The sequence below is a fragment of the Nomascus leucogenys genome, chromosome 14, assembly GCF_006542625.1.
Source record: "Nomascus leucogenys isolate Asia chromosome 14, Asia_NLE_v1, whole genome shotgun sequence".
NCBI lineage: Eukaryota > Metazoa > Chordata > Mammalia > Primates > Hylobatidae > Nomascus > Nomascus leucogenys.
Window position 1 is genome coordinate 72575790 of NC_044394.1, and position 144179 is coordinate 72719968.

The 144179-nt window shown below is 44.5% G+C and overlaps 1 long non-coding RNA gene and 1 pseudogene across 1 annotated transcript; one reads left to right on the forward strand and one right to left on the reverse strand.

The window, feature by feature from the left end:
- Positions 1-2738: 2738 nt before the first annotated feature.
- Positions 2739-3979, forward strand: LOC115838278 (annotated as a pseudogene).
- A 44443-nt stretch (positions 3980-48422) lies between these two features.
- Positions 48423-114210, reverse strand: LOC105737556. The gene is made up of 2 exons (XR_001113242.1): positions 113875-114210; positions 48423-48734 (listed from the first exon to the last, which is right to left on the reverse strand). It is a non-coding gene; the product is annotated as an uncharacterized LOC105737556 (long non-coding RNA).
- Positions 114211-144179: the final 29969 nt, after the last annotated feature.

Sequence of the window (144179 nt, forward strand, 5' to 3'; positions counted from 1 at the left end):
ACTTAAGATGTTTCATCCCACTCAGCAGAAGTGCCTCTGCCCACACTCTCGGGTGCCACAGTGCATGCGTGGGAACTCAGCTGTGGTCCAGAGCCAGTAAAGGGAACGGCACAGTCACCTCACTGTATTTTTCCTAGAGGATGTAATTTCTCCTTTGGGATTTGATAAGCTTCCTAAGGCACATTCACATGCACAGGGCAGGTGAGACCTGCTTGTTAGTGAGGCCACATCAAGCCTCACATGGTGATGGGTATGAATGAACTCATACTTGAAGGAATGGGCAACTCCTACCTGGGACCTTGAGCAGGTGGGTGTGGGTCAGAGCCCAGAGTCAGGGTGGATAGGCAATGGGAAAGAAAGAAAAGGTTTGCTTTTAGTGGTAACCACTTTCTAGCCTCAGTATTCTCGACTGCAGACTGGAGATAATAATAATGTCCTTCCGTGATATTTGGGGGGTTGACCAAATGAGATTTCTTGTAAAAGTGCTGTGCATAGGGCAGATGAGCATCAATTCTGTGCCCAGGAAGGAATTCCAGTGCCATTGCCAGCTTCTGGTTGCCTTCTTTTGAGATGATGTATTTTTTTCAAGGGAAAGGAGCAACAAGAGGGTACCTGCAGTCTGTAGGACAATACAAGTCAAATTCTGGAGTAAAAGTGTAGCACTTGCACTGTGTGCTGAGTCATTTGTGATCAGAGGGAAACTGAAAAGTGGCATAACAGGGTGATGGGGGGGCACAGAAGAATTCACTATGAGTCTTGGGAGCACTGCTAGCACCTCTGCTACCTCTTAGGTGGGTCATTTCACCTCCCTGGCCCAACTGTGAATTCAAGAATACCACACCCAGCACTGCATTGTGGCCAGGGCTCCTGCAGAATAATGCAAGGGAAGAGAGCTGGAAACGACAACGTACTGGTCACATGTGTGATGCTATTTGATGTGGTTTGGCTCTGTGTCCCCCCTCAAATCTCATGTTGAATTACAATTCCCAATGTTGGAGGAGGGGCCTGGTGGGAGGTGAGTGAATCCCAGGGGTGGACTTCCCCCTTGCTGTTCTCGTGATAGAGTTCACGAGATCTGGCTGTTTGAAAGTGTGTAGCACTTCCCCCTTATCTCGCTCTCTCTCCGGCGTGAAGATGTGTTAGCTTCCCCTTCGCCTTCTGCCATGATTGCAAGTTTCCTGAGACTTCCCAGCCATGCGTCCTGTACAGCCTGTGGAACTGCAAGTCAATTAAACCTCTTTTCTTCATAAATTACCCAGTTGCAGGTAGTTCTTTATCACAGTGTGAGAATGGACTAATACATTATTGTTGTTGTTAAAGGAAAAAAGGAGGGGACAGGAGGAAGAGGAGGAAGGAAAAGGGGAGAAATGAGGAAAGAGAGGGAAAGGAGAAAGGGGGAGGAGAGAGAAAAGGGATTGCCTTTTTAAAAAAGTAAACTTTTTATTTTAGAATAGTTTTAAATTTCCAGAAAAGTTGAGAATAGTCCAGAGAGTTTCCCTAGATATCACACCCAGTTTCTCTCATTGTTACTATCTTACATTAATGAGGTACCTTTGTCACAATTAATGGCCAATGTTGATACATATTAACTAAAGTCACCCTTCATTCAGATTTCCTTAGTTGACCCAGCTGTCCTTCTTCCACCATAGAACACCATGTTACGCTGAGTTGTTGCATCTCCTTAGGCTTCTCTTGGCTGTGACAATTTCTTAGACTTTCCTTGTTTTTGATGACCTTGACAGTTTTGAGGAACAGGTATTTTGTAGAATGTCCCAACATTGGGATTTGCCTGGTGTTTTCTTCTATGATGATTGGGAGAAGACCACAAAAATAAAGTGCCACTTTCATCACATTCTATCAGGAGCACATCCTATCAACATGACATCACTTTTGATGTTGACCATGATCGTCTGGCTGAGGCAGTGTTTGCTGGATGTCTCCACTGTGAAGTTTCTCCCCCGCCCTCTTTCCACACTGTAGGCTTTTGAAAGGAAGTCGCCGTGTGCAGCCCATACTTAGGGCGGGGGGAGTTATGCTCCACCTCCTTGGGAGTGCAGTATTACATAAATTACCTGAAATTCCACCACTCTGGAGATGTGCCTATTCTCTGCCATTTACTTATTCATATGTATGTGATTGAATAAATATGTAAATGTAAATCAGTGTAGAGTCATGCATATTTATTTTATACTTGGGTTATTTATAATCCAATACTACTTTATTGCTCAAATTGCTCCAGCTTTGGCCATTGAAAGCTTTTTCAAGTGGTCACTGTGTCCCCCTTGACCTGTGTGTTATTCTTTGTTCTTCTGAGCACGTTCTTACTTTCTGGCCCTGTTTATAAAATACTCCTCCAGGCTCATTTTGTACATTCCCCGCCTGTCCTAGAATCAGCCATTTCTCCAGGAAGGCTTACTTCCTTTTATTAAATGGTATTAAGAACGGCGGGGGCAGCGGTGGGGGCGCAGTGACGTCAGGGCGCTGGGGCAGCTCCTGTGACAGATAGAGCTGGAGCGGCGGGGCGGTGGCGGAATCCAGCGGCTGGGAGAGTGGAATGAATCTTACTTGTTGAATATCTTCTGGTTACTAGTCGGATTCATTTGTAAAAGAATCATTTTCCCCTGTGTGGAGACACTTGGTGTTATATTTAAATTATACGTCCAGGGATCAAAAAGCTTTTTGATTTCCCAAAGGAGGGACATACCACTATATCAGCTAAGCTTGACATTACAGCCAAGATGGTGCTGTCCCAGAGACAACAAGATTAACTAAATCGAGCTATAGCAGATTATCTTTGTTCAAATGGTTATGAAGAGGCATATTCAGTTTTTAAAAAGGAAGCTGAATTAGATATGAATGAGGAATTAAAGTAAGCTGGTGTTTTGGGAAAAAAATGGACATCTGTTATTAGATTACAAAAGAAGGTTATGGAATTAGAATCAAAGCTAAATGAAGCAAAAGAAGAATTTACATCAGGTGGACCTCTTGGTCAGAAACAAGACCCAAAAGAATGGATATTTTCCGCCAGAAAAATATACATTGAGTGGTCACAGGAGTCCAGTCACTCGAGTCATTTTCCATCCTGTGTTCGGTGTTATGGTCTCTGCTTCAGAGGATGCTACAATTAAAGTGTGGGATTATAAGACTGGAGATTTTGAATGGACTCTTAAAGGAAGGACATGCAGGCTCTGTACAGGACATTTCATTTGACCACAGCGTCAAGCTTCTGGCTTCCTGTTCTGCAGCTATGACCATTAAACTACGGGATTTTCAGGACTTTGAATGCATCAGAACCATGCACGTCATGGTTCCCCATGACCACAATGTTTCCTCTGTAGCCATAGTGCCCAGTGGAGATCATATAGTGTCTGCCTCAAGGGATAAAACTATAAAAATGTGGGAAGTGCAAACTGGCTACTGTGTGAAGACATTTACAGGACACAAGGAATGGGTAAGTGTGGTACAACCAAATCAAGATGGCACTCTTGATAGCCTGTTGTTCCAATGAGCAGACTGTGCGTGTATGGGTCGTAGCAACAAAGGAATGCAAGGCTGAGCTCCGAGAACATAAGCATGTGGTAGAATGCATTTCCTGGGCTCCAGAAAGCTCATATTCTTCCATTTCTGAAGCAACAGGCTCTGAGACTAAAAAAAAAGTGGTAAACCTGGGCCATTCTTGCTTTCTGGATCCAGAGACAAGACTATTAAGATGTGGGATGTCAGTACTGGCATGTGCCTTATGACCCTTGTGGGTCATGATAACTGGGTACGTGGAGTTCTGTTCAATTCTGGGTGGAAGTTTATTTTGAGTTGTGCTGATGGCAAGACCCTACACGTATGGGATTGCAAGAACAAGCAATGCATGAAGACCCTCAATGCGCATGAACACTTTGTTACCTCCTTGGATTTCCACAAGACGGCACCCTATGCGGTCACTGGCAGCGTAGATAAAACAGTAAAAGTGTGGGAGTGTCGTTGATTGTGTTTCCTTCAGCCCCTCCTCCCTCTTTTCCTCTGGATGCACTCTGATGATACCATGGTTACCCCACTGAGCTCTGTTTAAATAAATATTGTCCTTTCATGTAAATTATTCTGGATGTAGACTGAGCTTATTAAGTGTTACACACAAAGAAAAAAAAGAACAGCATTTAAAACTAAGATGTAAACACTAGGTGTGCTCATTGCTGCTGGGGTGACACTTATTCAGGCCCTGTCAGGAGACAGAACAAGGAAATATATACCAACCCATATCTGTAAGTATATTGTACATATCCATCTGCATCTATTTTGAGCTGAGCTCGATTCCATGTTGATGTCCCCATCACTAACCACTGCCATATGAATCACTGCAACCTTTCCTGCTTGCCTGTAGGTAGCCTCCCCTCCAACAAGGAGAAACCTGGCTCCCACCATCCTCCATCCAGTGACTTCACATTTCAGAGTGTGTGACTAGTGGCTTCAGAATTTATATCCTTTTGGGAAAGAGCTTTATCTACTAGAATACAGGGTTGTGAACAGTTCCTTATGTTTTTAGTCTTACAGTCTCCACTCACTTCCAATGCCACTTGGTCAGGACGTTTTCCTCCCACCCCTTCAGTGGAATTATTGTATACATTTGTAATACAGTTAGTCTTCTGTCATATTCAGCATCCCATCTTGGAATCCCCCAACATCTTTAATTATTTTTTAAATTATTTTAACATTTGCATATGTTAAGGTTCACTCTTTCTGATGTAAAATTCCATGGGTTTTGAAAAATGCAGTGTCGTGTATTCACAACCACAGTATCATACACAATAATTTTACCACTCTAAAAAAAAATCTTGTGCTTTCCCAACTCTACTCTTCCATCTATCTCTCCAGGCCCCTGGAAACCACTGATCCATTTACCATCTCGACAGTTTTGCCTTTTCTAGAACATAATATAAATGGATAAGCTTTTTTCAGTAAACAATATGCATTTAAGTTTTATCTATGTTTTTACATATCCTGATAGTTCATTTATTTATGTCTCTGAATAGTATTCCTTTATATGCATGTACTACAGTTTATTAATCTATTCACCGACTGAAAGACATCCTGGTTTTCCAGATTTTGGCAATTATGAATAACGTTGCTACACACATTTGCATGCAGGTATTTTGTGGACGTAGTTTTCAATCAGTTGGGTAAACATCTAGGAGTATGCTTGCTGGTTCGTACAGTAAAATAATGTTTAACTTTTTAAGAAACTTCCAAACATCTTTTAAAGTAGCTGTACTATTTTGCCTTCCCACCAGAAATGCATGTGGGTTCTTATTCTTCTAAATTCTCATAGCAATTGGTATTGTTGGTTTTTTGTATACCAGCCATTCTAATAGGTGTGTGGTGAAAGCTCATTGTTGTATTCATTTGCATTTCTTTAATGACAGATGATGTTTCACATGCTTATTTACCATTTGTAAGATATATACACACATATATGTACATATGTATATGTCATATGTATACACACACAAATATCATCTTTGGTGGTGATTTGGAGGTGTCTGTTCAGATTTATTCATTTTTTTCAACTGGATTACTTACTCCCTTTTTGCTGACTTTTAAGATTTCTTAAAATGTTTTGTATACAAGTTTCTTATCAGGTTCATGTTTTGCAAATATTTCTTCTCAGTCTGCAGCTTGCGTTTTCATTATCTTAACAGAATCTTTCGTAGAGCAGAAGTTTTTAATTTTAATAAAGTCCAACGTCTCTATTTTTTTTTCTTTCATGGTTCATGCTTTTGGTCGTATATCTAAAAATTCCTCACCAAACCCAAGGTCACATAAATTTTTTTCTTATGTTTTCTTCTAAAAGTTTTATAAATTTGCATTTTAAATTTAGGTTTATGATCCATTTTGAGTTAATTTTTGTGTAAGTTGCAAGTTCTGTGTCCAGATTCACTTAGCCTATGAACATCCAATTGTCCCAGCACCACGTGGTGAAAAGACTTCACTTGCTCCATTGAGTTGCCTTTGCGCCTCTGTCAAAAGTCAGGTTATTATATTGTGTGGGTGGATCTATTTCTGGCCTCTCCATTTGTTGATTTATGTGTCCTTTTTTTTGCCAATACCACACCGTCTTGATTATTATAGCTTTATATTAATTCTTGAAATGAAGGACTCTGAGTACTCCAACTTTGATCTTCTTCTTCAGTATTGTGTTAGCTATTCTAGGCCTTCTGTTTATATTAATTTTAGAATCAGTTTATCAATATCTAAAAAAAAACCTGCTGGGATTTTGAATCGGATTGCTCTGATCAAGTTAGAAATACTTCACATCTTAACAATACCAAGTCTTCCAATAGATAAGCAGGGACTATCTTGCCGTTTATATAGATTATTTTATTTTGCCAGTATTTTCTAGCTTTTTGCATACAGTTTCCATGCAGATTGTGTCAAATTTATAACTAAATACTGATTTGGGGGGATGCTATTGTAAATGGTAATGTAAATTTCATTTCAAATTCTAATTGTTCATTGTATATAGGAAAGCAATTGACTTTGGTATATTTTCTTTGTATGCTGTGTCCTTGTTATACTCACCTTTTCCAGTGAGGTTTTCACCTTTTTTTGTGTGTGTAGATTATTTGGCATTTCCTACATAGACAATGTATCTACTAATAAAGACCATTTTTATTTCTTTTTGTCCAGTCTGTGTATCTTTCTTTTAATTCTTTTTCTTATTGCTGTACCTGGGACTTCCAGTATGATATTCAATAGGAGTGGTGAGAGAGGACATATTTGCCTTATTCTTGATTTTAGGGGGAAAGCGCCCAGCCTCTCACCAATAAGTATGATGTTTAGTGCAGGATTTTTGTACATGTTATTTACCAGGTTGAAGAAATCCCCTCTGTTTCTAGTTTGCTGAGAGATTTTATTGTAGATAGGTATTGATTTTTTTCAAATACTTTCTCTAGCAGTTGATATAGTCATGTGATTTATCTTCTTTAGGCTATTGATACGGTAAATTACATTGATTTTTGAATATCAAACCAGTTTTGTATACATGGAATAAATCCCACTTGGTTATGGTATATAATATTACTGAATATGATTCAATAGATTTTTTAAAGATTGTATCTATGATTATGAGAGATACTGGTCTGTAGTTTTTCCTTTCTTAAAATGTCATTAGCAGGTTTTAGTGTTAGGGCAATATACTGTGCTATGGTCTGAATGTTTGTGTTCCCCCAAATTCATATGTTGGAATTCTAACTTCCAAGGTGATTGTATTAAGAAGTGGGGCCATTGGGAAGTAATTAGATCATGAGGGCGGAGCCCTCATGAATGGGTGATCCCTTATAGAAGACACCTAAATGCCCTTATAGTAGAGGCCTAAGAGAGACTCCTCATCCCCTCCACCATATAAGGACACAGCTAGAAGGAACCATTTATGAAGCAGAGAGCAGGCCCTCACTGGACACCAAATCTGCCAGTGCCTTGCTCATGGACTTCCCAGCCTTCAGAATTGTGAAAAATAAATTTCTATTGTTTATGAGCCACCCAGTTTGTATGGTGTTTTGTTACAGCAGCCTAAATAGACTAAGATAACTGGCCTCATAGAATGAATTTGGAAGCAATGCCTCTGCCTCTATTTTTTGAAAGATATTGTGGAGAATTGTTATTATTTCCTCTTTAAGTACTCTGTTGAATGTACCAGTGAAACTATCTGGGCCTAGTGCTTTCTTTTCTGGAAGGTTCTAAATTATTCAATCTCTTTGAATATAAGACTACTCTCCTTTGGGGGGCTTTAATAGTTTGTGTCTTTCAAGGAATTGTTGCACTTCACCTTAGTTATATTTATGAGCATGAAGTTGTTTGTTGTATTACTTAATTAACCTTTTAATATCTACGGGATCAGTTGTGATGACCTCTCTTTTGTTTCTAATGTTAATAATTTGTGTCTTTTCTCTCTTCATTGGCCTGACTAAATGTTTATCAATTTTATTGCACTTTTCCAAGAACCAGCTTTTGTTTTATGATTTTTCTCTATTGCTTTCCTGTTTATAATTTTATTAATTTCTGTTCTAATTTTTATTACTTATCTTATTTTCCTTGCTTTAGGCTTAAATTAAATTAGGCTTCTTTCTTTAGTTTCCTAAGATGGAAACCTGAATGATTGACTGTAGATCTTTTTTTTCTAATAAATATATGTGTTTAACATTATAAATTCCCATTGTTCTGCTTTTTGTCACTATAGGTTAGTTTGCATTTTTAAAAATTTTATGTAAATGAAATCATGCTGCTTATATGTTTTTTTCTCTGCTTTCTTTTGCTCAGCAAAATTGTTCTCAGATTCATCCATGTCCTTGTTTGTATCATTAGTCTTTCTTTTCTTTCTTTTTTAGACAGAGTCTCACTCTGTCACCCAAGCTGGAGTGCACTGATGTAATCACAACTCACTGCAGCCTTAACCTCCTGTGCTCAAGCAATCCTCCCACCTTGGCCTCCTAAGTAGCTGGGACTACAGGTGTGCACCTCCACACCCTGCTAATTTTTTTTCTTTTCTTTCTTTTTTTTTTTTTTTTTGAGACATAGTCTCTCTCTGTCACCCAGGCTGGAGTGCAGTGGCATGATCTCGGCTCACTGAAACCTCCACCTCCTGGGTTCAAGCAATTTTCCTGCCTCGGCCTTCCCAGTAGCTGGGATTACAAGTGTGTGCCACCACACCTTGCTAATTTTTTTGTATTTTTAGTAGAGATGGGGTTTCACCATGTTGCCCGGACTGGTCTCAAACTCCTGAGCTCAAGTGATCTGCCTCAACCTCCGAAAGTGCTGGTATTACAGGTGTGAGCCACTGCCCAGCTGTCTGTTTCTTCTTATTGCTTGATAGTACTCCATTATATGGATATGCCACAGTCCATTTATCTGTTGCTATACCTTTTGGATCATTTTCAGTTTTAAGTGATTGAAAATAAAGCTGCTATTAACAATCATGTAAGAATGTTTGTGTGGACAAATGCTTTCATTTCTCTTGAGTAAATACCTAGGAGTGGAATGGCTGAGTAATATAGTAAATGTACGTTTAACTTTTAAGAAACTGCCTATCTGTTCTCCAAAGTGGAGGTACCATGTTGCATTCTTACCAGCAACATATAAGAGTTCCAGTTCCTCCACATCCACACCAACACTTGGTGTGGTCAGTATTTTTAACTTTAGACATTGTAATTCAGACTGAATATATGAATGTGGTATGTTATTTAAGTTTTATTTAATTCCTCTCAGGAATACTTTGTAGTTTTCAGTATACAGGTCTTCCCCATCCTTTGTCAGGTTTATCCTAAGTATTTTATATTTCTGATACTATTATAAAAGGCACTCTCTATTTCACTTTCTGATTGTTCATTGTTAATCATATAAATGTAATTGACTTTTTAAATATTGATATTACAGCTTGTACCCTTTCTAAATTCACTTATGAGTTCTAGTATCTTTTTGTAAGTTCACATATTTTTGCCGTTTTTTGTTTGTTTCATGAAAGAGGATATATTTGGTCTCTACTACTCCTTTTGGCCTTAATTGAAATTTGGGAGGATATGCTTTTTAAAAGTATATCTTTCTAAGGTCAGTTAGCTCATGGATGGAGTGGTTATTTGAAATCAGGGCATGGTGGCAGCAAGAGCCAGCAGGCATGGAAAGAGTGAGTCTGGTCTGCTCTGGAGGTGAGGCATAAGAGGAAAATTCTTAGAACACTCTGCCCTAGTAATGAGAGCAAGATATGTGAGGACTGGCTTGGGAGTCCCTTCTGTGGATGAGAGTATTAAACCCCATGATGATTTAGTGTCCATCCTTAAGGGATGCTTGCCAAAGTGTGAGACAACCATGTAATGGGATACTCTGCAGTCACTAAACCAGATGGCAAAAAGGTCATTGGCATGGAACACGCTTGTGGGTTATGACTGTATTAGTTTTCTAATGGTGCATTAAATACGTAGTCATGAGTATGACTGCCCTTTGTAAGCATAGGTTCTGAGGCTTAGGCACAGAATGTTGGGAGTGATATTTAAAGTTCTGCCTTTATACAATTGCCAAATAAAAATTGGCATGATTCAAAACACTATGTGCAATAGAGTAACATTTTTATAAGAAAACAAGTGTATACAGTAAAAAATTATGGGCAGTGTTTGTTCTTTACCCTCAAAGATTTTTTACCATAAACATGTATCACTAGGATACTGTGAACAGCTTACATGAAACCTAAACTGATACAAATCCATTTGTAAGATGGAACTCAAGGTGCATTTTCCCATAGACACAATGTTTTGGAGCCCTGTGACTTTCCACAAAAGATTTTAATAATAAGGCTCTATGCCCCAGGCCTTATTTCTAGTGGGCAGTAATTTCAAGTTTAACTCAAGGTGCCGGGAATAAATGGCTGTGTCTCCCTCATTCGCTGACCCATGAAGAGGCATCAGTGGTCAAGGGGGCTGGTGACCAGGAGCTGTTCACATTACATCGACATAAGAAAATGCCACTCCCTGTGTTCACAAGAACGTATGTTCCACTCCAGGAGAGGAGGGGCAGAGCCCCCTCACAGCTGCTGCACACTGGGGTTGGCCTCTTCACAGGCATGTCTGTGTGTGTGTGTGTGTGTGTATGCATGTGCAAAAATGTGTACGCATGAGCACACGAGGGGACATATCAGTAAGCACATGTGTATGTGGCAGGTGATCTGAGTCCATTTATGTTGCCTCTTTTCCCAGAAGAAGAAAAGAGTCCACCAAGAAAGTTTTTGTTTGAGAGTTTAGGTTTTACTGCAGATATCATGAGACGTCTTTGAGAGGGTTTTCTCTCCCTGTCCCGACCTCTCCCCTCTCTCATCTGCCATTCTCTCCAGCCTCACTTTGTGTGGTCGGTGATTGATTAAATAAACTGTGGAGCATCCACTCCATAGAGTCCTACTCAGCAAGAAAAAGGGGCATTGGATAATGATGTGCCCAACAGTGTGGATAAATCCCCAGAGAATTGTGCTGAGCAAAAAACACATGCACACCAGGAGTCTATTATTCCTGAAATGACAACATTATAAAAATGAAGAACAGATTATTGGTTGCCAAGGATTCAGGAGAAGAGGATGGAAGGAGGTATGGCTATAAAAAGGCAGCAAGAGGAACCCTGTGGTGATGGATACACAGACCCTACATGTGGGATAAGATTGCATGGGACTAAACACACATGCATGTGTACACATACACACAATGAGGACAAGTAAAAGTGTATCAATGCCAATATTCTGGCAGTGCTGTTATACTATCATATAAGATGTTATCTTTAGGGGAAACTGGATAAAGGGCACACAATATATTTTCTGATTTATTTCCTAAAACTGCAGAATAATTTACAATGATCTTCAGATAAAAAAGCTTAATTTTGGCCTGGGCATGGTGGTTCACACCTGCAATCCCAGCACTTTGGGAGGCCAAGGCAGGAGGATTGCTTGAGCCCAGGAGTTTGAGACAAGCCTGGGCAACATAACAAGACATTACCTCTACAAAAGTAAAAAAAAAAAATAGCATGATGTATTGGCGTGTGCCTCTGGTTCCAGCAGCTTGAGAGGCTGAGGTGGGAGGATTGCTTAAGCACGGATGGTTGAGGCTGCAGTGAGCCGTGTTTGAGCCACTGAACTTCAGCCTGGGTGGGAGAGTGAAACTGTGTCTCAAAACAAAGCAAACAAAAAAAAGATAATTATAGTAAAACAAAACAAAACAAAACAAAACAAAGCTTAATTTTTAAAAAGTGAGACAGAAATAAATATTTTTCTCAAACAAAAACTGAGGGAATTCCTAGCGAGTAGATCTGTCCTAAGGACAACTTTGCAGAAGATCTTCAGGCAGAAGGAAAACCTTATCAGTCAGAAACTGGGGTCAGCATCAGGCAGAGATGCAGAGCAGAGAAAGCATAAATGAAGGTAAAATAAGATCATTTGTTTTCCTTATTTTTTATTTAATTCACTTTTTATTGAGGTAAAATATACATATATGATTTATCATCTTTACCATTTTAAGTGTATTGTTCGATGGTAATAAATACATTGTGTTCCTTTTTTTCCCTACTTCCCCTACTCTCTTCTTTATAGTCCTTATTATTTATTGATCTAAATTACTAATTATGGTTTTGCAGCTTTCTTCCTATGTTTTGGAGCCAATTTTTGTTCAAGTGTCAAGCATGTTTTTTTGAAACCTTGCAGAGCTGGGGTAGGCCTTATGCCTGTGGGTGGGTGGCTGGAAGGGCCTGGAAAGAACCCTGATGACACATGGTTTTCCCAGGGTACCCCTGCATCTCCCAGCCATGGACTCCAGTCTCTCTGAGAAGCCATAACAGCTTTTGTTAGAGGGGACCACTGATGCCTTCAGCATGTGGGTGTTGTCTAGGGCTATCAGCACGAGTGACAGATGCAAGGGCATTGGAGTCAGGCCGACATGAGTTCAAACCCCAGCTCTGCTTCTTAGTAGCTATGTGATCTTGGGCAATTTACTTAACCTCTCTGGTCTCCAGTCTCATATGCAATAATACTTTTCAGGGCAGCTGTTGTCAGTTACAGGACCTAACACATGGGATAGACGCCATCACATAATGGATGCTGTTCATTTCCTTCCCTATCATGATATGTATCACTTTTCCTTCCAGTGAGTAGACAGTTGCCACACTCACATAGGAGACTCCATTCCTTATCAACTTTCATAGGTAAGAGCTGCAGTGCTCCATCCTCTCCTGAGAGTTTATTCTCTGCAGGGAGGCAAACATAACTATCACTTCTCAGTCGTCCTCCAAACTTAGGTGAGGATCAAGTTTTGTAGGAGGTCTTGCAGCTTAAGAAGACAGGTCTAAATCCAAGCAGCCTGATGAAACAGTAACCCCACCTTCTCCCATTCCCCAAATCCCTTTGAGAGTAGGGGCATTGTGTTGCCTTCCTGGTGGTTCCAAAAACTGGACCTCTGGACTTTAATGCAATTCCACAGTCCATTCTTTGTCCAGCAGTCAAAATGGTGTCTTTAGACATTTAAAATAAGTTAGCAAGGATTGAAAAGCTCCCATGCCTGACCCAGCCTCCTGTCTCTCCACTCTCCCCATGGCTTACACTGTCCCAGCCACGCTCATCTTTCTGTTTCTCAACTTGACAAACTCATTCCACCTCAGGGCCTTTGCACTTGTTGGTCCTGCTGCCTGGAAGGCTCTGCCCCTGATCTGAGTATGCAAGCCCCTCATCATCCTGTCCCAGCTCCAGGATCGTCCCAGCAAGCAGCCTTCCCTGAACATTGTTGAAAGCAGAAACCCTCCCTCCTCCTCCCTTGGCAGCCCTCTTAATTTCTCTGTTTGCCCTCTGGCATTCACCACAATCTAAAACCACCTCACTCATTTACATGCTTACTTGAGTTTTCTCCATTTCCTCCTTCAGGAACATCAGCTCCATGGGACTAAGACTGAGAAATCCCTGGTGCCCTCATCTAGGCCCAGCACTCAATTTGGGTGAGTCCCAACATCTATTTATAAATGAATGACTGTCCCTTCCCTCCCTGGCATGGGGACTTACACCCTGCAACAGCAACTCTGGTCCCTGACCCCCCTGGAGAGCTATCTGTGGATCCCAAGCCATTCCCAGACCACATAGCTGGTAGCTGGCACAGGGGGAAGCATGCCAGGGTCCAGTGACCCCAGACAGTCACTTAGGATGTGATATGGTTTGGCTGTGTCCCCATCCAAATCTCAACTTGAATTGTATCTCCCAGAATTCCCACGTGTTGTGGGAGGGACCCAGGGGTGAGGCAATTGAATCACGGGGGCCGGTCTTTCCTGTGTTATTCTCGTGATAGTTTATAAGTCTCACGAGATCTGATGGGTTTATCAGGGGTTTCCACTTTTGCTTTTTCCTCATTATTCTCTTGCCGCTGCCATGTAAGAAGTGCCTTTCATCTCCTACCGTGATTCTGAGGCCTCGCCAGCCATGTGGAACTGTAAGTCCAATTAAACCTCTTTTTGTTCCCAGTTTCAGGTATGTCTTTATCAGCAGCAAGAAAATGAACTAATACAGAATGTTAGCCCCAAGGATAACATTTTTGCAAGCTCACCTGGCAGACCTGGGCAGGAGATTCTTTTCTTTTCTTCTTCTTCTTTTTTTTTAATTTTTATGTTATATAAAGATGAGTCTCACTATGTTGCCCAGGCTGGTCAACAAGCGATCCTGGGCTCAAGCGATCTGCCACTTGGCCTCCCAAAGTGATGGGATTACAGGCATAAGCCATTGTGCCTGGCCATGAAGGTTCTGAATAAGGAGTAACAGAGCATGTCTCTGCTCATATGCAGCCATGTAGCTTGATGGCTTGGGATTAGGGAGCAGTGCTAATTCAGCAGACACCAAGGCAAAGAAATTGCACCTAGGGAAGATTTACTTCTTATCCTCTGCATCCCACGTCACCCCCACCCCCCCAGCTGAGCTGCACCCCACGCTCCCAGCAGCCCTCACGCTGAGGAATAAGCAGCTCAGCTGCCTGTCCCGCATCCTGCTGAGCTGCAGCCAAGACCAGAGGGACTTTCCCCGCCCCCACCACACATGTGTGTCTATCCACAGAGGAACATCTATCAGGGGCTCCTGGAGAGAAATGACTATTCCATAAAGATTTCATTTTTGTTGGAGTCTATCCACAGCTCTATATAGTCATAAAAATTCAATAGGAAACTTCCATAAAAAAAGAGGCATAATTAAAAAGAAATAGGGACAGCTCCAGCAGAGGTTGAAGATTAAAGACCAAGAGGCCCAGCACAGATAGGGGAATTTTATGAGCTACCAAAGAAAGAAAAACACACCACACAGAAAATGCATGCAGAAGAGATGGTCCTGCCACTTTGAGTGAGGTGAGCCAACCAGATCGGGGTGCTGTTCTCTGAAGATGGGGGCAGGCACTCAGGCCCTGTCTGACACAGCAGTGCTCAAGAAACACTGCAGCTCCAAGTATTGGGAGCCAGTGGGACGTCAAGTCTCCACTGCCAGACAGCCCTGCCCTTGTTGGATCCACAGAAGTCTGAGGCTCAGGACAAAGATAACCCTCTGAAATTTCATGGCCTGAGGAGTTGAGTTGTTACCCCAGTGGTCATAGGGCAGGAGGAAAAGCTTTTAACTAACCTCTGGGGGACTGGATCCTTAGCCAACATTCAACCAAAACACTCAACTTCAAGGCACCAATTTGCTTTTCGTTAGACTATTGTCTCTTTTTTTTTTTTTGAGACGGAGTCTCGCTCTGTTGCCCAGGCTGGAGTGCAGTGGTGCAATCTCAGCTCACTGCAAGCTCCACCTCCCGGGTTCACGCCATTCTCCTGCCTCAGCCTCCCAAGTAGCTGGGACTACAGGCGCCCGCTACCATGCCTGGCTAATTTTTTTGTATTTTTAGTAGAGGCAGGGTTTCACCGTGTTAGCCAGGATGGTCTTGATCTCCTGACCTCATGATCCTCCTGCCTCGGCCTCCCACAGTGCTGGGATTACAGGCGTGAGCCACCACGCCTGACTTCATTAGACTATTTTTCTTATTACAAATACAATAGATGTTCCTTGTAGAAATTTTGGAAATGCAGAAAAGCAAAATGAGGATTAAAACTGACTGTCATCTTTTTACCTATCTATATGCATCTATCACCTTGACATTTTTGCTTCCCAATCTTTGGAAAAATACATATCATAAAGAAGAAAATAAGAAAATAACAGGCTTGGATACTGGAAATCTGGGCAGGATAAGGGGAAAACTGCCATCCAAAGCAAACCAGAGACACAAAATGGCTGAGTTGTGGACAGAGCTTAGCAGTTACAGAGCAATCCTGCCCATCAGAATCCCAGGTAGCTCAAAGGAGAAACTGAGGCTTAAACAATGGGGGTGGGAAGGGAAGAAATGCAGAGAGATCCTCGGGGTTTTACAACCAAAAAGAAACAGTAGGTTTGATCGCCTCTCTGCAAAGTCCATGAGTATGTGTACATTTCTGTCCCCATTTCCAGATTCGACACAGTCGGTGATGATGGCGACTTTTGGAGTCAGCACCCTTTGCCCCATCTAAGCTATGACTGTGGTGGTGGTACCCACATTTCTGGAGATAGGGTCACTGCTTTACCTGCAGTACTGGGGGCTGGGAGCCATGAGCCCTCAGGGGTCATTCCTAAAGAGAACAGTGAGCCCCAGATATCCATAAACATAATTTCACAATTGGGAGGAGGCAGCTCTTGTTATTGCTACTATCTTGTTATATCATCATCATCATCATCATCATCACGATGATGCTGAAGATGGCAATCAGAGTAAGTGAGCAGTGCCTTAGACCAGGGCTGAACCACTTCTTTGGGCATAAGAGAGATTTAGAAAACAATAAAAAGTGCTTTCCAGTGACTTATTTTCCAGTAAAACTAAACATAGCTATGTTGAGTCCTAAGGGGGAAGATTTGACTCATCTTATGACTTAAGAATTCCTAATTTTTGGATAGAGGATCATCTATGGAGAATCTGGCATAGCTTTTATAATGTGACCTTTGGCTCATGCCTGAGAAGTAGCACCAGGTAGCTTTCTGGTCCCTCCTGCAAGCAGGCACAGCCCACCACTGAGTAGGTCGCCCATGGGGTTCCTGGGGCACTTGCTACTGGGAGTAAGGGAAGCATAACCAGGTGCAAAGCAGGTGAGGGACAGGCCAGAGGTGCCTTGCCCAGGGCTGCTGTGTGTTCTGCTCCTGCGGGACATGAGCTCCGTGGGACAGGGTGGACTCTTGCTCACCCATGTCCCCACTTCTACCATGGCCATGGGCTCACCAGTGCAAATAAATATTTTTTAAAACATGTTTAGCTAGATGGACTTTGAGTAATAGAAAGAACTCTGGAGAAGGTTCAGGTGAGCCTGCTCTTTCCCTGCTTTTGAAATAAAAAGACCAAAGCCTGGGGCAGTTGGGGAAGCCCAAGGACACATGGCGGCCACCTGCAGAGGCCACAGACGACCCAGCCCAAGGTGCCTCATGGCTCACATCAAAGGAGCCTGTCCAGGATGAAGGCCACTCTGTGCATATTTTTACTCCATAAAAAGCTAAGAACTTGCTAGGAAGAAGGGAGAAAAAACCCTTTCTAGGTTTGTAGAAAGGAAATTTCAGGGAAAGTGGTTCTAAGATGCTCGTGAATTAGACCTGATGGAGTTTTCCAGATTCCAAGAGTGTGGACTCTGGAACTAGATATCCTTGGAGCAGATGTAAGTCCCCTATCTGTTTGTTAGGCCGTAGAAGGACACTTCCATTCTCTGAGCCTCCACCTGGGCATCTCCATCCCAGGTCACAGCAGTAGCCGCCTCAGTAGCTCATCACAAAGATCACTAGATCCCTCAGGCAAAGCTCCTGGAAGGATGTCTGGCAGACAATTCCTGCTCAATAAAGGTTGACCACCATTGCTATTATTTCATTGCCACCCACTCTCCAAGAAACAATCTTCTCCTGGAACTGTTTGGGATTGCCAAGACAAGTAGGAGGAATCAAACTCACCCAGTCACTTGGCACTCATTGGTTTCAAGCCTTATGTCAAAATTGGCAAGCAGTAGCATCAGCCCTCAGGGGAGGGAGACTAGCCATCAGACAAGGGATGGGAGGGGGTTTCACTAGAAATTGTTTACGATGTGCATATATTCATTTTCAAAAAAGCAGTTATAACAAAGGAATGTGGTGGCTAGTAATGAAAAATAATTATACAGATATTTTAAAAGTTAAAAGACAACACAGGGGCCCAAACCACAGTCTGGTAAATACATCTGCCCTGAATCCCAACACCCCTTCCCAGGCACAGGGACAAGAATTGTGTGTCTTTGGGTCCAGCAAGCAAAGCAAAGGTCTGGGGCTGTGAGGGGCAGAGCTGGGAAGAGGGGGAAGGTAAATTCAGGCTTTCCTCTCACCTTAATAATAAAGACATTGGAATCTCTTTTAGAAATTTAAATGTGCAATGAACAAAAAGAAAGGAAGCAAAATAATCATTACAAAAGCAACGATGGCTGTCACTTACATAGTATTTTCTACATGCCAGGAACTATTTAAGAATTATATAATGGCTAACATAATTCCAAGAACAATACTATGAGAGAGGTACTATCACTGTTTTTTTTTTAACTTTTATTTTAGTTCAGGGGTACATGTGTAGGTTTGTTACATAGGTAAACTTACGTCGTGGGGGTTTGTTGTACAGATTATTTTATCACCCAGGTATTAAGCCTAGTACCCATTAGTTATTTTTCCTGATTTTCTTCCTCCTTCCATCCCCTACTCACGCAACAGACCCCAATGTGTGTTGTTCCCCCTAAGTATCCATATGTTTTCATCATTTTGCTCCCACTTATAAATGAGAACATGTGATACTTGGTTTTCTGTTCCTGCATTAGTTTGCTAAGGACAATGGCCTCCAGCTCCATCCATGTGCATGCAAAGGAAATGATCTCATTCTTTTTATGGCTGCATAGTATTCCATGGTGTATATGTACCACATTTTCTTTATCCAGTCTATCACTGATGGGCATTTAAGTTGATTCCATGTCTTTGCTATTATATAACTGTCTTTTTTTCTTTTCTTTTCTTTTTTTTTTTTTTTTTTGAGATGGAGTCTTGCTGTGTCGCCCAGGCTTGGGTGCAGTGGCGGCAATCTCAGCTCACTGCAACCTCCACCTCCCACCTCAGCCTCCCAAGTATCTGGGATTACAGGCACCTGCCACCACGCCTGGCTAATTTTTGTATTTTTATTAGAGATGAGGTTTTGCCATGTTGGCCAGGCTGGTCTCAAACTCCTGACCTCAAGTGATCTGCCCTCCTCAGCCTCCCAAAGTGTTGAGATTACAGGCGTGAGCCACCACACCTGGCTGTATCACTGTCTTTTTTAACAGATGAGAAAACTGAGACTCAGATAATTTATGTAACTTGCCCAAGTCATACTTCTAATATGTGTTGAAGTTTGGCTTCAGAGTCCACACATGTTTCTGTATACCTCTAGAATACATGGTCAATGTATTCAGATTATCAAATCTTTTTATTTGGAGAGCCCAAAGAAAAGTAGAGAAAATACATCCCATATCCACAGAGCCAAATGGACGGGTCTAAAGTCTAAGGGGCTCCATGGTGCTGTCCTCGCCATACATAGAATTTCTTCATTTGTCACAAATGGCAATAAGGACAAAGTAGAGGCCAAAATCAAGCATCTTTCAATTCAAGCTTCAGGAGAAGGGAGAAGGGGTAAGAAAGAGGATAAGATGAAGTGGTGGGATCTAAAGCCCTGCAAGGCCTGAATGTGTCCCCTTGAAATTTATATGTTGAGACAACTACCAGTGTAATAGTATTAAGAGGCGGGCCTTTAGGAGATGATTAAATCATGAGGGTGGAGGCCTCCTAGATGGGATTAGCACCCTTATAAAATAGCTGCAACAGAGCTTGCTTGCCCCTTCCACCATGTGAGGATACAGCCAGGGGCACCATCTATGAAGCACAGAGTGGGCCCTCACCAGACACCAAATCTGCCTGCACCTTGATCTTGGACTTCCAGCCTCCAAAACTGAGAAATAAATGTCTATTATCTATAAATTACCCAGTCTAAGGTGTTTTGTTATAGTGTCTCTAGTAAACTAAGGCAAGCCCCCAGCTGGAAACATCCATCTCTGCTAAAAGTGCCACAGGACCTGGAATGAGTAACAGACCCTTTCCACATCTTATCTGCAAGAAGCTGGGTTCTGTGTTTGTCTCAGCCTGGCCCTGCTCTCGGGGTTAGCATTGCACAACTGGAGGAGGTTTTGGTGAATTCTGTTGCCCACCTTGTTCTCCCAATAGAAGAGCCAGACCCTAGAGAAGGGAAGAACACCAGGTTCACAGTGGAGAGAGAACAGCCCCCCAGTCTCCTGCTGAGGCTGCACTAGGGGTGAACCCCACCCCACCCTGTCCTCTGGGAAGCCTCTCCTGACTCCTCCCTCTGCAGTCAGGCTGTTTCCACTCACAGCGTGCAGTCACAGCACCATTCCCAGTATATTTTTGGACACTAGTCCTGGCTGCATTGCCAGGATGTGGGGCCCTTGGGTTTTCCCTCTGCTACAGTACTGGCCTGGCTGGATGGAAAAACAGGTAGGCAAGGGTTTGCCCCTGAGGATAAAAGGGATATAAGCCTGTGGCCATCCTGGGGGTTATAAGCCTCTCCACTCCTGTCTTTTTCTGTGGCATATAACAGAGCACTTGAAACCAGGCATTTATTATTTTCTTCTGGAGGCCAAGAAATCCAAGGTGGAGGGGCCACATCTAGTGGGGCTGTCTTGCTGGTGGGGACTCTCTATAGAGTCCTGAGGCAGCACAGAGCATCAAATGGCAAAGGGGCTGAGCATGCTCACCTGCTAGCTCAGGTCTCTCTTCCTCTTTTATGAAGCCATCAGTCCCACTCCTATGATAACCCTATGATTCATAAGGGAAGAGCCTTCATGACTCAGTTACCTGTTAAAGGCACTGCCTCTCAATACTGACACATGGATAATTAAATTTCAACACATGTTTTGGAGGGGATAAATATTCAAACTCTAGCAACTTCCCAGAAATTGACTCATTTCTGTTTCCTATGCAGCAGCTTCTTTACCTTTCAAAGGATCTGGTCATCCTAACTCCAGGCCGCTGAGACTGGTCTGAGCAAATCTAAACTGTGTCCTGGGTTCCTGGAGACAAACTTCATGCACATCCCAACATGAATGTCTCAGACTCGCCAGACCCTGCTTAGCTGGCTGGTTGTCTGAGAGCACAATTAGAAAAGAAATGGCTCTGAGGAGACAGAGGACATGCATAGCTAATTCTCACACACAATCTCACATACACCCAACCTCACACCCACACACACACACACACACCTCTCAGACACTCACACACACTCAATCTCAGACACACACACATGTTCAGTCTCACACACACAGCACAATGCACCAAGAATCTCCAGGTAGAGGTATTTAAAAGTTGATTTATGTCCTTCTGAGGCACTAAGACTGTAATGAATTTCTCCATGTTTCTGTGATTGCTTCTTTAAATGGGGATGCTGACTTTTCTGAGGAAAAATATGGTGAAATAAATCTAAATTTGGCTGCAGTAAATATATATTAAGAAATATGTAACATTGGCCTGAATATTACAGGAGTTATAAAGAAAAAGCCACCTATGTGCTTGCCCTATACCATACATTTCCTGCATGATTACAGAAGGGGGGGAAGCATTTGCCTTTGTAAGTGTAGTGGATGGAATTGATGTGAATCCACAGGCATCAGCATTGGAGACAAATAAAGGACAAATCTGGCAAGATATGATGAATCTGTGCTCAATCAAAATTCGTTCACCTGAATTCGAATTGGTTTATTCTTGCCTGGGTAAGAAATGGAACAGAAATCTCAGGCATTTCAAAAGGCCACATCCATCCAATCATCAACATTCTCTCTGGATACCTCTCTAAAGTGCTCTTCTCTAAGTTTACCCTTTTATATTTTGTCTCTGAAACATGGTAGGTATCAGAATTAGTCCTTCACAGTTATAAATGCTGCTGTGTTCAGAACAAAGTCAGATCTTAGTTTCTGATCTCTGAACCCACAAGGGGTGTTAGTCTGTGTCACTCCAGGCAAGTGCTTTCATCTCCTGGGGCCTCAGCAAATAACGAAGCTAAAGCTATAGCAGCTCTTATAAACAAAGATAGATCCGATGATTAAATCTAAATTCATCAACCAGCAACACTCATTACTACTCAAAGTGCCCAGGGCCACCAAGAATTCTTCTAATAAACTTTCTTTCTGAGGTTCCTATGTCCTAAAAGCCACATGTCACTTATCAATAATAATAATACACCTTGCCATTTGAGGTTGACCAAAAATGTACTTAACTATAAAGCAGTGCTTCAGATGAGTAAGAGAAAACCTATGTCTGCAGGAAAACTGTGATGTAATTCCAACCAAAAGTAATGACATTTAAGATTTGTGTTGCGAATAACTGTATATTTCACACTTGGAAATACGTAGTGCTTATAACTTATAGAAGCTGCCATTTGACCCTGTACTACCCTCATGAACCCTTTTGGGATTCAGGAGCCTTGAGCTGGGAAGTACTGGGTCTGGTGTTCTCTAAGGTTCTGGCATTCTATGCAATTTTGTCTAAGAAATTCTGGCTGCCAAGGGGAAAGGATATCAGGGACTCTCATTTCTTGCCAGTGAGAATGCCTAGTCTTTGTGGAGGTCAATTTTGGAATACATTTTAAGAACCATAAAGTGGGTATAGAAGAAGTTCTAGTTTTAATGATGATGGAGTATCCTCCACTGGCCCAATCCTCCTGCAGATAAGATTTATAAACTCTGAACAAAATATTTTTAAAAAATTGAAAGCACTGGCAGAGAGAAACTGGAGTTTGACCTTTGAAAGAAGGAACTGCACCCGTGATTCCTATGCTTACCTTGTTTTTCTCTAAGGGCTCTCTCTAGTCCGCCAGGCAGAAAGCTGTGATCTTATTGCTTGAGGTGTCAGAGGACAGAGTTTGGGGCTGCCAGAGTGACTGGAAATTGAGAGGGATAAGTCCTGGAAAGAGCTAAAGTTTTTAAAGCTGAATAATGATTTCAACCAATTGCCCATTGCTCAATGATTGGGAGACAGATTTTGGAATTTAAATCCTATCAATTTTTCCAAAAGAGCTGTTTGGAAACATCTTGGGCATTTCACTAAAATCCTAGGAAGGGGTCATACCTAAGAGTAATAACTATGCCCCCAGGATTAAAGATCCTCCCTAAGACTAAGGAAAAAATCTAAATAGGCCTACCCTAAAGAGTATAAAACCAAGGTTCTGCAACTTTAAGGTGACATTCCATAATTAACTGATTGATGTTGCCAAAGGAAAACAATAGAATCCAGAATCTCTAAATCTATTATTCACAAAACACAGTATATAATAAAAACTTATAAACATGCAAAAAAACAGAAAAAAGTGACTCATACTCAAAAGAAAAAAAAAGGTTAATAGCAACAAACTCCAAGGTACTCTAGGTGTTGGAATTAGTAGACAAGGATTTTCGAGTAGCTGTTATAAATATGTTCAAGGACATAAAGGAAAATATTTTCATAATGAAGGAACAGATAGAAAATCAGAGAAGAAAATAGCAACAACTTGGGGGAAAACAAAAAACAAAAACAAATAGAAATTCTGGAACTCAGAAATGAAAATTTCAGTGGATAAGCCTAACATCAGATTGGAGGCAACAGAAAAAAAGGTCAGTGAACTGGCAGAGAGGTCAATATGCACTCTCCAATCCTAAGAACATATAGAAAATATTTTTTAATAAAAGAGTATCAGTGACCTCTGATACAATATCACATAGTTTAACATATGTGTAATTATAATTTCAGAAGAGGAATAGAGAGAAAATGTAATTGAAAATGTCTTATATTTGATGAAAAGCACTAACTTATAAACCCAAGGATCTCAAAACACTCCAAGGAAGATGAACACACACACACACACACACACACTCACACACACATGCACAATGCAGTCAAACTGTTGAAAAATTAAGAGAAAGAGAAAAATCTTGAGCAGCAAGAGGCACGTTACATGCGTGGGGCCAATGATATAAATCATATCGGTTTTTTTTTTATCAGAAGCAATGAGGTCAGAGATGACAAAATTTTATGATAATGAAATAATAAATGCTGAAATTCTATGTCCAGTAAAATATATCATTCAAAAAATGAAGATAATGTGGACATTTTCAGTTAAGTGAAGCTGAGAGAATTCATCACCAGGGTATATGAAAGAAAGTTCTTCAGGTTGAAGAGAAATGACATCAGATGGAAACTTGGGTATTGAGAATGGAAAGCAGATACCAAGATGTTAACAACCATGGATAGGTAAAATATGTGTGTAACCATAAAAGTCTACTCTCTTTGCCTTTCTCTAATTTCTTTAAAAGATAATTGCCCATTGCTTATCCCTGTTGTCTATGTCATGTTATGCAAAGTATATTCTCTAACTAAGTGGGTATTAGTAATCAACAACCATATAATATCTTAAAAATTTTCATGCAAAAATTAAGTAACACACTTTTAGGCTTATCAATATAGACTTAAAAATAAAAGCCTAAAACTATAAAACTTGTGGAAGAAAGCATAAAAGATCTCTGCTATCTTGGGCTAGGTAATGATTTCTTAGGATACAAAAAACACTAATCATACTATTTATTTTAGTAATAAATTTATTTTCATGAAATTCTTCTCTTTGAAAGAAAAAAAATGAAAAAGAGATAAGCCAAAGACTAGGAGAAAATATTCACAATATATTTATTTGGCAATGGACTTGTATCAAGTATACATGAAGAATTTCTATAAATCCATAATAAAAAATACATGGCCAAATATAAAAATAGGCCTAGAACAGCCTAGAGATAGGTCTAATAAAAGGCCTAAAACAGACACTTTGCAAGTGGTCAATAAGCACTTGCAAAAGTAGTCAACATAATGAGTAATTGGGGAAATGCAAATTAAAACCAGAATTAATGCCGTTTCCCATGTACTAGAACAGCTCAAATTATAGAGACTAAAGACAGAAAATGTTGGTGAGGACATGAAGCAATTCTCATACTTTGTTAGTGGGAACATACGCCACTTTGGAAAACTATTTAGTAGCTACTTATACATTAAACATCCACTTTTGTATGGTTTAGCAATACTTCTACTTTCCAAAGAGAAGTAAAAACACTTGTCCACGAAATGACCTGTACTTGTTCTTACCAGCTTTATTCATGATACAGTAGTCCCTGCTTTTCCACAGTTTTGTTTTCCATGGTTTTTGCTACCTGTGGTTAATCATGGTCCAAAATTATTAAATGGAAAATTCCAGAAATAAACAATTCATAAGTTTTAAATTGTGCCTTCTTCTTAGTATCATGATGAAATTTCATGCTGTCCTGTTTTATTCTACCAGGGACAGGAATCCTCCCTCTGTCCAGTGTCTCCACGCCATATACACTTCCCACCCATTTGTCACTTAGTAGCCCTCTCAGTTATCAAATCCACCGATAGCGTCAATACTATGCACAGTCAGTGTATATAGGGGTCAGTACTATCCACAGTTTTAGGCATCTACTGGGGAGTCTTGGAACCTATCCTGTGGATAAGAGGGGGACTACTCTACTACAAAATTGGAAATAGCCCAAATGGCTATCAGCAGGTGAATGACTAAACAAACTGTGCTATAGTCATACAATGAATTACTTATCGGCCAATCTGGGGACACATACAAGTCACCTCGGACCTTAATGCCATGCCTGTGGTGAGAACAGGTCATAAGCAACCCTAGCCATAGACACCTAGGCAGGGACCCCATGAGGGTGGCACCTGAAGACCAGGAGGGAGAAGCTCTGCTTCCTTGGGAGGCCAGCCCCTTCTCCCCAGATGCCACAGGGCACACACACCCACTTCTCCTGGCACCTGGGATGCATTTTGGGAAATGAGGGGGGTGGGGAATCCTTGAGTGGCATCAGAAGCTTAGAATCTTAATGAATGTGAGTTTTAATACAGTAGAGATTACAAATCTTTAGTTAGTAAAATAAAATATTTTGTTGCCATCAATAGAAAGGGGCTGATATGGTTTGGTTCTGTGTCCCCACCCACATCTCACCTTGAACTGTGATAATCCCCATGTGTCACAGGAGGGACTCAGTGGGAGGTAACTGAATCTTGGGGGCAGGTTTTCACCATGCCATTCTTGTAGTGGTGAATAAGTCTCACGAGATCTGATGGTTTTATGAAGGGGAGTTCCCCTGTACCTGCCTCTTGCCTGCCACCACGTAAGAAGTCCCTTTGCTCTTCCTTCATCTTCTGCCATAATTGTAAGGCCTCCCCAGCCGTGTGGAACTGTGAGTCCAATAAACCCCTATCCTTTATAAATTACCCATTCTCAGGTATGTCTTTATTAGCAGTGTGAAAACAGACTAATACAGGGACCTTAAGTGTAAGATGAGTTTAGACATATACATAAAAAAAGAAAGTTAAATATTTTTGCACTTCTGACATGCAGCTGAGCTACACATGTGTTTCTAGAGGATCTAAATATCAGCGATGGGCTCTGAGAGGAGGTGAGAGGAGGTAAGAGAAGAGACCTGAGTGGCCGGAGACTGCAAGCACTCCACGTCTAGATTTTCAGGTTCCTTTTATTATTATTATTATTATTATTATTATTATTATTATACTTTAAGTTCCGGGGTACATGTGCACAATTGCACCAGGTGTATCCTGGTAATAAAAAATGCTACAGCAGGTCTCACTGAGCTGTCTTAGCTTAAGGTAAGCAATGCTCCCTTTATAATTCAAGTTAATCAGTGCAATTTTGCCTCCAGAGAAAGGCTGTTTTCCACACTGACTCAGTATGGGCTCTGAGAAACAATATGTCTGCATTTTCTCAAATATTAAAATTTATGGTTAAAATAAAATCTTGTTATTCTCATGAAATCCTGAAGGTCTTTAAGTGTTTTCCTTCGACATCAGAGTCCAAAATCCTGGAAAGGCCCTGGTCTCTTCTCCAAGAAGGAATGGCAGGGGGAACCTCCACTTCACCCTCCCCCTCACCCTACCCACCCCGCCCCCTTACCACCAAGAATAACCAGTGGATGACAGGGGCATGCCAGTGACCTTAGATTCAAGATAAAAGCATGTGACATTCTTTCAAAGCCAGATAATTCTACAGACAAGTTGGAACTTGGGTGAGCAACCATCCCAGTTTCCCCAGGGCTATTTGGGTTTTAACACTGAAAGTCCCACATCTCCGGAAATGTCTCAGACCCACGCAAGCAAACCAGGAATGGTCCTCCTGCCAGTAGGTCAGGACTTGTGGGTCAGAGGTCCTCCCTGCCCCCAGGGCAGCTGCCTCCTCTCCTGACCGTTGGAAAGGGCTCTGATGCACTGATCTACACCCTGGTTCTCCGGGGCTGTGTGTTATCTCTGGCGGCAGCCCCTGTGCCGCCAGCCTACTCACCCCCACATCGTGTTAAATTTCAACCACAATCTGCTGCCTTGGCTCTTCTTGGTATCTCTAGCCCAACGACAGCAGTCTACTTCCCAAGAACACCGAGAGTTTAGAAAGTTTTTTGTTTTTTTGTTTTAACATCTTTGAGTTATCTGTAAATTTACTAACCCATCAATTCTGATGATGGAGTCTCTTTTCTTTGTTGTTGCTGTTGTCTAAATTAGAGCTATATAATTCCAAAATGCTTGAACATGATATGGCACCAACATTCACTTCACTACCCCAAGCTTTTACCCTCAAGTAAAAGGTGAACTCGGGAACATGAGTTTTTTTTGTTTAGTTTCTGGTCAGTGGGCATCCTGGTGGGGTAAAACATAGTAACGAGAAAAGGAAGAACATGTAGATGGTCATTGCTTTTCAGGTGCATTGCGGAGGCTTCTCTCTGAAGGGTGACTACAGTTCTATATGGCCATGTCAGTCCACCGGCATTCATTCATTCATTTATTCATTCATTCATTTAACACATATACATTGCTTGGCAAAGTGGTTCTGAGATGCAACCAAAATAAAAACCCTGCCAGGATTCATTATGGCTGTGGTCTCCCTCTACTAAACCTCACATCCATTTTTGTATTTGATGTGTCCTGCAAACTGCTGTGTAAATGGGAGTTTTATGAGCAAATAGAAAGACCTGGCAATAATGCTGTCATCTTAAGGAATAGAAGAGCCTGTTGTTGCACAATGGAGAGCCAGGGGCAGAAATCGGTGAAATCAGCTCCAACACTGCCCCTCCCCCAATACACCCCAGGCACACTTCTGCTTGACAGATGCCAAGGCCTTGATGCCAGGACTGGGTTTCCAAGACACCACCCCATTTGTCAGGTGGCACTACAAGGATTCCTCAAGTCCTGAATTAACTCCACATAGCAGAAAATTCTGCATCACAGATTTGGAGTGCAAGCGACAGAATCTGCAACTGTGAACTCCAGCAGAGGGCCTAGGTGCTAACAGTTTCAGCAGTTCTCTGAGCCATGCAGAAGACTGGGTCACCGAGTTTGGGAATGAGATTGCCTAGGGGGCTGAGAATAGGAATGGCAAAATGTGGTCGGGGTTCATTGCTGAGGTGAACAAGTAAGCTCCCAAGTCTCAGAGAGCAGCATCCCAGCCACAGACCGTGCTGGCATGTACCAGGAAAGGAGAGGAAGCACTGGTCCTCTTGTTCCTGTGTAGGCTGGCATGTGGATCCACCCCTTTTCAAGGTATCATGCAAGTGCAGGGGCCAGAGGAAACCAGGGGCTGCAGCAGTAAGGGTCAATGTGGGGCGGCCCCAAAAACAGCTCTCCTGACAAAGTTTTGTGGCTTTTTTTGTTGCTAGGCTGCTTCAAGTACCACTCAGGGATGTAGGAGGCTGTCTCATAGGTCTTAACTGTAACTATCCGAGTCTGAATAATGGCTCCCAAAGACATCCACAAATCCCTGGAACCTGAGAATGTTACCTTACGTGGCAAAAGGGACTTTGCAGATGTGATTAAGTTGAAGATCCTGAGATAGGGAGGTGGTCCTGAATTATCTGAGTGGGCCCTTAACGTAACCACTGGGGTCCTTATATGAAGGAGGCAAGAAGGTTAAAGAAGGGATAGCCATGTGATGATGGGGCAGACCCTGGAGTGATGGACTTTAAGTGGAGGAAGGGTCCACAAGCCAAGGAACATTGGCCACGTCCAAAAGCCAGAACAGACAAGGAAGCTGATCTCCCCAAAGCCCTGCCGAAACCTTGACTTTAGCCCATTGAAAGAGATTTCAGGCTTCTGGCCACCGGAACTGTGAGGGAATACATTTGTGTTTTGTTTTAAGCTACCAAGGATGTTAGAGCAGCCATGGGAAAGGGGTGCTGTTTGCATGAGAAAAGCAGGAAGACTGAGAGAGGAACTGTGTCAGCCTCCTGGTCTGTGGGGAGCCACATCCCAGGAACCCCCACCTCTGCCTTCTGCTGGGAAACATTCTCCCGGTCTCCCAGTCTGGAACACCTCCCTCAAATCCCAAAAAGACAATGGTGGGAATCCTGTGAGGTCCAGCAGAGCCTTGGGACAAGATGCAATCTTTCGCTAGCCCCAAGTGGGTGGGTTCACCCGCACTCAGCTACAGCAGGTAGGCCCTTCTGAATCTCAGGCTGGCTGAATAGGTTCCAGACGCAGGAGGGAGCCCCCCCACCCGCAACCCCCTCCGGCAGCTGGAGTGTGTGCTGGAGATCTGGGCATGGGCTTGCCCAGGCAAAGAGTGGAGAAGCTTTTATAGGAAAGCTGTAAAAACAAGCAGGGTTGACCTGGGCACTCCCCTGGTTCCCATGAATCTGAGGCCCATGACTGGCTCATCGATTGCTTGAACAAGCACACATCAGAGACATCCAGATCAGAGTGGAAGCTGCTCAAGGCTCAGATGATCCCTGAGCCACCAACGTTATCCTGGAGGTTCTTATCACAGAGTATGGGAAATGCCATACTGGGCTGGGGATTTGCAGAAATCCTCCAAAAGATGCAGAAACAAGTCCAGGTGAAAATGGAATGCTTCCTGATGGCTCATTTTGTTCCAGCCTCAACCCAAAGGTATCTATCACAATATTTCTTGTACAATGGGTTGTGCAGTGGGGGGAAGGGAGATGCTTTACAGGCGTACTGTGGGGTGAGGTACATTTCGTAACAGCTCTTGTTTACTGAGATGGCTTTCTACTGACAAAGAAAAAAGTCCCGAAAAGAAGGGGGCCTGTTAATTGTTTGCTTCCTTTTGCTTTTTTGATTACAACAGTAAAAACTGCCCTTCAAATTTAGTCCCAAAAGACATCAGAGTTTGACAATGACAAGTGGGGAATAAATGTTCCTGGGCTATCAGCTTCGCAGCTCCCTCCTCTACATGTGGGCTAGGGGACACAGAGCTGGTCCCTGCCCAGTCTCGGAGGCCAGAGAATCAAGTTCTGGGTGTGTGAGACTGATTGGACAGGCTTCCCCTGACGGAGTTGGGCAACTTGGGGCTTTTAACTGCCTTGGGAATGAGGGTGGGTGCCTTAAATGAGGAACTAAGACAGGCCCTCATTTCCCAGCAGGGATGCCGCTCAGCCTGCAGAGTTCCCTGTTCCCAAGGCCTGTGAAGCAAGGGACAAAAGAGGGGCCTTCCTCAGGACACTGTTGTGGGGTGGGGTGCTCACTCGCTCTCCTGTGTCCACGTACTCCTCTCCCACTCTACCTCCCTCTCTTTGGGAACCCCTGTGGGGCAAGTACAGGGAGATGGGAAGAAGTGGGTGGGATGGATCTGAGCTAATGACGAGGGCAGCCTCTTCCTCCCTCTGGTCTCCCTCCACCTTCTTCAGTCCCTAGTCCCTGCTGGGACCTGCCTCCTTAATAGGTAACCCCTACGGCTCTCCTCAGCCAGTCTCTGCACACTGCGCCCATGGGTTCCCGATGCCACTGCCCTCAGAACATGCAGTCAGAGGCTCTGTGGAGCTAGAGGTTCAGGTGGGTGTAGAGAACACCACACATATCCTCCCAGGGCAGCCAGGACATCCCACGGGGAGGAAAAGAGGGTCCTGGACTGGGCTTCCTCCACATTCAGGCCACTTCCTCACCTGCCCACCAAGCAGTAGCATGCATGGTTAATGGAAGCTGGCATCTCTTCCATCCATGTGAGGAATCACCAAGATCTACTAGCTAGGTCTACAATCCAGGTTCTAGATACCAGGGGTTAGGAGGGAAGGACCCTCCAAGACCTACTAGCTAGGTCTACAATCCAGGTTCTAGATAGCAGGGGTTAGGAGAGAAGGACCCTCCAAGACCTACTAGCTAGGTCTACAATCCAGGTTCTAGATAGCAGGGGTTAGGAGAGAAGGACCCTCCAAGACCTACTAGCTAGGTCTACAATCCAGGTTTAGTAGGGGGGGGGGATAGCAGGTCCAGGTTTTAGATAGCAGGGGTTAGGAGAGAAGGCCCAGGAGTGCATTCCCCAGGTTCAAATTCCAGCTCCAAAACTCACCCTCCATGTGCCCTGGCATAACTCAAGGTGCCCTCAGCTCCCCCATCCTTAAATGGCAAGGCTTCATACTTGCCTTTAGAGCTGTTTGTGAGGATTAAATGATACCTGGTTGCCAAGGGCTTTGCACCAGCCCTAGTATGCAGTAGTGCCAGTTACAGAGGAGGAAACAGAGGCTTAGGGAGGTTGAGCACCTGGACTAAAAAAAGGAGTGGAATTTGAGTCCAGGAGGTCAGGCTGTCTTTCCGAGAGCCAACACCCACCAGCCTTTGGTGGGCTCGAGGACACATTGGGCCTGCCATCCACACTGCTGGCACGCATCAGGTGGTGTCAGGTGGGTCCTCGCACAGTGAATCCTGAGCAGAGGGCAGGGGGACGAGGGGGTGGCTGGAGCCCAGTTCACTTTTGCGAAGCACTTCCTGAACTGCACATTCGGTTACCACAAAATGAGTCAAGGTCCCTTTTAAGTGGCTTGCTGAGCTTCCCTCTGATCTGGCACTGTCTCCCCGGGATGGCCGGCAGCAGGCTTCCCTGACAAGCTGTCAGGCCTGGCACTGGAGCCCCTTCCCTGGGCACCAGCTCTGCACAAGCACCACTTCACTCCTCCTCATGACAATTCCATGAGGCAAGGGCTGGTCTTGTTTCCACTTTAAATGGGGAAACTGAGGCTCAGAGAGGTTGGATGAGTTGCCTTTCGTCACACAGCTTAGTCAGGGTCAGAGCTGCAACCTGAACTCCGGCCTGTCTGGTTCTTAGCTGTTTCGCTTGCTCTTCTGCCTGGCTCACGGCAGTGAGGGAACCCACGCTCACCTTCACTGCCTGGGTCAAGTAGCGGCCTGGGACCTCTCTATGGGCCCATTTGCAAATCAAGGATGGGGAAGTGAGGTTGTAGGGACGAAGCATTAGAAGCAACTTCTTATGTCCCAGAAGGAAACAGGGGACTGTGCTTTCTAGGATAAAAATACAACGGCCCCCTGATGGACTAGTGTCCTCCCTACGGATTAAGTCCCTCTGAGAAATGGCTTGCTCTCCCCACAAACAGGCTCAGCTTAAAGACCTTGTGTTTCCTGGGCAAAGGAGGCACCCACAAAAGGCCTTCACTAAAACCCGGCTTCAGGCCCAGGGCCCTGGTCTGGATACAGAGGAGGCCTCAGCTGGGAAGCGTCCTTCCTCCTGGGGCTTGAGGGGTGGGGGTCACGCTCTCCTGGAAATGGGCTGCCCCAGGACCCATATGAGTCTTACCCCAGTGTCTCCTTTAGGGTCCTGGAGCAAGAAGGAGGGATTTCCAGTGATATCTGGTGAGTAAGAGAGAAAAGGAAGTGGGTACATCCAGAAACACAAGCACAGTCTATGAACACCATCAGAAAAGAGGGCCTGAATGGCGCCTGTGGTGATTGGGTCTTTTTGTTTGCTTTTGTTTTTATCATTGTTGTTTTGAGTCAGTTTAGGAGTTTTCCTAGTAATAACTACTAGGAAACTCAGAAGGAAACACACACACACACACACACACACACACACACAAGCAAGTGAAGAACAACAATGCAGGGTGATGACCACGGCTCAACCAAATGACATTTTCATCATCCTCACACATCTTGTTGAAATGGAAACAGATCTGGGCCTAAAGTCCTCACATCATTTTTCCTGATTCTCTTTGTCTGTTTTTAAAAATAACTCTCAATTAGAGAAATAATGCATAGCCCTCCTTGTAAAATATTACAACATGATAAATAAGGCTCAAGAACTCCTTGGCTGCTGGACCGACGGGCCCTCCCCGAGCCAGCCACTGTGCTCTATTTGCTGTGGGTCTTTGCAGTCTGGGTGGAACTTTTTAAGCGTTTCATTGCTACTACTTAGCTTTTGAGAGTGGGTTCAGTGCTGGTGACTGAAGCATATGCTTAGAGAACAGTGTCCCTGAAGTCAAATCCCAAACTTTGCCTCAATGCCTCTCTCCTCAGAAGGGCCCAGAAAGGTCCGAATTGCCCTGAGAGTTTTCCTCCAGACAATAGCTCAGCCTTCTGTGCCCAGCCATGTTTGCAAAACTTTCTCACATACCCCTCAGCTAGTCCTCCACAGTCTAAGCCTAGGCTGCCGGGATAGACATTGCTATTTTGCAGATAATGAACAGAAGTCTCCACAGAGTTAAGAGTCTTATACAAAACTACCTACCCTGGCTGGTTTTTTCACTATAGCAGGGACTCTTTTCCTCCAAGTCCCGCCTCCACACCGAGGTCTCAGGTGGCGAGGGCCTTCCAGGCATGAATGTCCCACACCTGTGCTCCTGTCAGAGTCCTCACACTCCCTGACCAAGCTGCTCCTGCCTGAGTTCCAGGAAGCTCCGGGCCTGTGTTCTCCCAGTGATGGGGGCTTCCCATCTAGTCCCTCGAACCAGGAGCCTGGGGGTATTTGTGAGGTTCTGGGAGATTCTAGGAGACCATAAATACCAGACCTTTAAGCAAGCATGGTCAGCAGCTGGTGATAAAATTGAAGGAAAGAGACACAGCAGCCTGCTGTGTGACACTCCAACCCTGCCCTCTCCACACCCTCCAAACTGAGTACCCGGGGTTGCAGGGAGGCAGGGCCACCAAAGTCCCCACTGGGACCGCAGTGTGGCTCTGAGGATGGAGTTGGATATTGTAAGGTTGGCAGCAACTCAGGCCAGTACTCTCAAGTGGGAACAGTTGGGAAAAGAGGCAGAAAGAAAAGATAGCATGAGACTCTTTAGGATGGGAGCCAGAGCAGTCTTCTCAAAGAATATTGTGCAGACATGCTCTGCACACAAACCTTCCCTTCCTAGAGATCCAGAATATCTAGGAAGATTCATGTTCATCAGCATTTTGAAAGCCCCGAGAAGTCCTGCAATCATAGAATAATATAATAATGATGATAATAATAGCCCAAGGTTTTCTAAACTTAGTGGTCCAGAGAACTCTTTTCTAGCGAAATGCCTATTGCTCTCTCCCCATAGAGCACACGTGACTGCTGGCCTGGCCCATCTGGGGTAAGGAGTAATGTTGGTCACAGTGCTTCTTAAGCAGCTGTGAACTTCCCCAGCCTCACTGCAATGGCCCTGGCCCCCAATCTTACTTCTGATAGGTTAGACAGATCCAATGTCTAAAACCCTAGATTACTTATAACACTTTTAGTGATGACTTAGATCTCAAACTATGGGGCTTCAACCTATGGCCCATAGGCCAAATCTGGCCCTCTGCCTGTTTTTAAAAATAAAGTTGTATTAAAACACAGCTTCTGCCATTCCTCTATGTATTACCTGTGGCTGCTTCATGCTACAATGGCAGAGTTGAGCCGTTGTGATAGAGACCATGCAGCCCAGCAAAGCCTAAAATGTTTACTCTCTGGCCTTTAGAAAAAATGTGTGCTGAACCCTGGCTTAAACAGAAAATCAAAACTCACCTGAAGGATTGGTTCTGTAAAGTCTCAATAGCATGGGAAATTTAGATTTAAAATCTCTGCAATTTGGACCAATCCAGGTTCTGCTGTGGTTGTGTTGTGATGTAATGGGCCCACACTGTGGTTCAAGTGTAGACAAGGGTGTGTGTGTGTGTGTGTGTGTGTGTGTGTGTTCATGGAGAGACTGGGAATAGGAACAGGATGGGGAGGAAAGAGAAATGCTTTATGGCTTAGGAATATTGAATTTGGAGCCAGAGCAGGGGAAGTTGTGCCACCCTATAAGCCTCAGCTTTGGTTGTGTGAGAAACCTGGAGATAATGTAGCTGATGGCGCAGGGTTGTTGTGGGCAGAAAATGAGCTCCTGTGAGCAGAGCACCTCTGCTCTCTCTAGGAGACTCTGCAAGTCCTGGGGACTCCTCCGCATTTCTTGTTCAGGGCCCAGTGTGCATTAAGTGCTCAACAAATGGGCTCCTATTCGGGAATTATTCAAGCGACACACAATCTTATTTGGGGAACAGACAATATCTGGGTAAGATAAAACTTCCTTCTTTCCTTTCAAGGTTGGACATTACATGCTAATTTGGGTCATCTCCTGAGTGTGACCTTCAGCCAGCCATTGGTCACCTTACATGCAAGTAGGGCATGAGTGGCGTTCTATGTATAAACCGTGTGACAGCTCAGAAAGCAGACCGTCCTGTAAGTGTAACCCACAGACTGCAAATGACCCATGGCAAAGGGCAATGAGTGCATGACTTTTATGCTGGAACTCACGATGGAACATTCTGGATTCCTCCCAGCAAACCTGAGCTGGCCTGCTCTGTTGGCCAGCGAGGTCTGCCCAGAGAGACGCTGGTGTTTATCTGCCACATCCTTTAGTTTTTATTGCACTCAGTCGCCTTGTATATTTAATGGGGAAATTTGCTGAAATGGTTACTAAGCCACAGGGGGAAAAAAAGGAAGGAGGTGGGGAGCCACTCTCCGACCCTGAAGTTGGCAAAGTTGCCTCATTAATCAGACCTGTGCTGGGATACGACGTTATTCATGTTTAGGGCATTAAAACTTGAAGCTAAAATTGTAGCAGGCGGTAATTTGAGTACAGGCAGCCTGTCTCTCTGCGATAGATTTATGATGTTTACTCAACAATGGATGGGAACTTTCAGGGAAAGACTGACCGCCCCCAACCCCCGCCTTTTCAAAACACATTGTCAGGCCACAGTGATCAAGTTCCTGATTTTTGTGTGAGTATGCAGAGCCTTTTTAAAAGTCTTCAGGGTGATAAGAGCAGACTGTATTCGATCTTCCCCATTCTGAGCTCAGCAGAAGTAGGAAAATATGCAAGGCAGATGGAATGAGCTGTCTACCAGGCGAATGGTGGTTGCCACGCTCTCTGACTACACTGCTCTTCCTGACGTGACCGGTGCAGTGCCACCCCCACCGGCCTTGATGTTGAATCTGGAACATCTGGCCACTGTGTCACCTGATCAGGATCTCAAAGAATTCCCGACAAAAGTTTCCATGTTCCTGGCTGAGGGTCTTGCTTTCCTGTGCTTCAAGGTTACAGTTCTTGGAACCGATTGCTGGGAATTTCAGGAAAGTGAGGGTTCCCATTTTCCAAGTTTTCCTACCTACTTTCAGTCATGACACACAGACAGACAGAGGCCACATCCATCTCTGTCAGTCCAGGCAGAATTTGCCTTCAGGTCTCACATAGCAAAGGAAGAGGCATCAGCCCGGCCTTGGGTCTTGCCACTCAGATGGGAAGCCCTTTCTGTAAGAGGGTTCCTTTAAGATGTGGCACCAAGAACAGTTATACTGCACTTGGACAGGAAGGCCCCCAAGTGCATGAAAGCACTTCAGAGTGTTCATCTTCTCTCCCTGGCACAGGTGTAGCAGGGGTGAGACCCAGTTCTGGACACTCTGGCTGTTAGCTTTGCCTTTAGCTTTGCCCTGGGCCTGGTGTGTTGGTGATGAATTGCAGATAACACCACCAACCACATAGGGCTGTTTTGCAAACTAAGTTGACATTTTAAGCAGTTTGGTTAAACAAACCGACTTTGAGTATGGGCTCTGCCACCTCCTAAGGGAGTCATTTTGGGTAAGTTACTGGCTCCCTCTGATCTTTATTTCACCATTGTGAGATGGGATGAAGCTATTATCTGCCTCACTGGGCCATTGCTGAGTATGTGGAAGTGCTTTTTTTTTTTTTTTTAAGACAAAACATGCTCGTAGATTTTCAATAAATGTTAGGTTCTATTCTCAATATTATGGAAAGATGCACTTCTTGAATTTGGGGAAGAAACAAAAGAGATTGTATTTTATGCCAAAGTCATAAGCACTGACTCATATCAAACCACAAATATTTCTATCATCCAGGCTCTGGGGGGATCGACATGCCACCCCATCATGTGACACTTAGATAAAGGATATGAAAGTCCTGCCTAGAGTGGACACTATAATTTTGTAAGCTTTTCTTTAAGAGGGTCTCTGACTTTCCAGTCTTCTGTGTTTGTTTTGTCATTTAAGTTCGTGTGCTGCAACAGATTTGAAGTAGACACTACTTCCCTCTGCCCCTCCCGGCGGTTAAACATGAGAATTGTTCAGTTTGAACTAAATACAAGAAATATTAAGTTAAAGAAATAGCCCCCGACTTGCAACAAGTGGGGCAGTAAATAAAGGGAGCCCTTTTCTACAGGGGCTGAATGGGAGAAGAGAGCTAAAGGAGTTTGGGTGGTGAAAGCAACTGTAATGATTTATCATCAGGGAAGACTTATTTACCTATGGAAGGAATACTTTAAAATCGACTTTTCTCATAAGGTATGTTCATATGCATAGCATAACTTACATACAAGTATTTATGTAGTTTTGCAAGGAGCTTGCAAGGCTAGAAACACACACACACGTATGAACTATGTTCAGTAACACTACCCATGCAGTCTTTGAAAAACTTCTATAGATCATCTGGCTAGGGAACTGTGAGTCTCATCTGTACCCACATGATCCCAAAGAGGAGGGGCCCTGTAGAAACAAGAACCAACCAACAAAAAAGCGGTGACAACAGGCACCATGACAACGAAAGGAGTTTTAAAGTGCATCTTGAAATAGCACACAATTTTCCAATTTAAATAGTTTGGAATGAATCAAAGGGGAAAAAAGCATTAATTAGATACAACTGAATTTCTCAAAAGTATATCAACACAGCTTACAAATAAATCCTCAAATGTACTACCACTCTCAACAAATCTTGCAATGACTGATATTCTCTGTCAACTAGAGAGGATGCAGGTAGGAAAATGAATGAAATTTCCATTCTTCAGTGTTTACCTGATGTCTCAGGTTGTTTGCTTTGGGAGAGTGGCTGTTTGCAGGGCTATGGGAATTTGTGAAACACTTTGCTAGTAAAGCCAGCTGAGGCCTTCGGGACCAAATCGCCAAATGAATGACAGAGGACCCTTGCAGTAGCTTTGTCTGTCTGCAGAGCGGACTCCTGTGAGTGTTCATGACATTTAAAGAAGTAACATGCCGGGAGAACTGAAAAGGGTGCTAATGATTTACAAGCGAAGATAAGATATTATTAGGAGTACGAGGTCAATCAGATAAAGATACCATACACACAAATTGGACTTGGGCCCATTCTTTAATTTATTCTGAAAGGAAGAGGAGGAGGAAAGGATGGGGCCTGAGACTGTTAGCAATTGGCTTCCCACAAGCTGCCTGTTTTAACACTCTTTGTGATTTAGTTCAATCTCATCTTTTAAAAAAGTATGGCAGTTTGTTCCATCTTTCCTGCTTCCTTCTCCTCTTCCTCCTTCTTCTAAGATGGCAAGGAGAAACTTTCTTACAGGTTCCATCAACACTGCCATATAGCTTAGAAGACTGGAGATATTTATTCTCAATGTCCTCAGTTTACTTTCCAACAGGAGCATTATTTGAAAGATGGTCTGCCAGCATTCAACTGAACAGACACAAATGCTGATATGAACAGTGAGGGGAGAGAGTGGTTCGAAGGCTGGGGTTGCTGTCAGGTCTGATGAACCCTCTAACACTCGCCATCATCGGCTACAATGTTGAGGAGACTCCATCACAACTTCGGATCAAGAGTGTTTCTTTGTTCCTCCAAACCTTCCAAAGCACTTTATGGACCTTGGGTTTGGACAACACCTCCATGAAGCTTGGAAGCCAAGAAGTCACATCTTCATTGAACAATGCAGGAAATTACAGGGCAGAGGTGAAATATGACCTTCGAGGGAAAAGCTGGTGGTGGAGCCCAGGCCTTCATTTTGCTGGGATGGTTCCCTGCCATTATTCTCCTTTCTCACGAAAGGATCCTGCACAGTCAATTTACAGCATTAGTAAATAAAGGCGGCTGTGTCAGCCTCCTGCTTGGAGAAAGGAAGGCAGCACCTTGAATGCTGAGAGTGTATCTCAAGCTTACTCTTTACTTCCATTACAATATTTCAGAAGTTATAACAGATGAAAACGGGGCAAGGTGGTCAAGGTAAGACTGGGATCAGCAGGGAAATGGTGTGTGAGGAGTTTCTCATTAGAAAACACAAATGGGGATGTGGATTGGTTGTTTTTCTTGTCTCAGAAATCTTCTTCAGAATGACTTCCCCACCCCCGCTTTGTCTTTGAAAGTTTTGCCGTGTTTGAATTGGCATACTTACACATTGTAATGATTTTTCTTTCATCAATTAAAAACAAAGCTATTTTTTGGCTAAGTGTCTCCTGAAGCAAAGTTAAGAAACAGAATAAGAAGGTTTTGAGTCATGCACAAGACTGAAAATTAGCTAATGAAAACCCTTTTCCCTCCTATTTCCTCAAAAGTCAGTTCTCAGAAAAACAATTCTGGATGCACCCTGTTTACCAGCCAGGTTAAAAGTTCAAGAAAAGAAAGACATCACAGTATTTACACTGAGGCAAATCACTGTTCATCTACCGCGTCTGACACTGCAGATTTGGGAGCGGGCCCCTGTCCTGCCTGTCAAAGGGAGAGGAAGCAGTGTCTGGCTGGCTGGACCTGTATTTGCTCCTGTTGTCTCACTCTCTGCCACCAATTTTGCTTTTTGTTGTTTGTCTGTTTTGTTTGTTTGCTTGTTTTTGTTTGTTTGTTTTTTCTAAGACTGCCGGCATCCCTTCTTTCTAGATCGTCTTGTCTTTCTTTTGATATTTTATTTTCATGGATAAGATCGCTAGGACCCCATCAGAGTATTTTCCTGATGGCACGATGCTACTACTTTCTGATATATTTATTTCATTCTCAATATTTGAATCTATGAATTAAAATAATAGTGATAATTGCCACCATTTATTGGATTTGTGCTTTGTGCCAGGCATCATGCTGAGTGCGTTCGCACATTATTGCAAAGATCCCTCTGTGCTGCTGGGGTAGGTGTCATTCTCCCAGTTTATGGGTTTGGAAACCAAGGTTCAAAGAGCTCCAACAACTAGCAGGAGGCTAAGCAGACCAGACCTGGGCACTTCTCCACTTCCTCAGCCTTCCAAGAGGGGCCCCAGCACTGATCTTCAGACCTAGGTTGTTCTTGCCTCAGGGAGAGACAGGTCAAGGAAAGTCAGGTGGTTGTTAGCTAACGAGAGCAACATTCTTCCAGAGGGGCAACAGGTGAGGGCCAGGGCTGAGGGCCATGCTGGCAGTGGGCAGGGAGCTCCTGCTTCTGGAGGCCAGGTGGGCCACCCCTCCACCCATCAGCATCTTGCAGCCAGGCAGATCCCTGCGGAGGCCTGACAGTGACAGAAGGAAAGGCCCTCAGCAGCCCGGAATTGGCCTCATTGAGAGTGTCCCCAGGGAGAAACATACTGGGGATGCCAGCAGCCCAGAAGGCTGGAGAGGGAGCTCATCGCTTCTCCATCACAGTCACTGCACACAAAAGTTGGAGCCAGAAGCATCCACAAGTGCCCCTATCCAAGCAGGGCAGGAGGAAGGAAATCCATTCAGTGATTCCTCCCTCCCAAGGCCTGACTATGCAGCAGGAGCTAGCTGGGCTAGAGAGACACAGCCAGGGCCCATCCTCAACAGTCAGGGGGCTGGGTGGATCTGGTCTAAGCTCGCTGCCGGTGGGCCTGAGGCCCCATCCCACACAGCAACACCATTGCACCCAGTGGCTTCCCAGTGCAGCCATAGTGGATGCCCAGGGACAGACAAGGGTGAGACCCTCCTCCCCATCAGCTCCCAGGGCACAGACATACCACAAACATACATACTGCATACACACAGAGGCTTATCCTGTGGTGGTGCCATGTGGAACCATGCTTGAGTCTGCAGTGGGTCTGGGAACAACCACAAACAAGCTCAGAAAGCACACATGGCATCACATGTCACCTATAGCCACTCCACACACCAACACACATGCACACAGGTACCAGCATATATCCACCGCACACACCCACACACATCACAAACACCTCACTCCATATGCAACATAGACACCCACTCCCAGCCACACACAATGCACATGTACCACAAACATACATACTGCATACACACAGACGCTACAGAACCCTACTCTCATACTGCACACGTCATACCCACATCCAGCCACATCGCATACTATATCCACGCACACAACCACTAAGACATCCACACTTATATCCACCCAGGCATTCCCACACACCATACCACACCACACATGCAAAATACACAGGCATTGTATGCACAAGCATACACACATAGCATAGATGTGCACTTACAGATGCATGCAACCACCCCATGTGCATACAGGCACCCATGCACCAGACACCCTGTGTCCTCTTCTGCACCCACACCTGTGTCACACATGCGGGTACACAGAACCCATATGATCATGTCACACACCCATACCCACCCACCCCGAACACACACATGCTTGAGTGCACTCTTTCATTCTCACCCCCCCCATGGCTGACTCTGCTTCTAGTAAGGCAGCCTTTCCAGAACTGTCGAGGAACTGCCAAACACCCTTCCTTTTAGAGATGACCGTGTGTTGAGGAGTCAGTGTTTGTAAAGCAACTTCTTGGGGAAATATAATAGCAGATACAAGGTAATATAAGTGAGGGTATCCAAGCCAGATAGGAATCGTCAAGCGAGGGCACACTCGAGAGTGAAAGGCGGAACTGAAAGGAATTATGAACTCACTTCTAATTGGCATGGAGAGGACCACCTTGAGTGAACTCAGGTACATGGTCACCTCGCCTACAGGGACCAGGGACAAAGCTTACAGAATCAGTGTGTCTGCTGCCTATCAACCCTCTCAGGTAGAAAAATAATGGGATAGGAATTGGTGGCGAGGGCTGGAGGTACAAGAGTTGTAGTTTTTGATGGTATATTTTCCTGATTTGTGCATTCCCTTCTCAGATTCCCTTCTGGCAGGTGGAACTCATTTCTCACTAATTTACTCGCTGCATGTTGGTGATTCTCAAATGTTCCATCCCCTGCTCCATCCCCATGGAGGCCTGCCTGGGGGCCCAGGAGTTCCTGTCTGATGTTTCCACCCTCTGACCAGCGCCTCTGAAGAATAAAGATCGAATGCACTCCTCTAACAGGTACTCAGCACCTAGCTGAGGCGAGCATAAAGAGCAGAGCTAGCAACTGTGACAGCCCCCTGGGATCTTGCTGAAATGCAGATTCTGGTACTAGGGGGTCAGGATGGGGCCTCTCCCTTTTTGACCCAGCAACATCAATTTATTTATTTATTTATTTATTTTTTGAGATGGAATTTCACCCTGTCACCCAGGCTGGAGTGCAATGGCATAATCTCAGCTCACTGCAACCTCCACCTCCTGGGTTCAAGTGATTCTCCTGCCTTAGCCTCCCAAGTAGCTGGGATTATAGGCACCCGCCATCATGCCCGGCTAATTTTTTGTATCTTTAGTAGAGACGGGGTTTCACCATGTTGGCCAGGCTGGTCTTGAACTCCTGACCTCGTGATCCACCCGTCTCAGCCTCCCAAAGTGCTGGGATTACAGTTGTGAGCCACCATGCCCGGCCGCAGCATCACTTTTGAGTAGTGGGCAGTTTTCAGAGAACAACGTCCACCCTCATCCCAGCCCATGTGGATCCTCACACAGCCCTGGCGGGAGGCAGGGCCAATGGAGGCCACCAGTGTCCCCTTCTGAGGAGACTCCAGTGGGACCTGCAGCAGGAAGGGGTGCCAAGCGCTCAGCACCCATCAGTTAACTTCCAGTCACCCTGTTTTCAGCCATTGTCTGGTGTCACCCTTCCCAACTGTTGCTTACCGTTCACAGTCCTTTTTAAGGAAGAATGACATTTGATTTTACACATCTACAAACTACAAAATGGCAGCATATTAGAGGCATAGGGAGAAGCTCACCGCTCTGGACTTAAATACGGGATGCAGCATCACATGACCAGTTTTGTGATATGGGAAAAATTGATTGTCCTCACTAAAACTCAGTCTTCATAACTGAAACAAAGGGGTGATCACCTTGCCTCTGGGGCCTGCTATGCACACTGGAAAACAACATTGTAAACCACCAAAAATGTCTCCAGAGCAAGCTAGAACCTTAGATGGTAGCTGGGTTGATTATAAAGGTGCACATTTATTAATCCATCTACGTAGACAATCATCACTGAACACACTAAGTACCCTAGACCTGAGTAGAGTGAGGCTGAGGTTCACGCGGGACTGAGGCAGAGGGAACTGGAATCTACCCTCTTCCAGCATGGGCACTCAGGACAGCTTTCAAGGTCCTGCTAAGTCACGTAAAGCTTGAAACAGACCATGATTCCAGCAACAAGAGCATCATGAGGGGTAGGTGGATCTCTAAAAGGTAATCCAGGTCTTGCATCGGAGACAGCAGTACTCCCTAAACACCTGTGAGGCAAAGCCAGTTATTCCTTCCCATGGACTCTCTTCTACTTGCTTCTACTACATAAAAGCAAATATGACTCAAAAGTACTTTAGTTTTAATAAAACAGTCATTTAAATCTGGAAATTTCAAGTAGAGCCATTTGTCAGAAAACCTCAGCAAAAATAAGCATGATGCAGCTTGTCTAGATCTGAAACCCTTGCTGCTTTGATAACTAAGTTAAAGAACTCAACACGGGGGTTGGCTTAGGTGAAGCCAGATAGGGCTGTCTCAGCCACAGAGCATTTCTGAGCCAAGTGCTCACACATGGAGCAGGGGAGGAAAGTGGAGTGTTCCCACTAAGTTTCATCTCCACCAGGTTAGTTTTCTCTTCCTGCCATTTCTGATAAAGTGAGAACATGTGGATCCAACAGCTTCTCAGGGGAAGGAGTTGCCTAAAGCCCATGCCAGGGAGCCCACATGTGGCCCTGTCAGCCTGGTCGTGGGCACAGAGCATGTGGCTCAATCCCATTCTTGCTGTAGTTCAAGTATGTGCAGATCTCACTTCAGACAAACTTGCAAACATCTTAGAGATACTGGAGAAAAAGGGAGAGTCTGGAAGGCTGGGAATAAGCAAATACCACCACCATTTTCCAGAGGAATGGATTCTAAAAACTACAGAAGAACAGACTTCCTCCAAGTTCCAAGAAAACCCAAAAGAGACATGAAATAAGGCTCGTAAGCTTTTGGGAAGAAAGTGGTGGTCTCAAGGAAGCAACATAAGTTCTCTAAGAGAAAGTCATTCCATGCTAACCTCATTTCCTGTTTTGACGAGCTTCACCAGAACAGTCGATTAGGGGAATGCCCCAGAAAGTGTGTCTTGATTTCAGTAAAGCCTTTGAAAACCTCTTACCCCATCCGATCTAAGATACAAAAGATGGGCCAGATGATGGTGTGACCAGGAGGACTTGCAATTGGCAGGACACTCATCTCCAAAAAGGCCACCTCCTAGCTCATGGAAGTCCTGCTTGCCTTTGCTCCCTTTGCAGCTGCTGCAGACAGCCAGGCTGCTCCTGAGTCCCCAGTTGGACAGACAATTCCATGCTTTCTGCCCACAGGCAAGTGTGGTTTGAAATGACTCTCTGCAGCTCTACCCATGAGAAGGTTGGGGGCCCAAAAGTGAGGATGTCAGCCTAGCCTGGTTGGTTCTGCACAGGGGACATCCTTTGGAGTGACATAGGACCTTCTTCATGGAGAGCCATGGGACTCTGTCCTGTGTTCTGGCTGGGTGCGGTGGCTCACGCCTATAATCCTAGCACTTTGGGAGGCTGAGGCGGGTGGATCACGAGGTCAAGAGATCAAGACCATCCTGGCCAACATGGTGAAACCCATCTTGGAAGGAGACATGGTAAATGAAGACATATTTACCAAATTTGCAGATCACACAAAGCTCTGAGGAAGAAATGGCCCCCAAAAATTTAGGCACAAGGGTTAGAAACCTGGGATGGAACCAAAGAGAACAAATGCGAAGCTCTAGTGTCTATTAAAAACACAGTCCACTATAGGATTAAAAATCTATGTCAATTTGCTTCAAGTTATGCCACTAAGTACTTGAGTGTGTCCAGGGATGAGAAAACAAAACCTATACTTTTCAATGCTTTCAGCAATATTAAGCTCTGTCTTAGGGTGTTAGACAGGCTATAAAAAGCCCTCCCTTCCTTATCTTATGGCCTTGTTAGGAGAACAAAATAAGTCAGAGATGGTAAAGTGCTTTGAAAAAGGGAAAGCTCTGAAATTCAAAATAGTATTATTATTTGTTGTAAGGTGCTTTCCCTCCAACAAAAAAAGAAAATCTGGCAGTCTATGAGTGATAAGCAGAAAGTGATTCAGCTTTGGTTCTAATTCTCCATCTCTAACCCCAACGAGTCGAGTTTGCTGGGCCACCTGACTAAATCCGTGACCTCCGAAAGGTGGCACTTCTAGCACTCTGCTTTTCCAAAAGTCTCATAAATTCTTGGATTACATTAATTAAACAATAATTTAGAAAGCTCCTTTCTAGGACTGGGTCTTCAAAGATGCAAACTGAGTAAACCAGCAGATGAACACCAAAAGACTGAGATCTGGGCCTTAGATTTTTACAGATACAATCATGCATTGCTAATGAGAGGGATACAGTCTGAGAAATGCATCGTTAGGCAATTTCTTTGTGATGAGAATATCACAGAGTATACTTACACAATCCTAGATGGCATAGCCTATTACATGCCTAGGCTATATGGTATGGCGTATTGCTCCTAGGCTACACACTTGTACAACATTTCAGTGCACTAAATACTGTAGGCAATTGTAACACAATGGTAAGAATATGTGCATCTGAACATGTCTTCACACAGAAAAGATAATGCATCGTGCTACAACATAATGACAGTTGCAACATCACTAGGTGATAGGAATTTTTCAGCTCCATTATAATCTTATGGGACCACTATTGTATGTGCAGTCCATTGTTGACTGAGACATTAGTGAGTGCATAACTGTATTTTCAATGCTTTTCAATCCTACAGTGCAGTGCTTTGAAAGTTTGTCACCCCTGCTGTTGCACAAGCCCTTGCTTGAAACATAGATGAAAAATATACAGCAAACCCAAGACAGGAGGGCTTGTTAGTGAAGTTAACAGACGGAATTACCTTAAAGTCCCTTCAGGCTCAGCAGGATTTCACTTGGCAGTTACAGGACTCCAGGTTCCCCTGGACCACACCTAGCCAGTAGAACTTCCTGTGATCATAGGCATGTTCTGTATCTGCACAGTCCAATATGGCAGCCACAAGTCACATGTGGATATTTAAATTTAAAATAAAAAGGAATTTAAAAATTCAGTCCCTTGGTTGTACAAGCCACATTTTAAATGTTCCACAGATATCTGTGGCTAACGGCTACCATATTGGATGGTACATTGAGAGACCAATGTTTCTCAGTCTTGGCTATGCATTGAAATTACCTGCAGAGTTGTAACCCCCACAATCCCCAGATTCTGATGTGATTGGTCCAAGTGGATCCTGGGTGTCTGGATTTTTTATAACCCCTGGGTAATTCTAATGTCTGGCCAGGGTCAGAACTATTGCCTTAACCATCTAGAATTGTGTGGTCACTTCTCTTTTGCTCTTTCTCCTAATATCCTTGTGAACTAACTAGCCTGCAGGCACCATATGGGTTATGTCTGGTCCTCCCTACACCTGTGACTTCCATCTTTTTGAGGTCATAAATAATCTTGGGGGTAAGACTGGGAAATGGGTAGAGAATGTGGTTTCATCCTGCTCAAAAACACAGAGGAAGAGTGGTCACTTGGGTGGAGATGTTCTTCCCAGTGGAGCCCCTTGCACCTGGGCAAGGGTGTGTCCAGAGGGGCCAGAGTTGGGTGTGTCCAGAGGGGCCAGACTTAGGTGTGTGTGAGCGACCCCTGGGGCAGGTCTGCCAACCCACAGTTGGGCCTGGCTCCTGACATCCTCAGGAGGACTGTCCCTGATGCCCATGTTACCGTTGTACACTGCCCTTGCACGTTACCCTTGTATACTTCCTTCTCTTCTGCTAGAACCTAGCCAGGTAGAACCAGCAGAAACTTGGGGCAGGGTGGAATCTTTGTATTCATCTCATCTGATCTTCTTAGTCTCCTGCTGGGGAAAGTAGCATCCAGAGGCGCCCAGCTGAGGCTATTTCCCTCCACAACACAGTGGTCTTTATCTTCCAGGATGGGGGCAAATTACGCAAACTTTAGGAAGTTTATCAGCAAGGCAAAGCTTGGTTTCTGATGAGAACCTGACTATCCAGACAGTAGAGAGTTCAAAATCATCCTTTTCTGCTGGGTGAGGTCCCAGAGGAAAGCCTGGGTCCTCACCCTGGTGAGGCCACTCACCAGACTCAGATCAGTTTCCTTATCCACCAAACATGGTCAGAGCACTGGGCTGCTCAGCATCTCAGTGTGCCTGAGAAATAATAAGAGCATGAACCCAGTCAGCACATAGTTGTTGATGAGGCTCAGATCTCAAACGCCGGGGACAGACCAACAAATAAGACAGACCACAATCTGCCTTTTGGGAGTGCAGTGAGCGACACGCAGATAATAATGGAACATTCAGGATAAGTGCTGCTAACGGTAAGTCTATGAATAAAATAAAATAAAATCACAAGATAGAGAGAAATGGTGGGGAGGAAGGAGGGTTGTCTCAGGATATGGTGCTCAGGGAATTCTCCCTGAGAAGGGGACATTTGGGTTGAGACCTGGATATGCATTGCAATGAACACTGTGCATGTACATAGGGGGTTTTGTGGTCATCATCATGGCGGTAAACTAATTCCAACAAGTACAAAAGAGTAAACATGGTCATTTAAAATTATTCTTAGATGTTTGCTAAGCTTAAAAGTGAAGATTGCCAGAAAGTTCTGGAAGGCTCCTACTAATGGCCTGTCTGGCCACATCCTCAGGAGGGGATCAAATTGTCCTGCTTGAGGTTGGGGAAGAGAGTGGGATTACACAGAAGGAATGCTTCAACATTTCACCGTTTTATAGACTGTTCAGGTGCCAGTCCCGGAGTGTCAGAGTTCAAGAGAGCATTTAGGAAATCGGGGCATCTAAGTGAAATGGGACGGAGCCATCTACCATGATGTACTGTGCAGTTCACCCAACACTTCTTCAGCAGAGCCCACTCAGACTTGGCTAGAGGTGCTGGGTGGGGACCGGGGCTGAGTTGGTCCCATCCACTGTTTTCTCTCCAGAACCCAGCACACAGCAGGCCCCTAAGAAATCCTTATGGGATGAATAAGTGAAGCAATAAAGGATGTGTGAGGAGAGGGAGGCAGCAGAGATGGCAGATGTCTCTAGTGGAAAGCCCAAGGTTAATGGAGATCTTGGGGTCATAGTTTACAGGCCACGATCAGGGTGGGTGTGGAAAGAGGTTTCCAGATGAAGCCTGACGTTTCTCTCAAATGTCAGTCTGCCCACACTGACTCTACAGCAATCTGGACAGGTATGAGAAGCAGCAAGGCAAGCGTGGCTGAGTTATGAGACAGTCAAGCCCAACACACATTTAAAGATGTCAGATGAGCTGTGTGGTAATGCCAGGGTTCCCTCAAACACTATTCGATATCCTTTCAATCAGTGTTTAAAGATAGCTAATAAGCAAACAATTCTGTTTTCTTTAGTTTTGCTTTTAATGAAGGACAAGGGATTAAGACACATAGAGACTGGCCAGACAAATGGGAAACTGACCAGACCAGACCATGATCAAAATATCACAGGCAGACCACCCGCAAATGCAGAGGCCTCAGAGTCCACAGCGGGCGGTTGGAACCAGGCCCCAGGGAATCTTTCAGCTGCATTCCGGCTGTGATCGGCGGGCAACAGGTAGAGGTGCTGGAGGGGGCTGAGTCGTGATTTTCGGTGTCTGTCATATTCGATCAAGTGTGTCATAGAGCTTCCTGTTTCATCTCCCAGTTATTCTGAAACAAAAACATGCATGAAAAACACAGGTCACTGCCAACCACACTGACAGTCGCTCTAGTACATGGAAACTGAAAAGGGAAAGACATATCACGAATGCCACAATAAGCCAGAGAATCAAATTTATCAGCATCTATTCAAATATTGACAAGCAACAAACATTGCTGGCGGAAATGGCGGTGCGGGACATGGGGTGTCCACATAAACAGAATTCAGAAGAGACTGAAAAGGCAGATGTTCCCAAAAGCCTGCTGCTTTGTTTGGGGCCAGCCTGTGTGTTTATTGAAAAGTTGATTCAGTTCTGACTTCCTGGTCAGGGTCTGACTCCTGATGGGCCCTGAGGCTCTTCCCCTACATGCCCCTGTTGACTTGGATGAAGAGTCACACAAGGACTTACAGGATGACACAGGTGTTTGCCCAGGTGGTGCCCTGCACTCCCCTCTCCAAAGGCCCAAAGAGACCCAATGAGAGATCCCCATGGAATTCCAGTCCAATGAGGTCCTGAGCCTCCCCGGGAGACATGGCCTCCCAGGCACATCAAATAATCACAATACACCTGGGCCAAGCAGCCTCGGTGAGGTAAACGGAAGGGTAGATAAGAAGTGGAGTCCCTGGCCAAGCAAAGGCCCTGAGGGCAGCACAGGACTGACAGCAGCTCCAGAAAGACTGTGATTCTGTTAATAACTGCTCTGCTGCTTGAGACCAGCATGGTCTGGCTCACTGTTTGCAGAAAATCATTCTCAGTCTCCCAAACAGGTGAAAGGATACTTCCAAAAACAGACAGATGGACAGTAGAATCAGACATACAGATGGCACCATCTTCCCAAAGTCCATACTGTAGCCCCACGAAACCAACTTCATGCTTAAATCTGCTGCTCAGACACACTTTGGGGAGAAAGCAGTTTTTCCAGGAACGAGCCGGAGACAGCACTTCCACCGGAGGGAGGTCAAATCCAAGACTACCCGCTATTTCCAGCCATATTCACTATGGATGAAGAAAGGATGGCTCTACCCATGACCGTGCAAAGCTTCCTTGGGAACCCTGTTGTCCCTTCCACATGCAACCTGTCCAAGACGCAGCCCTCAGTTCACCATGAAAACCCACCGGCCCTGCCGCTCCCCATTTCCTTTGGTTAATATTAGGCACAAATTTTTCTGTAAAATGAGATGAAGCGATGTGATTTTGGAAAAGCTTCATCCTTCCTCTTGAGATTCATTCACAAGATACAGTAGCACACAAAAGACCCAGAGAAGCTAAGAAATAAGAAAGCTGTTTAAATTATTGTGCACTTCCCGAACATATATGGGACATAACATTTTTTGCACACTGGCCTTTGCTGGCAGGGTTCTGCTGAGTGGTGTTAGGAAATGTGGCCAAAGGCAGGCTGTCCAGCCTGCAGGGCCTGGCGGAGCTCTCCTCCTCCTAGGGTCTCTTGCAGTGCTGCAGGCCAGGGAATAAAGCTTCTCCTGAGCCCGTAGCCCTGGCTGCCAGGGCATGTGGCAATTATGACAGTCTCTATTTATCTTTTGAAACTCTGTATTGTTCCCCCCCCACCCCCAGTATCTTTCCCAATGTCTTGTACAAGTGAGTTAACGGTTCCATACAAACTCCTACAGTCTTATTTGTTTTTTCCTTAAAGGCCTCATTGGCTAGTGACAGTGAAAAACCGAGCTTCCTGAGCCTTGACGAACCTGGCCCCGTGATTCCTACACATTCTGGGAGGAACACTGCCCAGATGAATCTGTTGGGAAAGCCAGCTTCCCGTTTTGAGTCCTATGAGCTAGCATTTTCTAATGTGGCTTAAAGTCCAGCATCTGGGCCCAGGATTTCATACGCAGTGCCTTCCTGGGTGGGCAAAGAGAAACAGGAACTAAGTAATGCATCAGTGGCCGGTAGGGGTGGAAGGGGAAACCTGGTTTCTTTAGTTTCATCACTGAAATAGAGAGGTGGTTTACCAACCCGTGCCCCTCACCAGTTACCCCCACTTCTGAGTGCAATGAAAAACCAAAATGTAATAGCCCAAGAGGGCTACAGTATGGAACACCCAACCATGTGGACCTTGGACCAAAGTCACAGAGTGAGAGGTGGCCAGCCCTTACGGATCATCCAACCAACCCTTCACCTTGCAGGTGAAGAAAGCAAGGCTCACCGAAAAAGGAAGTTGGCAACCTTCCCAAGGTCACTCTGGATGGGACGCAGCTGGGACCAGGACCTGGGTCTCTCCTACCTCTTCTACCTTTGGCTTCTGGCCAAAGCTGAGAAGACTCTGAATTCCAGTTCTCCACTGCAAGGCCTTGCCTGGGAGGTTTTGCACGGATGAATCAACTCCATGTTCGCCTGGCTGTCTAGTTATCACTGAAGAAACCCATGACAGTTCATCTGAGAACTAAAAGTTTCGTCCCTAATTCAGAGCCGGTCACACGTATGGCTTCCTAGACGCCAGTGTACACTGGGAGTGGGTGGAGACCACCAGCGCCACCCGTGTTGAGGCAGCCCTGAAGAAGCTTCTAGTCACAGACAGGACCACTCTTACCCTTTGGCTAGGCTGACCTGCTATTCCTGCAGGTGTCTAATATTGACGAGCCCCCAGGTAGGTCTCCCCACTGTGGGTACACAACCTCACTTCCCCCCAGATCTGAGAGATGGCCTCAGGGTCCCACGCATCACCCTGAATAGAAGCCCTCATCCGGGGTCCCAAATGCAGCTCAGGCAACCTTCAGGAATCTCCCCAGCAAGCTCCCAAATCATGCTTTTTCTGTTCCTGATGACAATCAGACAGAAGGCTGCTGGCATGGTAAACTGACAAGGGGAGAGAAACAGTGGCACAGATGCACACCCCCAGTCCCACCCCCAAGGCAGGCTGTTTTGCCCCTGAAGTTGAACCATCCAAGCCTCTACTTTCTGCGCAGTAAGTCTCAAGGCAGGAGGAAGTGAAGACCGCAAGCTTCGATTTGCTGTGACATCCAAGGAACTGCCAGTACCTCACTGCTGAGAGCCCAAGCCAGAGCTTCCAGCCAGCCTCATGCAAAAACACACTTGAGCTTTCTCTGCCCCATTGGCAGCACTGAGGTCTTCCTCAATGCATAGAAAAGGGACGAGTGAGGAACTCACACCCTGTCCATCTTGACTCACATCAGATTCTAACAGTATAGGAAGCCAACTTTTTGAGATTTCAAAAGAATTGCCAAGGAGGATGGAGCCTGCTCAGTAACTACCAAATTGTTCAGCTCTCAGGAGTCCACTGTTTTTATTTTTCAGAATATTAAAACCCAGACCGCACACTCAGGAAATGTATACTGCTTATCACAGACTAATTTTAGGGAGATATGAGATGGGTTATTTGTATAAATCAGACTCGTGTGCTGCTAGAGCTGTCAGGGCAGGGGAGCCAGGCAGCAGCACTTGAGTCCCCCTTCCCTTGGCTCTACGGAGGCTCCTGCATCTTTGAGAGCTCCAGTCATGTATCTCTGAGCAGACTTAGCACCTTTTCAAGGGGACCTCCCCTGAGAAGCAGTTTCTGCAAAGTGCTCCACGCATCATTACAGACCTACACTTGGTCAGGAAGATTCTGTGTCTTTGAGTGGGGACTTTCGATACCCCCGTCAGCAGAGTGTGACAGTTCCAGGACACACACCCCGGTCCTCCTGGCCACCATTTACCGAGCATGTACCGCAGGCCGGCTATGGCTCCCCAGCCGAGCTTTCCTTCAAACATCTCCCCAGCCCTCTCAGGTTGGTGCTATTGGGATCTTCTCTCTCACCTAGGAAGGACCGGAGCTCAAGGGAGTTCAACAAATAGCAGGGAAAAAGAGGCACACAGCCTTCCATGCAGCAAACTGATGGTGAGGCTCTGCTGCCTGCCAGGACACTCAGCAGCCCCTGCAAACATCTGACCCCCTGAGGTCTTCCAGGCTCTCTCACTTTCGGTTACAGAGAGTGTCCTGAGCAGCACAAAGACATAGCTGGGTCCACGAACATTTGTGTCTTTCCACGGGTTCAGACTTTTACTGATGCTATTTCAATCACAAAAGGCACAAGTTACATGGAGTTCCCAAGGAAGTGATTCTCCTTAGTACTTCCTGTTCAATTGGTAGTCAGAGCTGTGAGCACTCAGTCTCAAGCCACTCTGCAAGTCAGTCAATATTGCAAACCATACACAGCAGTGTCCTTAACTTAATCAATATATAAATGCTATATTAAACATTCCACGTGAAACAGTAACATTTAACATTGAGAGAAAGGGGATAAAAGAGCATAAATGTGGCTCTGAAAAAAAAAAGAGTGAGAAAGGGATAGAAGAAAGGGTTAATGAGCCAATCCAATGACAGCAATGTGGATGAGAGTGTCCTGGCCTGTTCCGGACAGACATCAAGAGTCTTTGATGTGGGCAGAGTCTTTGGCAGCAGATGCCGGGTGCTGATCACCAGCAACAACAGAGCAAGGCTCTGTTAAGACGACCATCTCAAGCTGCTCTTCTTATAGCCCCGAGACCTCTGGCAAGGACTGATAGTAGAAGAGGGCTGGTAATGTCCCTATCTGGTTGGGTGTGGTCTTTATTGATTTGGTGGCCATCTGTTCCCTGTTGGCATGATGGCTTTTGACATGTAAGATGGAGTCTTCTTCGAAGATGCTGTCACTTACATCAGGAGTGCTCTATATAGGGAAGAATCTATGACAGCTCCCTTAGTTTATAGTAAAGGTGGAAATTGTCAAGGGGCAGCAACCCAAGCGTTGGCCCTGGGTAGACTGTTTCCTAGTCTAATCATACCATACACTACAGCTTGACCCTTTCACTATCTGTAAAATAAAACCCATTTTTCAAAGAACTAAACCTCAAAAACATTTTAGCCACTTTATAGTCTGATGGACATTGTAAAAGGCCAAGACGACAAGTAACCTTGCTGTGCAGTTACTGAGAAATGCAAAAGGCCCTCTGAGTGGCTGGTGTGGATTCTAAGTTTGTGGTAGGGCACACAAAGGGACATTAGGAAAAAAGTGGAGACAACTTGCAGACTCCAGTAGGCATGGTTTTTAGGCATTTCAAGCACCCTGGCTCCAGGCTGCTGTTCTCAATGGGAGTCTCAGCACTGGCAGCATCTCATTACCTGAGAGTTGTTAGAAATGTAAATTCTCCGGCCTCACCTCACATATTCTAAGAAGGAAACCCTGGGGCTGGGGCCTAGGAATGTGTGTTTCACAGCACCCAGGTGATTCAGATACACGCAACCACCAGTGGCAAGTGATATCTGCTCCTAGTGACACTCTTGTATGCAGGGCCATGGGTGACTACAGGTTGGCTATGCGGCTGGCTACTGATGTTCACACTTAGTCAACTGTACCCAAGCTACTTGCTGGACGCTCTCTCCTGAGATCGCGACCGGAGGCGGAAAGAGCAAGCAGCTCAGAAGCCATCCAGAATTTTTAACTTATTTTTGGGGTGACCTGGGGAGAAATGTTGGCATGCTTCATCCCTTAATTTCCTTTACCAGATGTCGCTCATCTGCACAGCGTGGGACTGAGCACTGTGGGATATTCAATCTGCACCAGTGATCTCTCCCTAAACATCAAATGTCTCTTCTAGCCATGCTCCATCCCTGCCCCTATCCCCTTTGCCTTCCATCCTTCAGCTCATTTTGCCTGCACAGAACACGTCAGCCATGAATTCTACTGCATCTCTCTCAAATAGGAGAACAGAAGTGTTTTCACCAGCTCAACCCTCTTCACTGCAACCCTGTGCAAAACACCACATCCCCCACTCCCACTTTCAGGCTCTGCTCACACCGACCTCTGTGCCCAGGTAGAGAGCACCAGCAAAAGGCTCACAACAACACAGGTAGGAGGCACTAGACAACCAGGCCTCCCAACGAAGTTGAAAAAAAAAATAGTTTGTTTATCATTTTAAAAAAACTAACCTCATACAGGAAGTATGAGAAGCAGAAGAAGAAGAAGAAAAAAAACCCAGGCTACAATACTGGAAATGTCCACATTTGTTACAGATAAAATATGTGTTTCTCAGTTTCCATGTTCAACTTTGCAAGGATGGTGGGCACAGGTAGGGTAGGGCACTGTGGGGGGGTGGGGACTTAGGATTGATGGGGATCAAACAAAAAAGGTGACTGTGAGTACATGAGGCACAGGCTTGCCAGACGTGGGGCAGGACCACGACCCCAATCAGGGCCCTTCCTGCAGGTGTGGCTGTCCCAGCCAGACTTGGAGAAGGGGACACCTAAAACAGAAACTGTTATCCGAGATCCTCCTACTCACCTGCCTCTCTGGCCCCGGGTCCTGCCCTCGTCTGTGTTTCAGGTGAAGAAGCCAGAGTTACAAGATCAAGATCACCTCCCTCCAATAGCCCTTCCAGACCTGCAGCCCCAGCAGCAGTCAGCTATGGAGACACGCCACCCAGGCCTTCCATGGAAGCCTGAGGCTATGCAGACCTTCAGGACAGCAAGCCCAAACGGGCGGACTTGCTTTGGTGTGATGGACACAGATACGAGGCCACTGGAGGCAGACAGGATGCCTGACATGGAGCCAGGGGCCCTCGGGGAAATGTGGCTCAACTGGATTTTTTTAAATGGGGCTGGAGGAGTCGCAACCTCCACATGAGGATTAGAGTGGAGAAAAACAGTGAGAATAAAGAATATATCCTCTTTCATAGAACCAATCAGTAGGAGAGAAGGAAATAGGAATTCTCCCTTCTCATAATAAAAAAATAAATGCAAACACTGTATAATGTGCACACATTACAACGATATCAACTGAAGGATTTTAAGTCATTGCGATTGGAGTCAAAGAAAGCAATTGGTATGAGAGAATGAACGAACGAAAGAAAGAGAGAAAAAAAGAGAAAAACTGTACACCAAAATCTCAAAATAGAACCAAAACCTGCAAATCATACTCAGGAGTCTATTGTGAACCCGTATTTCAGCATGCTGTTGAAAAGGTTAATAATTTTCCTACCGAAACTGAATGTGGGTTGTGAAAGAACATTAAAATGAAGAAAATTTCCCCGTGGCTGCTATTATATTATCACCAAAGCCATCAAGTTTCAGTTTGAGTTATTTGTATTTATTTGTGAAAACAAAGATTAGATAAGTAGAAACATAAACCTCATCCTAATTATTGTCCTGGAGTATCTGATTTTTAAGACCAAAAAAATAAGACCATCACACACACAGAGGCAACACAAGGTATGAGAAGTTACAACAGCAGAGGCAAGGGAGAGGAGGCTGTTACCTTGTTCTATCGTTTGAAAAAAAGATGTATTGTCTCATGTAAAACATTAATAGTTGCTTACAGTCTGCAAAGATAATATGACATTCAATATGTACTTTTAGCTGTTGACATTTTTGTCAACTATATGCCCAGGTAGAGAATTTTCTTTTAAACTGCAAACTAGAATTTTTGTTTTACACTTGCAAAAGTGTAGTAACAGCCATACAATTCAATGTTGAAGATTGGGGTGGTGGGGGAAATGGAATTTAAATGCTGCTTTAAATGATCAAAATATGAGCTTTGGGACATTTACAGCCAAGTGGGGTCTAGAGAAAACACAAGGTTTAGGTGCAGAGCTGGCTCTTATTTCAAATTTGTCTCAGATGCCCAGTGGGCAGCTTGTTTTCTGAAGTTTTAAAAGAAATCCAAAGATGAAATAGTTAATCAGAAACAATGGGTAAGCAGAGACTTCATGTATTTCCATCACAACATAAGCATCAGAATGAAAAAAAAAAACATGCAAAAAAGAGCTTCAGTGGTCTCACATCACCGAACAAACTGTTTTTCTACCTATTTTGTGTTGCTGGCTTTTGTTATCAGCCCAATCGGCAAATTGTGGCCAATTTTGTCATGGTTTGAGCAGACATTTTGTTCCCAAACTGCTTTCAACATTTTAGCTACCAAATACAGTTTATGAGAAAATGAACAAGCCACAATACAAACAGAAAAGGTACATTTTCTTACCAAATTAACCCCCTTTAAGCTTAAAATGAAAAAAATTTTTTTAAATGCAAAAAAAAAAGGAATTCTAGTAAATTCAAATTCTGAAACAACCTCCTCAGTTTTTTCCTGGAAAAAGAATAATTAATGATTAACCTACTGATGGATTTTGAAACCAACTACACGACATTCCCTGATTCCGACCACCATGACACCATGAAACTAGTTTTTAATGACACAGTATGTAAATGCTATTTTGCAAAAACACACACCAAATATTGTTTGAAGATGCAGATCACGAGGCTCAAGAAGAACAGCAGAACTACGTTAAAGTAAAGTAATCGGTTAAGCAGTTATTTACTACTGAAAATAAGTGACACCCACGTAGTTCATGTTATATATTAATATTGAAACCAAATGACAGTCTAATACCGCAAATCATTTCATAAAAAAAAGAATGAAACTAGTTAAAATTAAAACACAGCGTTTTATTTTATAAAGCATTAAATATTAAGATCAAAATGGTAGAAAGCTGACTTGGCTTTTAAAATATTTGTTTTGCTGAATTACAACAACAAATTGAAAATGAAAAAAAAAAAGAATGAAAGATCTCTCCGTAAAAATTTAAGAATCACTACTGAGAAGAAAAGCAGAATTTCAGACAGAGGCTTGAAGAAAACTTCTGTTTGTAATCTTCCCTCATATTTGAAGACACAGCAGTATGTACAACATTTTTAGCCTTTTAAAATACCAGCATGCCCACACACTGTCTCAAATTAAAACAAGGAGAAAATGACACATTCTGAAACCATTTTCTAAAGCTTCTTTTCCTGATAACAGTGAGGCGCTTACAATCAAATTAATGAGTTTCTAAAAAGCCCAAACAACTCTCCATAAAGAAACAGAAGTGTTCATAACAGCATACAGGTATTTCTAGATTTTTCAGACAACACTTTGAGCATTAGTCCTTGCTACTTACATTTAGAAGATGTTTTTAAACATCTATATTAGAAAGAAATACTACTCAGTGCTTTGCTTTGTTAAATTGAGGAACACTCTGAAAAACACCAGTAGAGTCAGCCCAGTATTTCCCTCATTTCAATTTAAAAATTAGTTAACTCTTCCCCACGCTCCTTGCACACATATGTATTCTCACAATTTATTTATACTTGAAAATTCTTAAAGTAGTGAAGAAAGGAAACACCCACAGAAAATAAGTCATCATTTCTTCTGAAAGTGGATTTCTTCATAAAACATAAACCAGCAAATAAACAGTGAAAAGAACTAAAAGCAAATAACAAAACTCAGTAAGAACACTGAAAAATATATATTGACTGATAGAAAAGTTAGCACAGGACATTTTAAATCACTGAGAACAATAGGGACATTTGTGGTCAGTTTAAAAGATTCTCAGTGAAAGGTTGGCATTGCTTCTGGGCAAGCTGAACTGATGAGGGCACCAAGGTAATAATATCTTCCATTCAAGATAATGTGTTATGTTGTTTAACACCATATCTAAAACATGTGACTCAGAATTCATACTTCACTTATTTATATTTCAATTTTTTCAGTATTATAGGATTCTTCTGGTACTTTAAAGCAAGTAGCCTGACTTATGTAAGACAACAGCATTTAAAAACAGACAAAACAGCCTTGAAAAAAAACACGACGATTAAAGATGACAGTGGATAAGGAGACTGTGGTAATCACCTAATTTGTTACTTTCAGACATTTTCTGCATGAGAATTTTACTCTACAATACCTGCCACTATCTTCATGCAGCAAAACTGAATGTTCACATTCAGAAAAAGCCTGACCTTAACTAGTACTTGCCACTCTTTTAAACCACATATCCTCTTCCCCCGATGTAAGACTTGGGAAATGAGGGTGATTTTAGTCATCTGGAAAGAGTGAAACAGGACATGGTCTTGAAGCACTTTCTTCAGAACCGTTGTCATTTTAACTTTGTTTTACCACAACAGAAAAGGCCGTGCCCACGGAACAAATTCAAATTCACCCTCAATTGTATCTGTAACTCTGGAATTTCTTAAAACCAGACTGGCACAGCAAAAAAGCTTTCCTTAAATAGTCAAAGCATTAAGAAAAAAATTCCCACTTTTCTTTTGCAAGTATATGAATTAAAATGTGAACTCTCATATATTAAAAATGAATGTTTTTAGCACAATTACTTCACAGGCAACCAGCTAATTTATTCTTCCTCTTTTTCACAATATGCATTTGTTAAAACACCAAGATTTTTTTTTAAACTCTGTTACGTTTACAGGCATTCCTAAGTGTAAGCAAAATACAGTTTTCCTCCCATTTACCATTTCATTTGAAGACAACCTGTCATGTATAAAATGATGACAATTTTGCTAAAGCAATCTGGCTTTAGAGGTTAGGGCTAGCTCAACTATAGAGTTAGAAAATCTAGCTTTTTCTCTTTTTAAAGCAATGAATAATTTACCAAAATCTAGAAATAACTGCAACTGGAGGGGGGAAAGTCAGAAAAGAATGAAAGAAGCCAAGGAACTCAGAATTCTTGCACTTCATTTTCTGTTTTCCACTAAATAAATAAATAAATAAATAAATAATAAAAATTGATTTCTAGTTATAAAATTAAATGTGTAACAAGTTTAAGAAATTTACAATATGTTAGATACAAAAATATGTAAGTGAGCTTAGAAAGGTGAATTTCATTTCTTAGAGCATAAATCCAGCCCCCTGTGCTAATGCTATTGTGAGTTGACAAGACAGATATAGACACTGGATCTACACCACTGAAAACAGGATGATTTTGGTTGTAAACTCGGATTAGTGCGAAATCATTCTCTTCTGACAGGGTCTGCTGGCACAATTAAAAGGCATAGTGGATACCAGTGGACCATGAAGAGTGGAATGTATTTCTGATAGTCACCGAAAATCTTTCATTGATGTTAGCTTGAAAGCTGCTTAATTAGCTGTAGGCTGCCAACCAATCTCCTTATCAAAGCCAGCTGAAAACAAAACTGAGAGAAACAGCTTGTGGTTTCGCAAAAATGTATTTACATGAAGTATATTTTAAAAGGAGTTTGATCATTAGGTACGATGTCATCTGTGATGTGCGGTGGGTTTGACATTTAAAGATGTCACAGGTTGTCAGATTCATCTCCAGTCTATACTTAGTTGAGATGTAACAACTTCTGCTAGCAGATCTTGTTCTGTTGATTTCCAGCCTAGAAATCTGAAAAGATTTAACTCTTTTTTTTTTTTTTTTGAGACGGAGTCTCACTCTGTCGCCCAGGCTGGAGCGCAATAGCACAATCTCGGCTCACCGCAACCTCCGCCTCCCAGGTTCAAGCAATTCTCCTGTCTCAGCCTCCTGAGTAGCTGGGATTACAGGCATCCACCACCATGCCCGGCTAATTTTTGTATTTTTTAGTAGAGACAGGGTCTCACCACGTTGGCTAGGGTGGTCTCGCACTCCTGACCTCAGGTGATTTGCCCGCCTCGGCCTCCCAAAGTGCTGGGATTACAGGCGTGAGCCACCGTCCCTGGCTGAAAAGATTTAATGGTTATTTACTTCATACCAATCCTTCCCATGTCCTCTCACCTCCTTACCCATGATCTATTAAAAAGGAAGTGAAGTGGTGGGTGACATGTGGAACATAAGCCTATTTTTGTACCTAGTCCCAAGGATGGTAACAGAGGCAAAAATACCGCCGTGAACACAGGCCAGGCAGAGAGAGTTGCCGATAGGCTTGTGCTTCCTAAAATCAAGAAGGATCCACATCTTTCTAGCCTGTTATTTCACTGCGATTTGTATTGAAAAGAACATTCTGACAAAACGGGATTTCCTTCAGTTAACACTTAAAAATTGTCGAAACCAAGGAAAACCCAGAGTGAAAGCAAACGTTCTACCTCGTTGAAAGCTATCTTGATAGAAGTCATACCAAAGCAGCAGCAAAAGATCCCAGATAAATGTCGACCTTCAGGTATCTTCAACCAGGAACATGGTTCAGTAGTTTCGTCAGTGTGTTTAGCAATCAAGATTTAATGCTTTATATTTTATCAAGAGATGGAGACATGAATCACTACCATTTAACTGTTACAAGAATGACGTCTGGTGAATGTTTAGTCATCCATTCACTCTTTTCCAAATGTCACTTTCTGTCTTGCCTAATTTGTTGCAGAAGAAAATTAAGCTCTAAAAGAGAAATTAAGACAAACCAGAACAGACCCAAGTGAAATCAGCACTCTGTCGCCGATAACACCCCTGAACCACAGAACCTCAGCAACAGGACCGCACAGATCTCTCAAACAGAAAGGGAAATGGTCAGTAAAGTTACAGGAAAAAAAGGTTCATTAGACTTTGAAACTTTGTTACTTATGACCCTTCTTCCACCTTAATTCATATGGTAGAGGTCAAGAGGTATTAGTCCCAGGATGTGAATGCAGTGTGATGTGCAGTTAGCAACATAGTTTTTAAAGGGTAACAGAAAAAAAAAGTTTTATAAAACTGCACTACTGATCAATTATTTTCCATAGTTTGCTTTAAAAAGGCCTTCTTCCCAAACCCAATTATTCCATTGTTAATCATCTTGTTTGAAAAAGAACTGTGGCATGAAATCTGTCAATATAGGTTGCCATTCAAGCCCAGGAGAGCCGGGCAAAAGGAAGTCCCCAACCAGGGTTCTGACAGCAGCTAGAAAAGGTAGAAGGCCAGGGGCCCAGGGAAAAAGCAGGGGACAGTAATGACTGTGGCCTATCACCTGTTCTGTACCTGTCTTCTTAGCAGGAAATAGCAACTTTGATTATTTTATAAATTCAAAGGCAACCAGACTTCATTTATTAGGAGCTCTCTTCTACTTGCCTGAGCTGTGGCCTTCATTTGAGGCATTACAAAAAGCAGTGCATGAATACCAGGAAAGCTGGTCTGCAAGGAGGAGTGGAATGAAGGGCTTCACTCTCCCCCAGAGCACCAAGGAGCTCTGCCTCTGGGTCCTCCATGCTGAGACACCCCATTCTGCCAGCTCCTTTGAACACTAGACTGAGGTTCTAGCCCAGCACACCAAAGTCCCAGGGACAGCTGATCAGCAAATTGGCCTTATGGATCAGTTTCGAGGAGGACAAATAAAGAAAGAGTTACAGCAAAGCACAAAAGCGTGTCTGATGGAGCTAATCCAGAATGGGCAATGTTAGACTGCACAGTAAAATGTGAACTCCTCCATTTCAGCAAATCAAAGGGACTTCCCACGTTGTCAAGGTCTCCTTCCCACCTGCCTCTGGCCCCAGGTGCAGATGAGAAGCCAGAGAGGCAATGTGGTATGCCCCACATGCCCCTCCCTTCGTCACTGGGTTTGTTGTTGATACTGCTCCCACTGCGTTTATTCGGTGACTGCCTGCAAAGCTTCCTTTCTGCTACTGCCTGTTGCTAGGGAATGAACCCTAATCACTGCGTGAGAACAACAGCAACAGCAATCTTCACTTGGCACGAGCAAGCACAAATGTCTCAGTTTAGTGACAATGTAGAAAATCATCCCTAAAAGCATCCTTATTTACATCTTCCTTCAGAAGGATGGCAACATTTGCCCTGTCATGAAATACATGTTCTCTTCATCATAATGTCAGAGATGGTGCATTTGGAGTGGATCTTATTTCCATATTGAATTTCTGCCCTTTGTCATCAACCTGGGTGTCCAGGGTGACTTAGGACTCTTAGAATAGCTTGGCTGTGGATCTCACCTAGTTGTCAGCCTCTATTTAATTGTATTTTTTTTTTCTTGGAGTAAAAAAGCAAACCGCATTGTCAAAGCATTTAAAAACACAAACCAAAGGAAACTGGGTTTCCAAGCTTTAAGCAGATGTTATTTACCCACAATTTATTTCCAAGAAGTAACTGAGAAACCATTGCCATTTTTCATCAGTATTCAATTAGAAGCATAAAATCGTCGTTGTACCAGTGATCTATAACATGGTTCTTGCCGGAGATAAGTGAAAAGCAACCTATGTCCTCAAACTCCAGCTCACCTCAATTCTGGGGTTGCGGCTTCCCCAATCCTTTTATGTGCTTTCATGGGGGTGACCAGAGGTTGGCCACTGCTGGTTGCAGGGACTGGGAAGCTGGCAGAGATGAGCAAGTGGGGCTTTCTCCGGCAGCCACCACCCCAGCTAAAGAGAAGTCCAAGGGTTACTTTGTGGTTTGAGGGGCACCTCCTTTTCTCTGGCACTGGGAGGATGGACCTGGTCACTGAGCAACACACAGGCCTCATGCCTCAGGCTTCCCTTGGGTAGTGGAGTCCCACCTGCGGAGACTGGCTCTGCTGGGCTCCTGAGGAGGAGCGGGCAGGGCCAAGGTCTGTGCTTCTCACCTTCGCCCCTGCCCAGAATGGTGTTTGGTTCAGAGTTGATGCTGGGTGAGCATCTGCTAAATGGGATTGCGGTGGTGGGATGGATGGTGTGAACCGACTCCCTAGCTTGGGACTCAACCACAGTTCCGAGGTTGGCACAGATTGGTACAGGGAGATGGGCAACGCTGGAACTGCCACTCATTGAGGTATCTTGGCCTCTATCTGTGGGTTCCATATTACTGGATTCAACCCACTATGGATTGAAATATTTAAAAAAAATAACAAAACAATAAAAATAATGCCAATAAAAATATCATAACAAGAGTTTACATAGTATTCATGTTGTATTAGATATTATAAGCAATCTAGAGATTATTTAAAGTACACAAGAGGATCTGTGTAGGTTACAGGCAAATATTATGCCAGTTTGTATCAGAGACTTGAGCATCCTTGGAGTTTGATATCCATAGGAGATCCTAGAATCAATTCCCCATGGACACCAAGGGACAACTACACATTGTGTAAATTACCAAATTTGCTTGACCTTCTGAGGCAACTACTCTTAATATCCTCATTAGAGAGAAGGAAGTTAACAGAGGGGTGGTTAACCTGCCGCAGATAACAATAAGTCAAGAGCTAGAGAAGGATTGCAGATGTCTTTGCCTTTTTACCACACCTTCTCTGCCATTAGAGTCAGTGGCCACCACCTCACAGCTGATGGACATCCTTCCCCAAAGGCTGTAGGTCTGGCCCACATTCCTGCCTTCCTGATTGGAGTGTGACTTCTCCAGGACAGATGCCATGGCCAGCTCAGTTCACTCTGTCTCTCCGGCACCAAGCACCCTGCCTGGAGCATCATGGACCTTGGCATGCGTTTACGGGACTCTCAGTTTTTAAGATGTAGTTTGCCATCTCCTGCACACAAAGCTTTCTAAAGCAAAGAGGAACTGTCTTCAACATTGGGTGTCTGGATCTCTGCTAAGAGCAAGACCTTAGTAGACAAAAAGCAGACTCACCACTGTCACTGTATTTATCCCAGGAGGTACGCCTTTCCGGAATCACCTTGTATATTAGTTTGTCAACGCATTCCTTCATTTATTCATACCACTGTCTGAGTGATTAGTACACACCAGGATGAAGCCTTTCACACTGATATAGACACGAATAAAAATCTTTTCACAGTTGCCCTGTCAGCCATGTCAGCAGGATCTTGAGATAAAACAGAAAAGCAAAACTACACAAGGTTGTTTATCCAATTTAATAACATTTATCTCAGAAGGTGAGTGTGTGTACAATCTCCACAATCAAGAGTAGAACATGTCTGGCACACCTAATCCAAGGTTCTGCTGAAAATTCTCATGGGCAGAGCAAGGAAAATGGGAAGGCACTCCTGCTGAAAGATGGATGGCCATTGGTAACTCAGAAAGAACCGCTTCTCTGTCATGCTGGGTCAGGTCTATGATGCAATCACCCTGTGCCAGAGGGAGCCTGCCTCTGTTGGGAGAAGCAGGGCTTTCATGCCAAGGAAAGAATCCAATAAGTCTTTCCCACAAAAAAAGTGTATTAGATTGATGTTTCCAATAGCATTATTATTATTGCTTATGATTTTATAAAAGTATTACTATTTTTATTATTAACCACTTTGGGATTGCAAAGTGTCTCCTAGTTCACAAGAGCTTTTGTACACATGGTTTCACCTAAACTCCAAAACTGTCCGGAAAGGTAGGAGAGGCAGATTCATTCATTCATTGGTTGAGTTGCTATTTGACACACGCCCACCTGTTATCAGGGCCCTGGGCCCCTCCCCCATAGCATCACTGCACTAGTGGAACCAGCCCAGAGACAGCACAAGACTATGTGTGGCAGGAAAAGAAGGAATGAAAAAAAGACACACAGAGTTTTCTTTCCATTTCCTGGGTCTAGCTTACTTTAGACTTACTTTCCCTGTTCCTCTAGCTCCCACCAGGCCAGGGTAGGGCCATAGTGTCCCAGGCTGCCCCCAACCCCATGCCCACTCCCTCTCCTGAACTATTCGGCACTTCCTTTCCTTTCCGCCCCCACCGCTCTGCCCTGGAAAGACTGGGGAGGCCATCTGTGCTGTCTCTTCTCCCAGACCAGTGGTTAACAGAACTCCCAGAGGAGGCTCCTGTGTGTGTGCAACTCTAATAGCAGGATTTCAGGCCTCATTTCTGGCCAAGGCAGTGCGGAGGTGACCTTTGGCGACAGGCCTATCTCATTAGCATGTAGCCTACAGGATTCTCCCAGGGAGCTCTCAGATGGGATGGACTGTTTCTCCTCGCCTGAGATTTTCTCCTGCTTGGCCTGAAGTCCCACTTTGAGGGAGTGGGCGGCTGTGGTCATGGGGAAGGCTGAGTGGGTGAGCTCCCTGCAGCAGCCCCTCTTGGACCCCCCAGGTCATTGTAGCTTTCCATTCCTTTACACGCCGCCAACAGGATGCCTATCGCCCACCTGGTGGGAGCAGAATCCTCTTGGAGTCACTCCACAATTAGAAAAATAAAAGTTGTACTTCTGTTATTTGCTCTTACCTTGGTTTTCTTTTCTTTCTGAAGACTAATATGTTATGGGTGGTTTCATTGTTAAACTTCTTTTTTTTTTTTTTTTTTTTTTGAGGCAAAGTCTCACTCTGTTGCCCAAACTGGAGTGCAGTGGCACAATCTCGGCTCACTGCAACCTCCGCCTCCCAGGTTCAAGCGATTCTCCTGCCTCAGCCTCCCGAGTAGCTGGGACTACAGGTGCGCACCACCATGCCCAGCTAATTTTTGTGTTTTTAGTAGAGACAGGGTTCACTATGTTCGCCAGGCTGGTCTTGAACTCCTGAGCTCATGATCCGCCCGCCTTGGCCTCCCAAAGTGCTGAGATTACAGGCATGAGCCACCATGTCTGTTTTTTAAGAAAAAAAATATAAAAATGCTGTCTTTGATCTTTTTTTAAAAAGCAATTTTATGTATATTGGCAAAAAATAAAAAGGTAGAAAAAGGCAATAGGAGAAATAAGAAGGAAAAGGAGGAGGAAAAAGAGGATGACAAGAGGAGAAATGGTTTGGGATGAGACAAAAAAAGGAAGGGTAAAAGTTAACATAGAAACTGACCTCATTCAGAGAGACCCTAGAGGAAGACACAGCCTCCCTTTGGACTCAGATGCTTACATAGCATAGAATATATGTAGAATATTTTAAAAGCAATTGGAGAAATTAAAGGGAAAAGGTGCTTTGGTCCCAGACTTTCACTATTCCATGGAGCACCGTCCTTTAACTCTGGGAAAAGTTGCTCTTACCTTGTTATAGTAGTTTCACTTTGGGCCCAGCACAGTGGCTCATGCCTGTAATCCCAGTACCTTGGGAGGCCGAGATGGGCAGATCACCTGAGGTCAGGAGTTTGAGACCAGCCTGGCCAACATGGCAAAACCCTGTTTCTACCAAAAATACAAAAAAAAAATTTAGTCAGGTGTGGTGGTGCGTACCTATAGTCCTAGCTACTCAGGAGACTGAGGCACTAGAATTGTTTGAACTCGGGAGGCAGAAGTTGCAGTGAGCTGAGATCACACCACTGCACTCCAGCCTGGGCGACAGAGCGAGACTCTGTTTCAAAAAAACCCAAAAAGTATCGCTTTGCGTACCTAGCACGGTGGAGGACTGTTTTAAAAGCAGGTCAGAAGATGAAGCCAGTAAGACTTACTGCAGGACTGTAAGCACAAAACTGAAAATCCCTGCTATGGAAATAAATCTCTGCCTCTGAAGAACAAATCCAAAGCGATGACTCAGGGAGGCAGCAGGGGGCATCCTTCCAGGCACTTTTAATAAACTCTAGTTTTAATGGAAAATATTTCAACAATGGTGATAATTCTGCAGTTTATTTGCAAAGTCAAAAAATGTTTTTTTTAAAAAAAGATTCACATATTACGATTTTCTCTGTAATTCTTAGCTGTGACTCCATAAACACTACCTCGCAGTAATAGAGAGGCTTCTGCAAGGACACTGACTGCCAAGTTTGGGAAGCCATAGTCCTAAGGTGATAAAAAGCCCAACTTCAGGAACGTAAGTGTAGGGGAGCTTCCAGGCATCCAGTAGTCCCCAATTCAGGGCAGGTCTTGCTAGTGTCAAACTCAGCTTCCAGGACTCTCCTGGTGCTCAGAAGATGCTCTGTAAAAAAACTCCACCACCATTCCTCAGGCCAGCAGCCCCAGCCTGGACAAATGCACCATCCTTCATATTCCACCACTCTCAACACACACCCTGTTTGCCTCTTTCTTCCTTCTGTTCATTAGCTTTTATTCTAACCTTCTTCGCAATGTCAATGAAACTGGCATGCAGCTTGTTTCTGATAAACCCATTTCACACTCGGATGGACACTTCCCTGTTTGGAAGTTTATTTCTAATATTACATTCCAGGACGTCCTCCCTTGGTTTCGCCCCATTACTCTGGTTACCCTTCTTTATAGCATGTTAAATACTTCTTTTACCTCCTGGGTATCAGTAACCTTCACATGTGTGAGAGTTATGGTCTTTTTCCTGCCCAAGTTCCATTCAAGCAACTCAACATTCTTAATTCTTGAGAGCTTTTTTTTTTTTTTTTTTTTTTTTTTTTCACGAAACCGTTCTTGGTGACTTTTCCTTCACTTCGGGTTCTCCTCTTTCTCTTTCTTCCATCTAGGTGTCCCCAGCTCAATGTTTGTGTTCAATTTCAGAAGGAGCCTGGGATCAGGAAAATGCTTATCAGCTTAGGGGAAATATACTTTAGCCTAAAACGCCCCACTGGTTGAATTACGAAAGTAGCCACAGCAATAGCCTGGAACAAGCCTGACGTTGAATGTCGTATTTCAGCCTTCACGTTGGGATCATATGCAATCTACAGTTATAAACCCATCAGAAGTATGGCCATTCACGCCACGCTTTTCTGAATGGTATTTATTTTACACGGGCAGTGGATGGGATTTGATAACCGTTTTCTTCAGCAAGACATATTTTAGAAAGCGAAAGGCGAACTGGCTTTTTTAGTTGTGGCACTGCCTCATTTGGAAAGAAAAAGTATGTCATGCTTTTGTTTCACTGAGATGCCATCACACGTTCAGGCATTTGTGGTTCTACGCTCAGGTGATATCTTCATTTTGCTGCCATTTCCACACATGATTATTCATGCTGAAAATGGGCACAAACGTGTTAAAATAAAACTTCACACTGGTGTAGTGTTTGCTGTCAGGAAGCAGGTAAATGGTCTACAACCAGGACAAAAGTTTGTGTGGAATTAAATATAATTAGTGTTAATTCCACTGGGGCGGAAGTTTTAAAATATATCAAATATGCTCAAGAACTTTTTGTATGGTAAGGGATACATATTAGAGTCAAAAATACAGACCATAGAAAAGGTGTGGGAAATGATACTCCAAAGCCATAGAATGGCTACTGACATTTGTTTTGTGAGCCACCTACAAAAATCATGTAGATAATTCTCACACATATACTTCCCTTAGAAAAATGGTGCACTTACAAATAGTAGATGCAAATGAAATCTAAACTAAGGTTGCAAAAGCACAAGAAAACCCTCCCAAGCTCAAAGCGCTCATAAAGCCATGGCATCTACATGCGGTGAAAAGCCTCGTGATGTCCTTTTGAGCAGCCAGTGTTGCTGCAAACTGCCAGGGACCCACTTAGTTTCAAACATGATTTTTGCCCTGAAATAAAGGCCTCCCGTCTAATGGCACGCTGAGGTCACGGGGCACGGTGGAACCAGTCTGTGATCTGGGAGCCTGCCCCCAGAGACACACCAGTGGAACTCGTGAACCGTCTAGATTAAAGGATTAAAACGTCCTTACTGCAGGTCTTTATCATGAAGCCCATCTAATCAGTGGCACGTTTACTCAGAATAAAGAATGGCCCCTCTAAGGGAGGGGGGGAAGGCAGCAAAGGGTCAGCAAGGAGCCCTGTGTGGGGGTCCTGCCGTCTGGGTTCCTGTCATTAAGAAAGCACATGTTCTTTGAGCCTCCACTCCTGAATCTGTAAAACGAGAGCTCTGGACTCCAGGGTGGCTCTTGAGTTTCTGTTTCTCCCTATAATTTCTATAATTCTTTGCAAATCACAACTAGCTTCTCACTTTATTATGCATAATGATTTAAATGCCCTGTTTCCATGAATGTGTATTCTTTTATTGTGCTAAAATAGGCATAGCATAAAATTTACTATTTTAACCATTTTTTAAGTGTACTCTTCAGTGGTATTAAGTACACTTACTGTGGTGTAGCTATCACTACCATCCATCTCCAGAGCTTTTTCATCTTCCCAAACAGAAACTCTGTTCCCATTAAACAATAACTCCTCATTCTGCCTTGTCCCCAGCCACTAGTAACCACTACTCTAATTTCTTTCTCTATGAATCTAACTGCTCCAGTTATCTCATGTAAGTGGAATCCATGCAATTCTTTTCTATATTTACAAACATCCTCAGCATGACAAGGATTGAACAAGATTATAGTTTTATTTTGTTTTTAATATGCTGTCCCTTTTCTGTCCTGTCCTGATACATGTAAATGGCACTAAAACAGAGTGGCCCTCTCCAGGGCCATTGTCATGATCAATGCTTTCACAGATTTAAAAAATGGAAGTGGAGCCCCAAAATCTAATTGCATAGAAAGCATTTGCGCAGGGATTGCATCCAGTGAGAAGCATCAGGGACATACTATTTTGGTACACTCAAAGACACACTTTTAAAATCAATATTTTAAAAGTCATCTCAGAAGTAAGATAAACCAGGCTGCTATCTCAACCCTCCGTGTGTACTCTGTACATGATGTCTCTCTCACCACTGAGAAAAGCTATGCGTAACAACAGGAAACTGATCACAGATCCCAACATCAGCCCCGGTGACTGTAAGTAGAAAATACAATGAGTAATTCCCCTGAAAATGAGATGACTGAAGTTGATTATGTATTTGTTGTTTAAAAATAAAAAAGAGTCAACAAGAATGGGAGTGGGGTGGGGAGTTTTACATGTTAATAGAAATGGCAAGTTTTATTTTTAAAATTTATCTGTAAATACAAAACAAGTGATAAAGACACCATGTGTCATTTGTTTTTGTACAGCAAGGAACTACATGCAGCTTGCTAATTTTCTCAACTTGTATGCTACAAGGTGAACTGCAGCATCACAAAAATTAATTTCATAGCCAAGCAAATATGAAATATGAATTTCATAGGTAAGCTTTTATAAAATATTAAGTTATAGGCAAGCCAATATAAAATATTGATGTCATACAGTGTGAGCAAATATGGAGATAAAAATCACTGACCTAGATTATGAATTGTTGATTAAAGAGCATTGTTTACTAGCTTGTAAGTATATCAGCAAAATGTGTGTGTGGGCATATGACAGTTCTAATTTGAAATATAATTCTAAATCATATTTACCTTTGATCTGCAAATACCTGATAGTGTGAAAAAAACTAAGGCTTGACAGCCAAAACAGTATGAAAGTCAAATGCTGCATTTTAATTCAGAAGTGGGCAAATGTCAACTTGTTTTAATTTCTGAAACCTCTCCTTTTGGGGTTATTGTTACACATTTGATATTGAAAAGAAATTGAGGTTAATCAACCAATATTATTTCTCTTTTTTAGAAGCCTCAGAAAGTTTGCATATATACATATATATGCTATAAGAATATACAATATATAAGTGTATATAAAAACATAAAATATTACAATAAACAAGAAAATTCATTACAGACTTCCTAGGGAAAAAATCATGTAGAAAAGCAAATCTTGATTTGGCATAATTAATTGTAGGGTTTCTTAATTATGTGGAGGGAAAGGTTGGAGGAGTAAATATGTATATATATTTATAGAAGAGAATGGATCTTTAAAGCTGACAACCCAACACTAAAGTTCTAAAATTACACCACCCAAGTCCTCTACTGTTTCCTTCTTTTGGACAAAAGCAAATATTGACCAGGTGCCAGCCTCGAGCCATTTGAGGCAAAGGCAGCCGTTGTGATGGGCAAAGCCACAGCCTGGCCACACCGGGCCAGGCTCCACTTCCAAACCCGCTTGCATCGTAGAATTTTGAAATTAACAAGTCACCAGACCACACACCAAGCAAGGAGTAATCACTTCACAGAGAGAAAATAACTATGTTTAAAATGAAAGCATGATCAACACTGGCCTAAATGCTGGTAAAATGACCTTGAGGGATGTTCCAAATTGAAACGGATCAAACTAGTTTTCAATCCACTCTAAAATATGAAATGTCAAAAATAAAAATATGCTGATGAGGCTCAGCGCGCTGAAGTTTTAAAATGACTAAAACGACATCTGTCATGGAAATCCCTGCAATTTTACAAGAGAATAAGAAAGGCTATTTTAAACGGTGCTTAGTCACGTTGCATTTTTTGGTAGTAATGTCCAAACTTTCCTGTCCTGGTGGCAGAACCCACGAGCATGACCTCCACAGGACTCTGGGGGGATGGGGGTGGGCAAGTTCCAAAAATACCACTCGCAGCTCACAAATGACTGCTGGTCAACTCACATTTGACTGTGAAAGCCACAGTGCAGGAGCGAGGAAGGACAAAAATGTCTACAGGAGAAGGTAGGGTGTTGTGTTCTAGAAACCCTGGCAGCTGTGGGTGAGCACAGAATTTTCTAATGAGTAAGACTGAAATCAGTGAAAATGCCTCAGCATTAAAGGGAAAAATAACTTATCTGCTGTCTAACCACGGAGCTCAGGCATCTAAGAAAAGCCTAAATAATTCACGAAAACTGTGCCCAAATAGACAAAAGGAGCTCACTGCTTCTTGCAGAATATTTAAACCTGACTCAACTTTGGGGTTTTAATCCAAATATCTTAAGTTCACATTTCATTGCTGGAACATTCCATGTTGTGACAGGAGCTGACTTAGGTGAGTGAAGTTCTTGACCCTGAACAGAGAATAAAATGTTAAAAATAGTAATGAGAGTGCTGATACCTGCATAGACAACCCTAAAATGTGTAATGTGTTCATGAAACACACTGCTCACCGTCTAAAGGAAAGGTGGTTAATCCTGGGCAATTCAGGTTTCTTTGCAGCTATGCCATGGAAGGTGCCTTAAACGCAAGAGTCAGCATGGAAACCTCTTTCACTCTGGAATCCTTCTCCAGAACTTGGGTGAAGGTTCACACACTTACATCTACCCCCGTGCTTCCCCAAAAGGGCTAAACCCAGAAAAGCCTTTCCCAGATGTCTAATTGGTGAGAGCCTATTATGCCCAAGGGGTTTACTTTTCTCCAGGTGCAGAATAACAGAGGAGAGATTTGTTTACTCTCTCCCAATTTTTTTTCTTTTTTTGACATTAACAACTTTGTTTAATGGCCTGGGAGCTTGAGCCGGTCAGATCCCTGGAGCAGGGTCCACACACTCAGCCCTGGACTCTCTCCCACTTACTCCAACACAGCCTCACACTCCCATAACTGCATTTCTAGCCTTTTCTTCCCATTTTTAACACTGTGCTTCACCTAGTAATCAACATAAAAACAAAGCAGATAGAAGGACAAGCCTAGGCCAGGCAACCGTCTGGGGTAATGCAGGTGTCACAGCCACAGGCCAGGCTTAACTGGCACAGGTCTGAGGAGCCTGGGGGCAGCCTGGGTGGGTGTGAATTAACAGCCTGGAGGTGGTGGGAGGGGGCATTCTGTGTGCCTCCGGGGAGGGGTGGAGGTGAGGTGTTCTCTTTGTCAGGGACCCTTGGATCTGCTGGGGACAGAGCCTGCCCAACTCCCTTCTAAGCAACTTCTGTTTCCTCTGCTCTCCCTTCCTGCAACCTGCTCTCCTGCTTCCTGCCTCGCACCACCAACTGTGGGAAATCCAAGTAGGTGGCACCATAGTGGGGGGCAAAAGGCAAAGCCTTGGTCGGGTAGGGGGGCATAACTCCAGGCCTAGTTCTGCAAGCCCTGACACAGAGGCAGGACGCTTACAGAGGAGACAAAAAAGCAATGCAGTGCCTTGAATAACAACTGGGGTGGCCCCGCACTGCCACTGACAACTGCCCCTCAATAACTAGTACACCCTAGTCTTTCTAGCTTCTGGGCACTCCTAGAGTCCAGAGCTTCCAAATCCTTCAGTTCACACAGGCCAGGACTTGCTGAAGGCAGGGTGTGGGGGAGGAGGTGAGGGTTGCTTTCAGGAGTATCTGTTCTTGCTCCCATAATCTTGGAGTGGATCGCAAAACTGAGTAAGTGTTGCTATGGTTATTAAAGTCATTCCTTTTTAAAAAGAGCAAAACATGGCAGATTTTCTTAACAACTTGTTCAAATGGCAACAGTCCCGGGTTGTAGCTAATTAAGTGTGCTAAAGATAAACACAAGATCGCACATTCCTATTAAGATTGTTTGCTCCTGGTTCTTTTACACATATACACACACCACTTTGAACATTCAGGAGAAATAATAAATTCTTATGCACTCAGCATCAGGAGTAAAGAAGAAAAATATATTTTCCATAGAAATCGCCTTACTTCACCTCCTTTAAATTCTACAACTTGGTTCAGGACAAATAAAGAGGAAAATACTGGAATGTGTGAGCAGGCCCCATTAGCTCTGAAGGCAGAGGCCTCAGCAGGAGGTGAGCAGCTGCAGAGAGGCTCAGGCAGGCGGCCCTGGGCAGCCTCATTTCTTTATTAACACTACCACCTACAGGGACTGCTTTGAATAGGATGGTGTGGTGTGGCCCATAAAGCCTTGCAAGAAAAACAACATTCAGAACAATTGCACCACATTTTTTTCAACTTCCTGTTTATTAGTATTTTATCTAAGAGCAGAACAAAAGTCTGTATAAATGGGAGAAAATAAAACAAATGAATGCACTGTTAAGGCCTATTCACAATGCACACATACAGCAACTTGTCAAGTGCATTATGTCTTTTAGTTGAACCCACCTCAGACCTTCAAATGTCTCTGATGACAGAGATCAAGAGGAAATAAATGGAATTTGTTATTTTATAAGAATTATATATAATTAATTTTTAAAAAAATAAGCAAATGGGCTTGTTTTCTGCACAGCCGTATGGCAGTATTCCTTGCTACAGCGTACAAGTCAACATCTTATCAGTAAGAATTTGTATTTTGCTAGAAATACACATGAATATAATGAAAATGCAAATGTCCCCCCAATGTTTGGTGCAGAGCTTGATAGTGTAAGAAAAGGAAGAAAGTATGTGGTCAAGGTGTGGGCAGCCTTTGAGGTTCTCAGCCTAAGAGATGGACAAAGAGCTGGTGACGCCTCCACTGGAATCCTTCCAGCAAAGTCATGAGGTCATTACGAAATTGTTAGTGATGTCTGTGAACTCTGCTTTTCTTCCTTAACCTGCCTGCCATGTTGTTCTTTGGGCTTCTTCTCTGCCTGCTTTTCGAAAGGCTCAGAGCCAATGAAATAGAATGAATGAGTGGCCATAGGGCTTCCACTGTTGACCCTGATGGCCACATTTTCTCTTGAAAGCAGCCCGTACAGTCTGTTTTTGTGGATACTTGTGAATCAAAGGGCTGGGCCTTGGCGCAGTTCCCTAGGAGCCTTGCTCTTTTTTATCTATGATTATAAATACCACTGAGTCTCATTTATTTTGAGTAGTTTTAACGTCATGTTTTCCCTACTTGAGAAGGACGCCTAGACATTTGGGGTTATCAACTTGGGGAATTGCCTAAGTTTTTTTTCTATGCCCTAGTAATCAGGAATTTTGTTATTATTTACTCTCCATATCTCAGTCTCCTATGACATTAGCACGTATAGCCTTGTCTAATTATTCCTGATACCTATTATCTCGTTCACATGAAAATAAGAAGTCAATAAGAAGAGGCCTCCTCTTGTATAGCGTAACAAGAAACATATCTGCAGATAGAGACGGCATACATCAAAGCTGAAATGTGAACTTAGCACTGGTCAAGACCAGTTTAGCTAATCAGAAACAGATTGCAAATGCTCTAGCAGAACAAATACTGTCTTTCTAAATGGCTGAAAGCACTGTGAGAGACTAAAAGTGAACAGAACAATCACAACAAACAACAAAGGTCACCAAATAATAAAGCAGCCATCATTTGTGTGCTGGTAGTAATCACTGAGAACTCACTGCATGTGTCTTGGACGTGGGAGATGAAGAAATGTGGGGTTGGTTTTGTTTTGCCAAGGGGCATTGATCAACCCTAACCAGCAGTCAAATCTAGGAAGGGGACCTTTTCTGGAGAGAACGTCTCTGTGGAAATCATTTTTTAGTTTTTGGTAATTTTTTTAATTGACAAAAACTCTATTACATTTACTGTGTAACACGATGTTTGGAAATAAGCATTAAGGAATGACTCAATTGAGCTAATTCATATATACTTATCTTTTATGGTGAAGACAATTAAAATTTACTCTCAATAATTTCAGAATACAATACATTGCTATTAACTAGAGTCACATGTTGTACAGTAGATCTCTTAAGCTTATTTCGCCTATCTGTCTGAACTTTTGTGTCCTTTGAACAATATCTCCCCATTACCCTATCCCCGCCAATGCCTGGTAACCACCAGTAGACTCTCTACTTCTGTAAGTTCAACTTTTTTCTATGCCACGTATAAGTGAGATCATGTGTTGTGTGTCTTTCTGTGCCTAATTTATTTCACTGAACATAATGTCCTCCAGGTCCATCCATGTTGTTGCAAAGGTCAGGATTTCCTCATTTTAAAAGCCGAATAGTATTCCATTGTGTATATATACGTGTGTGCTGCATTTCTTTATCCACTCATCCACTCATGGACATTTAGGCTGGCCCTGTGGCATTCTTGACTGGCAAACATAGAGGAACCTTTAACCACTAACTTCTGCTAACGGAGGAATTGCTCCTTGGGCATAAGAGTAGACAAAACATTTTATCAGCATCAGAAAGTATTTTGGGCCGGGAGCGGTGGCTCACGCCTGTAATCCCAACACTTTGGGAGGCCGAGGAGGGTGGATCACCTGAGGTGAGGAGTTCGAGATCAGCCTGGCCAACATGGCAAAACCCAGTCTCTACTAAAAATACAAAAAAAATTAGCTGGGCATGGTGGTGGGTGACTATAATCCCAGCTACTTGGGAGGCTGAGGCAGGAGAATGGCTTGAACCCAGGAGGCGGAGGTTGCGGTGAGCCGAGATCACGCCATTACACTCCAGCCTAGGTGACAGAGCAAGACTCTGTCTAAAACAAACAAAATGCTGGGAGCGGTAGCTCATGCCTGTAATCCTAGCACTTTGGGAGGCCGAGGCGGGAGGATCACCTGGGGTCAGGAGTTCGAGACCAGCCTGGCCAACATGGTGAAATCCTGTCTCTACTAAAAATACCAAAAATTAGCTGGGCATAGTGGCAGGCGCCTGTAATCCCAGCTAGTCGGGACGCTGAGGCAAGAGAATCGCTTGAACCTGGGAGGCGTAGGTTGCGGTGAGCCAAGATCACGCCATTGCTCTCCAGCCTGGGCAACAAGAGAGAAACTCCGTCTCAAAAAAAAAAAAAAAAAAAAAAAAAAGGCATTTTTGAAGCCACTCACTGACTTCACTGACTTCACTGATATGATGCGCAGAATAAGTCGGAAAGGCAAAGCTCCCTAGTCTGCTTCACAGAAAGGAAATGTGCATGCACAAAATAAGAAGTCTTTTTCAAACACAAATAAACAAAAAGCAACTCCCTGTGCTGATAAGGAAGGAGCTGGATGCTCGGAACCAGGAGTTGGGGTTGCTGGAAGGACGGAGGAAGAGGGCAGGTATCTGAATAGGAACTGTTCTGCCACCATCTCACACGGGGGATGGAATGATGGGCATGATGCCTAATTTGCAAGGGGTGATCTTGAAAGCCACTGAGATCCCTCTCCCAGGCAGCTTACAAAAGGAAGAGCTAATGTGACAAATAAGTGAGAGGTGGCTACTTGCAAGTCAACAAATGCCTCCTTTGCACACCAATATGCTTAAATTTAGTGGGTCACCTATGTCACTGAGTAAAACCTAGTGGACATCTGTGGCTTGCTTCCCTAGTGTCCCATTAGCAAGCTTCATAACTCCACCCTCAGGACAGGAGCGGAGATAATGGAGGGTAAATTAATGAGTACATCACAGTCCTTTATCCACTGTGATTGGCTCATGGGTAGGCATGTAACCTCGGCTGGTCCAATCAGGGTGAACCTCAGCACTTTCACAACAGTGCTGTGACAAAAGTTTTCTCCTGCTGGATTTGGACCTGAAAGGACAAATGGCAGCCACTCGGGATCATGAGGGTTGAGTTTATTTGAGAATGGGGTCAACGCATTAAAAACTGGGCCAGGAGGAGAAGAGAGAGCGGAAACATCTTGACTTTATTTGAGCTGTATCTATGCCAGCCTTTTCCTAGATTGTTCACTTACATCAGATGGTAAAACTCTGGATTTTGCTTAAACCACTTTGAATTGAGTTCTTCGTCACTTTTAACCAAAAAACTCTTTTCTTTTTTTTATTTTTTTTGAGATAAAGTCTCGCTCTGTCGCCCAGGCTGGAGTTCAGGGGCACAGTCTGGGTTCACTGCAAGTTCCGCCTCCCGGGTTCACGCCATTCTCCTGCCTCAGCCTCCCGAGTAGCTGGGACTACAGGCGCCCGCCACCACGCCCGGCTAATTTTTTGTGTTTTTAGTAGAGACGGGGTTTCACCATGTTAGCCAGGATGGCCTCGATCTCCTGACCTCATGATCCTCTCGCCTCGGCCTCCCAAAGTGCTGGGATTACAGGCGTGAGCCACCACGCCCGGCCCACCAAAAAACTCTTGATTAAATCAGAAATGCCCTGCAATTATATACTACCTACCCCTAAAGAAGGTTTTTACAAGTGTAGACTCCTCCTCCTTCATATAGCCCTCAGTATTATGCAACAGTCCATCCCATTTAACTAAAGTCACAGAAATGTATATACCAAAAGATCCAATAAAATGGAGTGAAATGCAGCTCTCTTAGTGCCTCTGCTCCTTAGCATACTGAGAGAATCTACTCCCAGTGATATTACCCCAGGCTGTCAAGGCGGGTCCCTCAGATTCTCTTTTATAATTGCACAACAATTATAAAGAAAATTAAAGTGGAAGTTAAAGCATCCAGAAAGAAAACCAGATTAAATGATTGAAACAATAGAGGACTAAGTAATGACAAGAGACGGCATAATATCATAATTAGGCCTCCTTCCATTTTTAACATTATTTCTCATTCAGCTTTTTTATAAGACACAAATTTCTTCAACTCAAGGAACTTATTTTGCTTCAGGCTCAGTGTTCTTTCCTGCAGAATCTGACCAACTAGGATAGAATAACGCTTGAAGAGTTCTGGATTCTTATATTATAACAAATAACTATGTGTAGGTTTCCTGACATTACTGATTTCTCACTGAGGTTCAGAATAGCTCAGCATACATAATAAGGGGTTTTAAGAGATGTTCACCCTGACTACACTTAGAAATAACATCCAACTTTGATCAAAGTGTACTTTTTAAAAAAATTCTTGATACTATAAGCTTTGATTTGCTTCACAGAAACACCTCTAACTATAAGGGCAACTGCTGAAGTTTCACATTTCATCTGTCCTGATCTTTCATTCATTCATTCATCATTGTGCAGCACTGAGTATAAATAAAAAGAGCCATGTCATTGGGCTTAGAATTTAATGTGAAACCCTGATCCATGCAAGCTAAGGGCCAGGGAAGGAATGCCAGCTAGCCTCCTATGGGCAGCGGCTGAAGAGCTGAAGAAAGCTAGTGGCCAAGTCAGGCCACGGAGTTCATTGAGCCTCCCCTTTCCTGGCATCCTGGGTCAATGGATGGATTCTGACTGTGGAGGCCCCCAGTTCAGCCTCTTTTCATACCCCTGGGGGTTATCTGCAGTGCTGTAGCCCCTTGGTGGAAGCCTCCTTCTTGCACTGGGGACACCCTTGTCCCCCTAAAATCCCACATACCCTGTGGAACTCCATGGGTGTGGATTCTGAATTCCTTAGACACCAGCTCATTCACTCTCATTTTACAGGTGAAGGAAGCTACTCTCTGTCCAAGCAGATCAGGGCCTCCATGGGCTTGCCTCCCAGGCAGAATTCCAATTTCCTGGTCCATCAGAGGTCCTCATCTGCTCCTCTAGGAGAGAACCCTGATATAAAAGGGAGGAAAGATTCCCCTCCATGTTTCCAGTGCCCACTGGTTATCACTAGCCATGGTCAAGCCTTCTCATGACTCCCAGTCCCATCTGACTTGCTCAGAGCTCCGGAGCCTAACATCCCAGTCTTCCTGAAACATTGCTTAAGCCATGGAATTTTCCTGCTCAAGGACCCACAGAGCTCCCTACTGGCTCCAACACAGAGTTGACATTCTTTGCCCAGGCTGAGGAAGACCTCTGTGGTTTGCTCCTACCCTAAGTATGCAACATTTCCCTCCTCTCATGAATCTCTTTGTGCTTTTATTCAACAAAAATATGTTGAGCACTGGATTATTAGTTTGCTTGAGCTACTATAACAAAGTATTAGAGACTGACAACAGAAATGTATTGCCTCACAGCTCTGACGGCTGGAAGTCTGAGACCAAGTTGTTGGCAGGGTGGTTTCTTCTGAGGCCTCCCTCTCTCCTGGGCTTGTAGATGACCGCCTACTTGCTATGTTGTCACGTGGGTCTTCCCTCTGTGTATGTCTATATCCTAATCTCCTTTTTTTTCTTTTTCTTTTACTATAAGTTCTAGGGTACAGGTGCACAACGTGCAGGTTTGTTACGTATGCATACATGTGCCATGTTGGTGTGCTCTTAATCTCCTTTTATAAGGACACCAGTCATATTGAATTAGAGGCCACCCATATGACCTCATTTTACCTTAATTACCTCTTCAGAGACCCTTTCTCCAAATACGGTCACATTCCAAGGTACTGGAGTTGGGGTGGCACCATACGAATTTGGGATGGGACACAATTCAGCCCTTAACACATCCCAATATGATGCCAGGGAAGGGAGGAGAAAAAGGGACATAGAAGGGGACAGAGATGGATCAAACATGGCCTCTGCCCTCAGCAGACAAAACTCTACTGGTCACACAGGAGGATGGCGTGATTTTCTCCTTGCCCACCCCAGCCCCGGCTCCTGCCTCTGTTGGGCGGCCTCTGATGCTTCACTTCCTCCTCTATCTAATCAGTCTTTCAAGGCACAGCCTCGTTCCCTTTCTCTGGAGCCCCCTGCTGGCTTACCCTCCCTGAGTCCCTCCTGGACTTCCCTCAAGCATATTACCTCCTCCCTGTGCTATCCTGACCACCCTGTGAACTTCTCCACGGAGCAGCTATCTGGATGTCTAGTGCAAGGCTGGGCATGGTAGGCATCAAGCCAATATTTCCTTCTCATGGGATAAAACACGGTTCTCCTTTTCTACTTTCTGTCTGGTAAAAGCCACCAAAACGCACTGGGGGTGTCTGGCTCCTCCACCACTTGTCTGCGTCTTTCAGATAAATATTACCTATTTCATCGTGTTCTGAAATGCAAAACCTTTCTAGTATCAGTAAGTGAAATCCCCAATCAGCATACCATGATGAAATATTCTTCTAAGTCTCATATTTTTACTCGCTTTATGCCCAGAGTTACATGTGTGAGAGGTGACATTTTACTGTGTGGGACAGGAATGCCATCCTCACTAATGTTAACCATGTCACACTGGAATGACATCTTAGAAGATGAAAAATAACCAGAGACCTTTAAAACTTAATGCATCTTGAGGCCAGGCACAGTGGCTCACACCTGTAATCCCAGCACTTTGGGAGACTGAGGTGGGTGGATCACTTGAGGCCAGGAGTTCAAGACCAGACTGACCGATATGGTAAAACCCCATCTCTACTAAAAATGCAAAAATTAGCTGGGCGTGGTGGTACACGCCTGTAGCCCCAGCTATTTGGGAGGCTGAGGCACGAGAATCGCTTGAACCCAAGAGGCAGATGTTGCAGTGAGCTGAGATTGCGCCACTGCACTCCAGCCTGGGCAACCGAGCAAGACTCTGTCTCAAAAAAAAAAACTTAATGCATCTTGAAATGTAAACAAATTATCTTGCTTTACACTTTTACTGTCATCAGCAATAAATGCCACCTGATATGTGTATCCAACACTGTGCCCCAGCCCTTTCCTGCTGAGCTAAACATCAGCTCTTAACTTTGAACACACCCTAGACTCACACAGACAGACCCTCAGAGGTCTTCTCTGTGCTCCCAGAGTGCTTTGTCCAGAGTCTGGTTTAGTGGCATGGTAACTAAGAGTGTGCACTTCGGGATCTAACTGTTTGACTTTAAATCTACCTGCTGTGTGACTCTGGACAAGTTACATAACCTCTCTGGGCCTCATTTTTCCTCAAAGCCAACAAAAAAGTCACTGAAGGCCATTGGGGGCATCTGGCTTCCAATGTAAGGATGAAATAAGATAATTCAGATAATTAACCTGGCCCAGAAGCTGGAACGTTTTTGGCCCCCAGGAAACACGAGTGTTAATACTCACATTACCTTTCCCAACTATCTCCCCTTCCAAACTGTGAACTTCCCAAGGACAAGGGCACTATTCCTTAGGTGCCTGGGACATAATAATCACACAGCTAATGTTTGCGGGAAAAAAAACACATGCAATGACTCAATTCTACTTTTAAAACTGGCTTTTCCTCCTTATTTTAAAATGTAACTTGCTCACCTTAGGGCCTTAAAAAAATATGTAACAAGAAGAGTAACACAGACCAATTAAAACTTTTAAGTTAACTAAATGAAACCCCCCAGCTCCCGTCTTTGGGCTTCATCCATAGGTTTTCAGGGCAAACACCCCACAAATGCCAAACAGATTTGCACATGTGCTAATTATCTACTTTTCACTGTTTCCCATAAAATAAATACTTTCAAATGCAGAGTTGACTGTGAAAAGTATACTAATTATAGAGAATGAAAAGCAGTACCATGATGTTCATCCTGAGGACAAATGAACAATGATCAAAACTTCTCACTGAAAATTCCTGGAGAACACCTTCATCGGCAGCATATGCCATCTCCTTGTGGCTCTCCCAGCCAGCACCAAAGCCAGCCTCCAGGCTGTGAGGCTCACCTTAGCCCGAGTCACCATCCCCCACACTCCCTGAGAGTAGTTATGTTTTTATTATCTGGTAATTAAAGATAAAACATAGTATAAATTGAATTATGCATGTAAAAGGATTTGTATTATTTATATCACAAGAGTCCCAATATCATAGAATACATAAATGCTAGAGCCACTTGTGATTTTTGTTATTTACGAAGGCTGACAGGCAGGTGGATTTCAGCATCCCTGCCAACATGGCGGGATCTGAGGCTACCAGGGTGGGAACCACTCCTCAAGGAGAACATTCCCCTCTGTCTACCAGCAAAGATCCAGGCCAACTGCTGGCTGAAGAGAGAGCAAAAAGAAACATGGCTATGAAGGGCTTCTGCTCTTACAACCCTATAAGGAGTATATATTTTACTGTGGAAAATCTGATCCTTAGAGCAAGTCAGTCCTGTATCAGCATATAGTCCTGGTATTGTCCAGAGAAAATAAATCATCTTGCTACTTAGAGACATTAGCTAGCCAAACACGGTAGAAGCTACAAGATCACAGAGTATTCAAATTATTACTAACCAAAAACATCTTGTAGTACTTTAGGGATACAGAGCAAGCAGAGAAAAGGTGGTGGTCCATGGAGTGCCCTTTGTAACATTCAGAGCTGAGCTGTCCCCTGTAACTGGGCACCATCCCTGCACTGCTCCTCAGGTGTTAGGCTCTGAAACACTCCAGCTGACTCAGAAAATGATTCTTGGTGGGGGATGGAAATCAGGAGCTCTTTATTTTTTTTTTTTTTATTTTTTTATTTTTTTTGAGATAAGATCTCACTGTGTCACCCAGGCTGGAGGGCAGCAGTGCCATCACAGCTCACTGCAACCTCGACCTCCCGGGCTCAAACCATCCCCCCAACCTCAGCCTGCAGAGTAGCTGGAATTACCATATCACCACACCTGGCTAATTTGTGTGTGTGTGTACGCGCATGTGTGTGTGTGGAGATGAGGTCTCATTATGTTGCCCAGGCTGGTCTCAAACTTCTGGGCTCAAGCAATCATCCCAGTTCGACCTTCCAAAGTGCTGGGATTACAGGCGTGAGCCACCGCGCATAGCTAAGCTCTTTAGAAATGATTTACTCCCATTTTTTGAGGTTTGCCATGTCACAGAAAATGAGACCCCACTGAGAGATTCAAATGTGCGGGAAGAAAGAACAATGTGTGCTTCTTCACAGGGGGAGAGCAGGGAGCCTGCAGCCCGCCTGAGCTGCAGGTGCTTCAGCTGGTTTCACACTTGCTGTCCCCAGCCCCTGCCCCTGGCCAGACGCCGGCCTCTGTGGGCGGCCCGGAGGGCACCGTGCGTTGGTGCAGGCCTTCGTGGGCAGCAGCGCTGACGTTAGGAAACAAGGCCCCACCCACACAGGCTGGGTTTCAGTTTCACCAGGCAGCAAACACCATTATGCAAATTATTTTCCTTGCTCAACTCCCCATCCCCCACCACTGTCTTACATATTCATTCTTCACTCTGAAGTTAATGTACACAAGAGGCCAACTAAGGATTTGCATCCTATTTACTTTAAAATGCCCAGGTGCAATTTTGAAACAAGATTCTCCTTTCAGAAGGGCAATCACGAATATAAAGTAGAGAATTAGTAGCAATGTCAAGAGTAAAGCCCTGAGGCTAATACCAAACTTCTAACATAAATGGAGCGTTGAAAGGCACATGCCAGGAATTACATAAACCGAAGGAAAAAGATAACTGGGGGGTGTGTTCCCATGCATTCGATTTGGTCCAAGGGGAGCCAGGCCCACAGAGAGTGGACAGACAGCCTCTGGCCCCTTCAATCCTCGCTACACATGTCAAGAATACCTGGGTCTCATGGGGTTTAGGAAAACGAATGTCTAGTTCACATTCAGGTCACGTTCTAGAAATTAGGGCATGCAGTCATTTTATCTGCATTATGTGTGATGATTCATCTGCAGTTTAACTCAAGTGATTTGAGGTACCGACTCAGGCAAAAAAATTCCAAACCCAGAAACAGTGTTAGTAAAATTTGTAGGGTGCGGAGGGTGTGGGATGGGGTGCACAAAGCTATGCTTTCCTTTACTGGCATGGTAAATAAATTAGTTAGGGATATGTTTATATGAATTTAGACCTGAATGATTCCATTCAGCTGTAATCATTATTTTATTTATGAGATTCAGATAATCGTAGTGAATAATTTTGCAGTTGTTTCTAAAGAGGTCAAGGGTTTCCATCAGCAGTCACACAGAAGGAACCATTTTTAGGATGTTAATTTCTATTTCCCTCAAAAACATTCTTCCTTGGTCCCCACTTACACTCGGTTTCATTTTTCAAGGCGGATTGCAAGGTTCGTGTTAAGCTCACAGCTGCAATGAAGTCACAGACAACTCTGTGAATTACCCTGAGTGCAAAGACAAGCTAGTTCATTTATAAACAGCCCTTAAAATAATAGTAAACTAAACTGCAGGTGGGAAACCTTCAGAAGATAAAAACTCAGACACACTGTCCCTTCTCGGAAAGCCCTGGATAAGAAGTAAACAATGCCAACAACTCCCTTAGTGACTTCTCACTCCACTTAAAATGGCCGTTATTAAGAGTGATGACCTCTGCCTTAACTGTAAGACCAACCAACTCAAATGTAAGTCAATAACAAGAACATATTTCCTTGCAGGGGATTCTGTGCAAACTCATAGACGATTTGCACCTCTGTGAAAGGTCACGGCTAGGAGGCCAGGTTGAGGAAACTTGCACAGCTAAAGTACACCCGGGCTGTCTGCTAATTACCTGCCAGGCAGTCACTTGAGCACTCTACTATCGCTGCATGACATGCAGAGCCATGAGATAGGATCTGCCTCCATTTATAGATCATAAAAAACCAAAGCTTTAGAGAGGTTAAGTAACTTGCCCAATGAAAGCAATTGCTTCTGACCCTTGTGCACCATAATGTCCACAGGAGAATACCATATACACATATTGCCCAACCTTTGAACACCATTTACTCAAGAATGGCTTTCCTCTCCCTGCCATGCACAGCAGCCTTTCTAGTCTGTGTGGATACATCTGCTGGGTTCAGGGGTGTAGGGTTAGGGATCTCACTGTTTCCACACACCAAAACTGTGTTCTCCAACAGCTCAGTCAATAAAAACAGCTGATATCGGGGCAGGGGTGGACCCTTTCTTGGTTCAGGACTCTCTCTAATGTCCTGGACTGCAGAAAAGCCCTTGCCCTTACCCTGGATAAATACCTGAGAATGCTTGTCTCCTTCCCACTCTGTAGGCACTCTTGTCCTCTCCGTTCCGTTCCTTGCCTCCTGAGGAGCTTCAAGATTGCTGTTCTGTAGCCCTGGGCTGACGTAGGGAAGGGAGAAGGGTCCCCTGCATCCCTGGTGGGAGCATGAATGGGCCTGCCCACCAACTCCTATGAAATATTGCATACCTATGCTTCATGTTATGGGGCCATCAGTTCTGCTAGTCTCAGAGCCCCCTAGGGAGGGCGACCCGGCTTTCACTGGACACCCAGGGACTTTCCCTGGAACCTGCTGTTGTGAGCGTTTCTGAGGTGTAGACAAACAGCTCCCTCTCAAGCCAACAACCCACTCTCAAGGTGGGAAACACCTTTCTAAGGACTCGCATTAACCCATCTGGATAACCCAGGGTAATCTGGAGCAGAGGTTGAAACCACTGAATGGCTCAGGTATGGTAGAAAATGCCTCTGATTGTTTTGGACATCGCTGCTATTGCAACAGAGAAAGATCGAGCCCCATCACCTAGAAGGGATTTCATTCTTTGCAACAGGAAAGATAGTTCAGAATCTAATGCCAATTATTCCCAGAAAAAAAATACTATTTGAAACATTACAAATGAAATTGAGTTATATAAACCCCGTTCCTCATCCCTTCCAAGGAGGGTGGACTCTGCGGATGTCAAGGGTGACTGTGGCAGGTTTGAAGGGTGGGAAAGAAATCAAATTAGAGAAAACCAAGGAAAGAGCAACTGCCAGCCACCTAGGAAAAAGGAGAGAGGCCTAGGTGACAGGACCCCGAGTTGGGGAGAAAGACACACAGAGGGGTGAGTCAGAGGGAAGCTGCAGAAGGGTGTGCTGGGGACAGGTGTCAAGAGGTGAGGCTGCCTCAGGGAGAGGAAGCACAGGAGGAGACCTGGCCCAGGAGAGTTTCAGAGGCTCCGCCCAGCAGTGTGCAATAGTACCTCCTCTCCCAGGAAATCAGGATTGTGCAGGAGACACTCTCCTACTTCTCAGTGGCCACTGGAGAGCTCTGAACCCAGCCCAGGGTCAACTGCCCGGCACTGTCAGGCAGTTCCTCTGACTCCGCAGCACATTCTAATTGCAGTCACTGGCAATTTTGCACCCTGCCCCAAATTCCTAATTGCAGTAGGAAGTTAAACTGGAGCATTTTAAAAAATTGCTCAAACAAGTCTTTAGGAATTTAAATGTATTTATAGAAATGTATGTAAGTATGTTTACATACATTTCTATAAAAATATTCTTGTAAGTAAATGTTATTTATATATACTGCACATGTAATGATGCGATTGGCTTCATGACTTTAGATATTAGAGATTAGTGAGTTTCTTGGTCAGGACAGTCAGGAAGAAAGGAGAGATGCTTAAAGAAACTGGCAGAGCCGCATGGTAGAAGTCTGATAGAAAGGGCTTGAGTGAAACCTGGAAAGACAGTTCATTAGGGAAAAGGTGCCCGCTGCCTGTTGGGAGCCAGTACCTCCCACACAGTGGTGCTCAGTGCACTGCGGAATTCAACAGAGCCCTGGCAGAGCAAGCTCCGGGACTCACAACTCTGAATGGGTTAAAAGAGAAATAGAAGAATTTGGTGGTGACAGAAAACAGAACTTCTAGACTTCTATTTTATCTATATTTTCTGTCCAAGAAAAAAACATTAATACTGAGAAGGAGACTGTGCTAGTCAGAGTTCTCCAAAGAAACAGAATCAATTGGACGTGTGTGTGTGTGTGTGTGTGTGTGTGTGCGGGGGGGAGGGCGGCGGAGAGGGTAGTGGAGATTGAGTTGTTTAAGGATTAGGTTCCCACAATGGTAAGGGCTGGCAAGTCCAAAATCCACAGGGCAGGCTGGCAGGCTGAGACCCCAGGAGTCCCTGTTGCAGTTCGGGTCAGCTGACAGAATCCGATCTTCTTTGGGGAGATTCGTCATTTTCTTTTTCTTTTTTTTTTTTTTTGAGACAGAGTCTCGCTCTGTCACCCAGGCTGGAGTGCAGTGGTGCCATCTCAGCTCACTGCAAGCTCCACCTCCCAGGTTCAGGCCATTCTCCTGCCTCAGCCTCCCGAGTAGCTGGGACTACAGGCGCCTGCCACCACCAGCTAATTTTTTGTATTTTTAGTAGAGACAGGGTTTCACCGTGTTAGCCAGGATGGTCTCGATCTCCTGACCTCGTGATCCGCCCACCTCGGCCTCCCAAAGTGCTGGGATTACAGGTGTGAGCCACTGCACCCAGCCCATCATTTTCTATTAAGGCCTTCAACTGATTGGATGAGGCCCACCCACATTATGGAAGGTAATGACTCTGCTTTGCCAAAATCTACTGATTTAAATGTTAATCTGCTAAAAAATGCCTTCACAGAAACATCCAGGATAATGTTTGACCAAATATCTGGGTACTATGCCCTAGCAAAGTTGGCATATAAAACTAACCATCACAAAGAGACTGACACTGTGTGGGGCAATTGAAGCCTAGGGGAGGGTGGAGAGTATGAAACAGCATCCAGGTGATGAGAACTGAGTTCTGTTTCTGCCCAGTGACCAGCAGTCCAGCAGCCGGGAGCTGAGCTCTAAGAATCACCACCACAAACTTCTCAGGAGTCCATAAGACACCAGCAATTCTGGTGGCCTTAAAGGGCTAGAAGGTGACTCCGTAAACCCTGAACCTTGTATTTACCTTTGACAAGATTCTAAGATAGATTGCCACAAACATGCTTTAGAAAACCTTAGGAAAGGGGCCGGGCGCAGTGGCTCATGCCTGTAATCCCAGCACTTTGGGAGGCTGAGGCAGGTGGATCATCTGAAGTCAGGAGTTCAAAACCAGCCTGGCCAACATGGTGAAATCCCATCTCTACTGAAAATACAAAACTAGCCAGGTGTGGTGACAGGTGCCTGTAATCCCATCTCTACTGAAAATACAAAACTAGCCAGGTGTGGTGACAGGTGCCTGTAATCCCAGCTACTTGGGAGGCTGAGGCAGGAGAATCACTTGAACCTGGGAGGCAGAGGTTGCAGTAAGCTGAGATAGCACCACTGCACTCCAGTCTGGGTGACAGAGCAAGACTCCATCTCAAAAAAAAAAAAACCCAAAAACAAAAACAAAAAGGTAGGTAGTAGTAGGTTATGTACTTTTGGGTACAAACAAAACAAAACAAACAAACGAAAAAACAAAAAAGCACCCACCTAACTTCATAAGTGTAAAATATGAGACTTTTATGTGTGTGTGTGTGTGTATTTGGTTTGTTTTTGTTGTTGTTGTTGTTTTTGTTTTTTTGTTTTTGAGACAGGGTCTCCCTCTGTCACCCAGGTTGGAGTACAACGGCACCGTCTTGGCTCACTGTAACCTCTACCTCCCAGGCTCAGCGATCCTCTCACCTGAGACTTCCTGAGTAGCTGGGACAACAGGTGCGCACAACCACACCTGGCTAAGACTTTTGTGTTTTGTAGCAGAAATTAATGGGGAAAAATGTTATGGAATTCCATCATTAACAGAAGTGTATTGTAACCACCAGCCAAGCAAAGGGCTCCAAGGTGCACTAATAGGGTCTTATAGGGTGGGAGGAGGTGGCCCCTTTCTGCCCTGGGCTGATCAAGCCTCACCTGAAGCACCTTACTTCATTCTCAGGTCTACAGTTTTAGCAGGACAGAGGCAGCTTAGAATCTTCAGGGGAGAATGAGAGACAGTGAGGGAACTTGTTAGGTGTGAGGTGGTCAAAGGAGCCCTGGGCCTTGGAATATCTTGGTGGAATGTGAAAGGAGGTAGACAGATTGAACCATTTTGTACTGAGGGATGCAGATGGAGGTTGGAATGTGGATGGAGGCTGGCAAGTTTCCAGTATACAAACTGTTCAATGAAGACCAAATGTTCAAGCCATCAGAAGAAGTCCGGGGCTGCTGGATCACTGGGGACATCACAGAAGAGTCAAGAGTATTCCAGGGGCTGCAGGAGATGGTTGCTGGGTCCTCTGTAACTTTGGGCGTGAGTCTAGGAAAGGAATAATAGCTTTGCAGAATGCTACAGCAAGTGCAGAAGAGTAAAAAACCACGAAGCTGATGTTTTCTGCACACCTCATCTGTGCCTCACTCTGTGTTGTGTCCCACAGTTAATACTAGCAGCAGCCTCTGAGACAGGCATTATGGTTACCTCCATCCTACAGATGAAGACACTGAGGCTTAGGGTGCAAACTGAATTGTCCAAAGTTACATGACCAGTAAGTGGTGGGCTAGTTCAAACCCTGATCTCTGGGACTCCAGTGACAAAAGAACCAGTGGTCTCAGGGGAAAGGCCAAGTGGGTTGTATTTATGACCATAAAACCAAAAAAAAGTCTGAAAGAGAGACCTAAGTTGTTCGTTTAGATAGTTTTTATCTCTACTTGGTCTCACCTTAGTAAATTTCACATGAATAGAACATGTGGGTGGAATTACGATAAAAAATTATGAAATAAGGCTGGACGTGGTAGGCTCACGCCTGTAATCCCAGCACTTTGGGAGGCCTAGGCGAGTGGATCACCTGAGGTCAGGAGTTCGAGACCAACCCGGCCAACATGGTGAAACACCGTCTCTACTGAAAATACAAAAATTAGCCAGGCATAAGACAGTGTATGCCTGTAATCCCAGCTACTCCGGAGGCTGGGACAGGAGAATTGCTTGAACCCAGGAGGCAGAAGTTGCAGTGAATCTAGATCACACCACTGTACTCCAGCCTGGGCAACAGAGTGAGACTCCATCTCAAAAAAAAAAAAAAAAATATATATATATATATATATATATATAAAACAAAAAACATAAATCCAAGGCAGAACTCAGGCCAAAATATCACCAAAGGCAGCCAACCCTTTGGAGGATCAGCATATACAATTTAGTCTGAAAGGTGCATGGGAAAAAAACCACAGAAGGTGGGCCAGATGGATATCTTCTGGTAATACTGACAGAGCCACAGGTTGCACCAGAAGCCCAAGCCTGGGAGAATGAAGTGTGTCTACAGAATGACTAGGTCTCAATGAGGAGGGCCAAAACTGGCCTAGCCGACTCCAAGGGCTCTGACTGAGGTGTCAGACGTATAGACAGGTGAGGCCGCCCTTATGATGGGAATGTCGGATCCTGCCCAGAAAACTGGGAGCTCCCTTGTTCCCAAAGCAGGAGAATCACATTCCACATACTTGCAATTGTTGACTACACGTCAGAATCGTTGAAAACAAAAAGTACATTGTTTGAAACCAAAAATAGATTTGATGCACCTGCTAGCAAAATACTAAATTTTTGTAGCTGCCAGATGTAAAGCACAGAATCAGCAATGAAGAATGCAAAAGGGAGCATACTGTGTCTCTATAATTGAGCATGATGACAATAATCGGCCAGACATTTCACATTTCACCTAACCACTTGCTGCACAATTTATCCGTGGGTGAAATAAATGGAAGTGGGTCTTTTTATTTTATTTTTTAAGTAACATAGTCTTGCTCTGTTGCCCAGGCTGGAGGGCAGTGGCATGAGCATAGCTCACTGTAACCTCAAACTTCTGGGCTCAAGCGACCCTCCCACCTCAGTCCCCCAAGTAGCTAGGACTACAGGTGTGCACCGCCATATCTGGCCAAGTTTGTGTGTGTATTTTTTTTTTTTATAGATAGGGTCTGGCTATGTTGCCCAGGCTGGTCTCAAACTCCTGGGCTCAAGTGATCCTCCCACCTTGGCCTCCCAAAGTGCTGGGATTACAGGCATAAGCCACTGCATCCAGCCCAGAAATGGGTATTTTAAATGTATTACGAAAAACAAATTGTTATGGGCGGAGCTGTGTTCCCTGCAAGTTCCTATGTTGAAATCTTAACCTCTAGCACCCCAGAATGTGACTGTATTTGGACATATGGCCTTTAAAGAAGTAAAGTAAAATGAGGTAATTACTTTAGGCCCTAATCCAATTTGACGGGCCCTACTAGGAAAAGGAAATCAGGACACAGACATGAGCACGTACAGAGAAAAGACTGTGCCAGGAGAAGGCTGCCATCTGCAAGCCAAGGAGAGAGCTCTCAGAAAAAATCGATCTTGCCGACACCTTCCTCTTGCACTTCCAGCCTCCAGGACTGTAAGAAAAGAAATTTCTGTTGTTCAAGCCACCAAGTAGTATTTCGTTATAGCAGTCCAAGCAAACTAATGCACATATCAAAACTACTTTAGTTTTTCCACTTTGTTGCAAACAATTGCAAGGTGTCCAGGTTTTCTGTCTTCCCCCAGCCTGCAAGTGCTCAGAGGACACTCAACCCCATGATCTCAGCCAACTCATAAAGTGTGATTTCACAAAACTTAGTGCTGTCTTCCCAGTAGAATCCTAAATGATAAGGAAAATGGCATAGAGCCAAGACTTGAACATTAACAACCCAGGAGCACAGAAACAGCAGAGTTAGCTGAAAGGCATTATGGAGAGAAGCAACGGAATGTGCACTGCGCGCTGTGACAAGTCCACGACAGTGGGGAACAGCGCCCACCGTCACAAAAAGAAAGACCCTCGGCAGGTACTTTAGAGTCATGTTCATGCTGTAATATGTGGGGAAGAATCCATTCCAAATGGATCTGGCTCTTTAAAACAAGGGAATTTTCCTTGCTCTTGGGAACCAGCAAAATCCAGCTGCTCATTGAACTGCCTGTCTGGAATCTCACAAATTTGCACCTTGAAGTTGTTAATAAAGGACTAAGTTGATAATTCGAACAAACCCTGTGGTTTGGAAGTCACTGTTTTTCTGCTTAGCATTCGACTTTCAAGCTCTTCTTTTGGAATGGCTCTTCAGGGCATTCTATGGATGTGTAATAAATCGACAAATTCCTTGTGAGAAGTTTTAAAAACTGTCAGGTGAAATGAGCCAGGTGGGAGGGCCCAGATGGATCAAAGCTGAAGCAATCAGGGCTCTTTTCACTGTGGCTTCTAAATGGGCTCCCAGGGTACACCCCCCACCAAAATTTTCAGCCATGTTTTGGTAGAAGAGTGCGTCATCCTGAGGGTGCTACCACGAGGGACCACATCATTTGCATATTTATGTCACAGCAGGCCTGATCCACACAAACTCCTGTCGCTTACCGAGTTGTGCACCTTTACCTCCATGTGCTCACTGGTCAGCTGGAAGACACACGGAGAACCTCTTGTGCTCTCAGCCTCGGTTTGCTGACCTCCATACCTTTGCACATGCTGACCCCCCTCTCCACACATCTGGACCACCACTGCACATCCAAATCCACCTGCCTCTCAGGGCCTTGTCCAAATACTGCCTTCTTCATGAGCACCCATAGTGAGTCCAAGGCAAGTCCCTGTCCCTCCCTAAACTCCAGGTCACATCACCTCAAGCCATCTTCATCAATTTCCCTTCCTTTTTTATACCCCCATTGCTTAGATCTTGCTTTTGTGGGGCTGTAAGTGGTTTCCACTGGGATGCCTTTCTAGTTCACCTCTGTGTCCTCATCAATTCAGTGCTGAATTATATACCTGTGATTTTTTTCACTTCATTTCAATGTCACTACTTTCTAATTGCAATGCAGAAACATTCCTAGTAGTATATTCCAAAGCACACTGTTATTTGGTGTTCTTTATATAATGTACAGTGACTATCATGTTTGCCCTTCCAAGCCCTAAAATCTTTCCACTCATCTCTTCTGCTTATATGCCTTGACGCAAGAGGGGTTAAAGTTTCATGCATAAAATGTCTGCACTAGAGGGCACACTAGAGCATGTCCACGCATAAATGTGAACACATATAAATGTGTGCATGGGATGAGGCAAGAAGACGGGGATAGTAGAGAGAACAGAGGCTGGCTGAGTCTCCTTGGGAGATGACCTGGAGGAGCTGCATTTAATCCAAACAGAAAGCCTTGGTCTAGGAAGTGATCTTCTTCAAAGGCTCTTAGTCTGATGCATGAACATGAAGCAGCAGAACCTGTGACTTCCAAACCACAGGGCTGTTGAAATTATCTCCTGTTCCTTTATTAACAATGTCAGCATGCAAATTTGTGAGATTTCAGCACATACAATTCAGGGAGTAGTGGATTTTGTGGGTTCCAAATAGCAAGAAGTTTCCTTGTTTTAAAAGAACCAGATCAACTGGAATATTCTTTATTAATTATATATTACCTAATACTATCTGGGATTGTAGCTATTGACCAGCGATGGCAAGCTGTCCATCACAGGCAGTGCAAGGGCCTGGCTGGGCCACCTGTTTCTCCATGGCTGCCAGAGACATTGGCCCTGGTCACTTACACGATCTCCACGTGTACAACCCAGCAGAGGAGCTGGCCACACTGCAGTGGCTGCAGGAGCATGCAGGTGTCTCCATTTGTTATTGGTGGCTACTTAGCCAACATATACTTGGGGGAAGGAGGGGGAGTCCCCCAGAGGTGCTTCACCAATTCTGTAATAACAATTCTACTCTGTAACACTCTTAATGCTTGGGTGAGAGAAACTGCTGCCACCCCATGCCCACCCTCACACGTGTCACGTTTTTCTGGCCCATCTGCACAGGCAGGAGCCCAGGTGTTGCCATCTGTTCTGAGTTCTCAAAATGTCAGTGTGATATGGGCAACCTAGAGTTTCACAATTCAGCCAGTTATTCACCCTGCCACGTCTGTCTTGATGGTGGCTCTCATGTGTCCATTCTGCTGCTGCCTCCCACAAGCCAGGTCCTTTCCTTCCAGGCCACACCAAGATCCACGCTGAAAGTCACTTCTAGGAGGGCTACAAATCTCCAGTGCTTCTTCACTTCAATTCTTCCCACCAAGTCATTATTCTAAAGCTGCACATTCATCATTCCATCCTTTGCTCAAAAACCTCTAAGCAGCACACACACACATGAGCAGACACACACACACACACACACACACACACCCCCTGCAGATGAAAGACCCAACCCAACACTGTGATCTGGCAGTTGGGACTTTACACACATGTCCCCAGCCTCCTGTTCCACCACAGTTTGCCTGAGCCAGTGAGCCCAGATGTGCCACAGGCACCTGCACTCTGCCTCTGACCATGCCACTCCTCCATTTGTAATTATTTTCCCATTTTAAAAATTTCAATCCAATGTCACTTATCTTCTGCCTATAGTAATTTATTGCTTCTAATCTTCTACAATATTCATATGTTTTGTCCTCAAAACATTTGTGTTTTTTGGAACTCTGCTCCCATGAAATTCTCTAAGAAAAAAATAGAAAGTTCCACCATCATCTACATTTAACATATACCACAAATGTTATGCTATTTCACATATTTTCAAAACACATATTTGGACATTTAAAATGCATGACCAAAGGCTCTGAGAAGTCTTGTAGATTTTTAGAAAAAGATGTTTCTCTTGGGTCAACTTGGCTTTTCCCGTGCTATATTTATTTGACTGTACACCCTTTGGGGACACAGTATTTATAATGGTCTCCACCACTCACTGGCACCCCCTGACCTCCAGTGCTCCCTTTACAGGCATCACCACATTACGAACAACTGACCCACATGGTCACCTGAACATAAAAACAGTAGAGAGGAAGTGATAGCAAACTTTCTGCTCCTTATGGGGCAACTACAGCTGGATGTGCTGGGTATTTCATCTCTGAAGCCATCATGTTGGTTGAACTCCCAGATTCTGCAAGCTCTGACCTCAGTGAGCTCACCTTGGCTGGAGCCTGATCTGTGCAATCCAGAACTTGTTTGGGAGCTGTGGGTTTAGGAGAGTTTGGGTGGGAACATGGGTGGGATGGGCATCATGGCCCCCTAGTGCTTTCTTTACAACTGGACAGTAAGCTTCCCCTAAGTAGGGTGCTTCTTTGCATTGTTGGCCTGAGCCTAAGGTCCTCATAGTGATAGAAATGCACCTCTGATTATTCTCTCTGAGTCCCTGAATGCTGAGACCAGGCTGATACCCGGTACATGGAGGACCCTAAGGTTGCAGGATATGGGTAGTGAGAGAAGAACCCTGGAGGAACTCAGTTTCTCAATCCTAAGGGATCCCAGGATGGGTGGATAAATTGGAAAGGCTGCCCAACAGCCCCACTCCACAGAGCATGCCTTAAATTAAGACAGAGAGTTCTCCTGCAACTAGTCCTTCATGGCCCCTGACCTCCTAGTTCTGGGAACCAAGTGGGATAAATGTCATCAGTCTGGTGGAGCAGGCAGGCCTCCTGCTGGCAGCCTGCCTTCTCTGTGAACCCTTCCAGGACAGAGAACATAGCCCCAGCACAGCAAGCCATGGGGCTGGAGGCTCCATGGGGTCAGAATCTCATCACATATTCTATCCTTGACCCTTAATTTCTTTAAGTTGCTTTTAAGCCACGTTTCATAAATCAGAACCTGCTGTTTACCTAAAGCAGTGGTGGAGAGTCCCAGTCATCAAAGGCAACTACATGTCATTTGGCATTGGCCCTGCCTTGTGGCAGGGGCCCCCTAGAGACCTATGCTAGGTGACTAGAAGCATCTTCTGGGCTCAGCAGGAAAGGGGCTAAGACCCACTGATACCCAGACCTGCATGTCCAGAGACAGTGTCAAATTTGACCTGAAATATTAAGAGTTTAATGCCTTCTTCTTTTACAGTTTTAAAGGGGCAATTTCTGACATTCTTGTTTTTAATAAAAAGGAAGAGTTTTTAATTATGTAATTATAAAATGGTGCAAAATGAACATGTGTGGCCTTTGTTCAAAAACCATTAAGAATTTTAAGATGGTAACAGCAGGGCATTAAACCAAACCGGGCCCCTCTGCGCAGGGGAGGCCCTAAGCGACTGCACAGCGTGCACACCTGTGAGGCCAGCCGAGCAGACATAAACATCGGCCACGGGTCCAGCAGGGAGAGTGCCAGGGACTTCACAGTCTCACTGTAAGGCCCGCAAGGTGGCAAGACAGAAGTACAGCATCCTGGAAAGACTTCCTTGAAAAGAGGCTCTCAGCCCAGCCCTCGGTGCCCTCCCAAATTCCCACGCTCTCAGGGTTTGGGCCGACTTGGCAGCCTCTAAATCGTTTGATTTGACTCAAGCTCCACACTTGGTGGGTTCAGTCTCCTTCTTGTAGGTTGTGTCCATTCCTACTCTTGAGATTATTTTCATCAATCTGTTTTATTTTTGCCCCCAATCAGGCCTATTTTTTATTTGGGTTGCTTGTCTACATTTCACACTCAAGGTCAAACTTTCTCAATTTGCAGATACTAAAACGTGATTCTCCGGGGCCCTGCCTGGCCTGGCCTGGCCTGTGCTCAGCCCTGGTTGTCTGTCTTTCCCTGAGCTGACCACACCCTGGATCCATTTATGCTGAGGCCCTCTGAAGCTCACCTCCTGAAATCTCTCGGCTGCTCTGGCTCCAATGGCCCTCCACTGCGTTCACTGTCCGCTGGTTCCCATTATCAGGCCCTGACTCCTTCCTGTTTCTGGCCCATATTCTCTAAAAGCTCTGAGCTCCATTCCTCTGCCTCTTTGCCCTGAAGTCACATGGGAGTCGGAAAGACACAGACATTGTGTCAAAGCTCTACCCAATCCCACATTCCAACCGGAAGCTGCCCATTTGACACCTCCCCAACACATAAAACTTATCAACTTAAATATAATTTCAGCAGGAAAAAAGTGGATGACTTAATAAATAGTCTGTGAAAATTTGCTACACATTTAGGGTAAAATGAAACCCCCTTACTTCAAGTTATAAACAAAAATAAGTTCTAATTGATTTGACATTTTAAACTTCAAAAATAAAATTACTAAGTATCAGAAGAAAAAAATGTGAGGATACTTTTCGAATCTAGGGGTAGGTACAGACTTTCTAAGCAAGACAAAACCTGGGTGTTAAAAGGAAAATAATAACTACTTAAAAGTGAAATAGTTCCATAATATAAACGACACAGTAAAGAAAGTTAAGACAGGCTGAGAGAAAATATTTGCGGCATATGTATCAAAGCTTAAAATCCAGGATATTAGAAAAGGTCCCCCAGAACAACAATGAAAAAAAAAGGAAGAAAAGGAGAAGGAAGAAAGGAAGGAAGGGAGGGAGGGAGGGGAAAAGGAAGAGACAGAGGGAATAAAGGAGGGAGAGAAGGGAAAAAAGGGCAAAAAATATAAGGAGGCAATTTCTAAAAGAGCAATTCACAGGCTATAGGTCTTCTTAAACCAATCTTCCCCAGAGCGAATATCTATAAAATCAGTATTTCTGGAGGTTGAGCTTAATCTTTTAATTTTTTTCAGTGCTTAGCTACAATTTTATTGGATTTTTACCATAAAATTAACTCTTGAGCGAAGAGGGCACATTTTAAATACACCTTCTAAATGCAGAGTCCTTCTGAGTTATGAATGACTGCAAGGTAACATGACTACAAAAATTGTTCTAAACAACATTATTCTAAATTATTCTGCATGATTATTATATTATTCTAACAACTATATTATTCCAAGTTTTAAAGGAGATTAATTATGGGAGAGACGATTTATGCAATTATCAAATACACACAGAGGACAGGACTGGGAGGAAATATGCCTGATTGGGAACAGTGGGTAGCTCTAGTGGTAGGAATGTCGGTGGTGAGTTTTATTTTCTTCCTTGTCTTTTCTTCTAAACCCCTGCACCTGGCATCAAGACAGGCAGTGCCACCTGGGCACCAGCAGAGCCCTTCTCTGTCCTGGGGCAGCCGGCCCTCAGGGGCACCTCTGCTCCCAGGGTGTCTTTCACCTGGGGCTTTTATATTTTCTTCAGATATTACCTTAAAGAAACATGCTATTCACATCCTACAGACATTTTTTTACATGGTTTTTGCGTTGCTTCAAATAATGTCCTCAATTTTACAATAAGAGGATTATTTAAAATTTTAAAAGCTGATGCTCGTAGCAAACTACTGTGACCTGTGGTGCCTGCATCCCCTGCCCGGCCACTAGGTTGTCCCGGCTAGAGTCCAAATGCCCCCCAGCTGCCTGCTCACATTTCTGAGGTGGGCAGGGATCCATGGGCCTCTCTTTGGCTCACTCCCGTGCACGTGGGATGTCCACAGCTGGGGCACCTGTGTGTGGGCACCCGCCCTGCAGGTCGCCTCCAGATCTGAGTCCTCACTCCTCCGCCTCTTGACTTTGAAGTCAAGGTTTCACTCTCTTGACAAATACTCACTGCTTAAGGCTACCCTTGCTACTAAAATAACTTTCCATGAAATACTCTGAAAGAAGCTTCTTGACTGTAAATGCCATTATATTATCAGAAATGCCATGTTTGTGTGCGGTTATGTCTTGTGTAACTGACTCCACCGGATTTTCGAGGTGAAGATTGCTCGTTTTTGTCATTTCCAAAACCCAACATTCTTTCACTATAATGTGGCAACTTCTCAGTTCTTTAAACTATTTTTTTCTTTAAGTTCTTATGAATTGATGGTTCCTGTTTTTCTGAACTGTGTGTTGAACCCGTGCTTCTGCTAGGTTCAGAGTCACCTTTGTTCAATAACTAGCAAATGAGGCAAAAAGGTCTCACATAAAATGTGACTTTGTGGCCACTTGGGAGCCTCCATCTCCTCTCTTTGTAAATTTCAATTTGGAGAGACAAGTGGGAACCTTGAAGGAGGGAAAGGGAGCAGGAAAATGGCAATGTGGGTGAAAGTTCCATGTTCGGGCGAGGTTCTTGGTGTGAGGTGAAACTGTGCTGTTCTGCTCACGTGGGAACCGTGGCTCGGCCGCCAACCTCACACGGAATACAGGGACCCGCACAGAGACACACTCTGCAGCCCACCAGAGCATGGATCACATCCCATATAAAGATGAAATGAGTCTTTCTTTTTGTTTTTTTTTCTTTTTAGCACGTGTAAAGACCAAATTTTTCTTTTGAACCTTGATTTTCTTTTGAACCTTGATTTAACTTTTAGGAAAAGTTAAAACAAAAGGAGAATATTGTATTCACCCAAATAAAAAATGATTTCCTGCGTCCAGGTTGACTGCTCATCCATCAGCAGCAGATGTCTCTCGAGTAGCTGAACCACACCAAGCTGGACCTGGGACTTGAGGAGCCCCCTTCAAAACTCTGTCAGGACGCACGCTGGATTAGCATCTGCTAGGGCTGCCGTAAGGAAGTACCAAAAAATAAGTGGCTTAAACAATAAAATATTGTCTCACAGTTCTGAAGGCTGGAAGTCTGAGATCACAGGGCCCACTGGGCCAGGCTGCCTCCAAAGGGAAGGCTGTATTCTAGCCTCTCTCTTGGCTTCTGGTGGTGTAGCTGTGTAAGTCCAGTCTTCACATGGTGTACTCCCTGAGTGTGTGTCTGTCTTGAAATTTCCCCTTCTTATAAGGACACCAGTGGTATGGGATGAGGGGCCCACCCGACTCCAGCATGACCTCATTTGAACTAATTACATCGGCAATGGCACTGTTTCCAAATAAGGTCACGTCTGAGCTGCCAGCGGCGAGGACGTCCACATGTGAATTTTGGGAGACACAAGTCAACCCACCACACACGGAGGCCCTAAAGGATGAATCACACACGTCTGGACTCCTACTCACTTTCTTAGTCGTGTCTTCTACCAGTCCTCTTCCCCCAAACTCGTTCTCCTGAAAGCAAGTTGCCTTCCCACTAAGAATGGACCATTTGCTTTCTTTCCCTTCAGTGTCAGTGTCTGTGCTAAGGAGAAGGTTGTTTAAAAAGCAGCTCAAAATCCACCAGACTCCTCAGGAAGTGCCTCTCAGGGAGGCCTCTAGACGGGGCTGCTGTGCCTCAGTAAAGACCTCCAGCTGCCCTGTGTCTCCTGACTCCCAGACTTTCTGATTCTAACCTCATGGGTGCTCTGAGGGTAAACCCCAGGAAGTCCCGTAGGCCCTGGGGCTGTTCCTGAAGGACAGCTGTCCCCTGCACATGCGTGGGGTGCTGTGTGCTCCTGAGGAGCCGGCTGGGGCAGGCAGGGCCCAGTGACACCTGGGCTGGAACTGTGGCTGCCCCACTTGTTAGCTGGCTCTGCTTCCTCTTTAAGAAATGGGGATGATCATGTAGGGTTCCTAAGGGGGTTCAAGTGTGTGAACTCCTTAGAGGCGCACCTAGCCCGGAGGAGAAACGTAAGTCAGCCTCGGCTCCTTGCGGTGCCTTCTGCCACAGACAGCATTTGCCTTTGCTAGGCTTGTTTTTAAAATAATTCTTGACTTGGAAAGGGTCTTTGGGAAAAATTAAAATTTTTAAAATAAATAAATCTGAGATTAATTCTTTTGAAGACCCAATCTCCATTTCCTCATCCATCTGTTTTGTAAACACAATCTGGTGTCCAGGCGACTCTGAGGGACTGGGACCCTCCTGAATCACACAGCATCCAAGTCACTGGTCTCATTTCTGGCTATCAGATTGTCCCCCAGGGAAACGGAGTCTCTGCCCCCGGGTGCTCAATTTGAAACCACGGCTGACCCTGAGGATGGCGACTCCCCACTCGGACCCCCTGAGGATGGCGACTTCCTGCTCGGACCCCCCTGGGACTTTGCTGGGGCTGGAAGACCACACAGGGTGCATTCCCTAAAGGCCAGGGCCTGCCCATCCATCCATCCATCCGCACTTCCCCTGGGGATGCCTGGATAAGCTCAGGGCCCCACCCACCCTACGGGGGAGGAGTGGAGACCCAGCCAGCCCTCCTGGAGCCCTGACATTTACAGCTGCTAAGGTAGGCAGCTGTGCTCAAACACATAAGCCAGGCCTCTCAACACAAAAAGAGGTTTAACATTAAAAAAAACATTGTGAGGCTGAGACAGGCAGATTGCTTGTGTCCAGAAGATTAAGACCAGCCTGGGCAACATAGCAAAACCCTGTCCCTACAAAAAAATAGAAAAACTAGCCAGGCATGGTGGTGCACGCTTGTAGTCCCAGCAACTCAGAAGGCTGAGATGGGAGGATCACCTGAGCCTGGGGAGGTCGAGGCTGCAGTGAACCATGATCGTGCCACTGCACTCCAGCCTGGAGTGAGATGCTGTCTCAAACAAAACAAAACAAAACAAAACAAAACAAAACAAAACAAAACAAAAACTCATTTTGATAGATTTTGTGGAACGTAAGGAAGAAAAGAAAAAGGCCCGTTCTTTTTTGCTTATACTGTATTTGCACAAAGAAACTCTGAAAGGACATATAAGAAACTAAGAAAAGGGTTATGGAGGGAACTGGATGGGAGATGGGGATGGGTATGTGTTTTTCACTGGATATCTTTTTATACAGTTTCATTTTTGAATCCTATTCAGAAAAATTAAAGCTGGAAATTCTATTCCCTCATTTACCACATTTACAGGGTGAAAGAGAAATTCTGTATCCTCATTCCAAGAGATGCTGAAAAGCATCCGTGGAAGGTTGGCACCACCTGTCATGAGTGCCTTTTTCCAGATGAGTACCTACAGCACCTGCCTTGGCAAAAGAGTTCCCCAGGACTCATCGCAGAGCTTCCGGCTGGACTCCCTAAGGCCATGGAGAATTGCCAGAGTAGGGGTTACAAAGAAAGATGCCCTCCCTTGGAAATAATTTGTTTGAACGCTTCTAATCTGCATGTGGTCTTGGAAAGTAGGATCCAGCAAACCTGGATGTGTGCAAGCCAATGGAGATTCGTGGTTTCTTGGATGAAGCTGGGAATTCCACCTCTACCTCAAGCTGTGCACCCTCAAACTCTCAAAAGCCTCAGTTTACTCATCTGCAACATGAGTTAAGAGTGCTCAACCCCCATAGGATGGGAATGATCATGTTAAAAGACATACATTCTCCAATCCCTACTGCTTCCAGGAGGCCCTTCAGAATAACATTGATTGACTACACACAGTGTAAGCAGCCTGGCTGATCTCTCGTAAGTCCTGCATGAGGTAGCAATTAGAACCTCAAACATGAGAATCAAAGAATGCCAATTTTGCAGCAGTAAAAGACTAAGAAATTGTAATAACCCTTTGAATCAGTTTGCTCAGATTACTCCCAGATTACTCTGGGACTATTTTCTGACATATGAAGAACAATTTCTATTTCAATAGGGTGTCCATTGCCTGCCACTAACTTTTCATTTTCACAGAGAATGGTTGAAATTAGAATTGAGAGATTCTGATAATTCTGGCAAGCAGAGTGCAGGTGGGGGTGAGGATGTGCTGACAGGGCCTGCATTACTCTAAAGGGCAGGGAAGGACTTGCGGGCAGCCTTTTTTCCCCTCTCCAGTGACATTCCTGTTTTGTCCCAGTGCCCCTCTGATGAACCCAGTGGGTGAACACAGAGCAGGTGACACACACTTTGGACAGGTGAGACAGTCGCAGGTGAGTCACCTCCTTACCAGGAACCTCTGGTGTGCAGTCACCTTTCCTGCGGCTGGGTGGCAGTCTGTACTCATTCTGTGCCTCACCTCTTCCCTCCCCAGCATGACTCTGAGCAGGCACTTCTGGGGACTTCAAAGAGACTGTCACATGCAGATGAGATGAGCCATGTGCCTTTCAGGCCCAGCTCAGCAGGGCCAGCTTGAAAGGCATATCTGAATTGAATCAAATGCATCCACCCCACAAACTGAGGATGTGACTATGTGTAAACAATGAAAATGACAATCATTGACAGCCAAGCGTTTAAATGCTCTGGATGTTGGAGGTAACTTACAGCCAGTATCTAATTCACAGCTGCCCTGAAGTTAGCTAACCTCACCAAAAGCTCCCTGTGCTTGAGGATGGAGGAAAGAGAGAAGGGCAGAGAAGGATGGGTATCCATCAAGAGAAGGCTGGCTGAGCGTCTAAATCATCCCCACACACTCCATTTGTCTGTGGGATCACTATCACATATTTGATCATATGATACGTTTCATAACCCCCTTTACCTCCATCAGTGAAACTTGTGCAGCAAGGGGAGCTATTTGTGTTCAATGCAGTGCCCGAGAGCACTGGGATAGTGGCAACAGTGAAGACAATCGCTAGTGGATGTCACAGGTCTCTGCTCTTGGTCTTCACTGATCCAAGTGGTCTTCTGGTGAAGATGCAAAGGGGATACCACTCCAAGTTACAGATAACATGAAGCTTCATGTTTTGTATTAGAGAATACATGGGCTAAATCTAAAAGACAACACCAATAATAATATGAAGTTCTACTTAGGTTAAAAAAAAAAAGTTTTTTTTTTTTAAAGTCACCACCTCATATTCAGAATGATCCCAGCACTTTGAGAAGCAGAGGTGGGAGGATCACTGGAGGACAGGAGTTTGAGACCAGCCTGGACAACACAGTGAGACCCCGGTCTCTATCAAAAAATATTTTAAAATTAGCCAGGCATGGTGCCACATGTCTGTAGTCCCAGCTTTTCAGGAGGCTGAGGTCAAGGGTCACTTGAGCTCAGAATTTCAAGGCTGCAGTGAGCTATGCTATGATTGCTTCACTGTACTCCAGCCCGAGCGACAGAGTGAGATCTTGTCTCTAAAAGAGAGATATATATATATATACAGAATTAGAAAGATGTGGCTTTGCAGCACATTCCCACAGAGAGGCAGGGAGGTCAGCTGGCTGTGAGTGCAGTGCCCAGGTCCAACAGATGGGTATGGTTGCCAAAAACCAGACAAAGGAGGTCACTGTACCCACCTGAAGAGGGACATTGGAAAGTTGCCAAGTAGATGCTGTGGAAGGCAGCACAAGGTCAAGGGTAGCTGAACACCTCAGCAAGTAAAGAATCTTTCCAGGAACCATGAGAAGAAGGAAGAGCTTGAACAGAAGTGGTAAGGTCCATGCAGTTGGAAGGGCTTTGGTGTGGAAGGAGCTGGGGCTCACGCAATAATTCAGCAGTTTATTGGACAGAATACGTGCTCAAGGAATATGAATGGGCATGTTGAGTTATGACCATCCTTCCCATCATGACTATGCTTATATGACTTTGGGGGCAGAGCTAGGTCCAAAACATGGATATGCCAGAGAATAGGCTTTGGATAATTTATAGAACGTCTTCTCAGCTGGCGCTTTGCAGTGATGCACTGGGCTGCCTCTGTGGGAAGGAAAGGGCTTATGGATTAGACAGCCCTCTGAGGGCTCATAGAGAGGGCCTTCTATGGTGGGAAGTGCCCTTCACACTGAGAATCGTGATTCCAAATGAAGGGTGTCTAAGTAATGATGATGACTCCATGTTGGATGGTTAAGCATCCGCCACTGTGGGTCACCTCGCCCATGTATCACGGAGGATCAAAGAGGACCCTCAATGATGGCCACACAGCTAGCAAGAGGAAGGCAGGACTGGCCCAGCGATTCTGATTCCACATCAACAGAGTTTTTAACATCCCCAGAGTGTCCCTGATTCCCTCTTCATGACCCTGCACTAGCTGCCATATTCATACAGGGAAGCACACCAGCACCCGCATCTCCCCTACTAACAGCCCTCCTCACAACTGCACTGCTTCTCACCTGCCCTGACTGGTCTCAATTAACATTCATTGAATAATGAGTAAATAACTAAACAGATGGACAATTGAACCTCTTCCCTTAGATGTCCAGCACTCTACACCTAATGCTGCCCCTGGGTGTCAGCAGATGAAACATGGAGGCAGGATTGTGGTACTCTTCCAGTGCCAGAGTTGGAGGAGAGAGATCATTGCTGGAATGGAGATCTGGGGCCCAGAGAACAGCTCCTACGGTCAGGAGTAAATGGCAAAAATCCACTAATTCCAATCTAAATAGCTAATGCTATCGAATACCTACTATGTGCAGCACTTTCCTAAGAACTTTTCATGCAAGAACTCTTTGCATCCTCAGAACAACTCTCTGTGGTAACTGTTCCTCTATTTCTAGTTTACGGGTGAGGAAACTGAGGTCAGTAGGTGTTAAGTAACTTGCCATGCATGCATTAAGTAGCTGGCTGAGCTGAGGCTCAGCCCTGGCGGTGGCTTCAACATTGTGCCTTGTGAGCCCCTCCAAGGTCACATGGTCCAGCAAACTACAGCACACTGGGGAGGAGCCAGGAGTAGAATCACGTGGGGAACTTGAGGGGTGACTTCAGGGGAGGAACAGCCCCATGTCTCAGTCTGTGATCCCACACACAGAAGGACATCATTTGTGCTCAAGATAACTTGAGCAGGCAGGGCATGGGAGAGAAAAGAGGCTCAGGCCTGGGGCCCCGGGTCTGCTCATCTCCGCACAGCTTGTATGTTTCTTGTCAATTGTGCCTGAACATAGTGTAATCCTTCTCCCTTAAGCCAAAAGAATAAAGTTTGGGGGATTCGTAGGACACTAACAAGAACCAAGCCTGAGGCTTATTTATGCCAGTCTAACTATTAATAGTTCCTGGAATGGCTTTACACAAACAAGGATAAGGCTGTCTATCCCCACGCAGGAAAGTTCATGTGCAAATACCACAAGGCTTGACAGTCTGGCTGCATGTGCCCTGCACCTGAGGCCCCCAGCCCAAGGGAACCCTCAGGACAAACAGCAGAGATGCTCTTGGTGCCAGGGCATCCTCTTCAACAGGCTCCCTACCCTGGCATGGGCATGTGAGGCCTGAGAGCCCACTGGAGGTGAAGACATTGAGGCTTCCACTAGTGGTCACTCATGGCAGAGGCCAGGGACCCCAACCTGACTAGCTACTGCTCCTAGCCCAGGGGCTATGCACCTTTGAGGGGTCACCAGCCCCTCTGAAGACCTGCCAAGTGCCACCGCAGGGCTCAATTCAGGCCCTCCACCTCATCAGAGTGACGGCTCATCTTTCAAGGCTCCCAGATCAGGAGTCTGCATTCCACATGTGTGCTGTCCAACCTGGTAGCTACATGCCACATGCAGTTGTGGGCATTTAAATTAAAATTAATTGAAATTAGATAAAACTTTCAATCCAGTTCCTAGTCACAGTAGCCACATTTCAGTTGCTTAGCAGCCACATGTGACTTGTGGCTACTGCATTGACCAGCACAGATACAGAACTTTTCCATCCTTGCAGAAGGTTCTATCAGACAGTGCTGCACTAGAGAGTTTGGGAAGCCACTTTGTAAGTTCCCGGGGTCCTCGGAGAGTTTTCTGTTACTGCCTCCTCTGCTGTCACTGCTGTCTCTTGGCCTTCAGACTAAGACAGGAGGCCCAGGCTAGGAGAGGCCCAGCAGCAGCTAGCAGCAAATAGGACAAGGCCCACAGAGGGTGCCCTATCAATCAGACATTGCTGGGTGCATTTGCTGAGACTGGGAGCTCACGCCGTGGCCATGAGAGCAGCGACACATTTCCAGCAGCAGAGCCTATAGTTAGAGGACAGATCATGAGAGGTGTGGGGACCACCCCAGCTGGAGCAGGCCCTGAGCAGCTCCCGGAGCCCCCCCCACACTGAGGCTCCAGGGGTCAAAGTTGCAATGGTAGCAGCCACTGCAAACAATGGACGCTCCCACCCAGGTTTCCTGGCATCACCTGAGCCCAAGTTTGTTTGATGACATCTGGAGCATTGTGACAAGCAAGGATCCCCAATAATGACAGAATTTGAATCTCCCAATAACCAGGCAGAGACGGTGAGATAGGGCAGTGTGAGCTTGGAGCAGATTTAATATAATTTAGAGATTTCTAGAGTAAAGGTATGTCACATTTTGCTACCTTGGCATTATAGACTGGAATTCATACCTGCTAAACAAATAACTGAGCCAGTATGGGGAATTATTATACGGGGAATAAGGAGGCTGAAATTAAAACAGGGACAGGACAGAGAATCCTGTTCTGAAAATCCTGCTTGTCATTTCCAAAGCTCGAGTGAGCATTGAGGATGTCAGGCTCATCAACAGTACATGAAACCAAGCCTGCCTGCCTTCCTCAGAGGCAAGAGTTAGGTCCACATTTCCCGGCATGCAGCTCTGGGTAATCCACAATTCCGAAGCTGCCCCTAGAGAGACCAGCCTATGTTGGCCAGGGCAAGTCCTTCTGTGATTGCTCTCCGCTCTCCTGGGGCCTACATGTCCACTGGGCACACTGGGCACAGTGCATGGGGCCCATGATACTGGTAGGGGCCTGCAAAAGTGTTTTAATTTTGATTTATTTTAAAATCAGAGGAAAACCACAAATAAATGAAAATGAATGTATAACAATGAATCAGCCTGAATGACATTTATCTTTCTGCCAGAGCAGTCACACTCTGCTTTTTCATAAGAAAGTGGTCTGCAAAGACCAAAGAACCTGGGGTCCCTGGGCGACACCATGAGGGCTTGACCCTTGCCCCCTATACCAGAGACCTGAAAGGCAGCTCCACACAGAGGTGACCCTGACACCCTGAAAAATACTCCTACAGATTGAATTTCAGCAGGAATATTTTTCCCACCTCCCTCTGCATCCGGCTCCAAAAATAGTCAAATCTCCAGGCAAAATAGCTGGTCACCCAAAGACCTGTGACCACCTGCCTGCTCTGCCATCCTTAGCACTGGTTTCCTTCCTCCACATTGTCTTATGGCTTCATGAAGGCTACTGGAGCTCCAGCCATCATGTCTGCATTCCAGACATGGGGAAGGAGAGAATTCAGGTGCAAAAGCCTAAGCCTATTACATGTCAGTCTCCTTTAGAGAGTTTTCTAGAATCCCCAGCTGACCCTTTCAGCCTATATCTTTCATTGGCCTCCCTATCTGCAAAGGAGACTAGGAAATAGCGTTTTTTAACTGGGCACACTGTTGTCCCTAAGAACACAGGGTTGTGGTTGACAACAGAGGAAGCAGAAGAGAATGCATACTGGAAGTCTCTACAACAGAGTGCTGAAGACAACCAGATTGATATTGTATAGTATTCTGTCCTGTGAGTGGGCCTGGGGACAAATCACTTAACTTCTCTGTAACCAGGGTCTACTTGGTGAAGTAACCACATTGCCCACACCGGAAGCATCAGGAAGGGTACCAAGGAGATGGTAGCTTCAAGGACTTTGGACCACTTGGAGGAGGGTATTCAAAGGGACAGAAGTCACTTGTTTGATGTTTGTATTAAAATCAAGTAGAATTTCTTTTCATTCATGCATTTAACCAATATTTATCATGTATCCAATAAAGTAATAAGGACAATCCAAACACTGTTCTGTTGACTGAGGGCTGACTTGGGGCCAGGCACTGTTCCGGATCCTTTGCACATGTGGCCTCACTTAGTCCTCAGAACCATATGTGGCAGAGTCTACCATTATCATCCCCATCATTCGGATGTGGAATTGGGACAAAGAGGGGTTAAGGATGATGCCCAGGGTCACACTGTTAATACACAAAGGAGCCTAGCTTTGAACAAACAGCCTAGCTCTTAGACGCCAAGGAGGTGGTAGTGAATTGGCAGACAAGGTCTCACCTTTTTTTGTCTTTCTAGTGAAACATATATAAGCCCAATTATGCAAGGCCATCATAAATTCCCCCCAGGAGACTGGCACAGGGAGATGGGGGCTACTCTCACCTTCTGCAGCACACACCAAGAATCTCTGCTGTGCTTGGGCTCGTGACTCACCCCTTCCCTCAAAGTCAGCTCTTCCTGAGTCAGGACCATGTCCTTTGAGTCCTGAGGTGCAGCAAGGAAACTGTCCAGCTTGGCTTCAAAAGCCAGGCTACTTTCCAGCAAAGAGCCAAATGGCTGGTTGCTTAGAATTTTTAGAGCAGGTTCATCTCCAAGGACATGGGAGTCTATTCACGTAATTCAACCTGATCAAAGGCCAGAGAAGCTAAAACTGTCACATACCCATTATCTACTGGCATAATCAAGGCCAAAGGGATTCATAAGGAGGTGGTGGGTTTTGGAGGGAGGGCGCTTGCTGCTATTTCACTTTGGACCTGAGTCCCCTCATGTGTGCCCCTTGCTCTGCAGCATCTCAGGGCCTTGCCTCGCTTCTCCATCTTCCTCCTCCAGCTCCTTTACAGATAGGGTGGCCAGTGAAAGACTAGGCTGAAAGGGTTAGCTGGGAATTCAAGGAAAGGCCTGCAGAGGAGTCTGACATCTAGGAGGCTTTGCCTTTTGCCCCCCACTTCCTTCCTCTCTTCTGTCTGGAATGCAGAAGTGATGGCAGGAGCTCCAGCAGCCTTCTTGAAGCATAAGATAACTTGGAGGAAGGAAGACAGTGCTGAGGATGACAGAGTAGGCAGATGGATGAACTGGCTGCCTGTTGACCCTTGTCCCAGAAAACCTGCTTCCTGTTTGAGGACGGAACAGAAAGAGCAATAGAATCCTTTTTCTGTGCAAAAGAAATTAAGCCTGACTCTTTTCGGAGCACTTGCTATTTTATACATTTTCCCTTGTATCTGGCTGAATTGATAGAAACTTATCAATTTATTAATCAACACTCCATAAGTGATTTGTCCAGTGAGAATAGCTAAAGTAATACATTTTCTGTCACCATTAAAAATCCTGTGATTTTTAGTCTGATAAATGTTTTAAAGGGCAGGATGAAGAGAAGAGCTACAAGACCCTGTAGCAGAAGCCCTCACTCGCAGGGTTATCACTCCTAAAAGCAAAAGATAAGCAGGAAAACCACAATGGATAAGATCTGCTGTCACCCTTAGCTTTTCTGATTACACAAAGTGCAATAACATCTATTTTTTTAATCCGAAGGAATCCTCTGACACCACCAAGCATCCTGCCCACTTCTCCTTCCTGAGGGCCCAACTTCCTTCTGATCTATTGTTGGTTTTTCCTTGCCTGGGCTCTGTGATCTAACCAGAAACCTCCAGAACCTATAGAGAGTCCAATCCTTGCCTGACATCCCTGAGCCAGGCCCATAGCTGCCTAGCCTACAGCACTGGGGGCAGAGGGAGGTCCTCTGGATTATGGCACAAGGGGAAGTTGAAGGAAAAACTCCCCACAAATTAGCACCATCTACAATTGACCAACAAAGTGCAGATACTTCTCGGCATTCAAAGCCTAAACAATCACGATGGAGACACATAAAGCATTCAGTGCTTCAGGCTGGCAGGCCAATACCAGGTATTTCTCCGACAGGTGAAATAGCAGCGTGACGGGACAGGGTGATCAAGGCAGAGTGATCTAAAAGACACAGTAGTACTTCTTTAGGACCCTGGCAGAATGGAAGAGAGCATCTGGCTTCTAAGGCACTGCACAAACTTGAATGATCTTCTTCAGAAATGACAAGGAAAGGCCATGTTATGTTCACCCTGGGTTAAGTTTTAAGTGTATCTTATTTAATTTTTTTCAATATGAGTCATCTCCAGATACTGTGATGATTTCCAAATAACCAGAATCTAGATGACTAGAAATTTACTCTAGCTGCCTTTAGACAGGAAGCATGAGGACAGAATCCAGCTGCTTCCACTCCAGGGTAGGTCTGAAGCCAACCGTCCTCGGTTTCCTGGCCTGTGGCATCAGTCTGGTTGGATTACACACAAAGCCCTGCAGATCTGCTGCTTTTCCTGACTCTCCTGTCCTGAGCGAGTGCAAGGGGCTCCCCTGTCGCCGATGTGTTCTTTGAAGCAGATGCTGTGCCTGATACCTGCTGGAGAGTCCCACCGCCTTGAGTGAGTCAATAAACCTATCATCCTTCCCATCTTCCAGGATGGATATTGGGATGGGGGGAGGTTAAAGGGAATACCATAAAGTTGCTACCATACGGTTAGGGCTGAATACAATGGGAGTTCTTATTGTAATGTTGTCAATGATGATGATGATGATGATGATATCTAGAACTCCAGGTTTTCCTGGAGAGAACCAAGGAGGATTCCCCACTTACCTAATAAATAAATGTCCTGTAAATGCAGAACATGCCATGTAATTGATGACACAAGTGGGATCTCACTTCCGGGAGATGAGAATCAATTCTTTATGGATTCCCACAGGGCAGAGGGCCCCAGGTGGAGACACTAAGCTGTCTCTTATATTTCCGAATGAATGAGTATGTACGTAACAGTTATCGTGTCTCCTTGTAACTTGTGTGCTCATCATAAAATCTTCACAAGAACTCATGACATTCGTGCTATGACTGTTCTCATTTTACAATGAGGAAGGCGGGACACCAAGGAATTAAGTAACTTGCCAACATAGGGACGAGCTCACTACACAACAACCAGGGGTGGGGATACCAGTCAGGTACTGTGGAAAACACTGGACATGAGGTAGACCAGGTGCACCAGGTCCAGGTGCTGATGAGAGGTGGAGAGTGGGAGACAGGGCCAGTGAGCCACAGGCCAGTCCCTAGGCTGAGGGCACCATGACAACAGGACGTTGGCCAACTTCCAGCTGTCATCACTGTCTGTGTTTCATTTTCACAGTTCGATTAATAAATGCTCTATATTCAGGGATGCCCGCAGCCTTATTTCTTGATAACAGAAGTGATCATATCAGTCCCCCCACAGGCTTGTTTCTCATGGGTAGGAGGTGATTCAACTCCTAATGTCCAGATAACTGCCCAAATTCTGCATGGAAAAAACAAGATCAATGTCTGGGATAAAAATCAGCCACCTCAAAACCCTTTAAAGGATTGAAGGACGTGGGACCCAGTGATAAGCACATGTCTGGGGCCCGGCACCTCCTCTGAAACAAGGATGATCGAATGTTGGTGTCCACATCGCACGGAAGAGCTGTCTAAGGCAGTTTGCCTTTGATTGGCTCCCGTCTCCATGAAGGTGGCACATCTCCGAGTGCTTACAAGGAGACAGGGTCTCACCCCGAGAGGACTCACCCAGAGAGGCAAGCGGGGCTGCTCTCCTGGCTTAGAAATGCCTGGCACCTGACTTGTGGAGGCTCCTAGTTGGCGCGAAATTGTTAGCCTTGGAAACAACCACTGCTCACGTTGGAACTGCAGGATCTTTCTTGAAAAAGCCATGGAACTAACTCAAGGGCCACAGACCCAAATGCCTTCAGAGGGCAGATTAATAAGTGAGTCTAGCAGAGTTAGTGTTGATGGAGTTCCTTCTCCAACCAGGCCCTGTTCAGGGGGCCAGGCAGATGCTAACCCATGGGGACCACACGGCAGCCCCACGAGGCTGGCAGGCCCTCAGCCTGGCTTCTGAGCCTTGCTGTAATCGCACTCTCCAAGCTTTGTGGCATCAGGGTGTGGCAGGGCCTGAGATCCGGAGAGTGTGGACCCCACCCACAGTTATCTCAACACAAAAAAACAATCCTGAGCAGGCCAAACAGAACCTGGTGGGGGATGCCTTCACCAGGGCTGCATCTGGTCCCAGAGCTGCTGGTTTGCAGCCCAACTATTTCGTTTTATTTTTTTAATTTTCTCAATATTTATCTTCTTTTATCTATAAAAGAGTAAGGTTCTGGGGAGGTTTTCTTCCTTAGAATCTTGTTCTCTCATTTTAAGCTGACTTAATCTTCCCACGCTACGCGTCACATGCAGAGCGCCAACTTTGAAGTTCACTCGGTGACCGACTCTCCCGCCCAATCCCTCGGCGAGGGTGACATGCAAGCGGAACATCTCAAGGCTCCAGATGCAGCCTCAGCCCTCAGCTGCCCTAGCCTTAATAAACACTAGATTTTTCATTTCAGAAACCATGTTCAAACTGTTGCCTCAAGACAACCTAAAAATCGTCAACATTGGCCAAAGGTTGGAAGCCAAATGTGTTAGCTCCTGCCTTAGAGACAGATCCCTCAGCAGAGGGGGTCTCTCAGCAGTAGCCCAGAGGAGCTGGGACCCAAGTTGGGAGCTGGTCACTTACACAAGGGGGGCATCCTAAGTCGATTTTAACCCAAGATCCACCAGCCAAGCCTTCCTACGGCAGGGACCGGCCAGCCACTGTGCTGTGCTAAGGAGCAGATTGAACATTCTCTTAGCTGCTCCAATTTTAGAAATTGGGTGCTGACTCATTATTAACCCAGGAAGCCCACACACTCAAATGACTGTACTGAAAAAGCTCCCTGTCATACCCTGCCTACTGATGTGTTGCTTTTTAAGCAAATTTGAAAAATGTTTATCATAAGGTATTTATGACATTTTAACCGTTTCATTTACAGTAACTAGAACAACATTTAAAAAAAATGTTTCCTGTATTTTACTTGACAGTAAAGCTAAGCTTCATCGGAATACTAACAGCCTGAGAAATAGCTATCAAGATCAAGTCAGGCCTCAAAGACTGAGTGGCCCCCTCCTCAGTCCTCCCCAGTCCCCCACCCCCAGCGCTAGCCCCCAGCATTTTTATGTTCTTCCTGATTTTACTACAGTTTGTGACTTTCAACGTTAAGGAAAAGGAAAGGACATAAAATACGCTCCTGCAATCATTCATCTGCTTTTAGAGAAGGCAGCCAAAGTTCTGCCTCTCTGGTATTTCTTGCACTGAAATTGGGCAGCTCTGACCACGAGGCCAGAAATGGCTCAGGAGCAGCCTCTCCTCCACCTCTGAGAAGCGGAAGCTCGCCCAACCTCAGCAACCCTGGGTTAGCACAAGTATACCCACTTCCATCTCTGAGCTTCACTTTGGCTTCTCAGAGGAGTCCCGAGCAGCTTATTTTCTAGCCAAGCATTGCAGTCTCTTCCAAGACAACAGAATGTGCAACCGGCATCTACATTCTTACAATGAAGGACTGAGAAACACCTCCTGACAGTCTCACTACAGGACAGTAACCATGGGGCTGGTAACAGAGGCAGCCACTTTTCCAAAACGACAGATCTTCAAAGTCTGAAAGAAACGCAGTGTCCTCGCCAGGACGCAGCAGCCTTTCCCACAGCTCAGACTCCAAGGCAAACTGCAGAAGCGACCCTAAAAATGACAGAAACATACTCACCAGGGAGAGGCTGGTGGCTCCACCTTCCCAGGAACTGTGCTGCGAAGATCTGAAGACAGGCACGGGCTCAGGCACCGCTTGCCTAGAATGTCAATTTGAAACTTAAAAAGCAGCGACCATCCAGTCATTTATTTCCCTCCATTCCCAATGATGTACACACGACTAAGCAGGAAAAAAAAAAAGGCGCACACCTCAGCCTTCATTCTCATTGGAACGAGATGACTCATGCTGACTCATAGCCACCACTTCCTCTCCCGACATTCTCTTCATACTTGTGAGATGGACTGGTCCGGTTCCCAGGGTCCCTGCAGCCCTTCCTGGAAGAGCAGCCTTCCTGATCCTCTCAGAGAGACCCAAACACTGACCCCACATGGGACCCAGGGGTCGCCCACACAGGGGAAATGCTTTATTTAGGAGTCTTGAGAACAACTGGAAAATAAAATGCATGAACTTTGTGTGCATTTGAATTTCAAATACATACTCAGATTTTGTAATGTGCTACAGGCTCATGTATGAAATTCTTGCTCTTTTCAAGGCAGTTCAGAGTAGAGAGAAGGATGAGATATTTTCTTATTCTTTTAGGTGTTCAGATTTACTTTGCTCTGGTAATAAATATTTCGGTGCCTGTTTTCTTCTGCATATATTCCTCTGACATAACAATTCACAAGATCTAAAATCATCATCTCTTCAAAGCTGTCTGTTAGCGGGGTTGGTGCCCTCTTTTTAAGTTTACATGACTTACCTCTTTTCTATCCATCTTTCAGACTTCAAGAATATGCTAGATTCAAATAGTAAAGCACCAAGGAATTAAATGAAGGTAGAGCAATCCAACTCTTAATAGTTATTAAGAATGTTTATCTGCAAGAATCAAGAATTGTCGCTGCCTCCTGGTTTTCTTTTGAATAATGCAGAGGGCCGGGCAGCCTCCCACAGCTTCAAGCATTTTTAAATTATGAGAAGCACTGGGTGTGAGCAGAATCCATGTGATCCTTAGCAGCTGCTCAAGAAGCCACCAAAGGCTGCAGTGATTGCATTTGCCCAACTCAAGGTTTCTGGGGGGTGACACAGTCAAGTTCATGGATGAACAATGGTGCCCTTGAAGCCTTTTTTGGCTTAGTACCTGATGCTAGGTAGGCTATATTCTGATACTCCTAAAGGTTTAGAGTAAATAAGGAAATAATATTTTGTCCGAGGCATGAGACCCAGTTTCCATTTACAGCTAGATTTATCTTAGGGAAAAAATATTTATTCCTTTGCCACATCTCAAATCTTTTATCGGGAAATTCAGGGCATTTTTTTCCATCAGGCAATACCAAGTGCGGTGAGTTCCCTATGAAAGTTGTAGCATATTGGCCATTTGGCAAAATAGTCTCATTCCTTGCAGTTTTGTTTTTTATGCTTTTTTTCCCCCAGGAGAGTTCAAAGCCTGCTGGTTTTCCAGAATTTAGGAATGTCTTTATTGTGCAATTCATTGCAATGCATTTCCTTTAGAGGAAGAGTGGAGAACAGGAAGGAGGCACAGCCCCAGAGACTGTTTTAAGCCCAGCCCCTGTCATCCACAAGGGGCTTGTCTGAGGCCCCAGGGGTGTGGCAGCCCCACTAGAAGAATGCATTGACCAGGAGCTCTGCAGAGGATGTGGGTTGTTATGTCTGTTCTCTATGGGGAAATCCAGCCTTTACCTTCTTTATGAAGACTTTTATTAAGTTAACTCATTAACTCCTAGGAGAACTGAAAATAAAAAATAATTTCAAAAAATAACACCAGGGATGAAGAAAGAAACGTGAAATAGTTAGAAAACAGGGGCTCCAGGCAGGGCCACACCTTCCTGCCATATTAGAAGTGGTTTCTTCCACAGTGGCACTGTTACAGGAGCCTTCTGGATCATTCTGAGGCTTTAGACACAGCCAGGCTCCCGAAGCAGCAATTTGGACTGCCACCATGGAGGGTGAGTGAAACTGTGTCCCCCCAGTGTCGCATTTGAAGATAATCCCACAAATGCTAAATCTTAATTCCTGATTGACTTCAGCCCTTCTCATTTGGAAATGGGCTGGAAAGTGGGGAAAAGGTGCTAGTGTGAGAAGGGGGAGGCCATTCCCAATATACTAATAAGTAAATCATTCAGTAAGACATATGAGCACCAGCCCCCACATAATTGCTAATATAGAACTTTCTGGAGTAGATTATCTTTAAGCTGGCTCTGAATATTCCACCAGAAAGGAAACAATGATGACATTTTATACACCGCTACACTGAAAACATGGAACATCTGCATGCTCTTTCCCCAAAGAAAATAGCACTGGAAAAATGTAGGTTTCACGAAATTAGGAAAACAAAACAAATTTCATTTCTAAAGACAATGTACACTCCAGCATGTCATAGAATTATTACAAATAATGATGATTCACAGTAAAACTATCTAATATGTGCCAATAACTCTCCAAAACACATACACGTATTAAGTCTTCTGATCATTCTGGTAGGTCTATACCAAAAATAGTGATATCCTGCCCACTTTTTAGCAAGGAAACAGAGGTGTTCAGGAGCCTGCCCAAGGTTGTAGAGCCTGGATGTGAGCCCAGGCCTCCTGGCTTCAGAGTCCACATTCCTAACCACCAAGCCAGGCAAATTCCCACAAGTGACTTTTCAAACATCTTTGCACACACATTCCCTGAGCTCACGATGTATTCTCCCAAATTCTGCAGACATACATGAGGCAAAGGCACTTTCTCTTCATTTGAGAAGTGAATAAAAATCCTAATTTTCAAGTGATCTATCTCTTAAAATAATATCAATTCTATTTAATGAAAAGAGCCAATTAAAATTACACATTGGACACTTCCCAGAAAGTACCATGAAGCTGTCCACACTACCAATATCTCCAGCTGCGCTGCCCCTCCTACCTGGAGGACACAAGACCATTAGAGGCCCTCACATCCCTTCCTTCACTTACACCTTCATAGCAGGTCTCTTCATCATCCTCCATCCAGGAGAAGTTTCATGCCCTCATTTCAAATCTAGACCTCCCCCCCTACACCTCATTTGTTCTCTGGGATTTTGCTCCTAACCAAATTCCCTCCAACATCTTTAATCGCTTCCTGTCTGTAGACCTGAACACAGGCTCGAGTCTCTTTCATCCCAGTAACACTATCCCTGCCTTTGACCCTGTGGAGTAGACCCAATGGGTTCCCCCACATTCATTCCATTCCTCCCCCATTGGCAGCAACCTTGATATTTGGTTAAGATGGACTCCACCCTCATAGCCAGGGGAGTCTTCTCATTGGCTATGCAAAATAAGGGCCACCCCTTGCCACTGTGAATGGCTCCTAGATGGGCTCCCAGGCCTATGTCAGTGAGGGCATGTTTTTTCTAACCACAGTAGTAAGCTCAGGGGTGCCCAACTGGAGCAAAAAGCCCAAGGCTACAGCGATTGCCTCAGGCAAGAAATAACAGGGAAGAATGCACAGAACTAAAGAGTCTCCTTCTTGCTTTAAAGTTTCAAAAGTCCAGGACAAGGTATTTGCTGTAGTTTAAATGTGTTCCTCAAAAGTTAATGTGTTGGAAACTTGGATCCCAGTGGAGCAATATGAGAGGTGGGGCCTTTCGGAGATGACTGGATCATGAGGGCTCTGCTCTCATGAATGGACCCATTCATAAATTAATGGATTAATGGGTTATCACAAAAGTGGGTCTCATATGAAAGCCACTTTGGCCATCTCTGGTGGGTCCTCTCACCGTGTGTTGCCCTGAGCCATCTCAGGACTCTGCAGAGAGTCCCCACCAGTAAGAAGCCCCTCACCAGTTGCAGCCCCTCAACCTTGGACTTCCCAGACTCCAGAATTGTTAAAAATAAATTTGTCTTCTTTATAAACTAGTCGACCTCAGGTGTTCAGTTATAGCAACAAAAAATGGACTAAGACAGTATTATAAAGAGAAAAATAAAAAGCCTTGGAGGAATGGGTGAAGTCAGGCAACAATGTATAGTTGTACAGATTATATACTGCACAACCCAATGGAGTAAATCCATACAAGTTGTGATGTGCACAACCATATGTGGCAAAGCTAGGTGTAGTAACAGACGATACTATCCCAAGCTCATATAAGGATTCCACAGGCTGGGTGACGAAGAGAGTTAGAAGGAAAGGGATAGAAGGAAGGATGTGAACCCTGTTCCCCAAGAGGGGTGCTGGGAAGGAGAAGCATCATCACTCACTCCAGAGCAGTTTAGGGACTCTGAGAACAAACAGACATCTGAAATTGGGATGATAGGATGTAAGAGTTTGATTGGCAGCTGGGCTCAGTGGCTCACGTCTGTAATCTCAGCACTTTGGGAGGCCAAGGTGGGTGGATCACAAAGTCAGGTGTTTGAGACCAGCCTGGCCAACATGTGAAACCCTGTCTCTACTAAAAATACAAATATTTGCTGGGCATGGTGGTGAGTACCTGTAATCCCAGGTACTGGGGAGGCTGAGGTAGGAGAATTGCTTGAACCTGGGAGGTGGAGGTTGCAGTGACCCAAGACTGTATCACTGCACTCCAGCCTGGGCGACAGAGCAAGATACCATATCAAAAAAAAAAAAAAAAGAGTTTGAAAAGAGTTTAAAAAGAGTTTAATTGGCAGTGCTTTTTTCTTCGTTAGTGGAACTTTAACTTAATGGTGCATCTTATAATTGAGGACATCTTAAATTGGATGTAATGTGGTCTGTAAAGTTAGGAAATTGCATGAGTTCATCACAGAAATGAATGTAGAAAAAGAAAGCAAGAACTGAGCCCTGGGGCCCTGGAGCTTTAAGAGGTCAGGGAGTGAGGAGGAGCCAGCAAAGATGGGAGTGGGGGAAGTAAGGGCTGGTGAGGTGGGAGGGAAGCCTGGAAAGTGTAGGACCTTCAAGGGCAAGTGAAGAAGGTGCTTCAAGGAGGAGAGACTGATCACCTGCATAATCACTGCTGAAAGGCCATGTAAGGTGGAGACAGAAGAGCATCTGTGGATTTGGCAAAAAAAGGATTTGTTGGGGAAGATGGGGGTGAAGCTCTGAATTGAGTGAGGAGAGAAAGGGGAAAGAAAATGAAGACAGAACAGACACTGCTTTCTAGAAATAAGGCTACAGCTTGAGAGGGAAATGAAGTCAAGAGAGATTTCCTTATTTGTTAAGATGGGAAAAATAATAGCCCATCCATGTATTTGTTGATAGAAATAATTTAGTAGAAAGAGAAAAACTGATGATGCAAGAAAGAATGAGAAGGAATTTGGTGGAGTAGAAAGAAGGCAGAACCTACTGCTCAAGGAGAGGGTTTGGGCTTGGTGAGGGAGAGTCTATCTACATGACAGGACATTGACCAGGCAGGGAGGTATGCTCTTGTAGTTTTCATACTTTGTAATAAAAGAAACATCAATTTTAAAAATTCAACAACAAATAGAACATGAAAATAGTCTGTCTACTTAAAACCTTAAAACATTACAGATAAATCTAAAGTCCTCTTTGGTGGTGTTGTGGGATTTTATTTATTTTGATGTCTGAGAACTATTCCATTGTATGGATATACCACAGGTTGTTCATCCATTCACCTGTTGAGGGAAATTTGTTTTGTTTTCCACATTGGCTGTGACAAACACAACTGCTGTAAACATTTGTGTACACGTTTTTGTATGGATGTAAGTTTTTCTTTTGTCTTAAGTAAATAGTTAATTTACTGCTGGGTGATATGGTAACTGTATGCTTACCCTTATAAGAAACTGTCAAAATTTCTCCAAAGTGACCATACAATCCATTTTGCATTTCCGCCAGCAATGTATGCATGAGAGACCAGTTGATCCTCATCCTTTCCCCTGCTGGTATTGTCAGTATTTTTAGTTTAGCTGCTCTAACGTGTGAGTCGTGGTGTCTCCTCATAGCTTTAATTTGCATGTCCCTAATGACTAATGATGCTGAGCATCTTTTCGTGTGCTCACTTGCCATCTGTGTATCTTCGGCAAAGTGTCTATCCCAATCTTTTCTCCACGTTTTAATCAGATTCTTTGTTTTCTTACTGTTGATTTTAGAGCCACCTTTATACATTCTAGGTACAACTTTTTAGATCAAATATGTAATTTGCACATATTTTCTCCCAGTCTATATCTGGTCTTTTCATCCTCTTTAACAATATCTTTTGCAGAATAAAAGTATTTTGATGAAATCCAATTGATGTTATCTTTCTTTTATGGATAGTGCTTTAGGTCTTTTAAGGAATATTTGCCTAACCCTGGTAATGAAGCTTTTTCCCCTGTTTTATTCTAAAAGTTTTAGAGTTTTACATTTTATATTTAGGCATATTATCAATTCTAAGTTAATTTTTCACAATATATGAGGTTTAGATTGAGGAGTTTTCTGACTGAGGATATCCAATAAAACACCATTTGTTAAAAAGTCTATCTTTCCTCCATTGAATTGTTTTTGAGACTTTGTAAAAAAATCACTTGGCTGGCTTGGCATGGTGGCTTACGCCTGTAATCCTAGCACTTTGGGAGGCCAAGACAGGCAGATCACCTGAGGTCAGGAGTTCGAGACCAGCCTGGGCAACATGGTGAAACCCCATCTCTACTAAAACAGAAAAAATTAGCCGGGCATGGTGGTGCATGCCTGTAGTCTCAGCTACTTGGGAGGCCGAGGCAGGAGAATCGCTTGAACTTGGAAGAGGGAGGTTACAGTGAGCCGAGATCGTACCACTGCACTCCAACCTGGGCGACAGAGTAAGACTCTGTCTAAAAAAAAAAAAAAAATCACTTGGCCATATTATGTGTATTTATATTTGGACTTTCAATTCTGTTCCATTAATCTACCAGTCTATTCCTTTCCCACTACCACAATCTTGATTACTACAGCTATATGTTAAATCTTAAAATCAGGTAGTATGATTCCTCCAACTTTATTCTTCTTTTTTCAAAATTATTTTGGCTATTCTTGTTTTTTTTTCTATATAAATTCTAGTATCAGCTCATTCGTATGTACAAAATGTCCCCCCCTTGGATTTTGAAAGGAACTGCAGTAAACCTATTGATGAATCTGGGTAGAATCTACTTCTTTACTACGTTAAGTCTTCCAATCTATAAACATGGTATAGCTCTCTATTTATATAGTCATAGTTTGGTGTCTCGATCTATACGAGCTAAAAAGTATTTTCATTAAATACTTGGGTGTTGGTTTAGTGATTCTCAATAAGTCATTTTATTGTCTTTATAAGGTCCTAAATTAAACAACCCCTACAAGTATTCTTATATATATGGCTACAAAGATTTGATGCACCCACTCTATTATTTGGGTGCTGAGAGTGGGCTGAAGTATTAATAGATTAAACAGCCCCTTACCCCTACCTTTTCCTTTTTAAAAAACTCATGAGGCATCATTCTGCTCAAGCAAGCCCCTTGCTTTCTATGAGGCCTCCAGTTTTCCACTGATCTTCCTGGCTCTGATGGTTCTTTTTTCTCCTCCCCTCTGCCTCTGCCCTGGGGCTATTTGCCAAGATTCCTAGCTCAAATCACCTCTCTTCTCACTTATTTAGAGACTTCATCTCCCAGCTCACAAGACTCATTCTCCTGGCCTGATGCTGGGGGTCCTCCCTCCACACCCCCATAAACATTCCAAGAATGTCCATGCTTCTGGTTATGAAAGCTAGAATCCCTGAGCTCTCTTGGCTCTCACTGCTTCCATCTACCATCCATCCATCCAGAGGTGTGCTGGCAAATGTTTAACAATCACTTCTCCAAATATAAATGAATAAAGCAAACCCTAATTTGTAGTGTTTGCTGATTTCTCTAGTGTAAATTCTCCCCAATTGCCAACTGCTAACTACCAGCATGCTCTCACTGAAAGTGAGTTGGGCAGAGATGAGCAAATTAGTTCCAAAACCCAGAACAAGTCACTGCCAGCACACCGCTGCATCCATCCATCATCAAACCTGTGTGAGCACAGATTGCATTTTGGGCTTAATTGTCATGTGCACAATAATAATATTCTTGTTAATGGGAGTCACATTGATTTCACTCATGCTGATGATGAAAGGATTTGAGGGGTAACCAAGTTCTGGGGGCAGCAAAAACCTGGAAATGGTGCTGCTGACTCATGGAAAATGGTGCAGCATCCGTGGGTTCAATCCATTGAAAAGCAGAGTCCTGACTTCTTTGGTCATGTCTGTATTCAGTTACATCGGAGATGATGGGAGTGAGTAGACAAGGCACCATGGATAGTTCCAGTCCTTATGAACAAAGTAGCCCAGTGCATCTCACCTGCATGGCTACATCAGATTGTCAGAAAATCTGCCCAGCAAGATTTCCAAGGCAGCACTGGATTCTCGTCACACTGTAGGGTATTATTTAAGGTCATAGACTCTGGGGGCCAGAATGCCTTGATTTGAATCTGGCTTCCACTGCTGGTTTTATGACCTTGGATAAATCACCTAACTTCTCTGAACCTCAGTGCAGTGGGCAGAATTCTAAAGATACTTCCCTAAGATTCCTGTCTCTGCTTTTTCAGTCAAACACTAATAATAGGTAATACTGTGAGGGGATTTTGTAAGTATAATAAAGTCCAAGTTAATTGACCACAAAATAAGGAGAATAGATGAGTAGGCCCGACCCAGTCAGGTAAGCCCTTTAAAAGCAAGGCATTGGCCAGGCATGGTGGCTCACACCGGAAATCCCAACACTTTGGAAGTCTGAGGCGGGAGAATCACTTGAATCTAGGAGCTCAAGACTAGCTAGGGCAACATGGTGAGACCTTACCTATAAAAAAAATTAAAAATGTAGCCAGACATGGTGGTGCATGCCTGTAGTCCCAGCTACTCAGAGAGGCTGCAGTGAGTTGTGATCATGCCATTGCACTCCAGCATGGGTGACAGAATGAGACATTGTCTCAAAAAAAAAAAAAAATTGCAGAGCATTTTCTCTGGCTGAAAACAGAAGAGGAAGTCAGAGACTCAAAGCAAGAGAGGGTCATGTGTCAGGAATTTGGGAGGTCTTTTTTTTTTGAGACGGAGTCTCGCTCTGTCGCCCAGGCTGGAGTGCAGTGGCCCGATCTCGGCTCGCTGCAAGCTCCACCTCCTGGGTTCATGCCATTCTCCTGCCTCAGCCTCTCCGAGTAGCTGGGACTACAGGCGCCCGCCACCACGCCCGGCTAATTTTTTTTGTATTTTTAGTAGAGACGGGGTTTCACCTTGGTCTCGATCTCCTGACCTCGTGATCCGCCCGCCTCGGCCTCCCAAAGTGCTGGGATTACAAGCGTGAGCCACCGCGTCCGGCCGGAATTTGGGAGGTCTTTAAGCACTAAGAGCAACCCCCAGCTGACAGCCAGCAGTAAAACAGAGACCTCAAAGTTATAGCCAGAAGGAACTGGATTCCATCAACAACCCTGATGAGGTTGCAAGTCAATTTTCCCCTAAAGCCTCCAGACATGAACCCAACCCCTTTGACATCTTGATTTTGGTTTGTGCAACCCTGAGCAGAGAACCCAGTGGAGTCTGCCCAGACTTCTGACCCACAGAGCTGTGAACTCATAGATCGGGTTTGTTTTGAAGCCACTCCATTTGCAGGAATTTGTTACACAGCATTAGAGAACTGACACATTCAGCCAATTTACAAAATGGGGATAAGAGTTTCATATTCATAGGGTTATATAAGATTTAAAAATTAATATCCACAAATGTCTAGGATGATAACAAGAACAATCTCTAAGTACTGGCTATTTTTCATATGTGCCATGGAGCTGGTAAAACCCAAATATGTGTGGTTGATGATTTGAAAGTTTTTCCACCAATACAGTATTTGAGTCACAGGCTGCAGTCAAAAGTCTAGAATTTTAAATAAATGAATCATACACTAAATATGCATCATCTTTTGAAACTCAGTGCCTATGAGTAAATCTCGATGATCATAACACATTACTCAACAAAGCAGACCATAACAAAGAAGATATCAGAACACATGGAGCAAAAGACAGTAAGTTTGGAACTCAACCATTCAACTAATCTTTAAAGAATACGAACCAGATGCCAAGCTCCAACTCAGGTCCTGGGACACAGAAAGAAGAAGACACAAAAGATCCCTGTTCTCATGAAGCTTACATTCTAGGAGGGTGAGACAGAAAATAAGTACATGAGAAAAGTACAAGCTAGTGAATTGAACAGTGCAAAAAATTAGCATAGAGTAGGAGAGAAGTACTTGAGATGGGCAGGTCATCTAGGAAGGTCACTCTGGAGAGGTGCCATTTAAGCTGAGATCTGAATGATGTCCAGGAGCCAGCCAGCAGCATTCCAGGACAAGACAGCAGCTGTCACCAAGATCCCAAGACAAAAAGGAACAGGTAAGAGTCCCCAGGATGGTTGCTGCTTAGTAAGCAACAGCAAGAGAAGACAGGATCGGGCTGGAAAAGGTGGCAATGAAGGAGCTTGAATTTTGTGCCAGGTGTGATGAGGAGACACTGGAGGCTTTTAAACAGGAGAGTGACATGATCTGACTTGAATTTTCTGAGGAGAACTTTTTCTTTTTTTCTTTTTTTTTTTGACAGGGTCTCGCTCTGTTGCAGGCTGGAATTCAGTGATGTGATCATGGCTCACTGCAGCCTCAATCTCCTGAGCTCATGTGATCCTCACACCTCAGCCTCCCAAATAGCTGGGACTACAGATGCACACCACCACTGCTGGCTAATTTTGTAGTTTTTATAGAGATAGGGTTTCACTGTGTTGCCCAGTCTGGTCTTGAACTTCTGAGCTCAAGAAATCCAGCTGCCTCAGCCTTCCAAAGTGCTGGAATTACAGGCATGTGCCACCACGCCCAGCCTCTGAGGATAACTCTTACTGCTAAGTGTGGAGCCCTTGTGTAGGACCAGGTAGAAATAAGGGAGTCCAGTGGGTCCCTTTGGGGTCTGATGAGTGTAACAGAGACGGAAAGATGAGGACCTGCTCGAGTAATGTTTTGGAGATAGAGTTGTTGGATGGATTGGGTTTGAGGGCAGTGATGGAGAGAGATGAATCAAGCATAACCCTTCAATTTTTGGTTTGAGTAACTGAGGAGTCTCACTTACAGAGATGGGTAGTGTGAAATCCCAGATTTTGTTTTGGCCATCTTAATTTGGACGTGCCTATCGGATATCCACGTGGAGATGTTGAGTAGGCTTAGAATTCCTGGGAAAAGTCAATATTAGAGGCATATTCAAGAGTTTATGTCCTACAGACAGAATTAAAGACCTGGCCTGGATGAGAGAAAGAGAGAGAACATGTGGAGAGAGATGAGAAGGGAACTCAGCACCCTCAGCCAGTGAGGGTGAAGTTGGAAGAAAACCAAGAAAATCACCGCTCAGAAGCCAAGGAGTGAGGGTTTCAAGAAGGCAGGAGAAGTCCACCTGCCAGCACTGCTGAGAGGTCAAGTCAGACAGGAGCAGAGCAGGATGCACTGACCTGGCCACGGGGAGGCCATGGTGACCAGGGAGATGGCCCCGGCAGCCTCCATGAGTGAGGCATGGGAGCTTGGCTGCAGGGAGTGGTTGCAGCACCCATAGACAACGCTTTCAAAAAGGGAAGCAGGAAAATGGGACCTGGAGCATCCTTTGAGGCCCCACCAAGTACAGTGATGGCAATTGAATGATAGAGGCTTGGACTCCACCAGCCAGCTTCTGAGTATTGCAGTTATCCTACAAATGGAGAAGGCAGGTCAGCATGGAATTAGGTGGGTGCCGCTAAAGAGTGCATGGTCCATGAGTGTGCAATGACATCATTCAGTCCGGGCAAACACGTTTTTCTTGGTATCAACTATTTCTAGTTGGGTGAAGACAGACTATGTATTTGAAATACTAGCAAGAAAACCATAAAGTAAAACTATTATTAAGAGCCATGGCAGTTTAAATTCTTCAGTTTTGGCTAACCGGAAGAACTTATAAGTGGTTTCTTTTTGTTGTAAGCAAAGGTGGATGATACCCTTCATCATTTTGCTTGATTTGATGTAACTGGGAAGTTTCTTAGGCTTGATAACTGGCAAAACAAAATCCTTGACACCTAAACAACCCTTTGGTCTAATGCATACTGCCAAGAGATCAGATGGAGCCTGATCTGATATACCATCTTGTTTCTTAGCTGAGTGATTATTTAATGGCTTCTTAATTTTCACTTAATTATTCCATGCCCCTAATGACTCCCTCAAAAACACTACAAGGACACATACACCCTAAGCAATCTGAGTTTGCCCTCTGAAAAGTTCATAATTAAAAACTTTACCTGTATTGAAAAAAAATCAGCACACTTCCTGACCACTACTCCTGAGTTGTTGAATTTAATCAGACATGGACTTGATAGAGTGCATTCATCTATAGCGGCTGTTAATGGGAACCAGTGAGTCAAATCTCATGTTTAACAGGAACCAGCCTGACTGAGGGCCTGAGAGGAGGTTCTCAGGTCAGCACTGGGTCCAACACAGTCCCTCCCACCCCAGGCATCACCCACCTCTTCACAGCCTGTCATCATCGCAGTGTCTGCCTGTCCTTCCTGCCTCTGACCTGCACACTCCACTCCTTCTGTGAACTGCTTCTTTCACTTTTGTGATGACACAGTCACAGATCTGATCGGGCCACTCCGGGTTTCACATCTGCACAGCTTCTCGGGGCCCTTGTGTGGCTTCAAGGTTTGTCCCCGACAAACAGACCCAGAGTAGAACGTAGCTCCCAACTCAGTGGCCTTGAGAAAGAGCCCTTCCTGAGCCTTCGTTTCCTCATTTGTAAATTGAGAATAGCCCTGGTCATAAGAGAGTCCTCATGCCCCCACTCTGGTGAGGATGAAGTGAGATGATGCAGATGGTGAGGTTCACAGAAGGCCAGGCCCTTAGCGCCCAGCAACTGGCAGCTCTTTGTAGCGGATATGCTATCGTTCTGTCGAACAAACTGCACCCTTTCCTGGGGGGCCCTCTCCTTCCCTTCATGTGGTCCTGAAGTTCTGTCATCTTACTCTGCTTCCCACCCTAAACCACCTATCATTAGGTCTGGCTGCACATTGCTGGAAAAAAACAGCAATGCATTAAGTTAGGACATTTTTTTCTCTTTCATGTAAAAGTAGCCTGGCATAGGAAGCACAGGCCGGGGGTGCAGCCCCAAAGCATTACTAGGAAACTGGGCCCCTGTCTTCCTGATCCACCATCCCAGAGCCTGGCTTTCATCTTCAAAATGACTTCACAGCCCAGGATGGCTGCTGGCACTCCAGCCAGCAAGTCCATATTCCCCATATTGACAGTAGGAGGAAATGAGGGAGGACAGAAAAATGTGTAATGCCATCCCTTCCCACCATGATGGAGCCTACTGAAAATTCCACATAATGGTTCCACATATGGAACTAGATCACCTGGGCTGTCCTAGCTGCAGGCTAGTTAGAAAATGTGGTCTTTTCACTAACACAATGCCGTCTGAAATAGAATTTTTTTAAATTAAGCAAGAAGGGGAGAAGAGTATCTGTTGTCAAATAGTAGTGTCTGCCAAGGCAGGGGGCCCCAGGCTGGACATGAGTGCCCTTCCATGGGATCTGGTCTCCAACACTGGCAGAGAGATGGTCTGCATTCTCTATGGGTCATGGGCTGGAGGGACACAGTCATACACAGAGGAACATGAGCCAGGGGAGGGAGAGAGGAGTGAGGCTGCCCTTGAGCTTTGGCTGGGGAAAAACTGATCCCCTCTAGACCCAAGTGAGTTTGAGTAGAGTCTCCAATGCTGTCATGTTGATTAGAGCACCACAGTTATGACTGTTTATTCTAGTGAGCAGGTCATTCTATATAAGCTGATTATTGACATTAATAATACCAAGTGATATCAGGGGCTCCTCCAGCTGCATCCTCTCCCCAACCCCAAAGCTCCCTGCAACCCCTTCCTCCATGCTACCTCCTCGCAGGGTCTCAAACCAAAAGCCTCTTTTCTTCTCTCCCTGCCTATACCTGTGCTCTCTCCACACCCAGCCTGGTCATTTCTTCTCCAGCCCCTCTCTCCAAGCAAATTCCTACTTAGTCTTGAAGACCTGATTCAAACGTCACCTCCTAAGCAGAGCTTTCCCCAACTCCTTTGCATTCACTTGAGTCCCTAATGTTTGAATGATCTTTCATATTTTGCTGCAAGGCTTTACTCCTCCACTAAATTGAAAACACCAAGAGGGAAATTTTCCATCCTTCCCACACACACACTCCCACAGGTGACCATAAACACTTGTCACTGAATGACTGAATGAATGGCAAGTGGATGAGGTTTGGCCAATGCAAGCTCTACCCAAGCAGAAGCCTTCTGAGTGAGGGCTGCTGGGTGTGAACTTCACTCTGCCTCCACTGCCTCCTCTGTAAAAGAAAGGTAACAATTCTGACATCTCTCTCAAAGGATTCACAATGCCTGACACAGCGTGGAACCTCAACTAATGTCAGCCATTCATATCGGTACTGTTTTACTGCACATCGTCAACTCTGCGGTGCGTATTTCTTTTTCACATTGTAATGGCACTTGCTTTATATGGCATGACATGGTTTAACTGGCAGAGGTTTGGGGTTTTTTTTTGTTTGGTTTGGTTTGGTTTATTTTTTTCCCCTTGGTGATGCAAACAATGCTGTTTAGAAGTCAATGGAATTGTTATTCTTAGGAAAGGAATAGAGTTCAGAAATTCAGGGCTTTGCAAAGTCAGAAAAGTCAACTGCTTATAAAGCCCAAATAGTACGCGATGAGACTGTGCTGGCCTTTGAGTGGTCAAGGTCTGAAGCGGCTCAGAACAAAATGAAGGGAAAGGACTGGCCTTTGCCATATAGTGTTCCAGGAAGAGTCAAGGTAGCCGCCATTCCATCAAATAAGAGCGAGGGAAGGGGCACAAAAGAAAAGCAATAAAGCAGGTCTGAGGCATAGGTCTTGGCAAGAATTCAGTGTGACTGCAGCCAGGGAGCTGATGAGAAGCAAGTAGGTCAGAAGCTGACTGTGTTTTTGTGGATCCTGAATTGTCAAAGAAACCATGAGTTAAAAATATATTTTATGGATAAATTGGAATATTATTCAGCCATAAAAAGAATGAAATATTAATACATGCTTCAACATGGATATGCCTTGAAAACATTATGCAAAGTGGACACACACTACATGATTCCATTTATATGAAATATTCAGAATAGGCAAGTCCATTCAGATAGAAAGTAGTTTAGCGGTTGTCAGGGGCTGGTGGGAGGTGGGAATGAGAATAATTGCTTAATGAGTACAAGGTTTCCTTTTGGGGTGAGGAAAGTGTTCTGGAACCAGATAGAAGTGGTGGTTGTACAATGTTGTGGTTGTCCTAAATGCTACTGAATTTGTTCATTTTTAAATGGTAATTTTATGTTACCTGAATTTCACCGCCCTCCCTTTTTTTTTCTTTTTTTCTTTTGGAGACATTGGTTCTGTTACCCAGGCTGGAGTGCAGTGGTGAGTTCATGACACTGCAGCCTCGACCTCCTGGGCTAAAGCAATCCTCCCACCTCAGCCTCCTGAGTAGTTGGGACTACAGGCACGCACCACCAAATCCAGCTAATTGTTTTATTTTTTTTGTAGAGCTGAGGGTCTCACTGTATGGTCCAGGCTGGTCTCAAACTCCTGGGCTCAAGGGATCCTCCGGCCTCAGCCTCCCAAAGTGCTAGGATTACAAGCGTGAGCCACTGTGCCCCACGACATCTCAATTTTTTTAAAGGCATTTGACTATTCAACTGTGGAACCTCCAACCTTCAGCAGCAGCAAGTGGGAAGGAGGAGCTGTGCAGACCCCACTAAGGGCATGTCCCTAATCCCCTATCATACACCGCTATCTAGAGTGAGAGGCCAGAGGGTCTCTCTGAGCGCAACTAGGGGCCCCAGAGGACAGTGAGTAGAGAGGCTCCCTAGAGATAAACCAGAAAATCTGGGGGAAGGGCCTCCCACTGCATGCTCAGAAGGTTTATTGCTGGGCGGGGGCCCCTGTGTGCCTCCCATGTGCTCCTCTTGGAATGGTGGTGCTGCTGCTATTATCCTGCGCCTGTTCTACTGCAGGGTACCGAGCTGTGTGGGGCAGCCAATTTATTGCTTTATTATCTGTTTATAGGCTTCTGGGTCCAGAAAGGCCATGTTGCACACTACTGAGAGACTGCCATGCACCCCCTGGAGGCCTCAGAACATTCGACGTGCTCCAGTTATAGCCACGGCAGTGACTGCTGGTTGCCTAACCCCACATGTGTTCTCCCCTCTTCCCTGATAATCAAGCCCCTGATTTTCAGCTGGGCACAAAGTAATTCTTCCCAGAACAACTCCACATGTGTTATCGCCCTTGCAGCTGGGGGTGGCCACCACCGGGGAGAGGCAGGGTGAAGAGGTGGAAGGAGCCTGAGTTAGCAGGGATGAGCAGTGGCCGGGTAACCCCAGACTCACTATCCTCTGGATTTCTTTTATGTGAAAGAATAAAATGTCTTGTATTTGAGCCTTTGTTATTGAAGTTTTCTGCTATATGCAACCAACTGTAAGTGTAATTGATAGAGTGGGCCCCATCCTAATCAACTCTGGGTGCCACATTGTAAAAATCTGCAGTGTGGCTATAACCCCACCATAATTTGAGATTTGGTGAACTTCCTTATTCTCTTAGATCTTTCAGAAATTGACTAGGGAACTAACAGTTTCCCACAAAACTACCCCACATTTTCATAGTAGGAAACTGCAACAAGGAACTTGTTAAGTTCCTTGTTGGCAAGACAGTTATCCCTGAGCCTGCAGGCCGCCTCTCTGGCCACTAAAGTTTCTAGACAGGCCTGCAAAGCAGTAAAGGAAAGCAGCATTGATCACTGTGTCCTTCTTATAATATTTACGTGAAAAATAATTGCAAAATACTTTGATTTTTACCCAGGATGTTTTTCAGCATGTCCCAAAGAGGAAATTCATTTCTGATGTAGTTTGTGGATTTTTTGTTTTTATTTTCATATTGTTTTTGTTTTGCTTTCATTTCATGGGCAATTTCGCCCACTGATTACCCAATGGACAATTGCTCCCACCAGTTTCTGTTTAATGTTTATATTATTAATTGTGAAAAAATACAAATTAACCAAGATAGCAGCTGCTCGTTAGAGTAACATAAATTTCTTTTATCAGATATTCTTAAAGCTGGGGAAAAGTATTAAAAATATGCAAAATATGTATATTTTAATATAAAGTTTATTTTTGTATGATTATAAAAGTTATAAATGCTGCCTGGGGATAACCTAGAAAATGTAGAAGAGTAGAGTGTATTTCCTTTTTTTTTTTTTTTTGAGAAGGAGTCTCATCTGTCGCCCAGGCTGGAGTGCAATGGCATGGTCTTGGCTCACTGCAATCTCTGCCTCCCGGGTTCAAGTGATTCTTGTGCCTCAGCCTCCCAAGTAGCTGGGACTACAGGTGCATGCCACCACGCCCAGCTAATTTTTGTATTTTTAGTAGAGACGGGGTTTCACCATGTTGGCCAGGCTGGTCTCGAACTCCTGACCTCTCGATCCACTCACCTCAGCCTCCCAAAGTGCTGGGATTACAGGCATGAGCCACCACGCCCAGACGAGTAGAGCATGTTAATCCCACCTTCCAAAGCCACACACTATTAATATTTTCCTGTATTTCCTTCTGCACTCTCTCTGTTTACATAATTGTAGTTACACTGTATACATTACTTAGGACTCTACTTTATTTCACTTAACATGACAACATAAGCATTTTTCCACATTATTAAAACTCCCTGGTACCCAGAGCTAAGTTCTATTTTTATGGTGAAGCTTAGATGGTTCTCAGTGGGCTCTGCTACCCAGCCTTAATCACACAAAGACAAGTTATCAGGTTCCCTCCAAGTCCTGGAGTCCTGGGCTGCCCCTTGCCTACTGAGCAGGAACCAGAACTAAGGCTGGTGTGGAGGTGAAGGACAGGCCAAACATTGTTTGGCTGCCTGCTCCCTCTCAAAAGCCAGCTTGCAGCCTGTTAAGGGGCCTTGCTGATCCAGAAGTTCTTTCTTGCAGAAACACACACTGGCTTTGAACCAAGGAAGCAGGCTTACTGCTGCAGCCCCAGGGGGAAAATCCAGACACAGAATAAAAAAGTAAACTACGCCAGTGATTGTACGGTGAGATAGCAGGACTGCTCATTTTAATTTCCAGAAAAGAGTCGTCCTTACTCACAGGCATGACAAAGGCTGCCCAGCAGACTTCACCCCTGCTTTCCTCATGGTGAGCTCGCTGGAGATTTCAAAAAGCCTGTGGACTAGGACCAGGGGAACAGCAGACACAGCCCACTGGGCAGCCCTGGGTGTCGACCCCCAGAGTGCACTCAGGGCCAGGCTCCTGGTGAGCGATTTGGCTTCCCTGAAGCAAAACATCTTTTCTGCAAAAATGCAGTGACAGGGCAGGGGCTTTGCTTATTTGTTCACTGCTGTGTCTCCAGCATCTACAACATGCCAGGCACATACTGTAGTATTTGGTATAGTTTATTGAACAATGACTCTTTTTGCCAACTCCCTTGAATGTTGACAATTAGAACCCAGTTTGAGTTCACAACCATTTCCTTGTGAAGGAGCAAATGCCTCCAGGGACACACGCACTTAGCGGTCACTCTTTCCAGGTATGGCTCAGCCTTCACAGCTTGCTGCTTCTTCATTGCCCTGCACCCCGTGGTAAGGTGGGCATGGCTTCAGCAAAAGAATGGCAGAGGGACATGGGGAAGTAGACACTACCCAGAAGAGAAGAGGTGCAAGTGATCATAGATAGACTTCTCAATTTCAAAATGTGGCTCAGCATATTCATCTTCTTCCAATCATTTCTCCTTCCCTGTTTCTTTCTTTCTTTCTTTTTTTTCTTTTTTTTGGGACAGAGTCTCACCCTGTCACTCAGGCTGAAGTGCAGCGGTGCAATCTCAGCTCACTGCAAGCTCTGCCTCCTGGGCTCAAGCAATTATCCTGTCTCAGCCGCCCAAGTAGCTGGGATTATGTCAACTAGTAGTGTCTGCCAAGGCAGGGGGCCCCGGGCTGGACATAAGTGTCCTTGCATGGGATCTGGTCTCCAACACTGGCAGAGAGATGGTCTGCATTCTCTATAGGTCATGGGCTGGAGGGACACAGTCATACACAGAGGAACATAAGCCAGGGGAGGGAGACAGGAGCGAGGCTGCCCTTGGGCTTTAGCTGGGGAAAAACTGATCACCTCTAGACCCAAGTCTGCAGAACAGCTAATTTTTGTATTTTTAGTAGAGACAAGGTTTCACCATGTTGGCCAGGCTAGTCTCGAAATTCTGACCTCAGGTGATCCACCTGCCTCAGCCTCCCAAAGTGCTGGGATTATAGGCATGAGCCACCACACCCGGCCTCTCCTTCCCCATTTCTTAATCTTTTATCTCCTCCTGGTTCCTAGGACCCAGAACTCAGGTTGGTACTGTTAATGCCATTTAAAGGTCAGCTGTGTTAAGAGTTAAGTATGATAAGCAGTGCTGTGCACAATTTATATCATTTTATTTCTGGAAAAATGCAATGACAGCTTTGACTTTTTAAAAGAATATTTTGTATCACATGTATGCTCATACATTTGGTGCTGCTTGTCTGTAGAATTTTCTGGGCATCTGGACCAGTCAAGAGGAATTCCAGAGTCTCCTCTACACTGAGAGATAGGAAGGCCAAATGGTCCATCTATAATGTGAAGGTGTTTTCTCTACAATAAAAGAAAGAGACTATGCCGTGATATATACAGATAGGCATATCTCCCAAAGTCAGGAAACTGTAACCACACCTTAGAATAGAAGCTGAATCATAATCATCACCATTGTCATCATCAACATCATTGTCATCATCACCATCATTTCCATAGCCATCATCTACATGGTTAATAAGTGTTGGCTATTACTATGCCCTTGGCACTACACTAAGCAATATGTATCTTCTCATGTAATCCTCCGACAGGCAACCACGTTATAAATTAGGAAACTGAGGCCCAGGATGTCCAGCAGCTCACACAAGGTGACACAGAAGTGAAAGGTGGGGACCCACACCTAGACAGTCTTTCTCTGGGACCTGGACTCCTAACCACTCATCATTGTAGGGAATGCAGAAGCAAAGCAGATGGGACTCCAGGACTCTGATTTTAATGGAAAGTGACTGCGTCCTAAGCCCCTGCCAGCAAAGCAGGTAGGACTGGGTCTCTCGGAGTTGCCTGGATTCTCATCTCTCTTATTCACTGCAGTGGCCCCAGGCAGTGCCATGTGCACTCCAGATAAACAGAAGGTAGATGTTGAATGGACATATGAATGACCTAGTTCTCAAGTTCATTTCCCACTGGGAACTTCCTCAAATTGCTTTCAAATATTTAAACCAGGTTTCCTGACCTGTACTTGGGAGGTTGCACTGTGATTTCTGTGCTCCCATTCATAGCCCTGAGACTCTAATGTTGGCTTACTTGTTTACTTGAGAGTGAGCAGCGTGAGGGTGGGTGTTGAATCTCCCCCACCCAGTCACATGAACTCATAAAAGACAAGGACAACCATTAATAAAGGCATCACTGGCTTGCAGGGCACAAAATCGGCTTGAGGAGCAGGCTTGGTGGTATAAAAGAGCGGTACTCAAGCATTCTAGTCAGGAGCCAGTATTTCAATGAGGAGGGTGCAAACAAAGACATACAATGGAAAACTTGAGAATAGACACTAAGCTGAATATTAACCCAAGTGAAATGTTAAGTAGAGGATATGTTAGTGATCTAAGATAGACTTAAAACAATAAATATTTACTATCACAGTTTCTGTAGGTCAAGAATCTGCACATGGATTAGCTGAATGTTTATGGCTAACTGGATGTTTATGGCTATAACTGAAAGGTGGAAAGGGGCTGGAGGCAGTGGTGCACTTGGGCATAATGGTGCATGTGATTACATTTCCCAGACTCCTGAGCAGCTGGAGATGGCTGTGGAAATGAGAGTTGAGCTTGTTGAGTGGTACTTCCCGGGATGAACAGGATAGTCAGTGGGCTGGTGCCCTCTTTCTCTTCTCCCTCTGTTCTTTTCTTGTTGTTCTGCTGCTTGGAATGCAGACATGATGGCAAGAGTTCCAGCAGCTTAGGGCCATAAGCGAAAGGCTACAAGAACCACAGTGCCCTCAGCCTTTGAGCCAAGGCCAGCAACTGTCTGCCTCCAGATTTCTCATTTAAAAAAAAAAAAAACAACTCTTCTGTGTTTAAGCCACTTAGGTCGAGCCTGTTGACAGCAGCAGCTGAACCCAGTTCCTAACTGGCTGGCCCTCTGTGGTAAGCAGCCTCTCAGATGGCTCCCAATATCCCTACATCCTGGTGCTCACACTCTTGTGGAATCCTTTCACCTGAATCTGGGTTGGATTTACTGACTTGACTCTAACAAAGAATATGGCAGAAGTGATGGAATATTACTTCCAAAATTAAGTTATAGAAAAGACTATAGCATCTGTTGAGATGCAAATCAAAACCACAATGAGATACCATCTCACACCAGTTAGAATGGCCATCATTAAAAAGTCAGGAAACAACAGGTGTTGGAGAGGATGTGGAGAAATAGGAACACTTTTACACTGTTGGTGGGGCTGTAAACTAGTTCAACCATTGTAGAAGTCAGTGTGGCGATTCCTCAGGGATCTAAAACTAGAAATACCGTTTGACCCAGCCATCCCATTACTGGGTATATACCCAAAGGATTATAAATCATGCTGCTATAAAGACTCATGCACACGTATGTTTATTGTGGCACTATTCACAATAGCAAAGACTTGGAACCAACTCAAATGTCCAACAATGATAGACTGGATTAAGAAAATGTGGCACATATACACCATGGAATACTATGCAGCCATAAAAAATGATGAGTTCATGTCCTTTGTAGGGACATGGATGAAACTGGAAACCATCATTCTCAGTAAACTATCACAAGGACAAAAACCCAAACACCGCATGTTCTCACTCATAGGTGGGAATTGAACAGTGAGAACACATGGACACAGGATGGGGAACATCACACACCGGGGACTGTTGTGAGGTGGGGGGAGAGGGGAGGGATAGCATTAGGAGATATACCTAATGCTAAATGACGAGTTAATGGGTGCAGCACACCAACATGGCACATGTATACATATGTAACAAACCTGCACGTTGTGCACATGAACCCTAAAACTTAAAGTATAATAATAATAAAAAAAAAGAAAAGACTATAGCATCTGTCTTGAGAGTTCTCACATTCTTTTACATTCTTCACCCTGGGGAAAGCTAGCTTCTGTGTCATGAGATAACCCTTTGAAGAGTTCCAGTGTAGTGAGGACCTAGGCCTGCCAATAACCACATAGTTACAGACACCACCCCCAACCAGATGAGCCTTCAGATGAGACTGCAGCCCTGACTAACAACCTTTATGGAAACCTCAAGAGGTCTTGAGCCATAAACATCAAGCTAAGCCACGTCCAGATTCTGGACCTACAGAAATTGTGATAATAAATGTTTATTGTTTTAAGCCTGTTTTAGATAACTAATATATCTTCCAACAATTTATGTGGGTTAATATTCAACTTGGTGTCTATTCTCTAAGTCTTTCATTGCATGACTTAGCTTACACTATAGTTATTGATATATTGGCTCCTGAATAGAAAGTTTGGCATAGAGCCTGACACATAGCAGATGCTCAATAGATGAGTGAATAAATGAATGGGTGGATGAGTTAATGCATGACAGAGCCTATGTCCTACCCAGTTGGTCTTCAGCAACTGTAACCTCAATAAGTGTCAAACAAAGCACATAGAAAAGATGAAGGAGCCGGGTGCAGGGGCTCACACCTATAATCCCAGCACTTTGGGAAGCTGAGGCAGGCAGATCACAGGGTCAGGAGATCGAGACCATCCTGGCTAACACACTGAAACCCCATCTCTACTAAAAATACAAAAAAAATTAGCCAGGTGTGGTGGTGGGCGCCTGTAGTCCCAGCTACTCGGGAGGCTGAGGCAGGAGAACGGCGTGAACCCAGGAGGTGGAGCTTGCAGTGAGCCGAGATGGTGCCACTGCACTCCAGCCTGGGCAATAGAGCGAGACTCCGTCTAAAAAATAAAAAAGAAAAGATGAAGAAAAAATAACAACTACGGTTAGTTCACCAGTAATTTTATTTGGGTTGGCACTTCTAGACCCAATTTTATGATTTGCTGAAGGAAAATTCCTCATTGGAGGCCTTACTATGTTAGAAAAGTTTTTAATAGCACTCAACATTTATCTTTGGATGTAAAAGTAAACAAAAGTTCTATTTATTATTGTGCTCAACTAAACAACACATTAGTGGGATGTGTTATGGCCAGAAACTACCAGTCAAATAAACAGACTGACATTAAAAGAGAAAACTCACCAAATTCCCTGATAATTTATGGACTAGGGCTGATTTCAGAATCAGCAGAAAGCGGTGGTGGGAACCCTGACTACAGCTGTGTGACAGGCAATGAGGGATCATTCTTTACTGTCACAGGCAGACAGGACTCTTATTTTAGTCTGTCCAGTTTTTCATTTCATTATTCAAGACATTTAAATGGTTACCTGAGGCAAACTATAAAACCCGTATTGTGCTTTAATCTAAAGCAAGTCAATTTAAGAGCTTTATGCCGACATGTGATTGCCAAATTCTAGTTTTATGTTGGAGGTGATAGGAGAAAAGGATTTTGCAAAATAAAGAGAGATAAAAAGTATGTTGGCTGGAGGGGCTGGCCATGGGGAGCAGAAAGAGCAGGCAAGAAGGAGGGTGCATGGCAGAGCAGGGAGATGGGTGAGAGCTCTGTGCTATAGCCTGATGGTCTCCCCAAGAGAGCAGGAAGGACACACTAAATATGCATGGTCAGGATCTGCTGCATTGCCATACAGTGGGGACATGATTCTCTCCAAAGTGACTCATATGACAAAGACAATATTTCTTAATCTAGTCTCTAAATCCAGTTTTAAATTCAGAGAAAAAAATCTGTCTGGCTTTTTATATGAGTTGCTTCAATGTATTAAGTAGATGAGTGGTTGCGGCTGGGGTCTTGCAGAGAGCTCAGAGGAAATTCTACCCCTCAAGAAGCCCAGGAGCTTCATCTGATGTTTATTCTGGCAGCCGTTTGATTCCTTCCACCCACTCAGTGCCTGCCCTCACCTCCTCCAAGCCTGCGTCCCCCCAGCTCTCTCAGGACAGGTCTTTGTAGGGCTGTAGAACAGGGTTCCCATTCTACAAAGCAATGTCGCTTGTATTTCTTAGAAATAACTGTATCCTAAGTAGCAACATCTTGGAAACATAAATGGATTCTACTACTGGTAAGAAAGGAGAAAGGTAGATCACAAAATTACTCAAGGAAGTAGTTAATATTGAGAAATAATCTCTTAAATTGTCCTTATTGTGGAAGGCCAAATGATCGGGAAAACCAGGCTCACTCTGGTGAGGCAAGTGCCAATATCAGCCACAGGGGCTACTGAGTTCCAGGCAATGAGCGGAGTCTTCTCGTGGTACATTTTCAACTCTGTTGTTTGGACCTATCAGTGGAGAGGACCCACCAGCCAAAAGGACTGTCCCTTTCCTTAGGTCTCTTGGTCCATTTACACAACAACTTCATTCCTGAACCAACAAAAGGAAAAGTTCCCACGTTCCCCACACACCAAGATTCTCCCATTGCAGAAGCCCAGTGCCTCCTTCAAAAGACACTCATCGGTTCTCACAGCTCCCCCAGGCCAAGGTGCTGTACCTGGGAAATGGCCAGTCCCCACAGTCAGAGAGAGGCCATGGAAAGCCTGTGTGAGAACCAGCTAGGAAAAAAAAAAAAAAACGTAGCTAGAAAAAGGAGGGAGAGAACAATCAGGTCACATCCTCAGTCTTCAAAGAAGAATATCAGACACTGAGCAGGCTCCATGGTTGGCCAAAAACACAAACTTCCTTTCATTTGTCAGAGTTATGTAGAGTCAGAGAATGAGATCTGACTCATCCTGGTACCTGATAGGGGAGCATCTTCAGGCTCTAGAAACTTCAGTGTCAGAACATTTTCCAGCCAGATCCATCCCCAGACCTGGAATACTTGAGATCAAATGTACTCAACAAAGGGGCCTCTAAATGTGACATTTCTGGGTGTATATGTTGAAATCCAGAGCTATGCAAAAAAATACATGAAAATATGTCTCCTCGAAAGTACTAAGAAATGTAGTAGTCACTGACTTAGGACAAAGTTTCAATCCCATGATGGGTTTGAAATAATCAAATCCCAATCCTGTTTGAAAACAAGAGGATAGTGATGGCTGGTGGCTGAAAGAGCCACAAATTACAGGTAGCCCAGCCCATCACTGGTGTCTGCAGGGAAGCCACCCTCTAGGCAAGGACTGGGTGACTTTACTCGAAGGGTAAAGGAACCTCATTTCCACATACAGGTCCCTTTCTGTCCTTCAAAATATCCATTTATTCTCATTTCTTCCTCCTCATGCTTCTGTGGCTTAGCACATCATGTAGTCCAGAAGCAGAAACCCTTTTGTGACAACATACTTCCCCCTCCACCAGCAGTTTCTCTAGGGCTGGTTCAGTTTGTGTTCACAGCGTGGGTACCTTGGAGGTGGACTGCAAATCCAGAAATGACATGCCGAATACCGTCACTGTCCACCAGTCTGTGTCCCCCTCTACTCTGTTGCTGCTGGTTTCCCTGCACTCCTGGGACCAGGCCTGGCATGGGCTGACCGTCTCTGCCTTCCCAGGATTCACTTTGCAAAGCTCTCTTTGACTCTGTGAGTAACTCCTATATCTTCCCATATAGTCTCTCTCTCCCTTGTGTGATCTCAAGTTTTCTGAATTTTCTTTTAGCTTGCTACCAAAAATGCCTAACAAATACAACATCTGATGCCACCCCCTTTTTGGAGCCTGAACTACTCAACGCACCGAATAATAGCATTTTATGCAATTTTTACAACCTCACTGAGCTGCAATGAATGAAGAGGTGAAATTTTGTCCATGATCACTGTTAACCCCAGGAACAAACATTGTGATGACGGCTTAAGAACTCAAAGTCTCTCTCACTTGGGGAATATAAATTAGTGTTTCTATAGCTAAAAGCTACCTTGAGAATAAGAGGATAAGACCTAATCCATTAGTCTTATGTCAGCAGCTATACTAGAAGGAGAAAGTACGTCAAATGTGACACAGCTTATGGTGAGGGCATCGATTCTGTATGGTCCCGAGCTAATCACTCCCCTTATCTGGCCCTCTCTCACAGGCAAATGCATCCAGCAGGACCACAGTTAGTTATTGCTCACATAAACATGTGGGCTACCATAGGGGTAGGGAGGAGGGGAGATGGATCGCAGAGGACCCGCTGCAATTTCAAAGGCATGTGGGATCTGACAGGCAATGCTGCCATGTGCAATAGATCATGGACAGAGGGGCACTCCTTTCTGCCCAGACGTCTGTCCTCGGCAGGACTACAGTGCACAAGCCCAGAGGCAGATCCTGCAGGAGAGGCAGAATTCTGTCCATGACATCTTAACATCTTTCAACATTTGGGGCTTATTTGACAAGAAGAATCTGGAAAGGACACAGAAGTCCTTCCACTAAAATTAACTGTGATGATAAAAGAGGCCCTAGCCATTTGTATGTGGAGGAGAGGTTCTGATGGGAAGCCCATGGAGGGTCATTAAAGCCTAGATGAGAGGGGGTGAAGAGAAGAATCAGAAATGGAAACCCACGGAGTGCAGATTTGAAGGGACCCAGAGCTGGGTGATGTGTACCTTTGATCTAAGGACCATGGTCTGACGGACCAGTCACTTGGTAAGTAGGGGCATTCATGTTACAATCAAATAAACGTGGCCGTGCTAACTCAAATCCTGAGACTTAGCCCCAAATCCCTCTAGTGGGTCCTTGCAATGGAAAGCTCAACTTGTTTGCTGTTTAGGTGGGCCAGTATTTCAACACAGGAGGTTAGAATTAATCTGAGAAATGAGGGAGTCCGTCAAACCCATACAGAGCCACATTAACCCTGGTGAGCCATTGGTATGTATTTCACTTTTAAAAGGTTTGTGATATTTTGCAAATGTTGGCAAATCCATTGGATTAGTCTGGTGATTCCAATTCAAAGTGTATAATTGGGTATTCAACTTTAGAATCTGGATATTGGTCAAAAGGTATAAAATGACTTGTGTAAGGTTTTACATAGGATGAACATGCATTCTATGTTTCATTTATCAGATTTCAAAGAATGTTTTAAGTTCTTGGAGAGGTCTTGTTTGTTACAAGCTTTGGGAGAACTTAAGACCGTCGAATACATTAGATGTGTACACGCAGTTTAAAATATTTAAGGGGTGTAATTAATAAGTTGTAAAATTAAATTAGTAGGTAGAATAATGAAATTTATAATTTGAACTCTAAAACTTAAAGAAGCTAGGATTTTGAATGTTTAAAAAATTCTAACATTTATTTTTCAACTCTAATACATTTGACCTGTTTTCTGTGCACTTACTGCTCTCTGGGATTCTACCCTGACTCCCACTGACAACACCCGATAGAGGACTGATTCTGTAAATAAGACGAAAGAAAAGGCTTAGATAAAATTAAAGAGTAGGGAGTCAACAATGCATTCTAGGCAAGAGTAGTCCAAAAGTAAAGTAGAGTCCAGAAAGCAGAATGGGAACCAGAGAGTAGGATTCTGTAGTGAATGTGAATGGTTTCCATTGCCTACTGTTTAGCTCGATTGGATTGAACCGGAATGATTTCAGCTGGGGAGGAGAGGGAGCTAAAGGAGGAACAACAAGGTGGGATTAGACCACAAGACCCTGACCATGGGGCTAGAAATTTATTTCTGATTCATGACATTTAGAGCTAGTGTCCGATAACAAGTGTCTCCCCTGGTGAGAAGCAGGCCATCTCTGCAGGCTGCCAAGGAAAGGAGAGTGGTAAGAAAATGCATCCGGCCTTAATATGGAAAATGGACTGGCACTATCAAGAATGCCGGAGGCAAGAGTAAGGGGCTGGCAAGGGAGCAGAAAGGAGGTCATCAGAGACAGGAAAAGAAAAGCAAAGATGACTCCGAGTTTGCCACCCAGGCACCCAAGAAATCAGATGGATGAAACAGGCACGGGGAGGCAGGAGGAGACACCCTGTGGGGAAAGAGGAGATCAGTGTCTGGCGTGTGTACTTTCAGGGCCTACGAGACCCTGGAGGGAAGCTGTCCCATAAGTAAGAGCACAAGAAGGGGTGTACAGAGCAGGTAAGCTGGGGTTACAGATCCAGGTCTGGGATTTGGAACAGAGAAATGTGTGCAAATTGCTCAAAGCAGTGGGGAGCAGGCTGGGGAAGAATCTTTCCAAAGGAGGTGAAGAGGGAAGGCACGGACTCCACGAAAATCACCTCCCACCCACCACTTACTAAACACACAGGAGAGGTCCCCATTGTCTGTATCTCCAGTCTACACAGCAACTCTGCAAAGTGGATGATTTTGCCCCATTTTACAGATGAGGCAACTGAGCCCTAAGAAGCTACAATTTTTGCCCAAGTTCAAATGCTATCAGGCAGCAGAGAAGGGTGAAGACTCAGGTGTATGGGACTCTCCACTGGTTCCTCCTTCTAGGGCCCCGTGTCTCCAGGCCAAAGGCCAAGTACTTTCCAGCCCTTAAATGTGACATTTGCACTCATAACAAATGAGATTGGAGATGGGTTTTGGTTACTGGATTCCTTTTAGTTTCATAAGAACTTGGTACATCTGTGTTTCAGGAAAAAAACAAACTGTTTTCAGGTTCCAGTAAAGTTATGAAATCCAGGGAAGTGTAAACAGTGCAAAGCTGGCTTAAGCCCTGGGTCAGTTCTACAAAGGCTCCTCTGGAACCCAGAGATGCCAGAGAAACCAGAACCAGACCCAGAATAACACAGACGATGAGTGCACAGGCTGCAGCCCCATGACAGACATGGCCCCATGGCCCCACAGCCCCCAGACTCCTCTCTTTAGACAGTAGGCCACAAAGCTGCCTCTGTGCAGTTAACTTCTGCTTACTGGCTTGCTTTTTTAAAAAAAACTAAAATCAATACCACAGTGATTAAAAAAAAAGCAGTCTTCACAAAGCACGGGGAGTCCCTGAGATCTTTCTTTCTCCTCTCACGTCTGCCAGACTGCAAATAAATTTCCCTAGGGTCTCAAATTCACTCTCCAAAAACTAAAGGTACCACCAGTCACTCAAACTTCCATGTAGGAGTTCAGACATCTTAGAGGAAATTTGCTTTTTGAACCCATGCATAAGGTGGAAATGACATCTGTCAACCAAAATGTAGTGCTTCCTCTTCATGCTGTGGCGCTGTGGCCAAAAACTACATGGCCCAGCCCCCCTGCAGCCCAACATGGCCCTAGGTCCAGTTCTCACCAGTGGGAGGAGTGGGGAAGCGTTATGGGTCTCACTCAGGCCACTCTCCCTGTCTGCTGGCTGAATGCCAAGGCCACCAGGACCTCAGAGGTCTCAGGGAATGGTGGAGGGCGTGAGATGGAAGGAACCAGGGTCTCCGAATCACAAGGGAAAGGAGAGAGCCTGCCAACCAGGAATGTTCCACGAGCACTAAGGCACTGGTGTGCTGGGGTTCATCTGTATAGCTTCTGGCATTACCCTATCTAATGTATCTGTGTGTACAGAAATGTATTTATTGCTGTATGTGGTGTGTGCATTGTTTTAAGAAACCCGAGACCCAAATGTAGGCTTTTATTAAGTTAAATACATTTGCAGCGCAGGAGGGTTCCTCATTGTACAAATTATTCACTGCAGGATTCCTTTACAAAAATAGCTCCTCATCCCATGCAATAAAAATATTATTCTGCTTACAAAAAGTTGCTTTCCATATAGCTTGAGAACACACTGCCCGCATCATAAATGTGGACGCGGATGCACACAGGAGGCGGGGGGGCTCTGGTTCACCCTGGAGTCCCGGAAGAACCCTTCCCCTTCCCCCCTGCCTCCAAATGGATGAGGTTGGGACAAATTTCCTCCTCTGATCTGAAACGCCACTGGGATCTCTGTCAGGCTTTTTCTTAGTGAGCTCTACAGACCCTCCTTTCCACAAGCAAGACATAAAAACAGCAAAGCAGGGATGTGCGTTGTAATAGATTCACTTTTTGTTGGTGAACAGTGACGTCGAGGTTTCTAAGTTGTTCCTTCCAGAACAAGAGACTCAGGACCCAGTGAAGAGTGTTTGGACACAGGCTTCTGTCAGCATGGGGCAGTGATCTGGGATGCAGGCTGTGTGCATAGCTGGAGATGGGGCGGGTAGGGGGGCTTCTGGAGGGGAGAAGGGAGGAAAGAGAAAGGGTCTCAGAATGACACTTGAGTTGATTTCACACTGA